At 38.7% G+C, this 116,603-nt stretch overlaps 12 protein-coding genes across 26 annotated transcripts; 3 read left to right on the top strand and 9 right to left on the bottom strand.

The window, feature by feature from the left end:
- Positions 1-4,722: 4,722 nt before the first annotated feature.
- On the bottom strand, positions 4,723-8,847 carry crlf2 (cytokine receptor like factor 2). The gene is made up of 6 exons (XM_058392861.1): positions 8,693-8,847; positions 7,825-7,958; positions 7,460-7,607; positions 7,170-7,275; positions 6,995-7,073; positions 4,723-6,896 (listed from the first exon to the last, which is right to left on the bottom strand). Exons 1-6 carry the CDS (start codon positions 8,772-8,774, stop codon positions 6,624-6,626), a joined length of 822 nt encoding a protein of 273 aa, XP_058248844.1. The 5' UTR covers positions 8,775-8,847; the 3' UTR covers positions 4,723-6,623.
- A 7,606-nt stretch (positions 8,848-16,453) lies between these two features.
- Positions 16,454-25,725, bottom strand: LOC131354861 (ADP/ATP translocase 1). Of its 2 annotated transcripts, XM_058392937.1 has the most exons (9): positions 25,623-25,725; positions 23,895-24,255; positions 23,207-23,378; positions 22,830-23,014; positions 22,557-22,689; positions 22,277-22,417; positions 21,610-21,732; positions 19,935-20,520; positions 18,355-18,471 (listed from the first exon to the last, which is right to left on the bottom strand). In XM_058392937.1, exons 1-8 carry the CDS (start codon positions 25,655-25,657, stop codon positions 20,306-20,308), a joined length of 1,365 nt encoding a protein of 454 aa, XP_058248920.1. In that variant the 5' UTR covers positions 25,658-25,725; the 3' UTR covers positions 18,355-18,471; positions 19,935-20,305. The 2 variants fall into 2 exon arrangements, with proteins under 2 accessions (XP_058248921.1, XP_058248920.1); XM_058392938.1 differs by lacking the exons at positions 19,935-20,520; positions 21,610-21,732; positions 22,277-22,417; ... (3 more) ...; positions 23,895-24,255; positions 25,623-25,725 and adding exons at positions 16,454-17,590; positions 17,740-17,880; positions 19,360-19,921 and having other exon boundaries at positions 17,985-18,471.
- Positions 25,726-25,731: 6 nt separating this feature from the next.
- Positions 25,732-27,616, bottom strand: LOC131354863 (probable bifunctional dTTP/UTP pyrophosphatase/methyltransferase protein). Its single transcript, XM_058392939.1, has 6 exons — positions 27,522-27,616; positions 26,487-26,594; positions 26,281-26,412; positions 26,137-26,184; positions 25,986-26,050; positions 25,732-25,867 (listed from the first exon to the last, which is right to left on the bottom strand). The coding sequence occupies exons 2-6, from the start codon at positions 26,577-26,579 to the stop codon at positions 25,783-25,785; spliced, it is 423 nt and encodes a 140-aa protein (XP_058248922.1). The 5' UTR covers positions 26,580-26,594; positions 27,522-27,616; the 3' UTR covers positions 25,732-25,782.
- Positions 27,617-30,024: 2,408 nt separating this feature from the next.
- Positions 30,025-33,759, bottom strand: p2ry8 (P2Y receptor family member 8). The gene is made up of 2 exons (XM_058391166.1): positions 33,684-33,759; positions 30,025-31,651 (listed from the first exon to the last, which is right to left on the bottom strand). The coding sequence occupies exons 1-2, from the start codon at positions 33,695-33,697 to the stop codon at positions 30,577-30,579; spliced, it is 1,089 nt and encodes a 362-aa protein (XP_058247149.1). The 5' UTR covers positions 33,698-33,759; the 3' UTR covers positions 30,025-30,576.
- A 2,160-nt stretch (positions 33,760-35,919) lies between these two features.
- On the bottom strand, positions 35,920-46,761 carry upf3a (UPF3A regulator of nonsense mediated mRNA decay). Of its 3 annotated transcripts, none has more exons than XM_058393488.1 (12): positions 46,129-46,761; positions 44,041-44,673; positions 42,738-42,844; positions 39,699-39,805; positions 39,397-39,495; positions 39,210-39,320; positions 38,997-39,052; positions 38,731-38,889; positions 38,499-38,632; positions 38,084-38,372; positions 37,513-37,590; positions 35,920-37,088 (listed from the first exon to the last, which is right to left on the bottom strand). In XM_058393488.1, exons 2-12 carry the CDS (start codon positions 44,179-44,181, stop codon positions 36,924-36,926), a joined length of 1,446 nt encoding a protein of 481 aa, XP_058249471.1. In that variant the 5' UTR covers positions 44,182-44,673; positions 46,129-46,761; the 3' UTR covers positions 35,920-36,923. The 3 variants fall into 3 exon arrangements, with proteins under 3 accessions (XP_058249471.1, XP_058249470.1, XP_058249472.1); XM_058393487.1 differs by having other exon boundaries at positions 38,084-38,375; positions 46,129-46,674; XM_058393489.1 differs by lacking the exon at positions 37,513-37,590 and having other exon boundaries at positions 38,084-38,375; positions 46,129-46,667.
- Positions 46,762-46,954: 193 nt separating this feature from the next.
- Positions 46,955-54,035, bottom strand: cdc16 (cell division cycle 16 homolog (S. cerevisiae)). Its single transcript, XM_058393485.1, has 18 exons — positions 53,810-54,035; positions 53,307-53,361; positions 52,910-53,007; positions 52,695-52,733; positions 52,059-52,199; positions 51,477-51,636; positions 51,263-51,357; positions 51,011-51,144; positions 50,329-50,408; positions 50,165-50,214; positions 49,992-50,065; positions 49,441-49,566; positions 49,183-49,335; positions 49,012-49,075; positions 48,629-48,690; positions 47,832-47,967; positions 47,629-47,719; positions 46,955-47,537 (listed from the first exon to the last, which is right to left on the bottom strand). Exons 1-18 carry the CDS (start codon positions 53,855-53,857, stop codon positions 47,308-47,310), a joined length of 1,836 nt encoding a protein of 611 aa, XP_058249468.1. The 5' UTR covers positions 53,858-54,035; the 3' UTR covers positions 46,955-47,307.
- Positions 54,036-56,285: 2,250 nt separating this feature from the next.
- Positions 56,286-60,177, bottom strand: dcun1d2a (DCN1, defective in cullin neddylation 1, domain containing 2a). 2 transcript variants are annotated; one of them, XM_058391088.1, is made up of 7 exons: positions 60,075-60,177; positions 58,924-59,140; positions 58,599-58,767; positions 58,156-58,286; positions 57,975-58,057; positions 57,728-57,824; positions 56,286-57,196 (listed from the first exon to the last, which is right to left on the bottom strand). In XM_058391088.1, the coding sequence occupies exons 1-7, from the start codon at positions 60,114-60,116 to the stop codon at positions 57,117-57,119; spliced, it is 819 nt and encodes a 272-aa protein (XP_058247071.1). In that variant the 5' UTR covers positions 60,117-60,177; the 3' UTR covers positions 56,286-57,116. The 2 variants fall into 2 exon arrangements, with proteins under 2 accessions (XP_058247071.1, XP_058247072.1); XM_058391089.1 differs by lacking the exon at positions 60,075-60,177 and adding an exon at positions 59,924-60,055.
- Positions 60,178-63,146: 2,969 nt separating this feature from the next.
- On the top strand, positions 63,147-75,604 carry tfdp1a (transcription factor Dp-1, a). 6 transcript variants are annotated; one of them, XR_009204811.1, is made up of 15 exons: positions 63,147-63,287; positions 65,402-65,499; positions 65,579-65,645; positions 65,814-65,917; positions 66,375-66,496; positions 66,728-66,893; positions 67,353-67,499; positions 68,679-68,747; positions 68,835-68,986; positions 69,153-69,319; positions 71,183-71,261; positions 71,436-72,446; positions 74,755-74,810; positions 75,213-75,324; positions 75,436-75,604. XR_009204811.1 is itself a non-coding variant. In XM_058393203.1 (12 exons), exons 2-12 carry the CDS (start codon positions 65,488-65,490, stop codon positions 71,572-71,574), a joined length of 1,224 nt encoding a protein of 407 aa, XP_058249186.1. In that variant the 5' UTR covers positions 63,147-63,287; positions 65,402-65,487; the 3' UTR covers positions 71,575-72,596. The 6 variants fall into 6 exon arrangements, 4 of the variants coding, with proteins under 4 accessions (XP_058249186.1, XP_058249188.1, XP_058249187.1 ...); XR_009204812.1 differs by lacking the exon at positions 74,755-74,810 and having other exon boundaries at positions 75,436-75,603; XM_058393203.1 differs by lacking the exons at positions 74,755-74,810; positions 75,213-75,324; positions 75,436-75,604 and having other exon boundaries at positions 71,436-72,596.
- Positions 73,728-76,276, bottom strand: mettl21cb (methyltransferase 21C, AARS1 lysine b). 2 transcript variants are annotated; one of them, XM_058393207.1, is made up of 5 exons: positions 76,092-76,276; positions 75,443-75,863; positions 75,228-75,345; positions 74,762-75,033; positions 73,728-74,550 (listed from the first exon to the last, which is right to left on the bottom strand). In XM_058393207.1, exons 2-5 carry the CDS (start codon positions 75,584-75,586, stop codon positions 74,431-74,433), a joined length of 654 nt encoding a protein of 217 aa, XP_058249190.1. In that variant the 5' UTR covers positions 75,587-75,863; positions 76,092-76,276; the 3' UTR covers positions 73,728-74,430. The 2 variants fall into 2 exon arrangements, with proteins under 2 accessions (XP_058249190.1, XP_058249191.1); XM_058393208.1 differs by lacking the exon at positions 76,092-76,276 and having other exon boundaries at positions 75,443-75,990.
- A 6,661-nt stretch (positions 76,277-82,937) lies between these two features.
- jam2b (junctional adhesion molecule 2b) lies at positions 82,938-87,712 on the top strand. Of its 2 annotated transcripts, XM_058391461.1 has the most exons (10): positions 82,938-83,075; positions 84,685-84,750; positions 84,867-84,977; positions 85,162-85,311; positions 85,719-85,906; positions 86,092-86,200; positions 86,282-86,398; positions 86,516-86,543; positions 86,616-86,646; positions 87,022-87,712. In XM_058391461.1, exons 1-10 carry the CDS (start codon positions 83,033-83,035, stop codon positions 87,058-87,060), a joined length of 882 nt encoding a protein of 293 aa, XP_058247444.1. In that variant the 5' UTR covers positions 82,938-83,032; the 3' UTR covers positions 87,061-87,712. The 2 variants fall into 2 exon arrangements, with proteins under 2 accessions (XP_058247444.1, XP_058247445.1); XM_058391462.1 differs by lacking the exon at positions 84,685-84,750 and having other exon boundaries at positions 82,952-83,075.
- Positions 87,713-88,358: 646 nt separating this feature from the next.
- Positions 88,359-93,387, top strand: gabpa (GA binding protein transcription factor subunit alpha). Of its 3 annotated transcripts, none has more exons than XM_058391459.1 (10): positions 88,359-88,498; positions 89,803-89,901; positions 90,004-90,148; positions 90,237-90,321; positions 90,420-90,647; positions 90,962-91,156; positions 91,315-91,368; positions 91,666-91,794; positions 91,993-92,185; positions 92,659-93,387. In XM_058391459.1, the coding sequence occupies exons 2-10, from the start codon at positions 89,825-89,827 to the stop codon at positions 92,921-92,923; spliced, it is 1,371 nt and encodes a 456-aa protein (XP_058247442.1). In that variant the 5' UTR covers positions 88,359-88,498; positions 89,803-89,824; the 3' UTR covers positions 92,924-93,387. The 3 variants fall into 3 exon arrangements, with proteins under 3 accessions (XP_058247442.1, XP_058247441.1, XP_058247443.1); XM_058391458.1 differs by lacking the exon at positions 88,359-88,498 and adding an exon at positions 88,555-88,751; XM_058391460.1 differs by lacking the exon at positions 88,359-88,498 and adding an exon at positions 88,808-89,642.
- Positions 93,388-93,449: 62 nt separating this feature from the next.
- appb (amyloid beta (A4) precursor protein b) lies at positions 93,450-108,927 on the bottom strand. 2 transcript variants are annotated; one of them, XM_058391456.1, is made up of 17 exons: positions 108,744-108,927; positions 104,066-104,233; positions 103,440-103,569; positions 103,157-103,269; positions 102,301-102,488; positions 101,919-102,169; positions 100,589-100,759; positions 99,510-99,643; positions 99,348-99,422; positions 98,609-98,767; positions 98,368-98,496; positions 98,175-98,274; positions 97,788-97,985; positions 97,063-97,116; positions 95,574-95,665; positions 95,311-95,457; positions 93,450-95,208 (listed from the first exon to the last, which is right to left on the bottom strand). In XM_058391456.1, exons 1-17 carry the CDS (start codon positions 108,801-108,803, stop codon positions 95,107-95,109), a joined length of 2,271 nt encoding a protein of 756 aa, XP_058247439.1. In that variant the 5' UTR covers positions 108,804-108,927; the 3' UTR covers positions 93,450-95,106. The 2 variants fall into 2 exon arrangements, with proteins under 2 accessions (XP_058247439.1, XP_058247440.1); XM_058391457.1 differs by lacking the exon at positions 100,589-100,759 and having other exon boundaries at positions 108,744-108,926.
- Positions 108,928-116,603: the final 7,676 nt, after the last annotated feature.

Raw genomic sequence — 116,603 nt, forward strand, 5'->3', positions numbered from 1 at the left:
AAAGAGCTCACAGCAGGGGGCAATGTGTGCATGTGTGTGTATGTAGTAGGTTTTCACTGTAGTCTCTGGTGATTGACTATTATGTGTATTCTTTAACCCACAGGAATTAATTAGCCCATCCTTTACCCAAACAGAGGTACTTATTGTATGTTTGAGAACCATGCTGAGAGGGACGATTTTAAACCATGCAGAGATTTCCACAAAAAAACATTAGACATCATTCTAACCATGATCTCTTATGCAGCATATTTTACCTTTTATATAATGCCGAATGACTTCTCTGTACAAGGAGAAAAGTCTTCATTGCAGAAGATTGTTCTCATTGTTCTTGTATTATAACAAGGCATTATGTGGCTCAGGAATATAGTATATATTACGTGAAATTATGACCTTAGATTTGTAAGGTGCTTTCTTGGTTAAATTGAGAGATATTGTAATACCAAGGCCATGAAATGTTACTACACTCCTTACAATACAAAAAAATACAATTAGATCCATGGCATACATGTGAATCACTTATTTTCCTCATCCATTTGTTCCCTACTGTGTCATTAAGGAGTGACATGGGCATCTGTGGGTGTGACTCAAGGAAACAGTCAGCCATCCTTTAATCTTGTAAAGCCATGTTTCTTATCTGTACAGAAACGACTTGAGTAAGATGGAGTCATTACCTCCTGCACGTGCTCTATAGCATTCCCCTGGGGAATACCATGTAGCGCTGCGATTCCCCTAAGATCGTCTACAATGCTAGGACATCTCACTTTATAGCGGCTGGTCCAAGTCAGGGTAAAGCAGCTGTCACACAGAATTGCCTGATAATTGCCTTTAATTCAGCTGTTTAGGGAACACCAGGGTCAGAGGTGAGTTGTTTTTTTTCCTGGGAAAAAAACTGGAACATAAAATAGCTGAAACCTTATCATTCCAACTGACAGTGCTAGTTAGAATCTCCCCTGACACCTGTCAGTCTGAAACCTCCATCGTGTCCACCCTGGCCTCATCGTCTCAGCACCCTGCCAGTCCCACCTCCATCGTCCCCATGAAGGAAAGGGAGAAAACTAGCAGGGACGCGTGCTACCAGGAAGAGGAATGCGTTATTACAGTCTGACAGGTGTCTCCATGTAAAGGCAGCACCCCAGCACATGTAACACATCAGCAGACTGAGCCGGCTTCATTGTGATCCAAATTAGAGTGGGACTGTGCGCATCTCACAACGCTACCTCATCAGAATCTTAAGTATTTTTATGCAAACCATGAGCATGTTTGTTGGGGAGCACCGGCAGCGCCTGATGAGCATCTCATTATCTCCACACCAGCCGAACACACTGTGTGGAGCATAATCAAAGCCTGGGGGTACGTATTAATTATCCTTTTGAATAGTGATGAAATTTTAAAAAGATCTCCTTAAGGCTCCCAATCATCAGCAGATGAAACAAAGCTCGGCACAGCTTGTGTGCCAAGGCTCACATGTGTTTTTACATCTGTTCAGGATATTTCAATTTGATGCTCAACAAGCTAAACCTGAGATTAAAGGATCATACGTGTCAGCCGCACAAACATCACTTCCAGAGTGAGCAGGAGTGTTCCAGCACAACCAGGAGAGAGAGAGAGAGAGAGAGGCATCACCCGCCGCAGACAATGGTGCATGTGTGTCTGTCTGTGTATGTGAGTGCATCTTTGGGATGTCTGCAAGTCAGGGCTGATGTGATGCCTCTCACATGTTTGAGATGTCAAGAAAGAAATCTGTCTCAGGATTTGCTCTTTGGAAATATTCATAACCTTATTTTTTTTTTTACTTTTCTCTTTTTTAAAGGTTGCCTTTAATGAACACATTTGAGAAATTGTTTTCAACATTCATAATTAATGGAGTAAAACCTCATGTATGAGCAGGGTTAGTTTGTAAATTTGAATACATAATAAAGTACAAGACTGTGCTGCTACAATAGAGCACAAGGCCATTATATTTTGATATTCATTATGGTCTGATTTCTTTGAATGAACACGCATAAATGCCCTCTCACTAAGCAACGTCCACCGATAAAGCCAGATCAGTTAACACTCTTAGGTTAAAAGGTTCCTCAAGGGTTCTTAGGATACTTGAGTTCTTAACATCCTGAATGAGTTTTGCTAAGAACCCCAACGGTAAATCTGTAAGAGTTTCAGCTATTTATTGTGTGCTTATTGTATCATTGCTGTACTAAGATTGCTTCACTAATAATTCTGTATTTATGACAATGTTATGTTGCTAATATTTATATTAGATATAATCATATAACCTGAAAAATCAGAAAAATAAATATCCTACATGCCGCCTATCCTCCTGTACGAACACAGTGCAGCATGAGTCTGACCTTTGGATATCAGTGGATATAATATCCACCCTCAGCTAGCTCTCCCACTACTGCCCTGCAGCTTCCTCTCCTCCACTGAGAGAGCTGCATCTCATATATGCTAGTGGCAAAAACTAATAATCACTATAACAATCTGACATACACCAATCCTTCTTTTGTTTTCAATGCTCAAGCCAAAGCAGCAATCTCCATGTCTCTAGCTTTAAAACTTTAGACCAGAGGTCATCAAATCCAATCCGGGAGAACCAGAGTCCTGCAAAATGTGACTGCTATAAAACAACAACTAAACCTGATAATTAACTGGAGAGTTAAATCAGGTGCTATCAACTAGGAAAATGTCAAAATCTGCTGCATTCCAGCCAGTCAGGACTGGATTTGATGACCCCTGCTGTAGACACATAAAACTATAGATCAGTGTGCTAGACTGATGATAACGCCTGCAATCCTTTGAAAGTTTTCACTTCATGGAATTTGTCAAACTGGTGTCTGCTTCCATGACCATGAGTAGCAAATATAATTGTGACAGGCCCAACGAGCAGGTGGGGTCACAAGCAATAACGGCAAATGAATACCGGATCAGCCACGGCATAATCAGGCATGAAGCAACTTGAACCCCATACTCCTCAAATAGAGTATTATTCTGCACCGAGAGGTGAGACTATTAACACAGGAGGGGATAAAACTCCAGCTGTCAAGCTCTCACCCTGCCTGCTCTCTTTCTGCCGCTGTACTTTATGTTCACACGTTGCATTTGCAAATGATTCTTCCATTTGTCAAGTTGTTGGCAAACCTGTCACCCTCACCTGGTGAAAAGCAAATAATTTATTTATTTGGCTTCAACACAATTAAAGGCATTACCACCGTGCTTGGCAGTGACACCTTTTTATGCAATCAAGTGCCAAAGTGCGAAGAGTTTAGACATGCCTGCAGGATGGGTGTAAGTTTTCTCTTTTTGGGGCTTAAAAAAATTAAATAGTGGCAGGATGAAGGAAGTTCTTACTGCTGCCTCCTCTGGAGGTGGGAGACAAGAGATGAATATGGAGAAAAATATTTTAATACAACAGCCAGGAATACATTTAGCAAGAAAGCTTTTGAGTGTGAGTGTTTCTCTACAGTGTGCACTGGATGATTTGCAGCAGGGCTTGGCAGTGAGAATGGTAGGAGCTAAGATTCTGGTTTGTAATTTCCCTGTTCAGTGAAGTGACTGTATAAATGTTATATATTCGTCCCAAATAGTGCATTTCAGAAGAAAGATGTTGATAGCAATGCCGCTTTTTATTTAAATAATTGAATAGAAAAGAAGGCCTCTGCAGAGTTTGGATTTATGCAACAATCCTACACCCCCATGTTTTTTTTTTCCAGAGCACTTTCAGACTTACACACCTTCACACCCACACCCAAGAGCAGACTTGATGTCAAACAAGAACGGATTTCCTCATTTCTTTGAACTAAAATGCTGTAAAGGAGTCTATCGTAGGTATAATCTGGTCAGCCTCTAGTGGGCTTGCCAACAGTAGCGTTTGTCATCCACCATTTGCTGCCTGGGGCCTCTGACAGACTCGACCTAGCATATTAAAAAACAAGTTGATGGAACTAAAAACAATGCTGGTGGAAAAGAGATTGTGCTGTTTTACATCTCCTGTAAGTGTCTGCTTCAGGGACAGTTTATCTGCTAGATACAACGGCTCTTTGACATTGTCAACTTCTGTCATGTTGCCGCAGTTAGTCTTCGATCATGGCACAGCTCAAGTCACTGCTCCACCTGCATGTTCTTTAGGCAGCTGGTAAAGAGTGTGAGTCGGCTTGCTCTTTGTGTGGAATGTCTCCGGGCCTTTATGATAATGAATCTTCCCCCCACTAAAACATTACAATAAATAAAACATGCCATTCCAAAGAGTTTGATCTGTTCTGTGTGTGTGTGTGTGTGTGTGTGTGTGTGTGTCTGTGTGTGTGTGTAAAACTGCTGGATTTTGCTCATTTCGTGATACTTTCTCAATCACACACACACACACACAAATGCACAAATACACTAGGGACAGAGATTCTTCCCCATTTCTCAGGCACTAAAATACAATGTGTAATTATAATATTATATATATATATATATATATATTTATATATATATATATATATATATATATATATATATATATATATATATAATATCTAATTGTGTACCTAAAGAAACATGACTTTAAGCCATATTTAATACACTTCATTTAGTAATTAAGAAAAATATTTGCTGATCTCATGCAAAATGCATTGCGTATGAATTTAGGTAAAAAGGAATTTATTCAATACAACAGACGTTAATCAGTTACCTGATGAAAGCTTATATTTCTTCTATATCCTGAATATCAGATCTAGGCCTACATATTTATTTTATCCAGTGTTTGGGTGCTGGAAGAGGCTGAAACATAAAACTGGCAAGACAGACGTAAGAGGCAGACAGCAGTTCTGATTATTCACGGCTATCCTAAATAAGCCTTTTTTCCTCTCGCCCTCATTTGTGCACAGCTGCTTTGTTCACTGCACAATTCCCTAACTGCAAGATAATTTCTTTGTTTTCACAAGAATTTTGTGGTCACAGTTTGCATGCCCCCCTTGGTTAGTGCTCAGGTGCTTACAGTGGAACACTGCACAGCCTCTCCGGCTCAGCTCGGCTCAATCACATCCACCCCGAGGCTGTAGGTTTGTGCATCAAAGAGAGTTTACACCATGGAGCAGTTGGTTCGAAGAAAAAGATGAAACACTGATTTAAAAAAAAAAAAAAAAAAGATTTTTTTCTCTTGAAGCGCTGTAGTTTTGACGAGTTCAAAAGCTCAATTAGAGTTAGTTACAAGTTTGTCAGGATAAACAATATTCAAGCTCTAACAAATATAAGGGAGTATATTATACATTGTGGTTAACACTGTGGTTAAATGAACTAAATTGCAAGATTATGGAGCACATCCTGTATCGAGCACTGTATGGAGATGCACTAAGCACGTGTCGTGTAACCTGCTGCTGTGGAATTCTGCAGTAACAACACCTTTCATGCTACATGATCTGCTGTGGGGTTCTCATAGACCATCTGGATGTTCACTTTTACAAATTTTCACTAAAATGTCTTGCAACAATCTGACATAAAGTATTACAATATGATGTAACATGTGATATAAGGCAGCTATATGATGCCGTTGCTCCGGAACTTGAGCTTTTTGCTCTGTGCAGCTTCAAAAAATGTCTTCTCTTGTGCAGATGTCTTCACAAGGCTGCTCATTGTAGTCAGTAATATGATCCCTTTGGTCCTCGCTCAGCCTGAAAGACCTGACAGTGAAAGTGGTCTCATTTACACCCAGAGTATGTGCTAGCATGAAAATATGGGAAGCTTATCCTTATTGATATGGCCAGATGCAAATTTCATGAAGATCCAGTCATTATGCAATGGAGATTTCTAACAAGCTGTATTAAAAACCATAAACACTGCATAAACAATGATATAATTGTTAATGTTACTTAATCTTAATCTAATAATTATAGATGCAAATAGTGGAAAGCAGTCATTAAAACAGGACGTGCCTGCACTGTGTCTGCTCTGTGTGCATGAAAGAGGAATTTTAAACCGACAACACGTGACGTAAACACTGATCAGTCTGTGAAGACTTAAATACAATCCAGGGTCATTAACTTTATATGTGCCTCTTAATGAGTGTTTGAATATCCTGTCCTGCTTGTGTTTATTTTCCTGCTCTTAACACTTCCTCATCAGTCATGGCAGTAAGGAGCAGACAGAAGAAGCAGATCCTTCCTGCCCTGGCTTTTTGATGCCATCACACTAAAACTACACATCTATTATGCAGGCAGCTACATTAATCTTTTAAATCGGCATTCAAATTAACCTATATCCTCCTTTTAGTGTGAGCTGTGATGATGATGAGTGTGTTCCTCGCTGCCTTTGATACACCTCAACCATCCTCAAAATCGTCAGAATAGTAAGAGTGCCCTCTTTTGTCCAGCTGTAATGTTGCACACACGGTGCAGGAGAACTGGCTTGGGTTTCTGTCAATGCTTACTGGTGAAGAATAAAAAGTGTTTAGACAAAAGAATAGTGTATGACAGCCTGGTAGATGAGTCAAGAAATATGCGGGTTTAAGTAAAAAAGTTTCAGAACATATCTATAAACTATTTAATAGATAGACAAACTCAAGACAATCGCATAATAGAATAGCAGCACACTTGTACATTCTTTCTCTTTCTCTCCCTGAACCACACTTAAATAAGCAAAGTCAATATTTAAATAATGATATAGCCTGGTCTGGTAGCTGGACATTGTGTATCAATGTTGTCCTCGGATGTATCGGAAGAGTAAATGGAATACAAGCTGTCATTAGTTGCAAGGTCAAAGCTATGCTTTCCAGGAAATGTGTGTGTAGGATGAGTGTGAGGGGGTTGTTCATCAAGATCACACTTGATGAGAGTGAGTTCAGTGTTCTCCTCCTCCCTGTCAGAGACCTTTATCTCTGAAACCTTGCAATCTTCACATGTTTGTGTAAAGTTGCTCCACCACTTTCAAGAGAAAGAGAAAAGCAGTTTCAACAATTGTTACGTTACGTTACGCTACTTTATGCTCTTAGCCCAGACTTACTGTGCTTAACTGTCCTTACCTGAATCTGTTCAATGTTTAAAATTCTCTCTTGAGTATGCTTTGGATCTGGAATTATAGGAAGGACAAGTCTTCTTACCCTTTGTGGAGAGAGATTAGCAATGACAAAGCCATGTTCTAATGAGCTACTCTAGGACGTTCTGCATAACTTTTTAGTAAAAGTCAGTAAGACTCACCGATCATGTGTTAGGGCATAGACAAGCATGAAGCCCACCAGTGGCAGTATTGTTATCAATAGATAATCTTTCACAGTAAATGTCAGGGCCTCTGTAATGCAGGGTCCTTGCATAAAATAAAAAGGGGGAGTGTGGATGTAAGGGTGGGGGGTAAATAGGCCAAATCATTGATACAGTACACAATGTAATCTGCTTAACACATCGTATAACATCACTGTATGACAAATTTATTTTAGCCAACACATCCAGAATTAGAAGTCACACCTGCCAAAACATAGAGACATCTTTACCTGTGTCATTCCTCCAGTATTTTATTGGACTCCATTCTCCCCATGGCTTTTGGGTACATTCTAGCCTCATCCTTAGTCTGAAAGCATAATTCTTTTTCATGTCTGGAGCAGGCAGCTCAAAGGAGAGCTCTGAAATGTCAGTATTATTCTGTAAAGAATATGAATAAACACAAACAAATAAGGTGCCTTCAGAATAAACAAAAACAGATAAATCATAAGAATCATATGAAGAAACATAAATCATATTTTTTTAAGATTTGCATTCTTAAATGTTTATATTATTTATATTTATATTTGGTGAACACTTAAAATCGTCATTTTGGTTATACACGACTATATATTTATCCCTTTTTACTGAGATGTACCTTCCAGGAAGTCTCACAGTGGCTCCGGTACTGCACATGGGTCCTGTAGCACCATTTGCTTTTAGTTTTATCTGGTCTCTCCCAGGACAGGTTTATGCTATGTGATGTGTGTTTAATTGTCATATTAAAGATGTCTAATTAGATTTGAAAATCGAAAGAAAGAAAGAAAGAAAGAAAGAAAGAAAGAAAGAAAGAAAGAAAGAAAGAAAGAAAGAAGATTACATTTTACAATTTCACATATTCCATCATATTGTGGTAAATGCCTTTTTCTTCATACACGGGGTAACGAGGTATTGTGGGTGTCACATCACATCGTTGTGACTTTTGATGTGGCTCCTCACTCAGTGTCAGCGGACTTGCCATGACGTACTCACTGCCATGGGTTTTTAGCTAGAATCACTGTGGTAAAATATGCCTTATGGGTATGGCAGCTATGCCAGATCTCATATAAATCTCAGCCTATAGTGCATATAAATCAAATAATTAGTTTGTTTATTCATAAAATCTTAATCACACAGAATGAAATATTACTTCAAAAGTTTTTTACAAAGGTATTTTGAATTTGCTATTAGTATTAGTGTTGTTAATACAACGCCTTCATTTATTAATCATATTATTTTTATTCTTATTCTTTTTTCTTCCAATCATTATTTCTCTATCATAATGATATTTTCTGTCTGAGTAATATTCAACAACAATCACACAAACACATTTTCACATTCCTCATCATCGTCATCCACAAATTTTGGTCATTTTTTAATAGGAGGAAAAAATATATAATAAATTCAAAACTCAAAATAATAATAAAACATGTATATCATATTTTAAAAAATATTTTAAAAAATCAAGCAACCCTAAAGCCACTTACCCACTGAAGCACATTCGACACTGAATTGAGCACAGAGCACAGCAGACAAGACTAGCAGTACACAGCAAGTACAGCGCTTCATCACTGCTTCTCATCAATGGTTGTGCTGACTCTTATGAAGTAAGGAGCGCAGTGAGAATATATAGTCTTTTACCACTTAACCACGCTCACTTCCTCTTACTCACAATCTGCTCTAAGCTCTTCACTGCTACCTATACACAGCTATAGCAAAATCCACCTGCGATAAAGCAGCCTGTACATTTTACATCAGCGTTTCGACAGCGTAATTCCCCTTTTATTGCCTTATATCTGGACTTCTGAGGTTCAAAATTATTTTCTCTGTAGTCACTGTTAAGGATTATTTTAAAAGCATAGTGATCATTTTTTCTAAACCATTAAGTGGTGATTATTGGGCATGTTTTTCCACTGAAATCACAAAAATCATTAAACCAGATCATACAGTATGTAAAGCCTGAAGCTGCCAATGTAAAATGAAAGCAAAGTAGCCGAAAAACAGTATTGTAGATAAAAGGCCATGCCTTGCAGCACTGTGGTTATCACACATATGCAATGGTGAAATAGAGGAATTTCCTAAATCTGCGGAACGTACAGTCTTATATCAAAAATCCCCCGACATTTGCATAACGTGAATGGGGGTATCTGTGGTAATATATCCTCATCTACATAACAGAAAACTGCTGTGTTGGTGTGAGAGGTACATAGTATTCATTGCTAATTCTGTGTACTTAAAAATTCTTTGCTAGTGATTAGTGGACAGGTTAGTGGACAGTCTGTCAGGAGCAGATAGCCAAATGTAACATAACTTAGATATATGGTAGTTTGGGTGCCTACATCACTGACAAATTTTCATACTGTTGCTGACCCACTTAATATAAAAACTAATAAACTCCCAATATGGGCAGAGTTTTTAAAAACAGCCATCATTACTTAGCAGCTTTCATAACTAATCATGCTTACAGTAATGATATTTAATGGATGATAGTTATAAACATGCAACCGAGTGTTTACATGCAAACAGATATGTGAAATTTCTGTGTAATTCAGCAAGTATGGTCCAGAAAGTAGGCAAAGATTTTCAGGCTTGATTAATTGCATGCAGTGCAGATGACGATGTTTGTCTATATTAGCAGCAGCAAGCTTACATTTATACCTGTAATAACTGGGAATTAATTTTTTAATATCCACAAATCTCCATTTCTTAAGGAATTTTATTGCTTCAAGGGTTTATGTAAAAACCTATGCAAGACACTTATTAACTTATTTTTTTTAATTAACTATTAGAAAAAGAACCCGTTCCCCTGAGAATCCTTTAGGAAGGAAACAACGCTTAACTGTTCAACTAATCCTTTAAAAAGAAAAAAACTATGTTTTTTAATGTAGAAGAAAAGTTGCAAAAACTATCAAGATCCCTTTGTAACATTAATATGCAACGGGTCATATGATATAGTCCTCCATGAATGTATAGAACATGAGAAATAAATATTAAGTGTTTTATTTTGTATAATCTTTTGGCACATAATATTCATTTTCTTTCTCACCAGAATAAGCTTCATAAGAGACAGAAATTAGTCAGTTAGCTCGAGTTTAGCTCATTGCTTAATTAAGTGCTAAAATGAAGTGATTATTTGGTAGCTTAAACTTATGTCCTTTTTTGGGGAACTACCTGCTTATTCATTTATTAACTTGACCTTTGCACATTCTATTGCCGATTGCTTATCTTGGTTCATCATTTTTATTTCCAAGAACAACACTATCTCAACAGCATGATCTTTTTTTTTTTTTTTAATTTAAATAACTACACCACAATCTGCTGTCAGAGTTAAATGTTTCAATGGCATTTTCAGGCTCATATCATATAAAAGTCAAAGGTGTTCACCACAAGAGGGTGATGTGGGTGATGTGATCTAAGAAAAACAAACCAAGTTTTTGAGTCTCACATTAGTACTGGAAAAATGTTCTACAGAATACACTAAAAAGCTGAAAAGTGAGATTACTAGCAGAGATATGAAGACTGCAGGTAGTTAATGTAAGTTTTAGATTTGTGTCAGTTGTGTTCTTGTTTCTGCGTGTCATTTCTGATTTCCTTTTTAACATCCAAAAATGATGATAGGGGAAAAAGAGAAACGAATCCTGCCACTTCACTTCGCTTTTCTTTTTTTTTATTCACTGGAAGAAAGCTACCGAGTTTCATTGGAAACACTTTTTTCTTCCCAAAAATAGACAGGCTGATTTTTCTTTAGTGGTGCAGCGTGTCTATGCAATGGTACATCCTGCTAATCGAGCCTCATCAACTACAACTAAGCAGTTCCAGATCTGGAGCTGGAAGCCATTATTGTGCACCTCTCTCCATGTCTTACTGAGAGGTCTGAGGTTTTCAATGACTAAAACTTTCACTAAAAATTTTCACTGATCTTAGTGCAAGCTAGCTCATGGGTTTAAGCGATAGAAACGTTCAGTTCACTCCTACTCTGTTAAACCTGTTTCCTGTGTTGTGTGGTTACACGGCATACACACACACACACACACACACACAGAAATACTCAAGTTATTTTTACTGAGATACTGAGAAATACAGCAGTGTTTTGTGGCTGTATGAATCATTACATCCACATGGAATGAAATGTCTGTGATACCAGATCATGGGGTCATTCACCCAAACAAGCAATAAATTATGTGATTAGAAGGATTTTGGGTTATGAAATATGTCAGCTAATGAATATTGCCAAGATAAATCACCAAAAAATGGTAATATAGCATTTCATTTTAATTTTTCACATTTTAATGCTTTATAATTTCACTAAACGGTACGGTCATGCTACTATGTCATTGTAATATTGCAATAAAACTGTGTAATTACCATTTCCATTTCCAGTGGTTTCACAAATACAATATTTAAGCCTATGTTTTCTTATCTACACTTTAAAAAATAAACATCAGATTGTATGGTTTTATAAAGAATGCTTAACATTCATGGAACCTTCCAAAAGGTTCTTTGTAATGGCAAAAGGTTCTTTAGACAAAAGGCTTTTTTATGGCACTAAGAAAAAGGGATTCTTTTAAGAACAAATTACTGAAAGGTTTTTTAGGGAAGCAAAAAAAATGGTTCTTCTCAGACTTCGTAAGAGTCTTCTATTCTTCCTGGCATCTTTATTTTAAAGGTACAAGAGTTCTCACTTAATATAACTGGAGCTCATATTTGCTTAAATATGTACAAGATAATGTTAGACACATTAAAAATACCAACTTTTTACAATAATACAACAAAAATACAATATCAAGCTTGTGGAGGCATTCTTTTTTTGCATTTATTTTTTTTGTTTCTAGACCACACGGCATCCATCCTTAGAAAAGTTTGAAACCAGGGTGTTTAATTAGATGTATTTCATTGCAAATATAATAACCATTTATTCACTAAGCTTTCATTTTAAAAGAGTCATTTTTAACAGTTTTCTTTATTATGATTACTTTACTTTACTGCTAGTTAAGAGGTCATAGAATTTACATTTACATTTATTCTTGTACATTTATTCATCTTTTAATTGATGTTTTTATTTAATGTGATTAATATTGAGTACTTGATAGTTAACATTTTGGCTCAGGGGTGAAGGTTGGTGGTGCCGAGGTTCAAATTTTCAATCAATAGCCCAGAGTCCTAACTACTAACCCACATCATTACTCAAGCTAATCATTAGTTAATTAAGCTATTGATCTATAATTATGTCTAAAGCAAATCCATTAACAGTGTACTCAGTGACTGATAGTGAAATACTGAATCTATAACTTAAAAGTAAATAAAGCTTAATAAACAGGTTTGTGTCATGAGTCTCAAAGTGACTAATGAATAGTTGACCAAGGTATCAATTATGGATAATCAATGACTTTACAGGCATTATAAATGAATTATATGTCAAGCATTACCACCATCCCGCATTTTTTAAAACTTTCATTTTGTTCAATCAACATGTTATCACCTTAAAATACAGTTTTTCATAGCTGAAATGCCTTGTCCAGTCAGGAAAAGGCAAGACAGAGAGTGAAAAAGAAAGACATGCGCACAGAACCAGGCGAACTCTTTAAGAAATGCTCAATTCCACACCAGCTATGTTATTCGATCCTCCTCTGGGAAGGGGTGTTTGTGTCGAGGAAAGACAAGGCCTGTCAGGACAAAGAGTAAAATTCCAATGATATGTTTAGCGAAAAGGGCGAGTGAAAAGTGAATCAAAGCGTCGCAGGATCAAAGAAACTCTGCCGAAAAGTCAACATGGCTGCCATGGGAGCAGCAGGAGATGCATATCATTTTTTAGTTGTTCTTCAGTGCCTTCTGATGTTGGGCAATTTATTGATATAGTTGGCAGTGAGAGAGAGAGAGAGAGAGAGAGAGAGAGGAAAATCTATGAAATGGGCATGAAAGTGGAGGTAAAGTCCACCATCAGGAGGAGGAGGTCAATGCATTGCATTTGAAGTGAGGAGTTCATTGACATTTCGAGCAATTGCAGCAGTGATATGCAGTGATGGCAGATTGTTAGACTAGGGCTAAAATGAAATATTCAAACTATTAAGACTGAGCAATGCTTTATAGCACAAGGTCTCACTGATAACAACAATCAAATAATGTGGATCTCTGCAACAATGTCTGTCACATTGTCACAATGTCTGTCACATTTATATCTGTGTATTTGATAACAGAAAGTAATTTGATGCGGTATCTAAAAAAATAAAATCTTACAATATATTTTTGGCTTTTTATCATTTTAAAAAGGGAGCGCGTTTGCCCTGCAAGTAAGACTTTTTTATTTGTATAAAAATAACACAAACACAAAAGTGTGATATAATTTAATACATTTTTATTACCTCACAAAAAATGTTTTTTTTTTTATATCAACTATGCATTAATGTGGCTTTACTTCTTAAAGTAAAGCAGATCTCATTAAATGATCAACATACATTATTACTGAAGATGGAACTACTACAGGATTATTTTCCTATATGTAACATGCTCAAGATCAATCTGACAATTAGTGAGAAAGTTTAAATAATATTCTGGCTCTGTGTTATAATGAGAGCAGCGCAAATTTATTTATTTATTTACCAGTTTACAACTGGTTAATCACTCATTTAGGTCACCTTCATAATCTCTCTGCCGTATGTATTTGTGGTCAGAGGCACCAAGTGTGTCAAACTAAACCACACCAGATGCTGTTTCCTCTTTCTGCCATGGAATTTTTGTAAAACAATCTTAATCAAAGATTTTTATCACTTTGGTACATGCAGTGCATGCCTATCTTGCTTCTGCAGTGTTCAAATATATGTGGGAGGTTTGTTTTTCATTCAGTTAAAATGTACATTATGTTCTTCGTTCCGCTTTTAACTGACCAGTTAGGCAAAGAGATAAACAAAAGGAAGAGCAGAACTGACACTGTGACTTTTTTTTTTTTTGCTTGCCTGTTTAGGACTGACTGATAGTTAACTGATAAGAGCTTCACTTCCAAGTAGGCCTGCTTACAGAGAAGCAGTTCAAGAACTGTTAAGATGTTTCCAGATTACTGATACACTGTTCACAATGGTGAGAATAATAATGAAATACAAGCGGAAACATCTCAGAGAATCGTTAACCAGTTATATGAATTGTGCATTTTAATTTTAGATTTTTAAGAGTGGGTTTATGTACACACACACACACACACACACAGACACACATTAAAACTAACACGGTTGGACCCAGTGGACTGAGTTTAAATGAGTTCAAATGTTGATTTAAGGTCAGTTGAAAAAGCATTAGCTATTATCCACTTTGAATGACCAGTGTTTCATATATATATATATAATCATTGTGACAAAGCAATGAAAAAAAAAAAAAGCTTTTAGAACTTAGAAAATTTTAATTTCTCATGTAGATAAGGTTTGTAGTCCCAGCATACTGGAGGACTGAAGGGAGAGGTGACAGTGAACATGATGTACATTGTAGATAACAATGGTTTAGGTTTCACGTTTGTACGCTGAGGATGGGGCGTGAATGTAAACGCTTTATTAAATATTTCTAAATTTCTTTTACTGTACAGTGCTAAAGAAAGCAGAATAAGACTTATTCTGTGCTATAGACCAGTATTTAGTTTAGACTGGCCACAGTTTAAGATGATGTGCGGAAAGTTGGGCATTTTTTAGAATCTATGATTTGAATGAACAGGTGCATGCATGCTTTATGGCATCTCTTCCAGCTCTATAATCTTTTATCTAAATTAAAATGATAGAATGACAAGAATCATTTATGAACAATTGCTGCTTTTGTCACTTGATTGTTAAATACTGAGTTATGAATGAAGAGCAATTGTTTTGCAAAATTCAAACTGAATATCAAGTTATTATTTCTGCAGATAATATCTTTTTTTTTTTTTTTTTTTTTTTTTTTTTTACAATACCCTACTTCTTCCACAGGCAAGGATTAAAATATGTTAGAAAAACTGTAGCTTTCAATTACTTTAGCCATAAATTTACACCAAAAAGTTGACACTCATTGTGCAGATGTTCAGTCAACTACACACCAGAAAGAGTCTGGGTGAATTAAGGTTATTAAAATGTTCAGGACACAGACATGTCTCTGAATAGTGCAGCATCTTGTGAACTTTAATGATATGTTTATTAGTCTGGTTTCTGTACTATGCGGGTTCTTGTTGTGTCAATTTCCTTTTCAACAGTGCCATCATGTGGACATTGCGTGAAACTGCACCAACGAGCCCAGAAACCATTTTATAAACGACTACAGAGTCTAGCATAAATGTAAACAAATTGGTTTAAAACTGTCTTTATATAAATTTAGACTTATATATGAAAGGGGGAAATATATCTGTGATATAATACCCTAACAGTGTGTTGTCACAAGTGGCTGATGCAAAAATGCTTTCTGATGACTGCAGTAAAAAGCAGATAAGGTTACGTCACATATTATCCATATACACAGTTTTCCATACCAGCAACATATGGAAGCAGTTGTAAATTTGCTGCTATCTGAGAACAGTTAATGGTTTTAAACCAGTCATTTTAATATCAAAGCACTTAACACTAGTACTATAATTACTTGCAGGTTGGCAATCCCAGGCCGTTGTTGGAGCTGCGCTGAAGGAAAATGACTTAATATTTATCTGACATGTACAGTATGATGGGAGTCAGACAAGGCAGCTCGCATTACAGAAGATTGCTCAGTTTTGCAGTCATTTCAGTAATTGACACTGGCCTTTGATCTCTACATACGTTGCATGACTTGTGTGGTTTTCATTACACAGACTTGCAAAATCTCTCTGTTGATAAACAATTGGGAGACATTATGGACTGAGTGTGGCCAGCTGTGAGTTCAGACCAGCCTGATTACAGTCTCTTTGAAAAACTTTGGTTCAAGGGGACCATTATGGTTGTGTTTCATTTTATTGGCCAGAGATTCTTATTTAAATTTGTCTATCATGTTGAGGATAGTGGATCAATTTACAGTAACAGGTAAACCAGTATGTTATTTTTATTAATAATACCAACAGAAAAGTTTCCTAATATTCATATATTGATATCACAAGAGTGAAAGTGTAGGAATATTAGGAAAATTAGGAAATAATAAGAATTGGTTGAATAGACATTAATGGTGTGTTTATGGCAGAGTTATCATTAGATTCTTTGTGTTGAAGAATCTAACAATGGCTATGGACACTAATTTAATGTTAAAACACACACACACACATACACACACACACTGAAGCATGTGAGGTATTTAATTTTATTGTGTTTGCAAGCATTTCTGCTGTTTAGTCAAGAATAACATTGTGGACTCTCAGTATTTGATTACAACATTTTACATATGAGGGGCAATGTCTCTTTTCAGTGTGGACACAATGTCCTGTCCTTTTCACATTATGTTCCTGATAATGGGATCTAATTAATCGAGAAGAGTCTGAAATAACTTGACATAATGACAAGAAGATCACCATGAAAATAGGACTTCCCTTATTGCTTGAGAAGGAAAATACTTTTAGCCTTGTTCCACAAAAGTTTACTTGTCATGTCACCTAGGCTCTGAATGTGAAGGTCATTACTTTAGCACTGTGGTAAGAATGTCAGAGCTATTTATCGTGCTGATCTTTCTCCAATTCGCAAAGAGGGCAATTAAACCATCATGTTGAATAAATCTCTGACCCAGCCAAGCGCTAGGCATATACAACTTTGGACAGAAATTCATCGTCTAATTTGAATCTGTTGTATGTGCTACTTTATTTGCTTTTACATTCCTGTTATTAGAGATCTTAAGTAGCAATGTTGCAATTCCTCCTAATATTTCTGTGGAGTAAAGATAAACCATTGTTATATACTAGCCATTACATTAGAGCCTGATCCATTTACAAATACTGTCAAAACTTACTGCATGATCATAGCAGTGACAAGTGTTTATACACAGGAAAATAACATTCCAAACATGACTTTATTAAAGATGTGCAACAAAAATAAATTACTATTTATATCTGTACTATTTAGATTAGAACATACTAATAAAAACTAATTCACATTGTTTAAATAAATGCTACACAGGTTAAATAATATAAAGGATTTATGCTGGCCTTTTACATAGATAACTAGCTACACACTGCAGAGGGAACAATGTTTTGGGAAAGCATGACAAACTTTAGCAATTAGATCTATTATATGACTTTTTAAATTCTTGCTTAAATCTACTTGCTTGGCATGATTAAACGTATTTCTTGAATTCATCATATAGCACAAGCACAAAGGCACCTCCCATGCCTCTAAGAACATTAGACCAAGCTCCTTTGAAGAACGCTTTGCTGCCCTCATCACGTGCAATCTTCCTCCAGCAGTCCAGTGTCCCAGTGTACATAATGTCAGCTGTGAGAACAAAAAAACAAAGACTTGAGCTTATATAAACACTCATATTATAGGGAGCAGTGGAATCACTCAGTGTTTTTAGTTACAGTTTGTGTGTGTGTGTTTGAGTGTGTGTGTGTGTGTGTAAATGATATGTTTAAGAACTGCACCTCCTTTGCGTCCAGACTGCATCATCATGCGGCGCCTCACTGTGTCAAAAGGATAAGAGACCACACCAGCCACTGCTGTGACACTCTGTGCAATCATCCAGCTGACCACGATGTGGGTGTTCTTCGGGTCAGGAAGCATGCCTGTTCGTCACCACACACAAAATCAATACATGAAAATGTAATGTGGCTATTTTAGGCACTGCACACAAAAACCATGTGTCCTACTAATAGTGGAGAGGTTTTACCTTTGGCTGTGTCATAAATACCAAAGTAAGCTGCCCTGTAGATTATGATGCCTTGCACAGACACATTAAAGCCTTGATACAGGCCTCTCAATCCATCAGACTTGAAGATCTTAGTCAGGCAGTCACCCAGGCCATTGAATTCTCTGGAAGAGGAAGCTTTTCCCACATCAGCTGCTAAACGGGTACGAGCAAAGTCGAGGGGATAGACGAAACAAAGAGACGTGGCTCCTGCTGCACCACCAGATGCCAGGTTTCCAGCAAAATAGCGCCAGAACTGAGTGTGCTTGTCAACACCACCCAAGAAGATCTGCTTATACTTGTCCTTAAAGGCAAAGTTGAGGGCTTGAGTGGGGAAGTAACGGATGACATTCGCTAGATTGCCACGCCAGAAGGAGGCAAAGCCTTGCTCTTTGGGAATCCTCACAACACAGTCGATAATTCCTTTGTACTGTTTGTCAGCACTGATTTGCTTGCTGGCATGTTGGACCTGCATTGTAAAATTGGTAAGTCAGCATGTTACGGTTTGGTCTGAACTTTATTATTTATTAATCACATTTTATAACTGCAATAAACTGTATTTTCTTTTGAGACAATGGACCTAATTAGTGTGAAAATGCTGAAACACATATACATTGCAAACAATTTCTGATTGTGAATGAATCATTTATTTAATATGTATTTATTTTACAGTAGTTGCTAAATACACACATCTAACTTATAAAGAAGGCAGAAAGTATCAGGCTTGTAATACACTTCTCTTTTATCCCCTCTGTTTCTTTACACATCATATCTGAGCCGTCACGTGCGTAAAGAGAGGTTTTGAAAGGTCGAATCGGTTCGGAGTTGATTCATTTTGCTCGGTTCGCAGTCACCCTCACAAGCTTAAAGAAACAGGTCGTGTACATCATATGGTCGGCAAATCAGTAAATGATGCAGATGTGCTACCTTTCCGTATCCATGTGTCTTTTACAGTCTAGAATTTAGACTTTTATCTACACAATTAAAGCGCAGGCGTACAGTCTGTGTGTAACACAATACGTATATAAAACATGTCGTGTGTCACTACTATGCGTGTTAAACAGAAATCTGGTCCACTCTAGGCAGATTTCAGCCTAACACGGGTGCCGGGTTCAGATAAATGATACTCAGTATGCATGGATGCTGCAGAGGACTCAATCATGGCCTCCCAAGGATAAAAAAAAAATCACCGGGCTGCAGGAGCTACTCACATGTCTAATTCATGAATTTCTACAGCTACATATAACTGGGATAAAAACAAATTCATAAATAACCGCGAATCCTTAAGTAACAGCATCAGTAAGAGCCGCTCTAGCGTGCCATCTCTATGAGCTGGTGAACAAAATGTTCTTCTCACCTGCAGCAGCAGTTTCACTCTCTCGATTGGAGCAACGGCTGTTTTAGAAATAGCAGCCGCAACTCCGCCCGCAAGAAAGTCTTTTGCAAATGATATCGCGGCGTCAGCCATGGCACTTTATATGAAATTTGTTTAGACGCACTTTCTTAGTAAGCGAACGGATGGAGATGAGTTGCTCAGCCGCAGAGGGCGTTCTGCGCAAACTCCGACATTCCGCGCAGGTGCTGCATGACTTATCGCGAGGAAGCGCGAGATCTGAGATCTTCCCTGCCTTACTTTTTTATTCTGACATATGATCCTCAACCAAATACTTCATTTGCTGTACGAATGCTAATATGGCATTTAGGACACATTTGGAACTGTGCGAATACCCTGCTGAAAAATCTACCCTGGTCTGACCAGCTATCAGCTGGAAACACATTTCATTGCTGATCAAATTAAACAGCTAGTCAGACATTTTCCATAAACTTAAGTCTCATTTCAGCGTGATCGGCTCAACCTGTACACTTTTTAGCTGGTTTTGCTTTGTTTGATTTTCACACAAGCCAATCGCCTCTCACTGGACTCTGCCTGACCCTGCATGTTGAGAACCTGCATGTTGACCACACTGACCCACGGCTTCATTCATTCTGCATGGACTGGAGAAAATACAATGCAACCTGCAAGTCAGTAACACAGTGGTTAGATAGTGACATGGCTCTGCTCAAGCAGCTTCTGTGGACATAAAATCTAGACACTTTTGTACAGTTCACATTGTTTATTAAATGATTGGTTAAAAGCTGAAATACATTGTACTAAATTAATAAGAATTATTTATAGATGTACAGGAGACAACTTGAAACGACAGTTAATATATTCCTGGACAGTTAAAAGTTGCCCTATAGTATAAAAATCCCTAGTGTTTTGAGCATTTAAAGCTTTTCAGGCAAGCAGAGAAACAAACTGGCTAAGCTTGATCATCTTTCACAAAAAGCATGGCGTCAAGTAGATTGTCTGTGTATTGGGTATGTACAGGACTGAACCCATGCTTCCTCATTAGGTTACTATACTCTGTGGTGTTCCTTTGCCTTCCTTCACTCATGCTGAGTGCCTGCAGCAGGGCTCGACTTGGCCTGGTCCTCTCCTCATCCAGTAGAATCTCTGAGAGCAACAAACCACAGCCTGCACCAGAGACACACAAATAATTCTATTTAATAAGCACTACAACTTTGGTGTGCTGCAAAACTCTACTGTCCTTAAGAGGTTATCAGCTATTGTGAATAAAACTAACACAGTTGGACCCAATGGACCGTGTGTAAAGGATTTCAAATGTTGATTTAAGGTCAGTCAGTTTATAAAAAAACATCACTCTTATCCACTTTACATGACTACCGTTTCATATACAATCATTTGGTAAAATATTCATGCTTCTTCAGTTTTTGTACATTTTAGTGTGCTAAAAAGTTATTTTTAAATTGCTTAAGTTTACTTTGTTGCTGTCTATCTACAGACATAAAAAAAAGCTTTTTAGAATTTTTGAACTCTCTCATGTAGGTCTAAGGTCAGTCACGTGCAATGCATTCATCCTTTACTCCATTCCGACCTGTCACCCCATTCCTGCCACTCACAAGCACCTCATAGTGTGATGCTGCCACCAACAGGTTTCACCATAAGAATGGATTTACCAGTTGAAAAGTAGCTGATTTTGTCAGACATAATTTTTGAAGCAACCAAAACAGATAAATTTTTGTCTAACTAGACCTAATTACGCCTTTTGCTTAGGACTGTCCGATCATTCTACCATAAATGCCATATTAATGGAGGATTTTAGAACTGGCTGCCCTTCCTGCAGGTTCTCAAATCTCTGTGGTGGACTGGAGTAGGATCATCTCTTTTTTTTGCCCTGCTGTATCTCTCCACAATCTGATCCTGAAGGTCTACAGAGAGTTCATTGGATATCCTGGTTTGGGTTTTAAATTGAGATGCACCGTATTTGCAAAAGTCCTCAAAACATGGTTTTGCCTTGCTTTGTCATTATGGGTTATTGTGTATAGATTAATAGAAAAAGGTCAATTTAATCCATTTTAATTAAATCGATACACAACAGAATGTGGAAAAATGTGCCTGAATACCTTCCAAATGAACGCTATGTCTATGTATACTAGATAGATACATATAGTATATCGACACAGAGTGCTAATGGTACTTATTACTGTTAATTATACAGCATTTTAGACATAATAGTCAGGTCTGCAGGCAGAACGTTCTTACCTGGCGTGCATGTCTTGGACAATTTACTCAACAGCTCATGTACTTTCTCATCAGACCAATCATGAAGAATTCGTGCGAGGATATATAGGTCTGCTTTGGGTAGGTCATCTTTGAAGAAATCTCCTAATTGCACAAAAAGGTACAATGAAAGTATTTTGATATCAGTAACATATGATTTAAATACTTTAAATAACTTTTGTCATACAGATAAGTGCATAAATTTCCATTAAATATGGTTGTGGATGAAAAGAGAAAATGTATCTCTACTAAACAGTTTAAAAACAAATTTAAAAAATCCATATAATGAAACATTATATTACATTTTATAATAACAAATAAGAAAATAATCTGAAACATAAAGCAAAAATCAAATTCAACAGGCAAGTCAATAATAATAGGCAAAAACTGGCCTAAAGATGAACTAGAGATGTCAGGAAGAATATGGGGAACTATTGCCTAGATGTATAGAGGATGTTTAAGAAACTGGAGGCAGGTATAAATCCAAGGGGTAGAAAACGGTTAGACAATATTTGTATCACATTCATAAAGGGAAATGTATATCTTTTGAAGTAAGTTTTTGATTATTATCTTAAGATAAGACCACATTATTGGGTCATTTCAATGTCTTACTGGTGTAAAATATCTGTAGGCAAATGTTTGCACTGACCTGCAACAAATGACACTCTGCCAGCTTGCTCTATAGGTTGGAAGTGACTTCTCAATTCAATAACTGCTGGCAAGTCAAATACAATTACAGACAGGTCGGGATGGGCTTTGGTGAACTCGTATGCCATGGCACCAGTACAGCCTGTGAAAAGAAAATACAGAAATGCAATGACAACCTGGAAGTCCTAAGTGTTACTTTATTATCTGAATGGCAGGAATGCAACAACACATAATAATTATAACTATATTTCATCTGAAAACTATATATGCAACACAGCTACCTCCAACATCGCAGGCTGTTTTGAAGCGCGATAGATCGAATGCTGTGGCCACATCTCTTCCAGTCACCTTAGCGATGCTGTGCATGGCATTCATAAAGCACATCACCATTTCAGCTTTTTTTAAGTAGACGTCCTTTTGCAAAAAAAAAGAAATACAAAATTTTGTAATTTATTCTAATGTACTGTAATACATACTGTACTCTGATTCTGATGATGATGATTATTATAATTATTATAACACTACACTGTATAATCAACCTCAAAATCCTCTACCTGAAACACGTTTTCAGACTTCTTCCCAAAAGCCTTCTCGTGCTGATTTGTGCCTTCCCTGACAGCGCTCTCTAGGTGGTTGAAGAGCGGCCAGATCATGTCATTGCAGTGCAGGATGTATGCATGCAGAGAAAGGGGGCTGTCTGATACCAGGTACTGTTTGGTCTGCTCCGTGTTCCTATACACTGAGACAGACAATGTACACAATATAAGCAGTACAAACAGCATTGCTGCAACATGAAACAGAGCACCTGTACTTAACTTTACCTGACGATGCTGACCCCAAACCTTCCCCTAACCCTAGCTAGCTTATACACATGCCAGGACCAAATTACTTTAACTTCATAATTAATCTGTTTTTCCTCCCCAAGACTCACCAAGCTTATCTTCACATTTGAGCTTATGTAGTAGTCCTATGGATACAGCAGCATCCAGTAACTTTTCAGTGCCCAGAACTGAGGCCTTGATGCGAATGGCTACTTCATTCAGCGTAAGGCCAGTGTCACTCAGAACGTCAAACACACCCAGCTTGGATGCTGTAAACAAAGTCTGGCAAAGAGCAAATTAAGAATAAGTTGTTTAGCAGAAATAAATCCTGAAAATCCTGAAATTTTAGCGTTTTCTCAGTCACCAGCAGGATTAGATATAAGCATTTGTAAAAGTGTTTGGAAAGTGGGATAATTGGAGCTGAATTTCATTAATTTTTTGTTTTGGTTAATTAATTTAGTTAATTTTTTTTTCCATGTAAAAATTACATTAAATTATACAAATAAATAAAATTCTGTATACATTACAGCATTATAAAGCATCATGTTTTTGATTATTTGCTAAAAAGAAAAAGGAAAATGCTGTTTTTGTACATTCTTTTTATAGGTAAGGCAGTAAAGGGGTAAATTCAGAAAATAAATTGTTTTCTGTTTTTTGATGTGATTAGAATGGATAATATACAGATGAATGAGTCTCTACAGGAACATTGTATCATATTTCAGGCTTGCTGACCTCAAATGTCATTTCATTTATACCTCTGGCCACTCATTTAATAATCACCATCATTATACTGCAAACCTTTGATGCTTTAAATCCATCTAGTAGTTCCACTAAGCTGTGGGGGAAGCCTTCAGTGTTGTTCTCGGTAGCCTCAGGTTCAACAGCATTATGCACTGAGTCAGAGTTAACGAGGATGCTGATGTCCGGTTGTGCTGTTTTTTCAGACAGACAGCTGGCAGAAGTACACGGCCCATCAGACTCTGGTGAGGTCTTGCGCTTTATCTTATAAGCAGGGCTCTCAGGTGAAATGTTGTAAATCTTTCCCAGCTGTTTGCAGAAGTGATTTAGTGGGAAGCCCACTACATTAAGAAAATCTCCTTGCACATATTCCACCAGCATTCCACCCAAAGCCTGGATCCCATAACCACCAGCCTTGTCCCTGTCAAAGATACAGCATAGGAAATGCAGAACTGTTCTTACAAGAGACTAGAAAACACACAGTCTTTACTATTCAACTAGACATATGATTCTAGTTTAGAATAATGTCTTAGCAGCAAAATATGCCAAGTTGGAAAGATAAAAAATAGAGTGGAAATAGTTCATTCCATAAAAGTTAAAAACCTGTCATGGACTCCCTTTAAAGCATGTATCTTGTAACCAAATTATTCTCATAATATATTACACAGTTAGATCTAATTCAAGATGTTTAAGCAAACATACGCAGATGAGCCGTAACAGTACTGACAGGTGAAGTAACACTGATTATCTCATTACAATGACTCTTGTAAGGGGGTAAAATATATTAATCAGTAATTGACCAGTCAGTTCTCAAAGTTGTGTTGAAATCAGAGCAAGTGTAAGGATCTGAGCAACTTTAACACAGGCTAAATTATGATGGTTAGATGACTGGGTCAGAGCTTCTCCAAAATAGCAAGTCTTGCCGTGTGTTCCTGCTATGCAGTGGTTAGTACCTTCCAAAAGTGGTCCAAAGAAGGACAACTGGTGAACCATAGACAAAGTCATGGGCATTCATGGCTCAATTATTTACATGGGGACTGACAGCTAGACTGTCTGGTCTGATCCAACAGAAGAGCTACTGTAGCACAAACTACTGAAAATGTTAATGCTGGCTTAGACAGAAAGGTGTCAGAACACACAGTGCATCACAGCTTGCTGTGTATGAGTCTGCGCACCTGCAGACCAGTCATAATGGCAATGCCACCTCCCGTTCACTTCCAAAAGTGCATATTTTGAGCACACGAGCATCGGAACTGAACCATGGAGCAATGAAGGAAGGTGGCCGGGCTTAGGAATCAATAAACATTGTTGCAGACCAAGAACACCTCTTCATTGCAACAATATTCCCTAATTGCAGTGGCCTCTTTCAGCAGGAAATTGTGCTCTGCCACACAACAAAAAGTGTCCCGATATGGTTTAAGGAAAATGACAGAGTTTAAGGTGTTGACTTGACCTGCAACCTCCCCAGCTCTCAAACAGACAAAGAAGTCCAATCCATGGAGGTCCCTCCTCACAACTACAAGGACCTGCTGCTAATGTCTTGGTGTGAGACACCACAGCACACTTTCAGAGGTCTTCATGCCTCAACAGGTCAGAGCCATTTTGGTGTCACAAGGGGGACCAGAATTATTTATGCAGGTGGTTTTGACATTATGGCTGATAAGTGAAAGTGAGGAACTCTACTAGAGGGCACAGTTTCAAAGTTCATTGTTTAGCCTGTTATTACCAAACTAAATCTTCACTGTATCAATCAGCAGCAAGTATGGCAGCTAAAAAAAATTTACTTACATGGGCTCGCCACTGTTAATGTATTCCCAAAGCATCTCCTCTGACAGATCTGCAAACTTCACCTTTGTCTCTTCATAAAATTCCACCACTTCGTGCTCTGTTTCTCCACCTGAAAAAAATAATCAGCTGACCCCTTGTCAAATACCATCCAGGTAAACATTCAGATTACGCACAGCATACCCTCTCTTTCATGACAGAGGACTATGACCACTCCTGTGTATACACTGTGCTCTTTTCCGCTCAATCTGCAATGCATGTGTGGAATAAAAAGAACAGCGGTTAATAAAGACATACTATAAAACAGACATTACACATGTACAATATATTTTTACATCAAGCTTGATTGTTTTAGGGAAAAAGCACCTAGACAGCATGCAGTAGGCATCTTGCTTATCCACAGGCTTCTCCAGAATTAAACCATCAACCGTCTGGAAATTGAAAAACATAACGTTACAAGGGCATTTATACAAATCATTCATTACATTCTAATTTAAAAGACCACATCCATACTTACCACCACAGTGTCTGCCCCAATCACTATATCTGGTTTTTTAAGGTGTTTCTGTTCCCAGGACATGTGAACACACATACACACACATTAATGCCCAAATAGCTAAAAGCTCTAACCTGAAACAAAAAAACTCATAAAAAGACTCACAAGTGGCATTCTCTGAGCCACTTCCAGGGCCTTTTGCTTTGCCGTTTCCACAGCATATGCATAGGGCGTTTTAAACAAAGTCTTGTCCAAAGTCTCTTTAAACCAAGAGGGCACCACTTCAAACCGCAAACCCTGCACAGAGACAAAATTTATAACTATACTTGATCATTACTCTATTATGCACAGTGGTACTGTTTTAAACTTACTGCGTTGGTCAAAATCTCCTGTCGCCTTGGAGATGCACTGGCCAGAACGACAAGTTTGCCATGCAGCTTGGAGATTACTGGGTGCAGTACCATTTTGTCTTCAGAGATCTAACATGAGAACCAGAACAATCATTGAGAGATCTGAGCATTTTATTACCATACATTTCCTGTCATAGTAACAAAAAAAACTAAAATACTCTGGCTCATAAAGCATAGGTTTACAGATCCAGTCTTCAAAATATACACAGATCAAGGATAACATTATGAGCACTGAGAGGTGAAGTGAATAAGACTGATGATCTCCTCATCATGGCACCTGTTAGTGGGTGGGATATATTAGGCAGCAAGTGAATATTTTGTCCTCAAAGTTGATGTGTTAGAAGCAGGAAAAATGGACAAGTGTAAGGATTTGAGCGAGTTTGACAAGGGCCAGATTGTGATGGCTAGACGAAATTGCAGCTCTTGTGGGGTGTTCCCGGTCTGCAGTGGTCAGTATCTATCAAAAGTCGTCCAAGGCAGGAACAGTGGTGAACCGGCGACAGGGTCATGGGCGGCCAAGGCTCATTGATGCACATGGGGAGTGAAGGCTGGCCACAGATCTAAAATCAGCAATTTTGGAACATCTGGTAGGATATATTTAGCATTTTTATTAGTAATATGTATTTAAAAGTGACTAGAGTACGTGTTTAGAGATTAAGGGTGCAGTTTAAGTGCAGGAGATCATGTTTTTTTCTAACATGCAAGTATCTGCGATCGATGTCCAGGGTCATCTCACTCACTGACCAGGGCTACAGATTGAGAGCAGATCATAGTTTTAATGAACAGAATCCCTTCTGATGTGATCCATCTACACTATAACACTTTTACAGCTGTGTTACATCCGGGTTTCCGAACGCATGCCAATCACTACATGACGACACTACCACACGCAACCTTGTATACCTGGTAGATTTATTAAACCTACAATTGGTTTAAGACTCTCGTGTTCCTCTTTATCAAAAGCAAGAAGCAATCTTTCATAATTTCGTTACTTACCTGCACCACTTTTGTCCCTCACCTTTCTCGCGTCCACCACGAAGTTCTACCGGAATTATGTGGGCGGGGCGTTCTCTACGCATGCGCATTAGAAGTATAGTGCTAATTTTGTGATCCACCACCAGGGGAGACAAAAACCACTGGTTTTAATCAAAAACTCATGGTCGTGATTTTTCCTTCTGTTCTGTACATTTTTGGTGCTTTCTCATCTGCCAAAAACACCAGAACAACTAAGTAACGGCCCTACCCGAGTTAAAGCGGGTGATTTAGGGCAGGGGGAACACAGACATGTGTAGGACAGGGTGAGGGAATACTGAGATCAGGGCTTAAATGAAGTTAATAGATGAGATAAGTTAGCGCCTTAAAACTGCTGTTGTAGTCACAGATGCTGTTGCTGTCATGTTTGCAATGTGATTAAGGGATAAACGTAGACCTTACATTACAAGTTCTAGCAAACGTTAGAGAAACAATATCTGAGCCAATCCTGTACAAATTATACTGAGACATACACTATATTGCCAAAAGTATTTGCTCACCTGCCTTGACTCGCATATGAACTTAAGTGACACCCCATTCCTAATCCATAGGGTTCAATCGGTCCACCCTTTGCAGCTATAACAGCTTAAACTCTTCTGGGAAGGCTGTCCACAAGGTTTAGGAGTGTGTTTATGGGAATTTTTGACCATTCTTTCAGAAGCGCATTTGTGAGGTCACACACTGATGTTGGACGAGAAGGCCTGGCTCTCAATCTCCGCTCTAATTCATCCCAAAGGTGTTCTATCGGGTTGAGGTCAGGACTCATCTTGTGCAGGTCAGGACTGGTCTTGTGCAGGCCAGTCAAGTTCATCCACACCAGACTCTGTCATCCATGTTTTTATGGACCTTGCTTTGTGCACTGGTGCACAGTCATGTTGGAAGAGGAAGGGGCCAGCTCCAAACTGTTCCCACAAAGTTGGGAGCATGGAATTGTCCAAAATGTCTTGGTATGCTGAAGCATTCAGAGTTCCTTTCACTGGAACTAAGGGGCCAAGCCCAGCTCCTGAAAAACAACCCCACACCATAATCCCCCTCCACCAAACTTTACACTTGGCAGAATGCAGTCAGACAAGTACCGTTCTCCTGGCAACCGCCAAAACCAGACTTGAGCGAATACTTTTGGCAATATAGTGTATATTAAAAAACTATTATAATTATAATCTATTACTATTATAATCAGTTTTCATAAGGTTCTCCAAGCTATATAACAAAAGAAAACAACTATAATAATAACTCAGTAATAACAGTGATCCAAGACTGGTGTTAAAAAATTTTCCCATTATGAACGAAGGAATATATATTTGATTAGCTATTGGTTCGTAAAATGTGGGCGGGGTCACAGAGCCTCTGTCCAAACCTTAAATAATTTGGTGGGTGAAAGCAGCTACAGGGGTTATGGCGTGTGAGCGATGTCGTATGTCACGTTTACAGCTGTTTGTTTTTGTTTGTTTGTTTGATTGATTTTACAGCTGTTGAGATTCTTCTGAAAAATAAAATGATGAAAGAAAAAATCTTAATAGGAACATCTGTACACCTGCTCATTTATGCACATTTCTAATCATATGGAAGGAACACAATGCATAAAATCATCAGTTAATGTTCACATCAAACATCAGAATGTAGAAGAAGTGTGATCTCTCGGACTTGTCACAGAGTGTCACCATTGATGTTGGTGCGAGAGAGGCTTGCAACATTGTTTTTTTTTTTCAAAACTACAGAAACTGTTTGGGTGTGTGTGTGCAATTGCCAGATCAGCAGTTTCTAAAAAAAAACTCAACCAGTTTGACATCAACAAACATGCCACAGTTAATGCGCTAATGTGCTAAATTAACCACACTAAACATACACTGAAACAAATGTACCAGCCTAACAGATTCATGGATAGTGGTTTACTCTCTGTCTGCATATGCAAACTGCATGGAAACATGCCACCCAGACAAGCTGTAAACAAAAAATATTCAAATATGATTCACATGATCAATTTCCTGCACCACACACACATACCAGATATCATGCTTCAGTATTAATTCTAGTAACATTGCTGCTTCTGATATGTGCGTGTGTTTTTTTAATATTCAGCATGCAGTTTGTGTGTTCATTTGTATTAATTCCCTGCAGCAAGCCAACTTCAAACTATCAGTGTGAGGTTTTTTCGTTCCTGTATAGGTGTGACCCTACCTTGTGGTTTGCACAGGATGCAATGCACAACACGTGTCCCATTTCCACTGCTAGATCAAGAATTGTGCAACAGACTAGGGTTAGAAAGTGGCAAAATACATCTTAGATATCCGGAACTGATGACTGTGACCATCTGACATTTCTCAACTGAAGGAGAATTACAAACAAAATGCAGCATCCTGAAAGGTTTCCTTGTTTGTATAATGACAGTCAGTGGACTAATCTGGTTAAATGTATAGGCTAGTATGAAACATTATAGGACACAAAATGCTTTGTTTGAATGAGCAACATTTATTCTTATGGCCACAGTTTTCATCACATGGAGTTAAAGAGAAAACCATATGTAATGTTATCCAAAAACACATTTGTTGACATAAAATACTGAGTTTTAAAAGAAAGTGAACTAAAGCAAGTAAACAACTTTAGCTAGAATGCTTTAGTAAGCGCTACAAGGTCAGTAAAAGTGCATGTCAATCAAACTATATCAATGGAATTGTGCAGAAGTACTTAAAATACTTAAAATACTTTCAAATGTATGGACAAAACAGGCAAATAAATGTAATATAGTTAGTTCCATAACAGACTGGCCCCAGAGAACGAGTGAGAAAATATGCATATGCTACAAAACAAGACATAAAACACAATGTTTAAATATTAGCTGTAAAAGCATGGTTAAAAAAATCTGTCAACAATGAGGAAGGATGGATTACTGTACAAATGTGGGATTTCTTTAGAAATATCACGAGTATGCTGGCTTCCTCTTCATATTCTAAGAAAGTGAATACTGAGCAAAAACACACAAAGTTGTATTCAAAACAAAACTATTCATAACATATTCAAACTATAAGTTTGAATTGACCCGACTACGAGAGTTCTCTGTGTGTCTTGCATCTGCTTTCCCAATAGAACCAGTACGAGCTGAATGGAAACTTTCTCTGCGGCATTCACTCATTTCCGTATCCACCATGCTGAGGTTTTGAAGTCTCAACATCTGTCTCATCTTTCGACGGAAATCCTTCGAAGCTAAATAATAGATGAATGGATCCAGGCAGCTGTTTATGCAGCTAAGTGACAGGGACAGTTTGTAGTACATGTAGAGAGATTTGTTATAGTACAGCTTTGTGACTGTGTGGGCTAAGAGTAATATGTTGTTGGGTGCAAAGCAGAAAATAAACACAAACATGACAATAAAAGCCAGGCGCACAGCACGCCCTTTCTGCCTGGTATTGGAATTTTTGACAAGAGCGCATATGATCCTTATGTAACAGTACACAGTTATGATAAACGGACAGAGGAACAGAACAAAAAACATGCCAAACAGGAAGGCTGCCCAGTGTGCAATCGATGGAAGCATGTCCTTCTTTAGAATGTCAAAGCAGGTGGTGATGTTGAGCTCGTGCACGTAGAATGTCAAATCCGTCTTCTCCAGTGGGCTGAGAACAACTAGGACTATGAGCCACATCACGAAGCATGCAATAATTGCATATCTGATCTTCAAATTTAACTGTCTGAAGCGCATTGGCTTCACAATGCCCATGTAGCGTTCAACGCTTATAGCAGTCATTGTCAAAATGGAACAATACATGTTAACAAAGAAGGTGACTGTTAGTATGTTGCACATGCTTGAGCCCAGGGTCCAGTTGTAGCCTTGTAATTGGTACATGATCTGGAAAGGGAGTGCCAAGCCCAGTGCCAGGTCAGTAATGGTGAGATTGATCATGAAGATGATGGAAGGGGTCTTTGGGTAAGTGCGGAACAACAGCAGCCACATGGAAAGGCCATTCCCACAGAGGTTCACCAGGGTCACAAAGACATAGATGACTGAAATAATGTCACTAGTCCATTTGGTTTGAAGTATAATCAGGGTGTTATTGTCTATTCTGCTGTTATTGGCACTCATGTTTGAGGTTTCTGCCCTGCACAGAGAGACAAAAGAGTGATGCGACTTTTCACCTTGTTACAACCAACATGCGAACATCTTATGCATTGTCTCTGAAAATATATATGTTTATGCATGAAAGGCAATGGCAATATATAAGTAACGTAGTTTATCAACTAGCTAAATCAGACCCATCTCATGTCTTCATTATCTTTTATCATTTTAAAAAAATCTGTTTTTTTTTTACAGCTTCCTTGAAGAACAAAGTTCACACATCCAGCAGATGCAGCAAGTAGCAATGCTGAGAAGTATAAATACAGGATGTGCACAAGTGTTGGTTGAATTTCTCACGATATGAGGTTATACGCTTAATCTCACAAAGCAACTGGCTCATGCATTAAGGAAATCTCAGTTATCTTTAAGTTTGATCTGTCGGTCAATATCTGATTACTATAGAACTTCTCTTTTTTTATAGCATGCAGAAATATTTTTGCATATGCTTCTGCACTGATTTTTTTTTTTTTTTTTTTGCACTGATTTTTTTCACAGTATTGTCTGAGGTTTCATATGTGCTGACTGTTATACCACTCATAAACCGTATTACTAGTCTATTTTCTCTAACAACTTGCTGTGTTTTAACATGTAAGAACTATTCAGTGATTTCAAATATTCAATTGACTTGGATGATTTAACTTGTTATCAATACTTCTTTACCTTATGTGAAAGCCATTTATGTTGTCAATTAGCAGGGCATTTAGAACATTTAAATAAACTAGATCTTCTGCGTCCAGCAATGGTTGTCTTTAGGTTGAACTTCACCAGTATATAGCTAAGTCCTTCCTTAAGTCACTTTGGTTTGATGCATAAGTTGTTTTTACTGGGAGATTTTTCCAAACACAGGCAAGAGATACTACGGATTTCTATGGAGGTGTGAGGCTACATACAGAGCATACACTGACAACATACAGTGGGGTCCAAAAGTGTAAGACCACAGTGAAAATCTGGGATGTCTTGAAATAAACTATTTAAATGTGCAACATAGCAATTCAATATTCAAGATGTTTTTAGGCCACTATTTAAATCTAAGCACATTTGTGACACTAAGCATGTTAATTCCTTTTTTATAAAAGGTTAAATTATCCAAGAGTCTCATCCCGTTCACTAGAGCACATGTTCAGATGACACTCTGAGGGATTTGATCATGGATCATAAGGTTTCACACAAACTTTCATAGTCCATGCCAGCTTGATTGCACACTGTCATTAAAGCAAAAAAAAAGGGGAAATAACAAATACTAGTAAAAACCTGAAGATTTCAAAGATTTCTACTTTTCATTTAAGTTATTGTGGATAATATAATTTGTAATTAAAACCTTTGTGTAAAAATGCTAAACAAAAGCATTTTTACTAGTGTTCTGAGATATTTGGACCCCACTGTACATATTTTGTCAGTAAAACTGTCATAAATATATATATATATATATATATATATATATATATATATATATTTTTTGCATGTAGAAAAGTGACATGAATACATGTTCAGTAAGCATGTTTCAAGCTATATTACATACAAGAATACACTTCCTTTATTAAGACACCTGCTAATATGTCCCCTTTTTTGATGTCTAATGTTACCATGATAGTCTTTAGCCTTGCTTTTTGTGTTTACCGTGGTTCTAAGGGAAGACTAAAATGACTTTGTGCTTTCCTTAAAAAGGTAAGGGCGTCAGCATCTCTGAGGTCACATTTCTTTTAAGTATGAAAGGAGAACCGCAAAACAAGAAGCTCGGGCATTACTTTCCACACAGTTTTTATGATTTACAAAGAAAACTAGCATACTCGTTCTCCAGCACAGTTCCCACATCAAATCACACCCCCTTTTGCTAACTGTATTCCTCAGTATAACAAATGATCACAAACAAACAAACAAAACAAAAAAATCAGCATCACACACTTGACCTGCTATCAAATTGTTTACATTTTCTCATTAATCCTTGGGAAATAAAGAGTTAAACTTTGCAAGGTGTCTTCATGTTTGTGGCTGAAAATGGTTTTCAATGCACTTACCCAACTGAGCACATGTAGACTTCCACGTGTGTTACAGACCGTTAGTGTGCTATGTGACTGTTACATTCAGGAAACAACTTGTTCTAAGATCTGGTCTGTTAGCAGACAGGGGAAGTGCGTCAGTTCAGACTTCTCACATTCACAGTACATACAAAAATTTCTGCTTGAAAAGAAAAGTTGAACACTTTACTTGTCCACCATTACAGCACAGCCCAAGCAGTTCATTTTATCTGACGCTGAAACTTTATAATCTGTGCAGCATATGGAGCAGCTTTTATTTTTTATTTAATTTTACTTTTGTGAAATAACTTTGTCTTTTAACATAAAAATTAAACTCACTCTAATTTTTATTGCGGCACTTGACTATCAATTATGATGTTTATCTTAAGAGTCTTTTACAAATGTATAAAAGATGAGTGAGGATGTGGGAAAGGAAGACATGCCACACCAACCATAACACGCATACACTAGATCTTTCACTATCAACAGGTTGCTTTTAGACATATTTGGCACCAAAATAGAAATACTTTTAACTACTTCTGCTGTTAAGAGTTTTATTTCATCTCATTTCATTTCATTGGAGTTTTACTTTGTAAAACTTGTTTTTTTATTGCATGTGTGTCTTATTTGCTAGTATTAGGAAATAAGAATTGCTATTTTATACATGCACAGCAAAGATTAGTGCATATGATGTATCTTGTATTAGTATTAAATCTTCAGTGGTTAATAGGGTTTGTCTCCCTGTGCTCCACACACCATATCATCATTAAACAGAAGCTGACAAAGTGGTTGGATGTCTGTTCTCAATAGGGGAATTTCCTAGAAATCTTTGAAGTCGTGCCAGTTTGTCATGTCGTTATTGTAGCATCAATCTGTCTATTTATCTACTGGATATGTTTGTTAATCCAGCACACACCAGCAGGTTTTGACCATATTCCTGTGTTTCCAGCCTCAGACGTACGTTATAACACGGCCTTGGTTGGAATTGAGCAAGATTGTGGGTCACTCTTGGTTTGTTCATAGTTTATAATGTAGCTGTTACATTGATATATGTTGTACATTCAGAGCTTTTTTCCCCCCTGCAAACATCTTTAACCTTCACAGCAGTCACATCCCAAAATCCTACTCCATCCATATCAGATCCATCCAAGTTGAAAGAGTGCTATGTATCTGTAAGATATATGTAAAAGACCAGACTGGCAGTCAAACCAATACGAGGTAAAATGTAGCATACATAACTGTGAAAGTACCTACTCAAATTTAAACTCAAAATAGTTGATAGTGCTGAAACTCTTGTGGGTAAAGCACTATGTGATAGGTGAACACTGAAGAAAAAAAACACTTCATGGTAAATGAAGAAATATAGTCAGGCTTGGTTGTTCTAAAATGTTCCTCTGTATAGTTTTTATGTGAAGCAGCTCTTTAGAACATATGGAAACCAATGTGTTATTTTGTCAGCCACAAAAAGAACCAGCTCAAATTTCTTTACTTTATAAAAACTGAAATATTTATGTGAAGCAGAAGTGACAGAGGATACTCATTTATGTCTATCATGTGGGTTTATGTAGATTTGTGGATCTGTTTTCCCCCAGGTCATCTATTAAGGCCTATATTGACAGAAATAGCAGCAGTATTGTGGTTCTAAACTAATAGCAATGCTCACATTCAATAAATACATTATCCAGATTTTTTTTTTTTTTTCATTTTATTGTGATCAATTGTGGTGCTGCTGTGTGTTGGATTTAATGTGCTATGGTGTGTGAAGAGGAATTATGCAAAATCTCTTTCCCACACTTGCTGTTACTCTTGTGGGTTTGGATAAACAGTTAACGTTTATCATTCATACAACTGTACTTAAGAATATGCAGTTGGTTCAGAGATGACTCAGGCCTGATGCATGACAGTACCTAGTCGTTGAAAGGAAGTAACATGCAATGCCCCACACTGTTACAAATTCACAATCTACTATTTTTCATGACTGGCTACTTCCTGACCTTAAATAGTTAAATAGAGGTAGCATTATGCTAAGTATAAAATTTAGATCAAAGACAGGAAAAATGTTTTGGTGTTGGGGTGAGCTCTGTATTTCAAAAGCAAAAAACATGACAAATGACAGTTGGTTCATGGTCGAGTATGCTTCTTGAATGTGCATGAAATTTCTCTGTCAGTTCTGATCATTGCTCTGAAATCATTTTTCATGTCATTAGAATATTTTTTTAAACACATAGATACACTGTTCTCTCTACAATTTGAAATTTTATTGTAGACAAACAATATTAATAGATCCACCAAAATGCATTGTAATGTAACTATGCATGTGAAAAGGCCTTGTTTTCTTGGTCTTCTGGATGAGAGCCAAGAAAGGATGTCACAGAAGCATGGAAAACTCAACTGCCATCAATTATACAAAAACATAAAAACCATAATCGATGTTATGATGACATTTTACATAGATTTAAGTCAAATTCAAGTTAGTCATTTTTCCATAGCTTTCGATGAAAGCCAACATGTGTACATTGTGGCTGGCAGGTGAAATGATGCCTACCCAATATAACAAATGTTATGAGCTAGGCTCAATTTAGGAGTACCACAAGAGGACAAAACGCCAGTCAGTTTAATATATAAAAGATCAGGCATAGTTATGTTAGCATCATTATCTAAAATTGAGAGGTACATGCTGAATTATTAAATCGAGTAAGTGCTTTTTACATCCAGGATAAAAGTAGTAATGTGCGTATGCACACACATTGTATCTGTTTCTTTTATGAACCTACTCTGCAATTGCACAACAGTAACATACATTTGATATATTAAAAATATGCATTTCACAACATTTGCTTATGATTTTTACAGTAAAATCTGTACACTATATGTACTACACTATCCATAAACTCTCTCATGTAACAGAATCTATAGGATTCACTACAAAAGGCATAGAAATCTGTCCTCTGTAAATGATGAGGCATTTGATCATTAGAGTGGAGCTTAACAAACAACAGGTGATAAGTGCCTTATGATGTGAAAATGTAGAAAAATGTGAATCCAATGAGGCAGTGTTCTTTGACATGAAACTCAAACATACAGTAGATCAGTACAATCTATTAACATTAAAATAATCTGAGTTTGAACATACATCTGACACAGTGCATGGAAATACAGATGGAGCACTTTGAGAAGAGGTTTATACTCTAGACATGCTACAGCGCCTCTTTCCTTGAGCCGAAGACTGAGTTGCTTCTGTCACTCATCTGCACTCTTCTCAGAGCCTGTTCCTATGGTCAGCTCATAGCAGGGTTCGGTGCTTGGCTCCGGAGAGAGCCGGCTGAAGTCAAAGCCTTTATTCCCAGATCCCATGTGCTTCCGGTTACGGGCTCCTGGCTGATAAAGCTGCATGGCCGGTCGGTCCTGTTCCCGAGACAATATTGAGACACAGAAGACAAGAGCAAGGGACTCACATTTTATTTCTCTGTGACTGCAGTAAACCCTTCATAAAGCCCTAGTTTATAGTATATAAATACTCTCTGGCTCTGATCAGTGTCCTACAAATGTATTTAAACTTTAGAATAGCACACGATATATTTTTTGACAGCAAAAGCTCTATAAAATTCTGAGCTAAATAATTGAGTTGAACCTACAGAGATTAAAAATGGCGTTTTTTGGGCTTGTGCTTGATTCCAAATTGGAATGCCAGTTGTCAAAGACTTTATAACTAACATGTGGCATTTGCTGTCAACAACGAGGCCTAGCATGGTAAGGTGTGGGGCCTCCCAGCGTACATCAGTGTGGTATCCCCTCCCCTTGGGTAGAAAGGCTCAAAAGCTAGCTGTACCTTGGCTGGCAGAGCCCCTCCTATCTGGTCTGGCCCCTCAGACTGGGAGGTCCTTTTCTCCTGATGCACTAATACAGACTGAGAGACATGTTGCCTTCCATCAATCATCAACCCAAAATTGCCAAAAGCTAAATTCATAGCTAACTGCCTTCAACAGCACATCAGCATTCACAACACAAGCCTGAGCTGCAATACAAAGCCCAGGAGGGAGGAGGATTTGTATTGCACTGACATAATGAGACAATGACTGTGATGAGTCTATAGGAAACCTATGCTAGTGGTTGTAACATTGTCTGTACTGTATAGGTGAAGTGTTGGGCAAACAGACTGATGAATATTCTTGGTTTATGAGCACAATACCATGGCATGTGCTTGTGTTGTCCTTAAGAAATGTGATATATATTTAAGTAATGTAAAGTAATGTCCTTAAAGTTTAAACTAATGAAGCTTTTTACATTTTTTGCTAAATGCTGAGTAGCCTAGTCATACATTGTTAGCAATAGAGCCTTTTGTTCGTACTGTGTACATAGACTATGGCTGAGTCACTGATGTTCTGTCAGCTCTTGCTCACCTTATTACGAATACGTTCCTTTCTGCTCCCCATGTCATCCCGGTCCTCCTTGCTTGACTTATCCCCCATCTCAGGGCAGTAGGAGTAGCCATGGTGGTGGCCATCTTTCTTTGCCCTGTCATGACAGTAGCCTTTGCCCCATTTGGTCTCCTCCTTGCGGCGCATGAACTTGTCAAACTCATAGTGATGCCGTTGTCGCTTGCGCTCCTCCTCTCGGCCCCTCTGGTCTTTATCTCTCTGCCGGCGGCCGTGGCCATCCCTCTGCTCCTTATCACTCTCTAGCTGAACTCTACTGTAGAGTAGAAATCCACAAAAGCACATTTTCACTGCTGTTCCTAAAATGGTGTCACTGAAATCTTAAAGGGAATCACATTCACATAGCTATTCAAATATTCAGCATCAAAAATTTCCGCACTTGTCTTTAGGTTCCTTTGCCTTAGCGTGGCCTGCAGATTTCTCCCACTTATTCCTCTCCGTCTCGCCACTGTCTCCTTTGTCTTTCAGTCTCTCTGAATCCACCTCATCATCCCGGTCACATTTCTTCAAAAGCTACAGAAACATCAGGATTATTATTAAAACTACAATTTTCACTCTGCTTTGCTAACAAAATAGCCTTGTTGGCATTATGAAAGAGGAAGTGGTTAGACCTTGATTTTGATATCCTTTTCAGATAGTTTCTTCTGCTTCTCTGCCTCTTTGCGTTTTCTCCTCTCTTCTTCTCGCCGTTTCCTTTTCTCTTCTTCTCTTTGACGTTTTTTCTCCAGTTCTCGACGTCTCCTCTCCTCCCTTTTTTCCTCCCGAATTCTCTGAATTTAAAAAGTACAGCATAAAGCATAAAGAAACAAAAGCATAAAAGTGTCCTTACACAGTAAATGACATTTAAACATTTATTAAATAGTTCCTACAACCCAACCTGCTTCTCCAACTTCTTGTTCTTAATGTATTCCAGAAGTGGTGTTGTTCTTTTAGCTGAAATCAAGTCATATTCAAAAATTCGTCAGAAATCATTTTGCAAGACTGAGAATCTTTCCATTGAATAGTTTCACTAGAAGATGTGCACTGTAGCACACATAAAATGACGACTGTCAGTTTAGTTATGTATGGTGGCAAAAATGTGCATATGTACCTATGAGCTCTCTTGTTTTAGCCTCAATTTCTCCCAGTAAGGTTTCTGGATTGGCCATTGACTTCTCCTCATCACAAGAGTAGTTCTCCAGAAATCGTTTGTATTCTGGATCTAGCAGGAAAAAACAAACCTTCAGATCTCTGCATATGAAATTAAACAAAAAATTATTTTTAACAATCACAAATACCTTCTTCAATGCTTCCTGCTTTGGCATCTTTCTTCTTGAGCTTCTTCTTGGAAACTTTCTGAAAGGGTGCAAATTCTACAATGGCTGGATACTCTTGACCTAAATGAAAGGAAGACAAATACATTATTCATATTATAATTTTAGTCACTGATGTTAAAGTAGGAGTAGGTTGAGAGTTGAAAACAAAATATCAATAAGCTTTCAGTACCGTGCCTTTGAGCAAACCCCATAACATCACTGATGGCCAGTTACTTTGTGTAATAGTGTCTTCTTTTTTACAAAGTATGTAAGTGAAATCTTACCTTTATTATCAATAAAAACATAGCCATCAAAACGATCTCTGAATAGAACAATATCCTCTGGGTTTTTAAAGTTGATGTATGCTCTGGAGAAAAGATGTGGATACAGGCTGCAGAATAAAATCCAAACAGGTTTGTTAAAGATATATTCTAGAATAAATTAGCCAAAATTGTCTATAGTGTGTGTATATATATATATATATATATATATATATATATATATATATATATTTATATATTTATATATTTATAAATATATAAATATATAAATATATATATATATATATATATATATATATATATATATATATATATATATATATACACTGTATATACATCTCTGGAAATAAATAAGAAACCACTGCAAAATAATCAGTTTCTTATGTTTTTTTCTTACAGGTTCATGTATTGGTGAGATGAACAGTTTTGTTTCATTTTTTTGTGAACTGCTGACAATATTTCTCCTAAATTCAAAATATAACTATTGTTATTTAGAGTGTATATTTAAAGGAAATGACAACACATCAAAATAACCCAAGATCATGCAGTATTTGCAGAGCTTTAATAACTCAAATAAAACAAAATGCAAATAATTTGTAAACAAATTGTGTTAATGCTTTGGCTAAATAACATTAAGAAATCAGTATTTGGTGGAATAACCCCGATTTGCATGTGTTTTAGCTCCATGCTCTCCACCAGTCTTTCACATTGCTTTTTGCAAGAAGGAGTGGTATAAAGTTCCCCAAAAGCAAACAGCTCAGCTTTGCTTGATGGTTTGTGACCATCCATCTTCCTCTTGATGACATTCCAGAGGTTTTCAATAGGGTTCAAATCTGGAGATTGGGCAGTGGTCTCTTATTTTTTTCCAGAGCTGTGTATGTATGTATATATATATATACCAGTCAAAGGTTTGGACACACCTTTTAATTCAATGTTTTTTGTTTAGGGATTTATTTTCTACATTCTAGAACAATACTGGAGATTTCAAAACTATGAAATAACACACATGGACTTAAGTAATCCATATGTAATGACAACAAAAAACAGTCAGCTGTTATTTTAAGACACAAAGGTCAAGAATAGTTCTTGCAAGAACAGTATTGTCAAGTGCATTTGCAAAACCCATCAAGCACCATGATGAAACTGGCTCACATGAAGACCATCCCAGTAAAGCAAGACCAAAACTTACCTCTGCTGCAGAGGAGAAGTTCATTTAGAGTGACCAGCCTCAGAAATCACCAATTAACAGCACCTCAGATTAGAGCCGTTATGAAGGCTTTACAGAGCATCAGTAGCAGACATAACTCAATATCAACTGTTTAAAGGACATTATTGTGTATTTCGGCCACCTTCAGCATTGTTTTACAATGTAGAAAGAAATAAACATCAGGAAAGACCATGGAATTAGAAGTTGTGTCCAAACTTTTGACTGGTAGTATATGTAAATATATATATATATATATATATATATATATATATATATATATATATATATATATATATATATATATATATATATATATATATATTAGGGCTGTCAATCAATTAAAATATTTAATCGCGATTAATTGCATGATTGTCATGAGTTAATGTGATAATAATGCATAAACTTCTCCAGCCCTAATATATATATACAGGGGTTGGACAATGAAACTGAAACGCCTGGTTTTAGACCACAATAATTCATTAGTATGGTGTAGGGCATCCTTTTGCGGCCAACAGAGCATCAATTCGTCTTGGAAATGACAGATACAAGTCCTGCACAGTGGTCAGAGGGATTTTGAGCCATTCTTCTTGCAGAATAGTGGCCAGGTCACTACGTGATGCTGGTGGAGGAAAACGTTTCCTGACTCGCTCCTCCAAAACACCCCAAAGTGGCTCAATAATATTTAGATCTGGTGACTGTGCAGGCCATGGGAGATGTTCAACTTCACTTTCATGTTCATCAAACCACTCTGTCACCAGTCTTGCTGTGTGTATTGGTGCATTATCATCCTGATACACGGCACCGCCTTCAGGATACAATGTTTGAACCATTGGGTGCACATGGTCCTCCAGAATGGTTCAGTAGTCCTTGGCAGTGACGCGCCCATCTAGCACAAGTATTGGGCCTAGGGAATGCCATGATATTGCAGCCCAAACCATCACTGATCCACCCCCATGCTTCACTCTGGGCATGCAACAGTCTGGGTGGTACGCTTCTTTGGGGCTTCTCCATACCGTAACTCTCCCGGATGTGGGAAAGACAGTGAAGGTGGACTCATCAGAGAACAATACATGTTTCACATTGTCCACAGCCCAAGATTTTCACTGCTGGCACCATTGAAACTGACGTTTGGCATTGGCACGAGTGACCAAAGGTTTGGCTATAGCAGCCTGGCCATGTACATTGACCCTGTGGAGCTCCCGATGGACAGTTTTGGTGGAAACAGGAGAGTTGAGGTGCACATTTAATTCTGCAGTGAGTTGGGCAGCTGTGGTTTTATGTTTTTTTGGATACAATCCGGGTTAGCACCCGGACATCCCTTTCAGACAGCTTCCTCTTGCGTCCACAGTTACTCCTGTTGGATGTGGTTCGTCCTTCTTGGTGGTATGCTGACATTACCCTGGATACCGTGGCTCTTGATACATCACAAAGACTTGCCAGCGAGACGTGCACCAACAATTTGTCCTCTTTTGAACTCTGATATGTCACCCATAATATTGTGTGCATTGCAATATTTTCAGCAAAATTGTGCTATTACTCTGCTAATTAAACCTTCATACTCTGCTCTTACTGTTGGAATGTGCAATCAATGAAGATTGGCCACCAGGCTGGTCAAATTTAGCCATGAAACCTCCAACACTAAATTGGCCAGTGTTTCAGTTTCATTGTCCAACCTCTGTGTGTATATATGTATATATATATATATATATATATATATATATATATATATATATATATATATATATATATATATATATATATATGTATATATATATATATATATATATATATATATATATATATATATATATATATATATATCAGAATCTAAATACCTTTGATCAGCAGGAAAGAACTCAAAATAGTCATAAGAAGGCAGTGGACTGAGATGCTCCTCAAGCTGGTCTTTTGACAGGCTGGGTGGAAGACGTCGTATCACAACCTAGAAAACAGAGCTGTGTGTCATTCATACAGCAGCGTTCCAAGTATTGTGAAATTATGTATTTCACAATAAAACAATATAAGTATTGTAAAATTATACTGAATATTAACATTTTAGGATGCTCACTCTGTTACGAAAATACCTGCAAATTTATCTAATCAGCCAATCATTTGGCAAAAAAAATCATGTAGATACAGCTTCGGTTAATGTTCACATCAGTCAACTTTGACTTTGATCATAGCTTGGATATTAGTGACAGAAGGACTGGACATCAGTCTCTAGAGTTTAAACAGAATGTTGGAAAAAGGTGTGACAGTTCTGTGGGTGAAGATGACTTGTGGGTAAGTTAGGTCAGAGGAAAATGTCCACATTGTTCCTGGCAGGAAGGATAGAGTAATACTCCGATAATCACTCTATTCAACTATGATGAGCAGAAATGGGCTACAGCAGCAGAAGGAAGACTACATAAGGTCCGCTCTTGCCAGCCAAGAATAAGAATCTGAGGCTATCATGGGTACAGACTCATCCAAACTGTTCAGTTAAAGATTAGGGGGGAAAAAATCACCTGGTCTTTTTCCAGTCTTCCAGTATCCATGGGTTTGGGTCTGTGCCTTAAAATCTTGTTCTGGGCTGACAGAAGTGTTACCTGATCTTATGCTGTTGAAGGTTTGATGTTTTATCCATTTTGAGGTACTTTTTTTTCTCACTGTTGTTATAAAGAATGTTTTTTTTAATTTTATTTTGGTGAGTGTAAGGTTAGGTTTTAGGGTGTACTTGGGCATTTGGTGTTGCACTTGTGTAATAGTTTTGGGTTAAAAGATTGCAAAATATTAAAGGTCACATGTTGATTTGAATCGCACCACATTTCCTTAACCACATATATCTCCCTTGCTGGCATGCGTTTGTTTAAGAACTATTATACATTAGCCTACATGACGCATTTTCATGACCTCCCTGCAGCCAAATCACATAACCTAAATGTTTTTATTTTTCCAAATTTAAACAATGCATAGGATACCAGTTGTTTATTTTGCACTTTTTATTAATTGGATCTTTATGTTAGGTGGTTTGTGTGCTTTGAGGGATCACGGTTCCTGCGGCGCTCCTGGTGCGCTGTCTGTGGTGCTGAATCCTTCATCACGAACCGGACGGCACAGAGTTAACACACGTAACATGAGCGTCGTGTGTTGACCTACCTTGGTGAAGATTTCCTTTTTCTCCTCTTTATGCTTCGAATTGACCGTGGCGCTGTCCTGCTCCCTCTGAGCTTCCCGCAGTTGTATCTCGACGACGCCTCTGTCTCTGCTTCCCGTTGTCGGCTCCTTTTCAGCCCTCATCTCTCCATTTCTCGTCTTCGCTTTCAGAAATCGCAGCCGATCGCGAGAATTCAGTGTCCAAACACCGCGAGAATTGGAGAGTCAAGCTGTGGCGCTATCAAATTTCTCTTTTTGTCGCCTCCTAAATTCAACTTGCTCATTATTCTATAATGAATGCACACGAGAGAGTAATTCCTCAGTAATTACTTTAATGTCCAAATGCAGGGTAAAGTTCAATCCCAAGGTTAAAAACCTGTGATAAACAGCTGAAGTGCTAATAGAGTAGATCAGTGGCTGAAAGCGTCTCCCAGACAACACTACCAAAGTGTCGTTAATTAGGTTTACTAAAGCGCGACGGGTTTTACCGCTTTCCGGCAGCTATTTCACTGCCCTCGGGGTCGCTGGGGTCGCTGGCCCTGGGTGCGAAAGGACTGGCAATACTCATCGTGCTCCACGCGTCCGGGCTCTCAGGCTGCTGATTCGCCAAACGCCCGTAGCAGTCCCGACTGGGCACTGCAATAAACACCATGACTTGTTTAGGGGGAAATGGAGGTTACACACAAACTACACAGAACAGCCTTAAAAAGTACAGTATTAACAACAGGGGAGTTTAATGCAAACATTACATGAACCGAATGAAGAGAACTAAATTTGTTTAACAAGACATTTAGTGTATTGGGTGGTGTTTACAGCTACTTTATTATTAAAAGAAACAAAAATAGTATTATTATTAGTAGTAGTAGTAGTGATAGTAATGGTGGTAGTAATAGAAGAGGTAGTAGTAGCAGTAGTAGTAGAGGTAGTAGTGGTAGTAGAAGTAGTGGTAGCATTAGAAGTAGTAGTAGTAGTGGTAGTAGAAGTAGTGGTAGCATTGGAAGTAGTAGTAGTAGCAGTAGTATTAGTGGTAGTAGAAGTAGTGGTAGCATTAGAAGTAGTAGTAGTAGCAGTAGTAGTAGTGGTAGTAGAAGTAGTGGTAGCATTAGAAGTAGTAGTAGTAGTGGTAGTAGAAGTAGTGGTAGCATTGGAAGTAGTAGTAGTAGCAGTAGTATTAGTGGTAGTAGAAGTAGTGGTAGCATTAGAAGTAGTAGTAGTAGCAGTAGTAGTAGTGGTAGTAGAAGTAGTGGTAGCATTAGAAGTAGTAGTAGTAGCAGTAGTAGTAGTGGTAGTAGAAGTAGTGGTAGCATTAGAAGTAGTAGTAGTAGCAGTAGTAGTAGTGGTAGTAGAAGTAGTGGTAGCATTAGAAGTAGTAGCAGTAGTAGTAGTGGTAATAGAAGTAGTGGTAGCATTAGAAGTAGTAGTAGTAGCAGTAGTAGTAGTGGTAGTAGTAGTAGTGGTAGTAGAAGTAGTGGTAGCATTAGAAGTAGTAGTAGTAGTAGCAGTAGTAGTAGTGGTAGTATTAGTAGTGGCCATCATCGTGTCAGTTAAATAAAGAATGCGTGTGAGTTATATAGGCTAAATATTCATGAATATTCATATTCTGCGTGCTTACTGTTTAAATATATTTATCAGATATACTTTAATTCATTTACCATTCGTGTTATAACTCATTCAGATATCCAACACCTTCAGTTTAGGGCATTTTTAAAACGTTCCAGTCTTTCTGGTGACTTTGCCTTATGTTTTAGATTGGTGTATTTTTGCAAACCAAAAACCGCATTTCATCTCCAGTCTTCTTCTTCTTAGATAAATCGCAAAATAGCTGTACGTTTGTTTGTTTGTTTGTTGTAATTTCCTCACAGAAACGATGTGGGAAAAACAAAATCTTGCGCTCAACATTATCTTGCTGCTTTAATGTGCCATGTAGTTGAAACAGCGCTGGTTAAACCAGAATAAAATAGCAGTGCAGTTCACTGTAAAATGTCAAAAAAGCAGCTGGATAATAATAAACGAGTAACGTTTATGATATTGTAGACAATCTAACACAGAATATCGCCCTGTCAGAAGTAGATAGTGTTTCCTTACTCTTACCGGTAAGGAAAGTTTCCCTGCAGTTTGCCCCGGTGTCCACGCGCAGTCTGGTGGAGGGTCTCTCCGGAGTGGACACGGAGCTTTTGACACTCGGTAAGAACGTGGAGCAGGTGTCCAGATCTCCACACACATGCTCATGAGTATATGTAATGTTGGCTTTAGAAGGCGTGCAGCCCATCTCCGGTACTCCTAAAGGACAACTCTCATCTTCCAGATATCAGGGTTGGGTCTTAGTCTGCTCTAAAACAGCAGCGGTCACTGAGATGAAGAGCTGTGACGTGAGATTTCGGGTGGGAGAGGCTTCGTCTTTAATGAAGGAGTGAGTGGTCGTGGCAAAAAGAGATAACAGAAGTGGGGACGATTTAAAAGAAACTGCAAAAAGAGAGTGGCAGCAGCTAATAGGAACCCTTTGTTTTAGATTATGGTTAATGCTTAGTTTAAGTTAGAAAGATATTTTAAAAATCAAGGCCAAGTGCATATATACCCATATCCATTCAGTATCAGATGCTTTTGCTGAACTAAACTTCAGTAACCACTTAATCCTGATCAGGGCCCCAGTGGATCTTTAGCCTATACTGGTAACACTGTCCACTGGAGAATTCACCCAGGATGGGACAACAGTCCATTGCAGGGCACCATGAGTGTGCAAAAACACACACACACAGACACACACATGCACAAGCAACTGAGTAGACATTCTGACTTCCCAAATGTTTTTGGACATTGGAAGGAAATCCACAGGAACACAGGGAGTTCATGCAAAAACACTGTACACAGGCAGCAACCTGAACTCAGGACCAAACCCAGGACCCTAGAGCTGTGAGGCGGTAACAAATTGCCAGCAGAGAATTCTTTTTTGTCTAACAATCCAATAGTTATGTTATTGGGCTTTAGTACGAGATGATTTTTAATAAAGTATAAGCAAAAAAATACCAATGACAATATCTACAAATAGTGGCACAGGGTTAATTGTAGGAAGTGATCTTTTGTTACACTTTTGAAACCCCTTTGCATTCAGCCCAGCATATTTATTTGTATTAAAAATCCACATGGGTGCAAAATACAAAGTCACCATAGATTTTGTTGGTTCATATGAGGTCTTCCTCAGAGCAGCTCAGTCAATTGCAAATACTTCCTATTCTCTCCAGAACCTATCAACATTTAGGTTCAGCACAGTTATCACATGCTGGTGTCAGACATGGAGGTATCTAGTAAAACGTCACTCTCCCGCAAGTCACATTCTAACAGGAAGCGCTGAAAGGCTTCGGCAGGCGACGTCCCCAGACACAATTCGAAGCTGTCCTCCAGAGGCTGTGCTGGAGTCTCACTCTCTTCGGCTGAAGTGCTGAGTATCTTCTTTAAGGCTGTGGTGCTGGGGATCATCTTTACTTTGTCCTTGATCTCTGTTCCTGTGCCAGAGAAATAGTTAGTTCTGAGCACATTGATACACAATAGAAGCAACAGATTTTGTCTTGTGTAATGAGAAGCATATAGACTTACCTATATATGCATCAGAGTCACCAATATACATTTCAATGCAGTGACCAAGCATTGTAACAGAAAATGTGTCATCCCTTTTCAGACCTAGTGCCTGCAAATAAATAATAATAATAATTGATATATACTTATGCTCAGTGAAAATCTTAAACTTTTTACTTTGTAATAAGAAAATTTGCAACTAAGAGAGCAGCTGAATCACCTACAGTATGAAAATAGTCAATGGCACTTTCAAAGTCCCCCATAAGGCTGTGCACATAGCCGATAGCCGAGTAGGTGGATGCATGTTGGGGCACGAGGACTAGAGCCTGCCGATGGTATTCCAAAGCTTGCTCATATTTCCTGGAAAAACAAATATAATAATCATAACATCATTAACAATAATGAATAATCAATAATGAACATACAGCCTTGATGAATAAGAATACATCACTGTCTATCTAGCTTTTTGCTAAAAGCCCCAGAACACCTCATTCCAAAATAAACACTGGGAGAAAATGTGAAGACCATGGTCTCCAAGTATGAATCACAAGTGAAATGAATCATTCATTGAGCACTGTAAGGACAATATAGACTGTTTATGCAGTACAATACTCTATTTATGCAGAGAGACAGGAGGAGGACTTGAGAAGCACAGAGAATAAACAGCAGAAGAGGGATTCAGTGTGTCCAATGCTTCTGAAAGCTCTTCATTACACACTGGCACTCTGGATAATTTTAGAAGCCTGTCCTTTTCAGGTAATTTCCTAGTTAGAGCATCTCTGTGTGTGGTGCTTAAAGATAATGCAGCCTATTAAGGAGATATTTTGCAAAATAAGAGCAGCACCACTCGAAGGGTTTGTAAACACAGTTGAATTAGCAGTAATGAAGTAATTATGCATTGCTGAGACAATAAGGAGAGAAAAAATCTTCAAGTAGAAATTTTAACTGTTGTTTAGGGGGAATAGAGCCAAAATCTTTTTTTAAAAATACTGTAACCTTGCAGTATTGGCATTTAACTTACTTTAGCTTTCGGCACACATGACCTAGGTTGTTTAACAATGGCTCCCACTTGTCCACGGTGACCTAAAGGAAAAGAGATATAGATTTACTTAGACGCTGTCTAAAATTTACACAATAGCACACTGTTCAGACAAAATAAGAAAAATCAAGATTAAAATAAAGTTGCCACTTTTATCTTAATTAGCTTACAATGAGACAGATTAAAACTGAATAGTTGAGGGCTAGAAGACTTGTTCAAAGGACCTAATAGTTGCAGTTGGTTGGGATTTGAACCTGTAACCTTCTAACAAGCTGCCTTAACCACTGAGCCACTGAGCAACAACTGCCAAAAAAATCATTTCAAGTATCCAGACAAAATTCTCCCAGAATGACTAGGGCAAATACCTCGTTGCCAATAGCCTTTATCTTCTCCAATGCATCTATAAACATCTTCTCTGCTGTCTTCCAGCTGAAACAATACAACTGGTAAGTCAGCAAGATCACAGCCAAGCTCACACAACAGAAATGAACATGCAATTTAATGAATTTAATGTCTCTGTAACAAAACCCACTTACTCTCCATTCTGGAAGGCCACCACAGCCATCTCGTGGATGACGAATGGGTCCTCTGGAGCGATACTCAGAGCCTGGCTAAAAAAGCGCTCTGCTAGCTTTGGGTTATTGGTAAGGCCGTACTCCAGACCGATATACAGCATGGGTAAGTGACACCTTGCAGGGGAACAGTCAATATACACATGACGATTTTGGAATGGTAATTATTCTGTACACTCCAAGAACCTAAAACACATGCCTAGAACTGAAGGGGTTACTTACCCTTTCATTAGCTGGGCGGCTGTGAAGTAAGCTGCCATGGCCTGGTCATGTTCACTTTCCACAGCAAACGAATGACCATATGCTATCCATGCTGGCCCATATGTGCGCTCCAGGGTGGTGGCCTTACTACAACCAAAAAAAAAAAAAAAAGAAGTAGTAATAAATAAATAAATAAATAACAAATGACAGAGAGAGAGAACATGAAAATCTGAAGCATAGTTCAGCTTGTTCAAATTATTCTTACAGATCTTATATTACAGAATTATTCTTGCTTAATATTACAGATTTTCAATATTTAGAATTTAGATAGTTTTTGTAATTAATTTTAATTAATGTTATCACGTAAGCTTAAGAGTGCACACAATTTAATAGTCTCAAAGCCAGTCTTTTTCTTAAACATGCCATATTCTTCATTCAAACACTAGGTTATTGGTGTTAATCAACAAAATAGATCTTGTTATTAATGAACATCCTTAATTTATAGCAAGGGCTCATGAACATGCTAAAGTGACCCCCCCCCCCACCCCAGAGTTCGGCACCCATGGTCTTACCTAAGGTACCGACGTGCGTTTTCATTTCTATGGCCAACCATCAGATAGTAACATCCAACAGAAAACCACGAGACCTAGACAACAATTAGAGTGCAGAAAATAAGGAAATAGAAATAAAAAAATAAAACAGCATCCTGCGTGCATGAATGAGGACATCGAAAGTCAATACTCACTGGGTTATTGGGATATAAATCCACCAGTTTATGAGATAGATAAAATAACTCTGCAGAGATAGAGGGAAATGAAACTTGAGAGATTACTTAGGAACTAGAAATTTAGAAACTAAGCTTTTCACTTTTCATCTAAACAAGTAAAACGATGCAAGTCAAGGCCCTACCGTTTGCTTTGCTCAGCTCCACCAGGGTTCCAATGTGCACCGGTAAACAATTAGCATGAAATGGGTCTTTGACCATTACCCTGACAAAAACATACAACACAGACTCAGTGTAAATTATTTCTTAATTTATTTATTTTTTAATACACCTTAATTTTACAACTGTCTGTGATCATGTGTGGGGTTTTTTATTTACATTCGCTATGCACATGACATGCTATATCAGTAAAACAGATTAGAAATATCTGATCCAGTCTGAAATTCAGTCAGTCTATTCCGTCAATTCAGTCAGGGTTAGGGTTAGGGTTGTGTTGCTGCAACACTAATTTCAGCAGTAATTTGTTTTGGGGAAGTCATTACGCAACATGAGAGTCCAAAATACTGGCAGGTTTTCTGGGTCATAATGTTTATTGGATGCAAAGGGGAAACCCTTGATGTCAGCTTTGTATATGACATCTCCAGAAGCTAACCAGTCATTTCTTAATAGCTTGATTACGTGTGACATTTTTAGACGAGAGATCTGTTGCACAACAGCAATTATTCAGATCAAACAAGTGTCCTTTTATTAAAACCTGGAGTAAAAGAAACTCAAACATAAAATATGATTCATTTGAATAGCAAGAATAATGACATGAAACAATCCTTATAAAAAAAGAACTAACTGCTCATAATAAAGCTTACTTACATAGAAGTGAGGGTGTAGCACATCTTAAAGTCACAGTTGTAATAATGCCTCTCTGCAAGAGAGACGACTACATCCAAGTTGTCCTGAAGACCATTCACTGTGTCGGGTACCACTATTTCACTAGGCTTGTTATACTGTCAGAGTGATGCAGAGAAGTATAGGAATCAGTATTCATGTATAAGAATGTTTTCTATTGAAATTGATTGAATAATATGAAAATAATATCTGTGAGAAAATTAAAAACCTTTTCACCTTTTTTAACTTATTTTCATAAAGAAAGCGTAGCAGCTCCACTTCCTCTTCAGTACATTGTTGGCTAAAAGGAAGAGAATCCAAAAAATCCCTTTCTGCAATGACAGGATAGAAAGCTAAATGATTCACAGCACTGAAATGGAGGAGCGAGATAAAATGTCCAAAGGATTATTAGATGGCAGTCAGCTTGAATAGAAAATGTGATTAGCCTCACCCTCTTGAGCAGTTAGCATGTGATGGGACGTTAAAAGGTCAAAGGCTTCAAAGCAGTAGACGTCCAGTTTCAAGGCCTCTTTGTAGCTGGATGTTGCTAGAGGTCTGTTGTCCATAGCATCATAGATCTTTCCCCGTAGGAGGCAGATAGAACTGCTGATCTGAGGGAGAAAACCACAGGGAGTCAGAACCACTGAAGCTCCTAAGGGCTTCAAATATTAATCATTTTAGCTCCGGTGCTCGTGGTTCCACCATCATGGAGACGGGGTACTGTAAGCAATGAAAACATTATTTCCAAACAGAACTGTATAAGCTGTAAATCGACATTATTTACCATTTACAGAAGCAGTCTCAGATGTCAGTGCTTTGTAACATTTAGTAAGGTTTCTACCACTGGAAAGTATTCAGGGTAGAGGGTTCTTGGTCACATACTGCCTTACTTTTTAGCTTATTAATTTTAATACTTTCTTAAACATAACAGAAAATGGTTCTTTAATAAATAAAAATTGTTTTCCTATAACAACCTCACCTATTGTGTTTTATTTTTAAATAAATAAATCATAAGAGGAGTAAAGCAGCTCACAGATGCTGGTGACATTTCCCATTCTTTGGTGGTTTCTCTGGTGCCACCCTCCTCCTTTAGACCCTTATCCAGTAACTTTTTACTTGCTGGTTCTTCTATGTCCAGTATGTCAAGGGCCTGCTGGTATTCTTTGGCAGCATACTGTAAGGAGAAAAAATAAACAAACACATTACTGAGAACCTAGACACTGTGCAATGTACTGACTCACCATCAGATACTGATACTTGCTTAATCATGCATGTAATATCTCTTGAACTGAAATTGGGCAATGTGTACTCTAAGTGGCCAAAAAGTGTCTTTCCACAAGATGTTGAAGTGTGACTGTGAGAATTTGTGCTCATAAGAGCAGTCGTGAGATCAGACAATGATGTAGAATCTGATTCAGTTCATCCCAAAGGGTGTTAAGTGGGGTTGAGGACAGGATTTAATGGAGCTTGCTCTGTAGACGGGTGAACTGTCATGCTGGAACAGGCTTAGATCTCTTAGTTGTAAAACTACAGCATACCTCTTGTACAAATGTATGCTTCCAACTTTGTAGCATTTGGTAGGCCCACATATTGGTGTGACATTCAGATGTCCACAGATTTTTAGCCATATAAGTGTGTATGTTCAGTCTAAACGTCTCATCATACTCACATGGCACCTTGCAGCAAGATACTGGCAGGCTCCATATAACTACAAAATAAAAACATTAAACAGTCTTTTACAGTATTATACAGACAGCAATAAATGATTAAAGTGTATACCAGCCATAAGCAACATTCCATCAAATAGGCTTAGTCATTTTGATAAATGGATTTAACTAGCTGGTAAAAATGTCAACACCACAAATAACAAGTAACAGCTCTTACCTTGTCAAGTTTTCGAGACCTTAGAGCATGAGAGGCTCTGTGATACTGGGCTGTAAGATAAAGGCACTGTGCTAGCCAGTAAATATCTTGAGGATCCTCTGAAAAGAATAAACACGAAAATGAAGTTAGCATCCTAGAAGTTGAACTAATATGTAGGTTTTATTTGGCTATATGCTAATGGAGTAAAGAGGTTAATGAAGGTTAAGACAATACACTATATTGTCAGGTGTTTTTTAGGGGTTGGGCTTGGCCCCTTAGTTCCAGTGAAAGGAACTCTTAATGCTTCAGAATAACAAGACATTTTGGACAAGCCCAACCCCTGAATTCAATGATTTGGAGGGGTGTCCCAAAACTTTTGGCGATATGGTGTATTACAAAAACACGACAGGACACTCACCATGTGATAAAGACGCTACTTTGTCAGCCCAAAAGAGAGCACTTTGATACTGTTGCTGCAAAATAATGAAGATATTTAAACTTTAATGTACTGTACTTCAGGGTAACTCTGACATCTCTGTAACATCTAAGAGCAGCGAAATCTTAACACATTTATATTAGTTATTATTTTCAACAAGGTTAGGAAACTAAACTGAACGCTTGATGCAGAACGAACTATCGAGCTGCTGAATAAACTCCAGGTGGATTAACGCCTTGTCAATCTAGCTAGCCACATAAATGCTAGCTGGTTTTAGAGATGCGTTTATCTATTCGTAAAATAATCTTGTAATCAACTTAGAGTTTAGATACATTTGTTTGTATGTTGCAATCACTTACAGCATCCTTCTAACATCTGACAACATGTATTAAACGCGCAATCTTCACAACTCAGTCCCAAGCTAGGTAGCTTAGCTGTCTAGCGGCTAAAACAAGACGATATCTGGCCATCTAAGCTTCTTTTACCTGATCGATATAGTGCCGAACACGCTTCCGGAGTCTATCGAGATTCATGGCGATTGTCGGGTTTCTCAAACACAACAGTGTGACATTCTAGTTATTCGCGAATGAAATGTACCACACTGTTAGCAGTTAGCCAAGTTTAGCTGCTCAAATAAAGACTATAAAACCCGCGGTTAGCATAAACGTGGTGTAGCACCGACCAATACCCCCAGAAACATCGACACTTCAGGAAAGATCCTATCTGTAAACATACACTCTGTCAGTACATAACTGTTTCTCAGTTATAAAAATCGTCCCATTATTTTACCAACAAACTTTGATTCGTAAATATTTCGTCAAATGTAACTTTTAGAAAACACAAATCTTCGTATTTTGTGATTTTTTTGTGAAGTATTAAGTAGTGATTAAGAGGATGAGATAAGGACAGACTTCAGGGTTTGGACAGCTGTGTGATAATTCAGTGTACAGTGTTATGCATGTAAAAAAACATATTTATTGAAATGATAGTAAACCTGCTTCAGTGTCCCCAAGTACACTGAGCCAGCAGTTAAAAGTTATAAAGTAAATAAATGGAAATAATGTTGATGTCATTTCACCAAATGATTTTTATACTGTATTTGTAGCTGGAGAGAGGAACCCACACCGGGGTGTTGACATGTTACTGCTACAACTGAATTGGCTCCATCTAGTGGTGAAGTTGTGTTATATGTTTCAGAAATAAATATTATTTTCTATTTTTTAATATATTATTTTTGTTTCAGAGAGAAATATTGTTTTTATAATTATAAATGTACACCGTATAGCCAAATGTATGTGGACACTGTTGCTACAAAGTTTGAAACATACACCATAGTGTCAAAAGTTTTGGGACACCCCTCCAAATTATTGAATTCAGATGTTGTGTTTCAGGGGTTTGGGCTTGGCCCCTTAGTTCCAGTGAAACGAACCTAGGAAATTGGACAATTTCATGCCCCCAACTTTGTGGGAACAGTTTGGGATAACCCCTTCCTGTTCTAACATGACTGTACACCAGGGCACAAAGCAAGGTCCATAAAGACATGGATGAGGGAGTTTGGTGTGGAGGAACTTGACTGGTCTGCACAGAGTCCTGACCTCAACCTGATAGAACATCTTTGGGATGAATTAGAGCAGAGACTGTGAGCCAGGTCTTCTCATCCAACATCAGTGCCTGACCTCACAAATGCGCTTCTAGAGGAATGGTCAAAAAGTCCCATAAAAACACTCCTAATCCTTGTGGAAAGCCTTCCTATAAGAGTTGAAGCTGTTATGGCTGCAAAGGGTGGGCCAACTCCATATTACATTCATGTGCATGTAAAGGCAGACATCCCAGTTTGGCCTGGCTCGCAGTCTCCACTCAAATTCACCTCAAATGTGTTCTATCAGGTTGAGGTCAGGACTCTGTGCAGGCCAGTCAAGTTCCTCCACACCAAACTCCCTCATCCATGTCTTTATGGACCTTGCTTTGTGCACTTCATGTTGGAACAGGAAGGGGTCATCCCCAAACTGTTCCCACAAAGTTGGGAGCATGAAATTGTCCAAAATGTCTTGGTATGCTGAAGCTTTAAGAGTTCCTTTCACTGGAACTAATGGGCCAAGCCCAACCCCTGAATTCAATGATTTGGAGGGGTGTCCCAAAACTTTTGGCAATATAGTGTAACTGTATAAGATGTCTTTCTATGCTGTAGCATTACAGTGTCCCTTCACTGAATCCCACTGAACACCTTTGGGAAAGAACTGGGACTCTGATTGAATGCCAGGCCTCCTCACCCGACATGAGTGCTTGGCCTCACTAATACGCTTGTGGCTGAATGAGAAAATCCACACAGCCATGTTCCAATATCTAGTGGAAAGCCTTCCCAGAAGACTGGAGATAATTATAACTATAAAATTGGACAAGGAGCACATATGGAAGTGATGGTCAGGTGTCCACATACATTTAGTGCATATAATATGACCTTTCTGTCGATATTTCAGCCATCTGCATGTATGGCGAGTATTTCACTCAGCAATGAACACAAGGTCAGTGCTGTGCTGGATCCGGGAACACATGATGCAAGTCAGGGCACCAAGCAAACACATACTCGCACATAATTGTAATTTAGTGTAGCTAATTCACCTTCAACATGTTTCAGAAGGTGGGAGGAAATAGCAGAACACAGACTAAGCCCCAGTGGATATAGAGAACAACCATGAGGAGAAAATCTCCACACATGACAGTAATCCAAGCTCAGGACCCTGGAGCTATAAGGTGGTAACCCTAAAAATCACCTTTAATACTAAGAAACCTGCAAACAGGCCTAGTGTCCACAAGACATTTAAACAAACATATTTAAAAGAGCTCACGCTTATCCTGTTGTTTTCTATTTAAAATGGCACACAAGGCATAAAGTAGGCAGGCGTTCCCTTGTAAACACAGAAAGCACTGTGTGAAGTTCTTACAAGAAATGCAATCCAGATATACATAGAGGCAATAATTTATTTTATAACATAATCCTAGCATCTGGTAAACAAAACTGAGAAACACTGAATGGCATTCTTGTCACAACAGATTCTGCAAGACAGCAGACATTAGTGTAATATGCGGTCGAAAATGAAATCAGATGTGATATGATGCATTGAAGAGTTAATTAGTTCATTTACATAATTTATCCTCCACACATTTATTAATGTTTCTTTTATACTTTATAAAATATTGTTTATTTATAATATTTTTTTCTGTACATACCGCTATAGTATTTTACAACGGCAACAAGTGTGCTGGTGGCATGAGCTGCATGTTGCTCTGTCCAAGGGGCTCTGGTTTTAAAAGTGCATCTGATCTATTCATCTTGTCGAGTCCTGCAGGAGGAGCGCATGCTGAAAAAAGGGGCTCTTGAACCACATTTTGTCTCAGACTCTTCTAGTTTTCTATGATTTGTGTATGTGAATGAGGGAGGTGTGCAAATGTGTAATTGTCTGCAATGAGAATGAGGTACTGGATTTGCAGAGATCCTCCAGAATCCCTCAGGGTCTCTGGACAGGATAGGTTTAGTTTGCCAGCAGCAGCAGCTGACATTTTGCATGTGACAGCTCTAAAAGAAATCTTGAGTATCCCACCTTCACCTGCTTGTTATTTTCTTCTTTGTATTGCTTGAAGGTTTGAGTCCCTTCTACCCCCTTTTCTCTTCATCAAGCCCGTCGATTTCAAGTGTTTCTCCATGTTTTCCTTTTTGTATGTGTTTCATACAAGTAAGCTGAAGTCAGTGAGGCAACAAAGGCCCATGGTGTCAAACTGGCACCATCAACAGATCTATACACTTTTGTGCTTTGATCCAGTCACGATCGGCCGAGCAAATTCCACAAAGTCATCTATTAGGACTGGCCATGCTCCTAAAATAAAGATGTTAGCAAACCATGTGACAAGTTCACAATGTTCAAGATATTACTCATAACTTTCTTAAGATTCATTTCAGTACCTAAGCTAAAAACCACATAGCATATCCGCCATTAGATCTGACCATAGTTACCTTGATTTGGAAAGTTTAATAACTGTCATGTTGTCTAGACTAACTTTTTCTTGCTCAGTGTCTGGGATCTCACATACCCCAATTTAAAAGTGAACTATTTTCCCCTAACATTTTTTTAAAATAAAAAAAGCAGTCATAAAATCCACTGTGGCTAATCACCAATTGATCACTGCACCACATATAGAACTTGATTCATTGGTTTATGTGGTATGAACAAGTATATGAACAACTTACTCTAAAGATAGTTCTTTTCAGAGTACTGCTAAACATAATATGAGAACCTTTGACTCAATATTAATAAATGTCCCTGAGGGTCAAGGTAAATTAATGCTAATTCTGTTTTGGAGCTGGTAAAGGAGGACAGAATTCTCTAAGATTAAACAACCATGCTCACCTTCCTCATCATAATTTGACATGTCATCTGCAATCATGTTGCCAAAATCCAGGAGCAAGTTCCAGGTATCTCTAGGAATAGATCGCTTATGGTGTTCCTGTTTAGAGGGGAAACACTCTGGTTATATCTGCTGCAGATTTCCTCATCAGTGAAACCGCTCACTCTATAGCTTTTTACACAGATGAATTGCTTGAAATATCTGCAAAATTCTACTATATTTGGCACAGTCTATACTCAGAAAACTTACCAATAAAAATTTATTCCAGAGGTCAAGAAACTTGAAACGGCCTGTCAGAACTAAGTTCCAGTATGCGACTGCCATCTCCAAATCTAAAATCCAAAGCAAACAAAAAATAACCTTACTTAGCTTGGTCATACGTATAAATAGCAGTTGCATTCTTTATTCTGTGTCCCATCTCTACCATTACCTAGTCCTTTCTGCCCAGGATTCTTTGCAAAATTAAATGTAAACTGGTAGAAGTCTTTAAACTTTCCACTGTCTTTCAGTTCTTGTTCCAGTCGAGGAAGCAGAGATCGGAGTTTCTCTGGACTGTCACATCTACAGGCAAGAAGAAAGCAGCCACATTTGTCTCAAATCCAACTACAAGCATCTTTAGTAAATCAGAAATATAAATGATTTATATTATTTTTTCACCCCAAAAGAACATCAGAATGCAACAGTGCTATCATTTTTGTGTTTTGACACAGCTCCCAGATGAGTTCACACAAAACATAAATTTCATACATTTACAAACTAGTGTAGGAACTGAATCTGACGGAGTGAATTTACAGTTTAAAGAGATAAAACAACAAGTATGCTGACTACAGTGTTTGTAGGGTCAGAGAACCATTTGATTACATTGAAACACACCCTAGATCAGTCATGCCATCAAGGAACTCCTTTTTGCTGAACTCGCATTGTGTCGCTGCTCTGAACTTCCATGCTACTACCAGAACGCTTATGCTGGCTGGATCCAGGTTAAGGTCATCGCAAAACTGTTGGATTCCATCAATCCCAATCTTATTCTCATCCTGAGGATCTGAGAGAAACAACATCTTACATTTAGGCTTAGATAAACATAGACATGTATTAAGCAACATCATGCACAGCCATTGCCACACAGCAGTCATACTTGGGGGAGGTAAAGGTATAGGCCTCTACTCACATGATATGCAACGAGAACTTGTGTACTTGCCTTTGTATCTGTTGTAGAGCTGCTCCAGCTTCTTTCGGTCTACCGAGGTTTTCATGGATTCCTTAAAGTACAGATCCGGGTTTTGGAAGTAGTTGTCAGTGGCCACCTCGAGCTTCCAGTCATTCTGAGTGAGACAGTAGACAGCTGTCTTCTCCCCTGCTTGTGTGAAGGACATGAACTGTCGTACTTTGTCCTTCTGCGAAGATTTCAGCTTATGCTGAACGGGCACAGAGGAGAAGCTCTCAGTCACACAGGTCGACACACGGAGCAGGACAGTCAACAGTGTGTACAAACACAGACAAGCAAGAAACAAAAATACCCACATTAAGACACTCAGGACAGTCAGGAGACGTAAGAAAGGCACAAACAGACACTAGGTGTTAATAAGGCACAAGGGTGATCATCAAAACACGCAAATTAAAAACAAGACATTAGGCAAGCGTAAACATTTGTTAGTTTCCTATCAGAAGACATACACTGAAGTGTGACAGGCCACTTGCTACAGCAGCATGTGGTGGTAATATGAGCTGACAGACTCCTGCTAAGCCCGGGGCTCCCACCAGCAAAAAAACAAACCCTGCTCTGCAGCCGTATATTAAAGATTATTATATTATATAGATTCAAGTGCAGAACAAGACGGGGACAAAAACGTCAACCCGGTGTTTTACGTGTAGGCATGCATTAGGAAAGTAAAAGAGAGTTGTTATGGTGTGTAAGAGTTAAGGGTGTTATTATTCAGCGCCCTGTTAAAGCTGCTCTGTTTGACGACTGCGGAAACAGCAGCACACATATTCACGGAGTAACGCTCACTTTTCCCCTTCAAAATAACATGCGCAGGTGCGGGCTGCTCGTATGATTGGTTACGGCTACCGAAACCCAACAGCTTGTCTGTTGTCGCTGACCAACCTCTAAAACGAGTGTAGTTAGCTAGTGTACACTACACGCCAAAAAGGGAAAGGTACGCACAGGGCGATAGCGGACTCCAATATCAACAACTGACCTTCCTGCTCAAAACAGATCTGCATTAATTTTTGGAGGAGGCTGACGAAAACTCGTCTGAGTGGCGCTACAACTACACGCCTCGGACACCCTGTGTTTCCGCTCACAGCGGCGGCAAATATGAGCGTTTTTGTCATTTCCAAATCACCTACCATTTTTATCACCCGCTGTTTGACCAAATTGTTAGTCCCCATATACGGCTGCGCGTGAACATCAGGGAGAATGCGCCAGAGGAGCACCGCGCGTGCGCACTGACTCTCCCGCGTGCTGGGAATTGTAGTTTTGTTTTCAACTGAAAATGTCGCACTACTAGATCTAATGCAGTAGCTCGAAAGGGAGGCATTACATCAGTTATGATTAAGTTGGCTATCACAAGGTAGATGAGTAAGTGTCCTAGCTCCCATACATGTGCAAAATGTAAACTGTGTACTTTTATCACGTGCTTCATCCGCGTCTGAATGTATATACACTATATTGCCAAAAGTTTTGGGTCACCCCTCCAAATCACTGAATTCAGGTGTTGTTTCTCAGGGGTTGGGCTTGGCCCCTTTAGTTCCAGTGAAAGGAACTCTTAATGCTTCAGCATACCAAGACATTTTGAACAAGTTCATGCTCCCAACTTTGTGGGAAGAGTTTGGGGATGACCCCTTCCTGTTCCAACATGACTGCACACCAGTTTGGTGTGGAGGAACTTGACTGGCCTGCACAGAGTACTGACCTCAACACATTTGAGATGAATTAGAGCAGAGACTGTGAGCCAGGCCAAAACTGAGACGTCTGCCTTTACATGCACATGAATATAATATGGAGTTGGTTCACCCTTTGCAGCTATAACAGTTTCAACGCTTCTGGGAAGGCTTTCCACAAGGTTTAGGAGTGTGTTAATGGGAATTTTTGACCATTCCTCTATAAGCACATTTGTGAGTTCAGGCACTGATGTAGGACGAGAAGGCCTGGCTCGCAGTCTCTGCTCTAATTCAAGCCCAACCCCTGAAAAACAACGCCTGAATTCAATGATTTGGAGGGGTGTCCCAAAATGTTTGGCAATATAGTGTATGCATATGTCTTAAAATGTTTGTTAGGCTAATAATTGGTGGCTTTGTAGCCAATGACTTCTCTGTTTCTCTGCTGATTTCTCTGTTTATTTCTCTCACCTTATATCCATATCAATTTATTTTGTTAAAAATACCAAAAAGAAATAGTGCATTTATTTGTTTATCTTTGTTATTAATTCAGTATTCATAATGTTAAACTTAGAAATTATTCTGCCACTTTTGAATACCAACATGATGACATACAGTAAACTCCGTAAAAGGTTATACAAGGATATGTGGCTGAGTGATGATTAGCTGAAATTTGTTATCTTTGTTTCACAGACTGTGGGTATCACACTGTATGTAGCAGGACTGTAATGTTATTCCCTTTACACGTGAATTGCACATCACAGTTATTTTTGTAATAAAATATTCTAATATTTGTATATTTTATAATAATTTCTTATATCTAGTATTACATATATATATATGTATATATATATATATATATGTATGTATGTATGTATGTATGTATGTATAAAATACAATTGTCTAATTTTAACATCCCCTGAGTTCCTTTTTGTGTACATATTTCCTGACCTCACCTCGATAGAACACCTTTGGGATGAATTAGAGTGGACACTGCGAGCCCAGCCTTCTCCTGAAGCATCAGTGCCTGACCTCACAAATGTGCTTCTAGAGGAATGGTCAAAAATTTCCATAAACACACTCCTAAACCTTACGGAAACCTTCCCAGAAGAGTTGAAGCTGTTATAGCTGCAAAGGTCGGGTCAACTCCATATTAAATTCATGTGCATGTAAAGGCAGATGTCCCAGTTTTGGCCTGGCTCGCAGTCTCCACTCTAATTCATCCCAAAGGTGTTCTATCAGGTTGAGGTCAGGAGTCTGTCAAGTTCCTCCACACCAAACTCGCTCATCCATGTCTTTATGGACCTTGCTTTGTACACTGTGCAGTCATGTTGGAAACAGGAAGGGAACATCCCCAAACTGTTCCCACAAAAATGGGAGCATGAATTTGTCCAAAATGTCTTGGTATGCTGAAGCATTCCTTTCACTGGAACTAAGCCCAACTCCTGAATCTGTTTTGAGAACACAATGTGAGGGAATGTTAAAATTGGGCAATTAATTTCTAAGCTTGTCACCATGGTGACTACACTTCCAGTCACCGTGTTGTTGTTTACTGTATGTACTGGATGTCTCTTCCACACTGCAGTGTCTATAGCTGTTATAACTGTTGCGTTGTATTTATGATCTTCTATCTTCCTGTTTATTTTTGCACGTTCCATTTAAAGCTGCTTCTGCACATCTCACTTTAATGCTGTTAATAACTGCTAGTATCACATGAGCAGATTGTTGTTATCTCATGTCTAGGTATGTTTACAGATGCCTTTTGTGCGCAGTAGTCTATACAATCTGTATACTGGTCTGCACTATTCTATGTACATGTCCTGTAGTGTATTGTATTGTCTGTGCTGTCTTTTGTCTTGCACTGTTTGCACTAGGATGCACACTATGTACTTTATGTGTTAGGCTAACTTAGCTGCAGCTCTGTCTTGTGTTTTGTAGCTCTGTGTTATGCAGCACCATGGTCTTGGAGAAACGTTGGGTCATTTCACAGTGTGCTGCGTCAGCTATATATGGTTGAAATGACAATAAAAGCTTCTTGAATTTTTCTGTCTGTAATTTTTACTAATTTACACTACATATCTGCTGATTATTTTGTACCTCACTGTTGCCACTTGTCTGGAGTATATGGCATTAAAACCTTGTGGGGAAGGAGATTTCTTTTCACTGTACACTTGCATATGGCAAGATATAGATAATAAAACTCTCTTCTATACGTTTTAATAAAACTTGATTTTTTTTTTTTTAGAAAATCGTGTACATTTTTCATACCCATTTTAACTACGAATGAATGACCTCAGGTTTGAGTTGAGGCAGAATGTTTTTTTTTCTGTTCTTCTTCTTTTAATTAGTTTAACTTTTTAAGACTTTTGCTGTTAGTTTGTTGAATTTGCGGACACCGAAAGCAATGCGGGTGGAGTCTGACACGCTCGTCCAATCAGAGAGCCATACAATCGGAAATGTATGCTATCAACCAATCATATCTCGCGGAAGGCGTGGACTCGGCGGAAACGATTCCGTAGCGTCACACGTGGTGCTGTCCAATCAGCTGTGGTGTGTGGTGGACACCGCCAAGCTCAGTTTTCGCTCGGACCGGAGAGGGAGTAGTTTGTACACCAGTTACGCTTCTGGTTCATTCAGTGCTGCTGGATCCACACTGAGGACAAAGCTTGAATGCAGTCAACTGTAAGCTACTTTACACCGGCTTTAGCTTAGCACAAGTTCATCATGCACGTTCACTTCTGGAACTGAAGCGAGAGCGCGTGCACGTTCGCTTTAGGGCAGAGCGTGTGTTATCGTTCATCAACATTAGCTGGTAAGCTAAGCGGCTAGCTGCATTTGTCAGTTGGGCTAGTTAGCTGTCGTCTGCTTCAGAGAGAAGAAGAAGGATCAGTCGTTTCTGCATCGCCGGCTATCTGTCCTTACTCTCATAAAGATAGTCTACAAGCGAGCCAGGGCGCAGTGCTATACCGCTAATATTCCTATATATATCAAATACCAGTTGCACCAGTGTGTTATGGGATCAGATTTTTTACCAGTTGATAAAAGAGGCTCAGTGTCTTGTAAATGATCTGGCCAGATCTGATGGATGTCCAGCTAAATCCCTCCGTCTTGGCTAATCAACAATAGAGATGTTAATATCCGTGCAGTTTACACTGCCAGCCCTTACATTGTCATATTTTACAGCCGTGTGATTAAACGGATGTCTGACCTGAAAGAGAGATAGATGAGGAGAATCTCAGTGGTTGATCATCAGGCCTGTGACACATGAACAGTCGAGAAATACCAGTTGGCTTAGCATGTAAAAATGGCTGACCTAGCAAAAGCACGGGGCTGAGACATTTTTGGGGGGCTACTCTGCTTTCCTAATACAGCTCTTCCCCGTGAAAATATGACTTGCTGTTTGGTTAAAAAAGAGGCATCGTTGTTCTCGTACACTTTTAGTTTTTCGTCGACCTTCAAACATTTACAGTATTTGTGGCTGCTCAGAGGTAAGTGACGCTCGCTAACAGATAGAGGTTTAAGGCGAGTACAATGCGTTTCTTTAACTTTCAGTACAAATGCAAATAACACTGTGGCTCTAAATGGTGTGTGTGTTTCTCCTCCAGCCATTACTGATGTCTACAAATTAGTGTTGATTGTCGATAAGCAGCTGCTGTCTTGCTGTCTCGTTCGCATCCATTTTGTTGATGCAAGTTAGCTATAGCTGCTGGAGAAATAAAGAGGTCAGAGATAGGAGTGATCTGTTTCATCCGTGTGGGCTGAAAACTTTTGGCCGATCGATTGCTGGAACAATGATTTTAGTCTCGTTGTAAACTTTGATAAGAATAGTAATTGGATTATTGTTTCCTGTTTTGAGAGGGGCTTTAGACCTCCTCTTCCTTTATTCTTAAAGCTAAGCTAGCTAGTGAGCTATGCCAACAAAACCCCAGGACCTAAGAAGGTAGGGTGCTCAAGACAGTGTTCAGGCGTTAAGTTGACTGGAAAGTTTGCCTAGTTCACTTTCTAATGAGCGATCTGTCACCGATCTGTCCGCAGAGCTTTGCTTGGGTCAGTGGGCTTGTGGTTTCGTGCGGATGACCGACAGCGAGCGCGTTTTTGTGTGCATTTAAACTAGGCTTTCGCTGCAAAACAACGTGTTTCCAGAGTAGCTAGCTGGCCGGCTAACTCTGCTAGCATGCTCCACATTGTGCCTCCAGAGTCTGGCCCTGGTTGTTGACGGTTTTTTCCCCTCTAGAGCAGGTTGGATCAAGGATGCATAACAGCGTTATTAGTCCGCATCATTTGCAACTCAGCATTATCTTAACGGACGCTTACAACAAGTAAAAAAGTGTGCCAAAACCTAGGACTACAAGAAGCACTTTATTTGTTTGCAAAACAAATGATCACGAACAAGCAAAAGTTAGTCATATCGATTGGTTTCAATAACTTTTAGCTAAACGTGCACAGGCAGAGAAATGTGAAATCATTCGACTATGCACCATTTTACACAGCACTGGTGCTTGGATTAATCTGTGGAGCAAAAAAACCCGAAAGTCATACATATTGCAGGTCGGATTTTTGCGGATTTGTGATATGAATAGAGCTCAGTCGTGTAGCTGCACAGGTTATTGGCCAAAGTCAGGAAAGCAGACCGCGGCCTACTGTAATGCAGCCCCTTGTTTTAGTGATCAGCTAAAACATGCAAGGCCAAATGAGCTTCATAGTGCGTGCAACTCAACCCAGCCCATGTCATAAACAGTACTAGTCTTTGTTGATTTAGCCAAGTTGTCTTTACTGATGATGTACTTCTGTGGCAGTTTTTTTTTGCAGGCGTACATTTGTGTGAACAATCGCCTCTGCTTCTCTGGTTAGATCCAGCCTTTGCTCCTCTTCCCCAAGGATCATGGCCAAAGATGTGAGTGTTTTAATGTCTGCCTTTTGGCTGCATGTGTAAAACAACAGTGCTTCTCATCAATCTCTTCCTCCCCCAACAGGCTGGTCTGATTGAAGCCAATGGGGAGCTGAAAGTTTTCATTGACCAGAATCTGAGTCCAGGCAAAGGTAAGCGACACAGTAGACACTATTGCTAAGACATGCTTTTTAAAAAAATAGTTGGGTTTATAGTTGTAAATGGTTTGTTTGAGTTGCATTGTTTTCTGGTATTCCTTGCTAGGAAAGGTGGTGAGTATGCATTTTATGCATCTTCTCAATTTGCTTCTTGTTTCTCAGGAGTTTTGTCCTTAGTCACTGTACATCCACAGCCAGTTGCAGTGGGAAAACAACTTTTGCCAAAAACACTGGGCCCTTCAAATGTCAACATTGCTCCCCAGATGGTAAGAAAAGGAAGGAACAATAGTCACATGCAAAAATGCAAAAACCCACATTGCCTATATCTTCGATCCTGCTTCTCAAGGTGGCCCTGGGGCTGTATTATTAATTACAAAGTGATGCACTGGATACTCGTCCTACAAGCTTTTGTTGACACATTATGCAAAATGTTAGATGTGTTAACTGCAGGTTTCATGTTGTTCACCTGCAAGATACTGGGTCAGTTTAGATCATGTACGTTCTGATGCTAAAGCCAAACCCACACCAATGTATTGTTTCAGAGCAGCATCGACCCTGTTACCACTAATCAGTATATGATGGGTATATCCCTGTGCATTTTAGTTCTTCAGTAGCTGTACAGACATCTGATTAACTTTTGTATCATGATGGAATAAGCTGTCTGTTTCTGATACCATCCTTTTGTCAGGCAGCCATTTTGAAATTGCTCTGTATGCTGTCCAGGTCATTGGGACACCTCAGAGGCCGAGTGGGTCCAACGTGCTCCTAATGAACAGTCCTCACACACCCAGCTCTCAGTTCATCACTCAGAGCCAACCTCCCGATGCCTCCCCATGGTCCTCAGGGTGAGTTGGCATCGAAGCTGGGGCTTATTTGCATTTATTCAATTCAAATTTTAAACATGATTGATGGGCTTTCGTTACATTAAGTTCCTTGATTTACTTACGTTATGTAAAGTATGGTTAATTATCACATAAAACAGACTACTGTAATACTAGTGGAAGTAGTACGAGACTGTGTTATTTTAAAGTCATGTGTTAATGAAGTTGCTTGCTGTGTTAATGCTATGTCCACAGGAAAAGAAGTAAGAAGGGGGAAAAGAATGGTAAAGGTTTGAGGCATTTTTCTATGAAGGTGTGTGAGAAGGTACAGAAAAAGGGTGTTACCACATACAATGAAGTAGCAGATGAGCTGGTGGCCGAATTCAGCTCTGGTGACAACCACATCTCCCCAAATGATGCGGTGAGAATTTTAATATGACTTCATGAAGACCAACCTATAATAATTAGTCTGCTATTTTCTCTCACCACGCAAAAACAGACTAGTAAGTGGACTTGCTACTCTGTAATGCTTTTAGGCATGAATAAGTGTGTGAGCATGTGCATGATGCTTTGCATCGCATCCAGGGCCTTTTAGCTTTCGCTTCACTGCCATTTTTCCACACACTTGATGACTGCTAAAAAAAACTGCAGGTTTTCCTGAGCTGAAATGTTTATATTTAGCATGTGTCTCATCCACAAGTTAAATACTAGTGTTTTAAAATCTGCTTCACCCCCAAAAATGTAAAGATCATGTCTGTCTATTTGCAATGTCATGTAATTATCCAACAACTTGATCACACTTAGCTAGCAATAATCATCTCATCTGTCAAAACATAAGGTTTCTATTTTATTTTCAGTCTTCTTTTCTCTTCCTCTCCAGCAAGTGTATGATCAGAAGAATATTCGACGGCGTGTATACGACGCTCTCAATGTGCTGATGGCCATGAACATAATCTCAAAGGAGAAGAAGGAGATCAAGTGGATTGGGCTTCCCACCAACTCAGCCCAGGAATGCCAGAATCTGGAGGTGGGTAATTTTGTTATGTAGGGTGGTGTTACAGCCAAAGACTTGGCCTCAAAACCCATCCAGCATGTTCTACAGACAGCAATCAACCAGTGTTTTAACTCTGGATCGACTGATTAAACTGTTTACTCCACAAGCACGTTCCCCAAGTGTAGCCAGTGGGCAGTGTTACAATTGAATAAATCTTTATCTTTGCCGGTACAAAATACACTGTATGGTCAAAAGTTTGTCTAAACCTGACCACCACACAGCATTTTCTTTTTCCACAACGTTGAAAGCACACAATTATATAGAATGCCTTTGTAGGAAAAGCATTTTCATTTCCCTTCACTGCAACTAAGAGGTGCATACCTGTTCCAGCATGACACTGCCCCTCTGCACAAACACATGGTCCATGAACACATGGTTGGCCAATGTTAGAGTGGAAGAACTTGTATGACCTACACAAAGCCCTCCACTGAACTCCTTTGGGATGAACTTCAGAATGAGCAAAAATCCCAACAGCTGCACTCAAATCTCATGGAAAGCCTTTTCAGAAGAGTGGAAGATTTATTGAAGCAAAGGGTGACTAAATCTGGAATGGGATGGGTGTAATGGCCAGGTGCCCACAAACTTGTGGTCATGTAGTGTATGTAATGGACAATACAGGCAAACCTGGCAAAATAGGACATTAACAATGGCTAATATGTTAACATTCTTAAAGTCTGACGGTATTTAATGTAAGCTGAGGACACAAATTGGGGCACACATGAAACAGACTAATATGTTCTGTATAGCAGGTTACTGAATGGAAACCCTAATCATGAGCAATAGAAAGTCTGAATGCAGTAAGTTAAAACAATACTAGATTTATATTCTTGTTTTACAGCTTTTGAACATAGAAAATCAAGCAGATAAAAGCCTAAAATAAAAATAAAAAAAGTGAATATAAACATAACCTCTTTAATATACAACTAGTTTTTTTTCTTAGGTTTCTATTTTATAATGATCTTTAATATAGGGTGCTACTTGGCAGGTCTAGATATGATAACCAGGACAGGAAAGCATTAAAACAAGTGTTGTACACCAACCAATACACAACATACTGAATACATTTGAGTCAACTTTGCATGAAATGAAAAATGAGCTGTTCATGTGGGTGCTGCACTGCAGTTGACCTCAGTGTTGCTTTTTCTCTTGTAGGTGGAGAGGCAAAGACGTTTAGAGAGAATCAAGCAAAAACAGTCACAACTCCAAGAACTCATTTTACAGGTAACTTGTGTACTCTGAAAGTTGGTCATGTGTGTGAGGATAATTGTTCTTCAAATTAATGCACTTTTCTTTCTAATGTTTATTCAGCAAATTGCGTTTAAGAACCTTGTGCAACGTAACCGTCAAACAGAGCAGCAAACAAACAGACCACCACCAGAAAATTCAGTCATTCACCTGCCCTTTATCATCATAAACACCAGCAAGAAAACTGTCATTGACTGCAGCATCTCCAATGACAAGTAAACACTATCTCCCTGTTTCCACCTCAGTTAAAACTTTGGCTGTATTTATTTATTACTCTACATTTAGTTCCATTAGTGAGACATGTTTAGTGTTGGTTTAAGGGATTCACTGTCTCATCTACTCCAGCATTCTTATATTTCTCTCTCCTGTGCTGCCGTGCAGGTTTGAGTACCTCTTCAACTTTGACAGCACGTTTGAGATCCATGATGACATCGAGGTATTGAAGCGCATGGGCATGGCATGTGGCCTGGAGGTTGGCAAGTGCTCTGCTGAAGACCTCAAAGTCGCCAGGAGCCTGGTGCCTAAAGCACTGGAGCCTTATGTCACCGGTCAGTGACCCATACCATGACATGCAAATGAAATTTGGTTTTGGCATTCATTTGTTTTGTAGTTGTGGATTTATAAAGTCATTTATACTGCTGTTTGTTGCTTGGCACATTTTTGTTTGAAATATTCTACCTGCTTTCGAACAATTGAAACCGTTACACTAGGTAACACATTTACTGGCCACTTTATTAGGATTTAGTACAGATTACATTTTGCTGAATCAAAACAGGCTCTGTTCTTCCTGGCATGGTTTGTAAAAGGTATTGGAAAGACTCTTTTGAGATTCTGGTCCATGCTGGTGTGACTGCATCACATTATTGCTGCACATCCGTGCTGCGAATCTCCATTCTACTATATCCCACATGTGCACTATAATATTCTGGGTTCATGTCTGAGGAGTCAGTAGACTGACTCACTGTCACATTCATGGAACAAGTTTAAGATGACTTGCACTTTATGACCAAGTGCATTATCATGCTGGAAGTAGCCATTATAAGATGAGTAAATTGTGGGCATAAAAGGATGCACATGGCCAGCAGCAATCTTCAGATAGGCTATGACTTTTAACAATGCTCGATTGGTATTAAAGGGGCCAGAGAGTGCCAAGAAGTCTTTCTACACACCACTACACCAGCACCACTGTTTACACAGGGCAGGTTAAGTCCATAGATCGGTACTGTTGACAATTCCAACACAACTAGTACAGCAGGAATCCAGATCCATCAGACAGGCGGCGTATTTACAGTCTTCAGTCAATCAGTTTCACAAAGTCTGAGTCCACTATATTTGCAGATTCATGTTCTAGGGTGAGCGTAGTGGAACTTGATATGGTCGTCTTCTGTTATAGGTCCTCTACCTCACGGTTCAACATGTCAAACATTCTGAGATGGTTTCCTACACACCACAGCTGTAAAGATTGGGTATTTGAGTTGCAGTAGACTTCCTGTCAGCTTTAACTAGCAGTGCCATTGTTCTGCAATCCTTCTGTGTAAACTTTACAGACTGATGTTCCAGGAGTTTCTGAAATACTCCAAGAAGCCTGTCTGGAACCCTGAGCCATGCTATAAACAGAGTCACTGAAATGATGTTCTTACTTATTCTAACATTTGATATTTAAAATTTGTTTTGCAAGATCTGCATATTTTTATGCATTATTTTAGTTTTGTTGTGATGCACTATATAGAGACGCTAAAAAAGTGACACGTCCAACCTGAGAATTTTTACAGTGATGGGGATTTTACGTAAGTGAAGAAAAAAATGGACTGCTGTGTATCAGTGGACTGCAGATGTGAGTTTCTATAGCATTGATTTCAGCAATTAGTGCAGTACAGAAATGGTCATGTACATGTTTTATAGAAGTGTTTTCAGACTCAGTCCTCTGTGGCCAATAGAATATCAATAGGCATGTGTAATAGTTTCTTGGTATTTTTGTGCCCTCAGCAAAACTTTTACCTGTTTTAAAAGGAACAAGAAGCAAGAGCATTAGAGTCATTAAATCATTATAATACTGTTCTGTTTTTGTTTGGGTTTTTTTTTCCTCCCCAAAAGGTGTACACATTTTGGAATGTGTGGAAACCATTTCCATTTGTGGAAACACATTTTCATTTATATAATGTTCATTTTTATTTTGCTATAATTTTATATTTGCTTTTATGCGGAACTTGGCATACCGTTCAGCTGCTGACAGTGCCGTTCAAGTAAAGAGAAATATATAATGAACCAAAATACTTTTACCAAAAAGTATCCATATAGTATACCAAAACCATTTTTTTTAGTAATTTTACCATTTTGCTAAAATATTCAGTATGCAGGCCATGCACTGGGATAGGGTCTCAAATGATTTTTCTTTTCCTTTTGCAATGCAGAAATGGCACAAGGTCCAATCAGTAACGTCTACATGACAGGGACTTCATCTGCCAATGGGGGTCGCTATCATATCAGCAGGTAATCAGATTGTCTGTTTCATGAAAATGGTGATGTATGTTGACAGCAGCCTGGCCTTTCCATAAGATGTTTTTATTCGTGAATTGTCCGACGGTGAAAGACTGATGCTTTAGAACCGTGTAGTATGTGCTTGACGGTTAATGCTTTTATCTGCTGCTCTTCTTCTGTCCTTAGTGAAAGTGGCGCAGATGGAACAATGGCCTCCAGCTCTAATGATTCACACTACAGTGGTTCTCGGGTTGAAACCCCAGTTTCTTACATGGACGACGACGACGATGACGATGACTATGATGAAAATGACGAAGATGACTAACGCTCTCAGGCCACACTTCCTCCAACAGCTATATTCATGGGGTTTATTGTATACAGACAAGCTCCTACTCCCTGTCTGCTACTAGCACACCTTTAATTTTCCCTCTCTCTCTTTTTATCTTGAAGGGCATTGAGAAGCATGGGCTTTAAAGGGGTGTGTTTCATCCAGCCCTTTCTGCTGTATGGCTTAGGCTGTTAAATCACAACATTGTGCTAGTGCAGGTATTTGGTCCTGATAGTTCTGGTTTTCAAAAAAAAAAAAAAAAAAAAATGATGGGACTTTGAAGTTGCAGCACTATGCCATCTAGCATCTGCTGGAATTAGCATGACTTACAAAAGAAACCCCCTATCAGCCAGACACCATCCTGCTGTTGGAGAATGTCTAGTGTGACCTCTGTATAACATAGTTAGGCTATCTGCATTTGAACAATTGTTTTGTTTCATTTTTTTTTTTTTAATGTGCTGGCTTATTCTGAAGATTCAGATGGCTGCCACCTCCTAGACTGTAGGCGCAAAGAATCGGCACAGCCAGCTTACTATTTCGCCCCGTTGGGGCAAGTCTTTGGATGTATGGACACTTTTTGTAAGATTGGAGGAATTAATGCTTTTTTTTGTAGATCTCTTCCCTGTGTGTGTGTGTGTGTGTGTGTGTGTGTGTGTGTGGCTTCCTGTTATTCTGTGGGCAGCTGTTGTAGGGAGCTCTGTTGAACAGCCATTTTTTTTTTCGTTGTTGGAGTTTTAAGAGGTGAACCACTCTGTTGTTCCCTCTTTGTGTTTTACAACTGACAGTCATCAGGAAATCAAAGAAACTTTATCCAGTGAAATTTATAGGAAATCGCACCTCTGAAGATTCGTTTCTCATTTCCTCTCCAGGTCAGTAACACTACGGAGTATGTATGATTATTATCCCAGTATGAGGTATATATATATTTTTTGGACTCCCCTGGAAAATGTAAAAAAAAAAAAGAAAGAAAGAAAAAAAAAAAACTGTTGTACTGACTCCACAAAAATAACTTTTCTGTAATCTAATATAAATTTGGAAATTAAAATATAATGTTTTAAAAACATTGAACTCAATGTGTTTATTGGTGACATTTAATGTAATATTACTAATTACAATAAACCTTTTATATATATTTTTCTATGTGTGTATTGGTCCTGCTAAGTATTCAAGGAGAAATGCTTTTTGAATAATTCCCTAGTCAGGAATGTTTATTTGCCAAACCATGGGTTAATAGATTTTTAAACATTTCCTTTGCATACTGTAGTGTAGCTAGTAGCATAGAAATATGAACTGATTGCATAGCCAGAGGATCTAATAATCAGGAAGGCCTGCCTGTTATCAGTCTTTGTCATGTCTAAGATGCTTTAGAGGCCCACATCCTATCATGCTGTGAACATCCAGCCGCTCCCCCTTGAGGGTTTCATAGTTTGGGTTGTTTGACTGTATATCCCAGGCTTGTGCTACAGTCTTAACTTAGCCCTTCTTTTTTCATGGTCTTGACCCTTGCTGCCTGAAGGTGGCACTATGAGCTTTACAATGACCTCTACACCATGTGTTCACCACGATATAAAATGTGGCTTTGGGTCTCAACACGTTTCCCACTTCACTGTCCAACACCGCAATATTATGTAATCCAAACTGGGTTTATTTATATCTAATGAGGTCCAGGTGGAACAGTGTTCAATATGGTCACCTTTTAAATGCCCTTAAATCAAAGTAATAGTCACTGCAACATCACAAGAATCATGGGAAAGGGAAAATGGCATCGCCAGCTGCTGTGGATAAACTGGGTTTTGGTATACTAACAGTGGAGACCCAAAATTTCTCTCCTGACCTGTAAATGCGAATGGATGAAACCTACATGGTGCAAGGACATGGTCTGACCCTCACAGATGCTTTCACTGAAAGAATGAAAGATGGCAGTTTTGGTGGCTTATTGTCTCAGTTCATCAATAGTGTTCTGCCATTAGAGAAGGGTTCCACTGACCTTTTCATAGGTTTTCTGTTGTACTATTTATTTAATGAATATAATAAAGATTGTATTTACAGCCTAAATGTTTTGGCATCCATGTATATACACACTGGTCAGTTTATTAGGTACACCTACTGTATGTGCACTTTGTTGCTATGCCCAATTTGTCTGAATTGAACATTTAGGAGCTAAACTATATTCATAAAGACAAAGAAACCACAATTCAGTCAAGATCTTCATTATTTTGTCATTAAGTACAAAAGCATGCACAATGTTTATTTGCATGGTAAATCTAAGGGGACTTAAAGGTTGATGGAACCTTGTTTATAGCCTCAAGTTTTCTTCACTAAAAACACCTGGGTTCACCAACCTCTCACCACCTTTTTTTTTTGCAAGCACGTTAGCTTTGTTTGGTAAAATTATAGTATCTTTGGATAATAAGGCAATCATATTATCCAAATCATATCCAACCTTAAAATTTTTGGTGAAATAGCCATGTGTTTATTGATCTAGAATTAATATTTCCTTAACATAGCATGAAGCTTTATCAACGTTGCATAAAAAGAGTGGGGGATTTTTTTCAAACTTTGTTATGCACAGACATATCAGATAAGTGTTCATTCATTATTGATCATTTAAATATACACAAGCTCAAAATTAATCATACAGTACCATGCTTGAGTATTTCCCCCCTGGGGAACTTTAGTAGTAGAATTGAGATGTAGAAGGTTTGTTTCCATGAATTTCTTGCCACAGATTCTTAGTAGAATTAAGTTTGCTGCTTTCACGTTTACACACACACACACTATATAGGCAAGTTTCTTTTTCATCTAGTTTTTGTATTTCATTTGCTGGCTTTTGCTCCTTGTGTTCTCCCATAGTCACTCTTGTGCTGTGGCCTGGTAGATTCGCACCATCTCATCAGGAATCTCCACTAGCAGTGTGGTATTAAAGACCTTCTTGAAACTTTCAATGAAATCCAGATCTGAGGAGAAGCGAATCTGTTCAAAATCAGACAGAAATCTGCTCAGCAAGATGATTTAAATAATACTGTATATAGGCTGGTGGGATGTCACTGATGTACACTACTCAGATGAAGGAACCTCAACTTCCTGCATGTGTAGGTTTTTTTTTTTTTTTTAATTACACAAGCAGGAAGCTGAGGTTTCTTCATTTCTTTGTTTTCTATCATCTTCTCTGTCTAGTACACACCTTGTTGGCCCAGAGCAGTGTTGTTCCATGTTTGCAGAAGTGCTTCATGGTGAGTAGCAGCTTATCCAGACAGTTGTGGTGATAGACAACATCTGCACATAGTATGTAGTCATAGTTATAGATAGAACTGGGAAAATGAAGGTCCAGGTCCTCCCCCCACGTCAGCTGGGCCACCTGAGGTGTGTATCTGCAGCGACCCCGTGTGTTGCGTGAGAGATTAAAGCTCAGGTTTTGCACGATGTCAGGCAGATCTGTGGCTGTCACCCACGCACCTAAAAACAATGCATCTTAGAAAAGCTCTGATGAGAAGTTTGTTCTCTTATGTAAGTAAAAGTAAAAAAAAAAACATTCATGGTATTGCCTTTGTGTCCATTTTATATGATATCTCTTAATCTACACTTTTAATTATGCTTCTAATTCTGCCTAATATATTCTAATATATTTTCTTCAGTGGATCTTCACTCACCCATTAAAGAGGCCACAATGGAAACCAGTCCCGTTCCTGCTCCTAGCTCCAGCACTGCTTTATCTAGCAGACTGATATGCTTATGATTTGCTTCCAGGTATCTGCAGAGAGCCACTGCCTAAATACACATTAGAACCAATTCTGATCACATTAAGATACACCAAACTCTTCTTTCACTCACTTCAGTCCTGTGTTTGTTTTGTGTCAGCTCTCACCCCAGGCCAGATGAGGGCACCATATGAGTCAAACGATTCGTGGATGCTGATCTCATGGCCAACAAAATGAAATCTTTCTATTCCCAGTGAGTGGAGGATGCTCGGCTCCCGGGATTTGCGTCTCTCTAGTATCTCTCCAGCCATCACCTCTGTATCAAAATCCTCTGTGACAAAAGTAGCATATCAACACAAATAAGCATCACACACCTCACAAACCCCTTAAAGCTCTCATTTAATAAAAGAAAATGATTGTAAAGGATTTCCACTTGCTTTCCTGTGTGATGTTTGGCTGAGGTTTGATGTAATCTGGGTGCTTAAAGCTTCTGTTCTTTTGCATGCTTCCACGGGTTTGTCTTCCACCTGTTGCCTTTATAGAGTCCACTTCAGGTATCACCTTTACTCAGGGCCACACTGCAAAAACCTGTTAATAAAGACATTATTCATGTTTATCTTTGAATTGTGCAGCTTAGAATAGATAGCAGTAATGACATGGTAATTTTCAAATATCTGAATTATAGTGAAACTAACATACTCTGTGAAAAAACAGCCTCCATTCTCACTGAATTGCATTACACACATAATCCCTGTCCTCTGTTATGGCACTGTGAAAAATCCATAAAAATCTATTAATTAAATTGTTGCCACTTACTTTTGAGTAGCTTCTGTCAGCTCCCACAGTCTAGTTTAAATGGCTGGTCTTCTTGACTGTTGGCAACATTTGGGCATTGCTGAGTTTATAAAGCTGCATTATCTCTCGTGTTTCACCCATGGAATCACTGAGCTAATTTTATGAGGCTCTACATATTCAAAAGAAAGAAGGGGTAAACAGGGCAGTCCACAGCTACAGCTCCCTGGGGAAAGATCTAACATGGGTTCACTGATCCCTCTTTTTGTAAAAAAACAAAAAAACAAAACCTGTATCTGCTTCTACTTATGTAGTTAATAACAATCATGGATTTACATTTTGCTTAGCTTTTTGTAAGTGTTTTTTTAAAAGGCTTCTGTAATGCATCATATTCCTTCATTTCTATGCACACATACAGACTAATGAAAAGATGTGCTGTTCTCGACCACAACCAAACAACTTTAATTAAAGCTAAAGCTGAAGTTATACTTTACTCTGGTGGTGAGACTGAACTAACACACAGGCTTAAAGACCTGGATGGAGTGAGAGAACGGGATTAACTTGTGTGGCAGGTCAGGGGACTACTTTTGACACCTGAATACTGCAGCTATGTATCTAAATCCATTTCTAATACCTCTTCAAATGGACATGTCAATTCTTGTGCAATATGTTTATAGGTTATGCAAAGTAAATAATTCATATATAAAGAAGAAGAAGAAGCTTTTAGTATCACCACACATCCATTACAGCACAGTGGAATTCTTTTCTTCGCACATCCCAGCTGAGGAGGTTGGGGTCAGAGCACGGGGGCAGCTATGATACAGCGCTCCTGGAGCAGAGAGGGTTAAGGGCATTGCTCAGGGGCCTGACAGTGGCAGCTTGAACCCTGACCTTCTGATCAACAAACCAGAGCTTCAACCTGGCTCCAAGGCTTTATTTGTCACATAAATGGTAAATGGGCTTTATTATGCTTTCGGCATACTTTATATACTGTCTAACCGACTGCCAGGTCAAGTTTACCTCCTAACAGCATCAACCAACAATAAACAAAACTGAGCTGCTGGACAATCATTTGGAAAATGATCAGTCCTGGGTGCTCAACAACTAATCTGAGCTCTGTACAAGGCCAGTATAATGACCCAATATGGATGCAGATGCAGTCAGTTAGGACAGAGCGATGGGCAGCTGTCTGAGCTGCTTTGGTTTGTGTGTTGATCCAGATTAACTCCTCACTCTCCAGCTATAGTTAAGTATAGGTCTTGGTTTGCATATGATGTGTACACACATCACACTGCAAAATGACATCGGAATGTGCAGGAAAAAAATCAGGATACCATGACTGCTAAATGTAGCATTGTTTGCTCATGCTCTGACATTTTATTATTGCCTTTTCTCTTTCAATCTATTTCTAATAATAGTTTATGACTACATGTTGTATCTGAAGTTCTTATCACAAAAGACTGACAGTTATGACAGTTAAATGTGGTATTTGACTGATATCCAGCTGAGTTAACAATCTCCTTTCATAATTCAACATCCAAAAGCATGCTTTATACTAAAGTACAGCTTTGGGTCAGAATTTTTACAACATTTTTTAGCACATGACACTTTAAATGTGACAAAGCATTTACTTCCCTTGGGTCATTTTTATTATTCTTTAAGTCTTATGTTGCAAATAGTATATGGTTATTATAATATATACATATACTCTCTCATAAATGTTAGTATGATGGTTACACAAGAGGTTTCTTAACTCTAACGCTTAATATTAGTTCCTGGTTTATAATGCCAAGAATACTTTTGTCCTTGTTTATTGAGCAATAATCTTTTGGGCTCTAAGGTCAAATAAAGATTTTATGCATTAATGTTTATACAAGTCTGTATTTCTTCATGTGAGTTTTAGAAAAGAAGATATTTTGAATAAACATTTGTATATACAGCATTTGCATCTGTGCCTGAGAAAAAAGACATCAAATCAAAGATGTCATGTATTCATTTCTTTTTAAAATTACAAGATTATCTACATTGCTGTACATGTGAATACCCAGAACTTCAGCTTTTGCAGTAGAATATAAAAACTGACCTAATCACAAGGAACAAAGTATTTCCTTGTTGCTCAATTTATGCCCATGTTTGCATGTAATATTAATTTGACAGCGGGTGGTGATAAGCCTCATGTAATATTTTGATAGGATTGAGGTTACTTAAAAGCCTTGGCTTCAAAGAAGACAAGCTAAATCAACACTTGCAACACACACACACACACACACAAATCAAAGCAACTCCCCACAGCATATTAACTTCATCTGTGATAGTGATAATAGAAAGGGATGTATTTTAGTGAACAGTGATGATCCATGGTCTAATTCATGATAATTAATATAGAAGACTGCTGGTCTCAGAACAAATGCTCTGTTCAGACCAGTTGGCTGTCTAATTATCCTGCAGATGGCAAATAGAAACAGGACTTCTGGACAGGGTGAGGGGATGGAAAATGAAAATCCCAGGTGTTGAATTGTACTGGCATAGAACCCTTGCTGGTTTAAAAGCCTCTTGGATACATTAACCAAAGCTTTGCCATTTACCAGTGTGGGCACAAGAGTTATTTATCTCCTTTCAGCAGGCCTGAAAAGAAGATACAGGGATTTGTGTATTGCCTCATCTTTCCCTGTTGACTTTTATGATTATATAATGTAGAAAGCACCTATACCACATAACTCTCAACCTCTCTGCCTGATTTCATGAATGACCAACAAAACCTTTAGTTAGCATTAAACAACCAATTCTGGTACAGCTCCTGTAGTAGGAAACCGACCACAAAACCCGAGCTGTCGATTTCACTGTCCATCTTTACATTTATCAAAGTGTCATACTTTTATACTTAAACTAATACTGACAAAATGAAGCACAATTGGGAAGAAGAAATGAATTTGGACATTCATACAAAATATGAATACATACAGTATGGTTTTTGTTATCCTTTTTATTTGACGGTATACAGAACATTGCCAGTGGGTCTATTACCCTGCTCTTTTTAGTTATTAATATGAATACATAAATTGATGCAATTGGCACCACTATTGTACATGTATTCTCTAGGAGAGAAAAACTAAAATAAAATGGTTAAAAACAAAGAAAAATATCTACAGTACCTATCAACATAGTGCAGCATAGTGGTGTTAGTTTGAGTTAAAAAAACAACAACTCAGAACCATCCTCATCATCGGTTACAACGAGAAAGCAAATGAGGGACAAGATTATGAATTTCTTGTGAATTATTTCAAAATAGTCAAATGTTGGTGAGAAAATACATATGATTGTACAGCAGTGCACAAAGCAAGGTCCATAAAGACATGAATGAGTGAGTTTGGAGTCCTGACCTCAACCTGATTGAACACATTTGGGATGAATTTGAGCAGAGACTGTGAGCCAGGCCAAAACTGGGTCATCTGCCTTTACATGCACATGAATTTAATATGGAGTTGGCCTGCCCTTTGCAGCTATAACAGCTTCAACTCTTCCTGGAAGGCTTTCCACAAGATTTAGGAGTGTGCTTATGGGAATTTTTGACCATTCCACTAGAAACACATTTGTGAGGTCAGGCACTGATGTTGGACAGGAAGGCCTGGTTCGCAGTCTCCGCTCTAATTCATCCCAAAGGTATATATATATATATATATATATCATTGTCCCTACATCAAATTCAGCATTATCTTGTGATAGATATTACCAAATATAGTAAGTGAATATAAAGCAGATATCTATTTATAAACATGATGTTGCTCTATTAGGCCATTAAACACAGAGTTAGACTGTTAACATTCACTTGAGTAAAATATTCCATAATAAGATTCCATATAGTGTATCATGAACTTTTTATAAAATGAAAATGATGGCAATAACCTCTTATATATACAGATTAAAAGAAATGTAATTTTTATACAAAGTAAATGATAACTGGTTGTGTGAGATTAGGAACACATTATTGCATTTCATCCTTCTGAAGTGTTTCAAGCCTTGCTGCTTATCTATTAAGCTGGATGTTAGATTAATTATGGTGACAGTAAATGTTTTATTCTGCTTGTTGTTTAGGCAATATATTTTAAGATTCAACTCAGTAACACAGTTCTCCACCTCTGCAGTGTTATTAGGCTCCCCAAGGAACCAGTCAGCATACAGGCCATATGAAACATCTAGTCTGAAAAAACATTACACAGAAAGGTATACAATGTGTGTATAAACTGCAACCTTTATTTTACACAAGCATACATTTGGGTATCTTCAATCCATGCATGTGTGCGACCCCCATCACTGTCCATCAGCTACATCATGTGATCACGAGCTAAATGCTAAATGGCCATTAGGGAAGTACATTTATGGCATTTGCATGGAAGTAATCCCGGCAGTAGGACTAATTGAAAACAGAAGCAACATTTTCACATAAATCATATAATTTGGAATATAATAGATATCTATGAGCTAAAATTACAATTCTAAATTTAGTTTTAGATTCATTCAGTGATAGCTCTGCACCGTCATAGGTCCATGTAGAACTTGTAGCATTTGCTATCAATGGTTATTGTAATACAAAGCTGCCTCTCAGTGGACATATGACAACCTGCATTATCAATATGCACTAAATATTCTTACAGCTTAAAAATATTAGGTGCTCTGATTTTGCCACTGTTTTTAAGTCAATTATTCCTTATGTTTTTTTTGTTTGTTGTGTTTTAACAATCACTATAGAAGGTTGGCATACCATACATTGATTTGACGGATTACTCTTTACTAACTTCCTCACCCAAAAGTGACTCCGAAGCTGGTTCTATCTGCATCAAAGCTTTGTTAGCATCTCTTTCTTCTTGCTTTCCAAGAGACTCAAGCTCCATCAGACTGTTTCCTTTAAAGGACCCATCCTCTTGCACTTAAGTTAGATCTTGCTGGTTGCTCTTGCACCACTTGGCCTTGATCAGGTAACAGGTCTCTAACTAGAGAGCTTCTCTCTTTCCTGAGCAATTCCAGGCCCTCTTGAACTGCTATTCAACAACTGCACACACAATAATGATAATAAATATTTTGTTATTTGTACATAAAAAGTACAGTACAATCTTGGCGTGTGTTATGGATTGTATGTCATGACCATAAAATCAATATAAAGGACAACAAAAACAACTGCTGTATTTAAACCATACTGGACCTTACTGCATTATTACCGGACCTACTGTATTTTTTAAATTCTTATGTATGATACTTTTATAGGTTTTATATATAAACCGAGAAAGGTCTGTCTCCATATCTCAATTGTTATTAAAACAGATATTAGAGTAATAGAAAAGAGCATAATTATAATCAACTATGTTATATAACTACCTGTATGGTATATCCAGGTCATTAAATAGGTTTAGTTTGTACCTGCAAGGCATATAGCAAAGATATGTCCTCATGATGTTCATATATATCCTAAAATAAACACACACACATTCACAAAGGCAACATAATATAATTAAATATAATTAAGCTTGTTTTCTGTTTTATTCTTTTAAACACGTTTCATCTGATCTGTAGAATGACAATTCAGTGTAAATGCATATGGAAGGAATGTTAAAGTGCTTACCTGAATCTCTCTAATCTATGTACGTCTTTGTTTTCCTTCTTATCCAAACAACAATTATCCTCATCAAAACAAAGGATCAAAGATTTAAAATTTAACATACACAATTTCTGCATGTTCAGTCAAGAATAGGATTGGTTTCTAGCCAGCTCACTGTTGCTGAAGATTGGTAATGTCTCTGATTTTTCAAATTCAAATTCTAACAAATTTGGCTTGCACTTTTAAAATTGAAGTATTCTTTGTCATCATGACTAAACCCCAATTTGGATTTATTCTGCTAATCACAAACTAGCAAACATATTTACCCAGTATACTGTACTGAATCTGTCACCTTTAAACAGGTTTCTTTGGTATGTGTGTGTGCAGGCGCATACATCCAGGTGAAGGCACTTTCAAAGTGATATTGTGATAAAGGCAGACAATGGACAATGGACTTTTTTCTTAGATGAAAAGCAACCTTTGTAAAATAGAGCTACTTAAATATTGCATGTTTGTTGTTTTTGTTGAATTATTGTACATCTTATGTTTAACTTGCCTTTAAATGGCTTGATTTTACATAAAGCTGTAAGGTTTATTACATTACATATTGGCCTAAACATGGATTTAAACTGATAATAATATTGCTCGTAATAATGTTTCCATAAACAATCAACAGTCATTGTACATGCTTATTGACTATATGTTATTACACTTTATGTTATACACTCTATTGCCAAAGGTTTTAGGACACCCCGCCAAATCATTGAATTCTCCGTTCCAATTTATCCTAAAGGTGTTCTATCGGGTTGAGGTCAGGACTCTGTGCAGGTCAGTCAAGTTCCTCCACACCAAACTCGCGCATCCATGTCTTTATGGACCTTGCTTTGTGCACTGGTGTACAGTCATGCTGGAACAGGAAGGGGTCATCCCCAAACTGTTCCCACAAAGTTGGGAGCATGAAATTGTCCACAATGTCTTGGTATGCTGAAGCATTAAGAGTTCCTTAAAGCATTAAGGGGCCAAGTCCAACCCTGAAAAAATATCACCTGAATTCAATGATTTGGAAGGGTGTCCCAAAACTTTTGGCAATATATTGTATAAGCTGTATATTGACTATTAGTTGCACATAAGGTGTAATTAGACTACAAAAGCCATGAATGTGATGCTAGGATAATTATCGTTGGCTGTTTTAAGCAGCTTTCTTAAACAGGCACAACTGAGAAATTGCTCTGTTCGAGCTGGCAAATAGACTTTCTTAAAGAGTCGTTTGAAATGATTCGGTTCTTTCGCGAATCGCCCATCATTCTTCCGTTCACCATCCAGAAAACGCTGAGCTGTTCACTTCAGATTTTGGGCTGAATCCGATGGTTTAAAGATGACGCGACTGCTTTTATTCTTCTTTCTGGCCTTGATGCTGAGTAAGTATAATGTTAAATCCTTTTGTTTTATTAACGTGTTCACATGTATAGAATTAGAAGTTATTTAAAAGCCAATAGTAGCTGTGAGAAAAGTAGCTGTGGTACCATAACGCGAAATTACACAAGAACCAACAAGAACCGAATCACTAACGAGGTGAGTGTCAGAATCATTCATTTTTTTCCCCCTATTTGAACTAATTTAACTCAGATCATTAGACATTTTTGTAAAATTAATGTAAAATAAACACATAAACCAGTTATTTAGCGTTATTTATTTGCCAGTCATCCCCTGTAAGTTTTGATCAATAATCTGGGACATGACTGTAAACTATGTTACTCAACATAATGGAAATGTTTGAGATTATGGTTTGCATTTTGCTAGAGAGAATTGTGTAAACAGTTTTAGGTTGTAAAAATGTAGTAGAGTAAACATTTTAGGTTGTAAGTTTCACAGGTTTATGCCCTGGACATGTCTTGTTCTCTTGGACATCTCTTTCGACCTTAGTGTCCTTCTGTCTAGTGTTCTTGGGGCCATTAGACTAATTTCTTTTAGGCTTTTTACTGCAGCTTTGAGCAATACTACAGACTCTTCTGTATGAGAGGACTGGAAGGAGATGGAAATTACGCTAGGGTAATCCTCTGAAGCGAAAGTCTGAGGCTGATCAGACTACAGCTCACAGGCCCTACAGATTTTTTTTTTATCACTGTTATGCCAGCCAACTCTTCAGTACTGTTTATGCTCCTGTCTTACTGTATAGATAATGCATCTACAAAAAGATTTTTTTCATGAAGATTTTAAACATGAGATGAGGTTTAGATTTAGATTCAGCTTCATTGTCTTTGAGCAAAATACATGAACAAAGCCAACAAACTGCATTTCTTTGTTGTATGAGACAATGTGTTTGATAACTTTTACAAAGTAAAATTTCAACTCAGGTTTGAGTTACATAATGAATATTTTGTAAAAGAAGGCCTCTTTTACAGCTTCATACATTCAGACCTTTTTTTTTGTTTCAATGGCCTTATTGTTTCACTATTGTTTCTTTCTTTCTCAGTTTACTTTCAGTGTTCACATACTTTGAGATTATAGACAGGGCTATAAACCTGATAAAAAAAAAATGAAAAAGACAGAGGACAGGGGTTATCTAGTTAGGCTTATGCAGTCCTCCTACCACACTGTCCCAAACCATCCATCAGACATACACATTCCAGTGCATCCCTGTTCCTGGCACGGACAGAACAAGCATGGGAAAGTATGTGAAGTTGTATTTTATGTGAGTTGTATGGGAGTAGGCTAATGGCATATATTCATGGATAAAAATAGTACCTTCTCCAATTCTTCATTATTTACATTTACATTTATGGCATTTGAAAGACACCCATTTCCAGAGTGAGGTACAAAAGTGCTTTGAAGTCTCTATCAGTGAATACATCAACAATGGTTCACTAGGTCACAGACTAATGACATCATCTAAAAAAACCTAAAACAAATTTTTAAGTACATAAAACAAACAGGAAAAGGTGCTAGTTTAGAGAGGTATGTCTAATATTTTTCTACAGTGCAAAGAACATATTTATGTAATTATGCATTCCCATTTTCCACACACAGTTCATGGCATAATTTCAGTAATTGTGGTAACCAGCAACCCTAAAGTGGAGGTGTATGAGAATACAAGTAAGTAAGCTTGTTTTGATGAACAGCATTGACTGCAGCATGTACAGTGTTTCAAGCGCATTAGGCCTTGTCTAGTCTAAGCTTTAATGTCACATTATTTCTCCTGATGAAAATAGATGCCGTTCTCTCCTGCAAGTTCCAGACGGAAAAAGAGACCAACCCACGGATAGAATGGAAAAAGAAAGGCCGTGATGTGTCCTATGTTTATTTTGATGGTGAATTTACAGGTATTTTTTTTAACATGTGGTTGTTGTGTTGTCTTTTATCAAAAACTGAATTAAGAATGAGATACGAATAAGTCTAATAAACAGATTATTATTTTTTTCCTGAGTTGTTCCCATCACCTTTTATAACCTCATAAACCCTGGTCTTTTGTTTGAACGGTACTGACTGACTGATCACTTCCATCAGGCTTGTTTAGAGGCAGAGCATCAATCGATGGAGCGACAGTGACCCTGCATGGTGTTAATCAGAAAGACTCTGGGATCTACCACTGTGAAATCACTGCACGCCAAGACCAGATCCGTCTTGGGGAAGTCACAGTTTCCCTCACTGTTCTTGGTGGGCTTATTCTCTCTTTAACTTTATTTTTTTTTTTTTACATTGTAATGAATTATTGCAAACAATGAACAAAACATTTCTTTTTTGATAGTGGTAGTTGCTCAGTCACATGCAGGATAGAGCAAAGGAAATAGAAAGATAACAAAAACATGCTGAGATGGTCCAAAGAAACAGTATAAGTGAGGGAATGGGTCTATGTTCCATACTAATCGATTCATTTTCAGTTCATCAAGACACATATTATCAGGTGTCCACGTTTGTTTAAAAATGTCCAGATTCTCTAGGTTTAAGTATATTAAGTAATGATTTTCTTGATATTGTTGTAATATCTGGTTTAGTTTTCTATGTCTATTCTATTCAGTAATGTCTGTAAAAAGTGACTAACCCTGCGTGTATCCCATGACCAGTTCCTCCCCATGCTCCTTCATGCCACGTGCCTGAGACTGCAGTCAGCGGCTCTGAGGTGGAGCTGCACTGTGAGGACAAGTTGACTGTCCCCCCTGTCACTTACAGCTGGTACAAGGACAACAGGCCCCTGAGCACAGCCCATGTCACAGAAATTAACTACAGTGTAGACAACAAAACAGGCACTCTGGTACTTTCTAAAATAAAACAAGAACTGTTTATTGTTTGAATAATAAAGGTTATGGATGTTAGCCATATATTATTAGTTACATTTAGATAAGTTTAATACACACACATTAGTATTTTTTTTGATGAATTGACTGGTAACTAATATTAGTCTTAATAGCTTCCTTCTCTCCTTATTTGTTTTAACAGAAATTTAAAAGCTTGTCAAAATCTAATGCAGGAAACTACCGCTGTGAGGCCTCTAGCAATATTGGGCCACCAAAGAGCTGCATGGGTCAACATATGAACATTACTGAGTGTAAGTTAGAAAATGATTCATGGAGCTCAGCATGACTGTTCATGCTTTCCAGTACTGCCATATGCTGTGTGTGTGTTTCAGTCGAACTGAATCTGACATTAGTGATAGCAGTTGGAGTGTGTGCTGCTCTCTTACTGCTCTCCTGCTCTCTGGCTGTTTGTCTCTGCTGCCAGCGAGGCTACTGTTGCTGCTACTATAGTGAGTGTTCTGTCAAATTCATAATACTTCATTGAGTTTTTAAAAAATATAATTGCTGTATATCTTTTCTTTCGGATCTGTTTTAATCAGTTTCTGTATTCTGACATTTTTTAACAGAGGAAAGGAAAAGAGGAAAACATAAAAGGTAATACTTTATATAGTAGCAATGATGATGATTATAGTAATAATAACAACAAAAATTTTTATTACTCCTTAGAAACCCTGCAAACTACAGCCCTCCATCGGATGTAAGTATGCAGAATCTGTGGTGTTTACTTATTCAAAACCTGCCATTTTCTAAACCGGCAGAACAAGGTGAAGCATGTTAGCCTCAGTAATTTTAGATCTTTGATTTACAAGAATTATTAATTGGCTTGAAAATCAATGGTTCCATTTCTTGGATTGGATTAAAGGCCAGTAATGTAGTAATGTCAAATTTATTTTTGTTTAAAAAATTGTGTTTCCCTTGATGAAACAATAGGATAAAAATCTAACTGCAATCATAGTAATTATTTGGAAAATGAGGCCTCACAAATATATACTGAACAGAGGTATCCCTGATGTGTGTGTGATTCAGTATAATTTCACTTACATTTCTGATAAAGCTTACTTTCTCTTCTCAGCCTGAACACTACAAGCACACAGAGTCCTTTGTGATTTAAATGGTTTTCCAAGACTTACACAGTGGATGCTGGCATATACTTATAACTGGATTGCCAGTTTACACATCCAGAAACTGATGAACTAGCTCATTGCTGATTCATGGACCTTCAACCTGCTTTACCTCTCCACACACTCTGCTGCTGATATTACAAACTGGAACAGCCTGTGTGCACCAACTATGACCAGGAACCGAGATTTCCCTAATAAAAAATCTTCAGCTTTTGGATATCGTCAATACGTTGAATTTTCCCTGATAAACGGGCACAGACAGCCTGCTAGTGGTCAGATTGTATCACTGCAGGCCAAGCAGGCGCTATTACACATGACCCATTTAAACACTTTTACTGTAAACAAGTCAACGTGGATGTGTGTTAGTCATAAAGTTTATCTCGTCCCCGGTATGCTTAAATCCATGTACAGGAAGTATTTTCATTGTTAGTGGGGTTTTTTTTTTTACAGTCTAAGAAAATGCAGTTGTTTTCTACTACTGCGATACCGTCACTCTCACTCTCTCTCTCTCTCTGTGTGGAAAAGGAAGTGCATGAGCAAGAGTTTCACAACCTTTTGCATGGATGACTTCACTTCAAATAAAATAAGGGGGGGGGACAAAAAAGCACACCAATAGTATATGTTCAACTGATTTTATTCATTAGGCACAATTTCCAGCAGATTATAAAATAAACATGATGATCTCGGATTCTTGTGACGTGATTATACAGATATCTGGATGTAAACAGGATGTTTAAAACAGCATAATTCTAATCCCGTCTATAAAAACTGATGTGTATGAACCAGAAATAAACTTTCCTAATGTTACTGTTATGCAAAAGAGTTTGGAATGATATTCGAGGTAAATGCACAGGCGTGTACTTGATACAAGTACTTAAATAAATCTCTTACAGTATGACAGACGGAATTGTTTAGATTGCTTTGGGGGCGTGTCCTAAATGCTTTATTCATAGATATAAGATCCTAGTGGTTTTAAGGAGGGTGAGAGAAAAGTGGACATCCTTTCCCAAAAATAAAAATAAAAAAAATAGTTTAATGGACAATTCCAAGGCATTAAGCTGCGTCTAATGCTAACGTGCATTTCTTGTAAGAGTGTAAAATAAACCATATTAAAGAAAACAAACTTTCCCGTCGTGAATTCGTGCCGGACATCAAACCGTGTATCTAAAACCCCGTGAATGGTCCAGTAAACTCCAGTTGTTGAGTTTTATGTGAAATAAAGCCGGTTATTAAGCTGAGGGCTCTCTCTCACACACAGGCCTCCTCCACATCCCCGCCCCCAGCGCACTGCTCACCAAAAACTAGCACGAACACTTAGTCAAGTTAGCACACACTAAGCTAGCCGCTTACAACACAAGTCCTGAAAAAAAAAAAACACACAGACACAAAACTCTAAAAGCTACAACACTTACCATTCCCCAAGAAGAGGTAAAGTATACCGCAACTAATGTGTATTTCTTCAGTTTAAACGTGCATTTATGTAGACTGTAATGATGTGAATGTGTACTGTTATGCTGTTCCTTCTGGCCTGAGCCGTGTTTCCCGCTTTTTGTTGAAATTCCACTATAAGCTAACGCCAGTTAGCATCACGAGAGTTTACCATTCATACTAGCTAGCCGCTGTGCTAACACTGGATGTTGACGGCTCCACGTATCTACTCCAGAAGTGATTTTCACGCCAGGTGAAGTAGCTGTGAGACCCACGGCGTTGCTGTAATACCGAGCCGTGCGGCTCAGATGTACCGAAGCGCCGCGGGTGATAAGTTCCGAGCACGGCTGCTCGCTTTACGTTTGTCACACGGCTGGAGAACTAGCTAGCCGAGTTGCCAGGCGTGTCTTGTTTCTCGTTAGCTCGCTGTCCTGATAAACAAAGGCCGGGGGGGTACTTTTTAATCGAGCATTTTAGAACACTGAAATATCGTTACCTGACCTCCAGACTACATTGATTTTCCGTGTAATCGTGATCATTTCGAGCGCGGCGGCGTCCCCGTTACTGCAGCCCGTTTTCGGAAGTCTGACAGCGCCGCGCACTTTTCGCCAGGATTTCCGGCTGCTTTTACATTGCCCTTCTGTTGTTTTGTTTCCGTTTCTTCCATTTCCGTTCTAACTTTCCAGAATCAAAAGTGCGATATGTGGCGATCGGTTAAAAGTTTCAAAAGTTTACAAAAGTCCCCGTTTACATAATTTTAGTGTTATATTTTGAAACTCAAAACGACCCCAATATGGCAACTACGTTTGCATGTACTCGCGTGTCCTCGCGCTTCAAAGCGTCGTTTTCGAGAAGTGCTAAGCTACCGAATAATAACAAGTACAACTGATCAGACTTTTGTGCAGGTTTATTAATGTTTGTTATGGCATGTTGATGTCAGTCAGATGGTAAATAATCGTGATGGGCCTAGTCACTGGCCAGGCCTCGGTTTTGCGTGAGAGTTGGAAGGGGTTTAGAGAGGCGCCTCGGTGGTTCAGCAGTCTCCTCCTCTCCGCTCCCTCCATGGAGTCTCACAATAAACCTCCATGTTTAGAGGAACTTGGAGTGAACACCACTGACACGTCTGTCTACTTACTAAAGCAAGGTCACAAAGCCATTCCTGACATGTATATTATCTAAAAAATAAATAAATAGCCACTTTAAAAATATTCATGCGTTCTAAAAAGTTTATTTTCTTAATTATCATCTTTGACCATTTTCTGATTTAAGATAAAATGACTTAATTCTGCTGGTTTGGTTTGAAGGTGGCTGAATATCACTGGTAGAATGTCAAAAAGTGAGGCTGAGGAGATGATTGAGATTGAAATCGATGGACAAGAAAAACAAGAATGCTTAGAAGAAGGGTGAGTTCGTTGAATTTTTTGTGTCCCCCTCACTCCTGCCTTCACCTGCGAGGATGTGTCCTTGCGTATGCAGAATATTATAACTTATTTTATTTTCTGTAGGATCGAGGAACAGACCATCACAGCAAGTGATCTCATCACTCAGGACATTGACATCAATGAGCCGGTCGGTAACTTGAAGAAGTTGCTGGAGCCCAGACTACAGATTGCTCTGGATGGATATGATATTTGTCTGCAGGACATCCATGTAGGTTTTTTTTATATATTCATTGCATTTATCACTTCATTGTGTGAGAAAGTGTAAGCTGAACTCACCTTTGATTTCTTTCCTGCAGCTGCACCCTGACCACAGCCTTTTTGACCAGGGTGTGAAGACTGATGGCACAGTACAGCTCAGTGTGCAGATCATCACCAAACCTGGTATGTGCACTCACCTGTGTCATACCTGCCCGTGTTCTTATAGATGAAGAGAAGAGGCATATTTGCAAAATCTAATGTTGTGTTCAAATGTCCTGTAGGTGAGGAGAAGTTGAATATACTGGAGATAGTGAAGCCGGTAGAGACAGTGGAGGTGGTGATAGATCCTGATGCAGCCACAGGAGAGGAGGCTCACTTGGTGGAGGATGGTCAGGTGATAGCAGTGGAGCGAGCTGCCATCGCAGATGAGACCTCTGAACAGGTGACACGATGGGCAGCCGCACTCGAGGGCTACCGCAAGGAGCAGGTCCGACTCAGTATTCCTTATGGTGAGTGCTAGGCCCACAAGACCATATTCCACTGCATGATTTTACCATAAAATTAGCTGTAGTTTTTGATTTATAACTCCTTGTTTCTTCACGTGTAAATGGTAAACTGTAATGTGTTAACTAATTGTATTAACTATCTATTGTAAAACGTAATATTTTTAATGTTTTATATTAAAATATATATAATTTAATAATGCTGTTCAGATAACCATAGTTTGTTCTTGTTACATTTTATTACAAATTGCATGATTTTGTTATCTGACATATTGCATCGCAAATAGTGTTATAACAATATTGCTCTGTAATTTCGGCAGACCCTGTACAATGGACGGCAGATCAAGTGATCCACTGGGCAGTATGGGTGATGAAGGAGTTCAACATTGAGGAGATTGAGGTGGGAGGCATCCACATCCCTGGTCGTCAACTGTGTGCCTTCAGCCAAGAGGAGTTTCTTCAGAGAGTGCCCAATGGAGAGATCTTGTGGAGCCATCTGGAGCTCTTGCGCAAATGTGAGTATTTAATGTCTGCGTGTGTGCACATGTGTGTTTTATATAAGTATTGTTGTAAATTGATTATTTTCGTTTTTTTTATTTTGAGTAAACACTTTCTTCTATATAAGAAGTGCATGTGACTAATTCACGTTATGTATTTTTCATACCTGTTGCAGATGTTCTGGCAAGTCAGGAGCAGGGCCAGGAAGCTACTGTCACTATTGATCAGCGTGAGTATCTCCACTGTGACATTTTTACAGTAGATGATCAACTTCAGCTGGGACAATTAGTTTTTTATGCACTATTGACAATATTGGTTGTAAAAATGATTAATGTGGTCAGTTATGCAACCAGTAGTAAGGCAGCAGTATGTTAGATATATACAGTTTGGGTAGATAATATAATAATTTATGTGGTTATAACTTGTGCATGTTTATGTGGTTCATTTATTTTCACACAAGTTGAATGCTTGTTTTCTCCTGACCACTTTCATCTGAATTTCCACTTGTCTTTCACTGGGCCTCCAGCTGTGCAGATCATCCCTGCACCTGTACAACAAGTCACACCCGCAAGCATTAAGGTGCAGAAGCATAACAAAGTTCCCCGAGCTCCACGCATCTCTGGAGAGGAACGCAGTTCCCCTGGCAACCGTACAGGTCACATTCAGTTTTACATGCTGTCTGTTTGCAATTAAAAATATGTGACGTGAACTCTCATGGATTGCTTTTTCTAACAATATAGAGTGGTGGTGATGTTTGTTAGCACAGATCAGATTTGATTTACTGAAAACATTTATTTAAATGTTTTTTCTCCAAAACCTTATGTTTTCCTTCTGTTTATGCCACTCTTCTCAGGTAATAATGGACAGATTCAATTATGGCAGTTCTTGCTGGAGCTGCTGACTGATAAGGATGCCAGGGACTGCATTTCCTGGGTCGGCGAGGAAGGCGAGTTCAAACTCAACCAGCCGGAGCTGGTGGCTCAGAAATGGGGTCAGAGGAAAAACAAACCCACCATGAACTACGAGAAGCTCAGCAGAGCCCTCAGGTTTGTTTAAAACCTTGTTTTTATTATGGAGTAGTGGCAGTGTTTTCTTTCAACATGTTTAAAACAAGTCTAGTCACTCTAGGGTGGTGACAGTACATATGTAACCCATGGGGACATGCAACAGTTGAAAATGATTTAAAGCACACACCTTTGTATAACCTTAGTTAGGGTGTAAGTAACAATTGTTTGTCATGCATTTTATCTGCCTTGCTTGGCATCACTACATTGTTAATTTAATTAAGTGTATGTTGTTTATATAAAATGGGCTGACATCCAGTCAACCAATTTCTCTCTGTACTGATTTAATACTTGCCATAATGCCTGCATTATGAATGATATAGAAATGTGCTTGTTGTTATGCTGCATGAAGATTAAAGGCTGCAGATGTAGTAAGCTCTTCATGGCCATCTGCTTGTCCTTTTCTGATGTGCCCATGTCTCACTACATCCTGACTGAATCTATCTCTCCCACAGATACTACTATGACGGAGACATGATCAGCAAAGTGCAGGGCAAGCGCTTCGTCTACAAATTTGTTTGTGACCTGAGAACTCTGATTGGCTACAGCGCTGCTGAGCTCAACAGCCTGGTGACGGAGTGCGAGCAGAAGAAACTGGCACGGGTACAGCTGCACGGCATCGGGCAACCCGTCAACACGGTCGCCCTGGCAACGGCTGCAGGACAGCCAGTCACCACTGTTACGCTGGCCACTGCCGCCACATTGGATAAGGACAGCTGAGTGGGAGGGGCTATGTGAGATATGATGTGGAGAAGAGAAGGGCAAAGCATGGGCAAAGACTTTGGGCAGGACAAGTGCATTTATGAATGGGTGTATGTGTGTTTTATGAGTGTGTGTGTGTGTGTGTGTATATATATAAATATATAAGAATGAGTGTTAAGGGACAGTATAGCAGGTCTCAGAAGAGAGCATGATTGGAGTTGTGTGTATGAGAGAGATGATGAAATTACTAATGACCATATTTGAGCTTTGAGTTTGTGTATGCTTCTTCTCTGACTGCAGGGTAGCAATGGCTGCATTTCCATTGTGTATATACTCTATGTTTTTGATAGCCACAATGGCAGTGTATTTTGATATTTTCCATTTCTAAAGGATGTTTTTCTTTTTTTATTTTGAGGTCGACTCCCTCAAGGTGAGGTACTTTTAACTGTCCACCAGGGGGAAATAAAGAGATAATTTTTGAATAGCTGAGTCTGCTCAATCAATGGACACACACTACCATCCAAAATCAGACATGACTACAAAGTTCTATGTACATTCAAAACTTTTTATTCATGGGATACAGTGTAGAAAGCATTTTCCCCAGTCTAAGCCAATGATTTTGATAGATACATACAGGGGGAAAAAAAAAGACATGGCAGGAAGGAGAGACTGACAAAGATGGCGTCTTCCCTTTCTTCACTTCCCCTTACTGACCACAGAAGCTCATCTCTGAGTATTCTTGCATAACCAGAACACCTGATTTTAGAGCTATTCTATGGAGGAGGGGAATAAATGTCCATTTGAACCAGTCTGAAATGTAGCTCACAGGATTGAAAGAGATGCCTGTGGAGCAAATGAGAGATTTAAAAGCTAAATCAGATGTTCAGCTATGCTACCTTTCTACTGCCCTCCTTTTAATTTGGATGCTTTCTAATAAAACACATGCCCATTTGGCCCTCTGAGAGATAAAGTGAGTGAATGACAAACAGCAAAGACAAGAAAAGCAGCCAAGATTTTATCCCATTTAGTGTTTGTGAATGTCACAGATAAAAAACAATGCAAATGGGAAATATATGTCTTCCAAAAAGGTGGACAGAAACAATAACTGTTTCTTTCTCTTATTAACTCCTGAGATGGAATGAAAGTAAACAGGGCCAAAGCAAAAGGCCCCATGGGGAAAAAAACAAAACAAAAAATAAGGAATGCATAGGATACCAACAAAACACATGGGCTAGTATTATACTTCATTAACATATTACAGCTTCTCCAGCCCCATGCAGCCGTGTGTGTGCACGTGTGTTATAGAAGAGTTCAAAAGAAAAGCACTGACTTCATTTAAAGCATCTCTCAATCAACAAAGACATTTGGATTTCTTTAAAATTACATGACCACAAGAAAACACTAAAATGTACAATCCTGCTATAATCTCTATGTTGAGAGAGGCTGATACCAGCAAGTGGATCCGAAACCTTCTCTCTGTCATAATTGCCATGCACTAAATAGGTACAGCTATTTTTTGCCTTGTTTCAATACATCACACACAATATAAAACAAACTTTAATATTTATCCTCTTAAGTATTATTTATATATGTATATATATATATATATATATATATTTTTTTTTTTTAAAATCTTGTTTTAAATATTTTTCTGGAAAAAAAAACAGACCTAGGACAAGACCGGTCTGGAAATGGAAAGCTCAAAATGATGAATACATTATTCCTGCTTCTGGCCGTCTTTGCATTCAAAGTCTTTCACACATGAGCCCAGCACAGCTGTTGTCCGAATTTCCGGGAAAGACAGGATGATGGAGGGAAGCCACAAAAAAGCCATAGGGGAAAAGCAGACAGTAAGTGCAGGAAAGTAAGAAGCACAGACAGAGCTAGAGCAGAGAGGACAGATGGATGGAAGGGGAAAAGAGGCTAGATGAAAATGCATAAAGATACTTAGTGCTTGGACTTGAGTGACGGGGCAGGAGTCCGGACAGACAGACATATGGCTTGATGAGGAAAAACGATGCATCGCTTTTCTGTGCAAATAACGTGAGCACTCATGTGTGTGATTGGATGAAATGGTCAGGTGATGAAAGCCACTCTTATCTCCATGAGTTCAGCACTAGAGCAGATGAAAGATCAGCATTTATTTGCTGTCTTGGTGGAGAGAGGTGAGAGGGGACGTGTGGTGGGGAGTGAATGAAGACTTAGTTCTGCATCTGCTCAAAGAACTTGTAGGTGGGGTTCTCATAGCCATTCTGCTGCATCTTAGTGAGGTGGCGTTCCTCTGGAGTCACTGCGGCATCGACCTGAACAAGAAAGCTCAGTTGGAACATGGAGAGCATAGTTCATAGTATTCCATTCTACTCTAGCACTACAATATGTAACAGAAATCATTTGAAAGCACAGACCTCTATGACTCCATGGTGGATGGATGAGTACTGCTTCTTCCTCAGCATTATGAGGGTGATAACGATGATGGTAGCGATGACGACTCCTCCTACCATTAGGCCTATTATGGCTCCCTTATTCGAGCTTACATCGTCTGCAAAGAACACCTGAATGGACAAGAGGCCTGTTAACCATCTACCCCGAGATATAATTTCCACTGAGACTTTTTTTTTGAAAAACTCCTACTAGTCTATGCTAAACTGCATATAATGAATGTTTATACCAATTTCTGGTGATGTACTTCATATCCAGCGCTGCGTCTCTCTTCAGTGTCTATCCGCACCTCTGGCATCTCATCCGGCTTTAGGCCAGACACTACACAAATAGATGAACAGGAACAAACATGGAAATGATCATTGCTAACATATTCACCAAAAAAAGAGTAATTATAAGGAATAAGGCAGTGCCTTTTAACTTTGTCTCTAGCTACTGTATCATAGCATGTGGGATCCTGCACTAAGTAAAAATGTAAAAAAAAAAACCTTTTTACTTAAAACTCAAATACTCACTCACAACAGAAGTCTATTTCTGGGAATTGGGACTGCATGTTCATGAGGAAGAATTTGGGCCTGATAGCACTAAACCAGAACTATGTTTTGTTGCATTAGTCCACTATTAAAAATTTTAGAAACTCTCATATTTTTCTCATCCCAAGATCTTTAGTTGAAGAACAGTTGTAATTTTTTTTATAGACAACTACAATCAGGTTCATAAAAATATTGATGTATTGATGAATATTGATGTAAAAGTTATTGTTATTTTAGCTGTCTACTACAGTATACTGTTGAAATTAAATAAAGAATTTGAGCTGACAGTGCAGATGTTATGGTTTAATTAGAGGGTGAACGATTATAACACTTTCTTTATGTGGCTCACATACCTTCTCCAGAGTCTTCTCTTCCCATCATTCTAGTAAAAGTTTGTCTTTTCTGTTCATAGGATGGTGTTCTAGAACTGTACAGGGGTTTTCCCCTTCTTTTTAAAGATGTTTTTGGCAAACTATATCCTGGTATTCCTGCTTTTGAGGCATACCAGTGGTCTACATCTTGTGGTTATCCCCTTAAATTGACTCTGGTGAAGGAGTCTCCTGATTGTTGATTTTGACACGGATCCTCCTAACACCTGGAGGGTGCTGCTGATCATGCTGTCTGTTATGATAGGTTTTTTTTCTTCACCAGGGAAAGAATGTTCTGTTTAATTGATTTCTACTGTTATTAATTCCTACAACGTTCACGTGATTTGGATGTAAATACTCTCAAATTCTAGCTGAAACTCTGCACATTAAGCTTTGTCAAGGTCCAAATATATATGGACCTGACTCTATTTTAACCATTTTCATGATGTATTCTGCATTTTGTCTTGCCAGTGTAAATATGATCATTAACTATCTGACTATGTATTATGTGTACATAGTGTCAGGGTTTTTATTTTTATATATTGTGGACCACAAAGTTTCCCTAGGAATCAGCAAAGTTAATGAAGGATGTCAATTTGTCAGTCTGTCCTACATCTCTGCTCTTGGACTTTCATTATACGTTTCGGGCCAATGGTTTTTCTTATTTTCCTCAGTACATGGCAACATGCTGAAATCCCTACTGTGGCAATCACTTATGTACTAGAGACTGGCTAGATAGAGAGTAGGTTGATTAATGTTTTACAGCAGTACACCAGCATTTATTTGTAACCATAACAGATTCAAAACAAGCACTCACCGGGTCGTGTGGGAAGTCCTCTATCTGGAGCTGGACGGGCATCTACAGGCTCAACTAAAAACAAGAAACATGTAACAAAGTGATTATTTACTGCAAATCTTCTAGCATTGCTATCAAGTAAATCCTGACAGATAGAGAGAGAAAAATGAAAAATATGTTTTTTATATGTTTGCCAAGCAACAGGAAGCTAAATGTCCAGAAGTTAATAATTAGCAGATTTTTACAGGACAAGATACTAAGCCAAGATACAAGATACTAAGCCACAATATCATGGCTCAGTATTTGCTCACAAGCCTGACACTCATGAATTCACATTGTTAAAAAGTTAAAATCAGAGCATAGTGAGTGCAGCCACTACGAGAAGCAAATGTGTACATTTCACATCCCGCATCATTTCTCCTCGAGGGAACCTGGTCTGAATATTGCTTTGTCTGAAGAAGTTGAGGGTTTTTGGGTGGCTCTCATATAGCTGTAGCAGGAGATCGACAATATTAAATGCTATACCTAACCTTTAAATGTTGGCACCTGTGCAACCACACAATCAATTAGATTCAACTTTAATGACAAGTTTCGGGGATAATGACTTATTAGCACTTCCCCAAACACTGTAATCTGCTTGCTGTCTCTGTGTGTGAGTGTGCTTTTAAGAGCTATATCCTGCTGTGCTAACTTGAGCTTGCTTCTCTGTGGTTGTGATGTGATCCATGTGTGCGGTTTTAATGTACCATGGTTATCAGTGTTGGCTTGGTTAAAGCTCTCGGGGTGGATAAAGCCCAGGTTATCCTGCTCCACGGCCACTGAGTCCACAGAAGGGGTGCTGTCAGGGGGCATCAAAGCGTCATTACCATAACTCACTCTCATATCGGACTGAACAGAGGAGAGCTGCTGACTGGCCTCGGCCTGCACACGCTCCAGCAGCAACGCTACACAGGCATACAGAGACAGAGAGAAATTATGAGATTGTAAGTCTTATGAGTCACTTTCATTTAAAATATATTTGGAAATCTATACATTTGAATGCATTATGTATACATGCATATTTGAAATAGTGACTGTTTTTGAGTCAGAGACAAAATGAGACACGATGTAAACAGTAAACACACAGTACTCACCCACTTGGCCCTGGATTTCACTAGACACCTGTGGGACCTTGTAGAGGTAGGCCACACTTTCATTCAGACGTTCCTCAATGACACGCAAGTGAGCTAGCACCTAGAAGCAGTGGATTTACAGGTCACACTAATACAGTGCTGTTAGCACCCAGAGACCGATCTACTATGTAAATGTAGGCAGTGAAGTGGATACCTGAGGGCGGATCTGAGCCGCTTTCTTGGGGTCCACCATGCGAACATGCTCAAAATGTTTCAGTGTGTGCTGTCTGTCCTTTTGCTCGGCACGCACATACTTTTTAAACAGGCCAAACACCTGACGAGGCTGCAGAACAAAAACAAGATGAAACAAGATGGTTTTACACTGTAGTTCAGTATGTGTAGGAGGTTAGTCTGTGAGTGTGTGTGTGTGTGTGTGTGTGTGTGTGTGTACGTACCCGAGGCTGGTCAGCCTGAAGTGCAGTTAGGAAGCTGTCCAGTGCCATACGGCGGCGGTCGTTAAGCAGAGACTCCACCCGAGCAATGTGAGTCTCTACCAGCTGCTGCCTCTCATTGGCTGCCTCCTGCTCTAATGCCTCAACCTTTTCCTGGAAATGCTGTGTACAAAATACATACATAAGGCCTACCACATTCAGATTAATCTTTTTTTTATTGTTATTAGCACTGTCAACCTGATCCTCTTTTAAAATCAAGAGCTAAAATTTAGAAAACATCTCACATGGCCTCCTTCAATATTAAACACTCCAGTACGGTCTTACTCTATGCTTCTCTGCTCACTACTATCGGATGTTTCTGATTTTACATAGTAATAATAGGCTTGGTCATGGCTAGTATTAATGCTCAAGCAAACAATAAAAAAAATACTGACAAGGGCATTTAAAATGAGCAAGTTTTTACTTAATCATGAAGACTAGCTCTCTCGCTACATAGCTAGCATAAGCCAGTAACCTTTCATATGATTTAAATTAGGTTGTTTTCATCATTATTATCTTTTTTTTTTAAATACTCTTTTGCAGTCAATTATTTCTAGTACCAGTCTGTCCTCGCCATGTGGCAGGTACAAGCAAGATTCATTGCAGGTGGATGTGGTCCAGTACATTAACAACAATCAATGCCTTGCCAAATGAACATACCACTTGAATACACCAATATGGCAAGCAAACTGATTTAGATTACCTGAATGACAGCCTTCTTATCAGCACGGGGAAGGCTCTTCACCTGCCTCTCCGCCTCCTCCCACTCCCTCATCACCTAAAAATGAAAACGCTTCATTATTGTAATAACAGAAACATTATCTCTGATCACAACACTCTCTAAAATGTCTTTTGTGGTGCTCACCTGGGACATCCTCTCCCTGTGTTTGGCCTCTAGACGCTCTTTAGCCTTTTGGAAGTGGGAGTGTTCATTTACATCTCCAGGAGCCTCTAGGTAGCGGCCCACAGCATCAGGGGGGCTTGGAGCCATAGTGGGCACTATGATGGGGAGGGGGGTGGTTTTTATTGGGAGCAAAGCAAAAAAGAAAAAAATGAGATGCAAGAACACTGGATTTTGTTTTGTGAAGTACGCAATCAAGTTTATTATTCAAAACAAAACTCTAAAAGCAAAACAATTGTTAGTCAGTTTTTCAAAATAATCAGTCCTCCTTCAAACTTTGCTCTTGATGAAAAGTCAGTAGTGTTAGTAAAAAAGATGGTGCTATAAACTCAAAGCCTCAAGTTAAGTGGCAGACAGCTGCAGGATGAGCCAGAACAGGAAGCGTTCATTGATGTGTAGAACTGTCTAGAAACACTGAACTCTGTGTGTGTGTGTGTGTGTGTGTGTGTGTGTGTGCGTCTCAGACCCCAGATTTTGGTGAGTCAGCTCCTGTGTGAAGGATGTGTGAGTATATGATATCAGGTTGGTGGTATAAGACAACAAATCTCCCATAGAGCCCAACTATGTGCTTAACTGTGTGGAAAGCAGAGAGATGTGGGTCAAAGCCACAGACTGGTCAGACCAGCCTGACTTGTACTAAAGAGGCCAAGTGTGCAAGAAAAACACAGGTACTGCAACACAGAACACACTTTAGCAGGTTAAGAGAGAAATGCAGGTTGTTAGAACAAGAAAACCTCAACACAAACATTCACAGGGCAGTCATTAGGAGCACACAACACTGGAATGCTTATGAAAGAACATATAACACATAACCACAAATAAAAAAAAGACTCACACTACTCTTTCTACAGAGACATTTAGTAAATATGTAATGAGAAGTTAGTCAGTGCTCCACACAGGTCCTTCATAAGGCCTTGTTGTCCATGCACACTAACGCAACCAGGCACAGTGCAGCCAGAGACGGAGAATATGGAGACACAGTGCTAGTTATCAGAGAGAGTAATTCTCCCTCTTAGACAGGACGGGTGTTCTTGGAGGCTTACACACGCTGCTGCTGCACACAGCCATGCAGTACTCCTCTGATTCAAAGTTATTGCGGTTGCCTCCGCAGCCCCCGAAGGTGAAAGTAGCACAGCGTCCTGTCTCGGCAACAAAGTACCACCGGGACAGCTTGGCACGACACGGACCTTTCCGTGCCGGAGCCCAGCACACGGCTGACGAGGGAGAGATACGTCGCATTATTCACACAAATGCATCTGTGTACACACCAGAGCTGTAATGAAGACCACTTCTCAAAAAAGATGATAGATGATTAAAATTCTCCAATGTTCCAAAGTCTGATTAGTTGTGCATAGTTTTCATATAACAGCACAAGTAGTTCTGGCTGTAACTTAAATTAAAGGGTTTATATTAATACATAAGTTCTAATACATTATTGTTTCTGCTACACAGAGACTAAGACTCATAAAGAATAACTTTAAAAATGTGTTCTTTAAAAGGAAATCTCACACGCATTGATGTGGTAAATTATTTCATAAAGAGACATTTGCTTAATTTTTATAAAGGTAATCTTGGTTGTAAGTTCTCTTCACCTGAGCTACACTTTCTGTTTTCTCGGTAAAACGGCCTGTAACTGCATGATTTTAGGCATTGTGCTGCGACATGATCACACACACACAATCAGACACAGACAGACAATCACAGCCTGTTTTCAAAGAGAGAACCCTCTAGTCAATAATAAACAGAACAAAATCTCCATTTCAAAACAGACTGAATAAAAAATAGTTAAGACCCCACTACTAGTGCTTGGAAACAGTTGCACCACCAGGCACTACTGTGAGGCTGAGGTTTGATCAAGACACCAGCTCTAGCATACACACACACTAACACATCTGAGATGGTATGGAGTCGAGTCAGGCCACTGCACAAACATGGCAGATGCATTACCTCTCCTTTAAAAAGAGGCATTGACTTTGTTAGCTGAGGCCTATCAGATTCTAAAACTGACACATGAGGAGATATATACCACTTCATCACTTTTCACTGATGTTATTTTAGCTGAAGATCACATATGATGTCCACTGTTGACAAAAAAAAGCAGCTAAGTGGACAGGCTTTACTAGAAGGACGTTATACACACATACACACACACACTCATTTTAGCATGCACACAGCGGATTCACTCACATTCATGTAATCTTTACTCAAACACAACAACCAATGCTATATGGATGGAGGTTTGTCCTGTCATGCTTAATTAGGCAAAACCTGAAGAACAACAATGTCTGATTATAATATATAATACCATATATTCTGCTGTCTACATGCATGTACAAACATTTTTGTTAGTATATGAGTGCAAATGCATCTTACCTCGCACAACCTCTTCTATAGACTCAGTGGTTGTAGTAGTGGTGGTGGTCATAGCAACATTTGAAGCTTGCTCACTGGTGTCCCGTTCATTCATAGCCTCCTCGTCCTCATCATCTTCCTCGTCGTCTTCCACACCGTCGCCATCCTCATCATTCTCCCAGGCATCTTCTACATCGTCTCCCATGTCCTCATCTACATCCACGGTGGCAGACTCCAGTTCCTGCTGTTCTGTTGGGACTTGTTTCGGCAGGCTGCGATCAAATAAGGAAACTGTGTGTTCACATATCAGCTAAGGTCTATGGGTTTAAATCTGTTGGCACAATATGTGCGAGTGTTACCAGTGTGTGTTTTATTTGGGTGATGATGCGCTATAAGCATATACCTGTCAGTGTATTCATTCTCAGCGGCTCCCCACCAGACGTCAGAGTTCACTTCCTCTTGCTCTTCAGCCTCAGAGTCTCTCTGTTCCTCCAGTGGGCAGCACACAAACTCCACACCACGGAAACGGTCAATACCGCATGGCAACAGCATCCCGAAGTCATGCAGATTCATTGATCGATCACCACATGACTGCAGGCGTGAAAGGAGCCATGAAAATGAAAGCAGGAAAGGAAAGGCTTGAGAGTTGGTATATAGAAAGTAATTTTTTTGGGCAGATAGCATGCAGCAACATTACAACAGTTCTGTTCAGTCTCAAATGGTATTCTGTTCAGTTTTAAATGTTTCTTATTGTTTTAATGTATTTTAATATTTTTCACTTTCTGTATAAATGCAGGCTGGTTTATTTGAGATTCAGTGCAGACCCTGTATGAATGCAAATTATGTTAAATTCATTTCAACCACAATTAGTCGGTGAACAATTAAAATACAAACCAGATGTCATTCAGCTTGCATATATACTTAACATTAGCTGAACTTGCTAAGCTAAAAACAGCATATAATGGTTGCCAGTATAAAGGTGTCACGTATGGACCTAAGGTAACTAATGTCCCTAAAATGAAGTAGAACTAAGCAATAAAGGCATTATCAATGCTTCACTAACAGCACCTGTGCTTGGCTTAGATATAATATATAAAGCCCAGCTTAGCTAGGCTCAAATGTTAGCTAAATAACATTAGCTTGAATTTAGTAATTAGTTTTGAGTGTACACAATGGCTTTTGTGTACCACACTGCAAGTTCTTTACTGATACTCTGCAGGGTAATGAGAAGATGTGCAGCGTGTGCTGTAGATCCTGACCTCTTTGGCCACAGTGTGCCAGTGCAGGTGACTCTCACACATATCCATCCGCTCCTGGTGAAGGAACTTACACTTGTCAGGAACCAGAAGGGCGTCACTCACAAACTCTCCAACTGACAGACGGAAAAATATAACACCCTGTTATTAACTAAGCACGTGTCTGTTATCACTATAGGAGACAACACTCAACACTCTTCATTCAGAGCACATCAGACAAATGTGCATGTACATGTTATAAAAGACATAAAAAAACAAACACACACACACACACGCACACACTTACCCAGGCAGCGGTAGGGCACTACAATGTGTACGTGGCTTCGGCACTGACGCCTGCCCTTCTTGCACCAGTTCTGGATGCTGACTGGCTGGTTGGCTTCCACTACATTAGTGATCTGCAGGTCGGGATACACCTACAAAACAGCAAGCTATTCAGTACAACTTATTTGGTACAAAGATTGAGGAATATTTTAATAAAAATTATACACAACCATACAATATTAACTAATACAACAGTTTTTAATACAACATTAACACAACGTCTTAGATTCCTCAAACCTGCTACCTACTGCCAAAGGACAGGTCCAATCAAAAGGCTCTCAGTTAAAATATTAAGCAGAAATCAACTGTGCATTTTTTATTTTATTATCTGACTTCTACTGGCTTTACAGATTCAGATTCAAGATTATAAAAAAATCTGCCTGTTAATCTTCTTATGTAATTGCAAAGGATCTTACAGGCTTAGAGAAAATCACAATCACATGATGAGGTATTAGGAAAAAAGTAGCTTTTACTGATCTATATTTAATCTCATGCTGTTGACAGTATTTGTCCTCTCAGGTTATATATGGACTTTGCTCAATGTGTTTTTTTCCTTTCCATTATCACATCCTATCCCACCCCCAGTACCTCCTGGCAGTACTGCAGAATTCCTTCCTTGGTTCTGATGCAGCTCTTGGTTCCAGAAGGATCAGGCTCCCACTTGCCGCTCTGGACATTGATGTGCATGTTGAGTTTTCCACAGTACATGGCCACCTGAGGCTCAGCAAGCAATCCCACCGAGTCGTCTGATGGCACCTGCCACAAAGAGATATGGCACAGGGACATGGATGAATTTTGCACTTGATCAAACTAAGAGAGATTAATTTAAAGAGGATTTCAGAAATGAAAGTAAATTCGGTATAAATACTGACTCTACTTGCAAGTCAAGAAAACGGTCAGAAATTCATAATATAATCATTGTTATGAGAATCATGTCAGGATTGGTTGGGGGGGGGCTGAATATTTGTGCTATTTCTTAGTTGCAGCAACCGATATTTATCGGTCATCCATAAGTTACAGATTTTCACAGATATCTTAGAGACAAGTGGCTTATTTTAATAACATATGATCATGTTTCACGCCAGACCTCAAAGAAACAGGAAAGAGATTTTCACAAATGAACCTTTATGTAACACATGAGGACAGGTAAATAAACCCAAAGCTGTTATTTTCGTTGAAATATCCAATTAAAAAAGGTCACAAATGCACTGATGTGAAATAACCGTTGCTTACTTGCACAGTCAAAATCTGATCTAATTAATTCAGACTGTCTGATGTCGGTCAACAGTAAAAAATTAAAAATTAAGACACAACATGTAACAGAAGATGTATGCTTGTATCTTGTTGCTTCAGCCAAAATATCATCATCGTCATCATTGTCTCCTGATTCCCCATCTGAAGAAATTTCACTGATCCGATACTGTTTGAATTTTCATACCATTTATAAATTCGAAAGAAAAAAATCTAACAGGCCTTATTAAAATCATTTTTGTAACAGAATGTCTTCTATAGGGAACTAGCACAGAAAAAGCTTTATTGAATATCATCTGAAGAATGCAACCTGTAGCCTTGCTGTTGCAGTGTATGCGTCGACATCAATTAAAATAGAAAATTCATGCCAGTTCTAACTGCCACAGTGTTGGACTGAAAATCTCATTGGACTGATGCCTGTTCCTGCCTGCATGAGTGCAAAAACCTCCTGCTCCTAAGACTATTTTCAGTCCCAATGCACACCACTACAGTGCTGCCCTCTGAACATTTTTCCAGACATAGCTTTTTAGGAGAAAGATGAACAGTGCAAGTCTTTCCTTCGCTGAAAGATGCTTGCACACAAAGTGTAAGCAGACTGTAGGGTTAGCAGGCCAGATATGCAATGTATCCTGTAAAAACTTTTTTCCTTTTTCCTTATTAAAAATAAACTTTGAATACAGTAATCAAATGGGACGAAATAGTAGATATATGATTGAAAGCAACAAGATAGGTGTGAATGGGGCATTTTCACACAAATTTGGGTTATTCCATCTAACTGAATAGCAAGCTTTACTTATACAAAGAACAGCAGAGAGAGAGAGAGAGAGAAAGAATTATGTTTGTTCTAATGTGTTTTTTATGACCTGGCTTTGCTGGTGAATGTTACAACACATCCCCCAATAGCTATATGATACACAACGGACATACAAACAGACTACCAGCTCCACTGAGCACAAAAGATAATAGAACTGTAGCATTTATCCACATATTTGTTGTTGCCATTTTGCTTCTGGCCCTCAAAGCCAGACAGAAAGTCAACAAAAATTTGTAAATAATTACCAGTGACCCTCTGGAATTGAGCTCAATTATGAGCTTCCCATGTCCCTAATAAACAAACTGTTGGTAGAGACACAGAAATTTTCTGTGATATGGCTTATGTAAGCAACTCTTACTATGCTAGAGCCAACATCATAACACAGCATGTCCCCAAAATCTCCATACATAAGGGAAATTGATATTTTTTAGCAAAATGTATTTATGTACAAAACATACTCTACATAATTACCATCTCTTTGTATGTAATCAAACACAGAGTCGTCTCTCCCCTCATGATGAACTTGTGCTAACACATCTGGTGTTATGCACATAACTGCATGTCCATCCGAACTTTGGGACAGCTTCCCAATCGAGCCATGTGAATGATTTCAATATGTTCTTTTTTGTCAAAAGCATTCTTAAAGGATAACTGAAAAAAAATATACACCAATCAGCCATAGCAATAAAACCACCTGCCTAATATTATGTTCACAAGAGATCTGAAGGTGTGCCCTTTTTGGCTGTTAGCAGAGATGTTAAATGTTAAATGAGATCCTTAAAATCCTGTAAGTTGTGAGGTGGGGCTATGGATCAGAATTATTTGCCCAGCAGATCACACAGATGCTTGATCTAATTAAAATCTGTGGAATTTGGGAGCCAAGCCAACACCTTGTACTCTTTGCTATGTTCGTCATCAATCCTGAACCATTTCTGCAGTGTGCCAGGGAGCATTATCCTGCTTAAAATAGGCCACTCCCATTAGGGAATACAGTTGCAATGAAGAGGTGTACTTGGTCTGCAACACTGTTCATGTAGGTGGTAGGTGTCAAAGTACCATCCACATGAATGTTGAGGTTTCCCAGCAAAACACTGCTTAGAGCATCACCATGCTTCTGCTGGTTAAAACTTAAAAATACCCCCTCAAACAAGCACTCTGCAGCCTCTAAGCTGAATTTAAATCACAATTAAATAGGTAGTAATAACATTTCAGTTCCCACCTTTCCAACATCATGCCATCTGCTGAGACTCTTAGCACATCCTATAGTACAGTATGGCACATGTACAGTTACAAATCCAAATCAATTACGTACCACCTGGTCAAGCATCTGTGTGTGTGTGTGTGTTTTCCAACACATGGTCAAAGCTTTTAGAGTAGAAGGATTTGTCAGACGGTTGTTAGGCAGTGACATTTCCCACAAGATGCTAGGGAAAGATTGAAACACCACCAACAGCAATAATGGAGGTTTAAAAGCTGACTAAACTTTTAATCAGCCTCCGGTTTAATGAAAACTGGACATTCTGGGGTTTATGCTACGCTCAACAGGGATCTCATTAGATTCTTTTATTTAAGATTTCTCTGCTGTACTGTCCAAAAGAAAAGTGATTTACAAACCTTTTTTTAATATTACACCATTTGACATGTCACAATTCTGTGACAAATGTATATCACCAATCAGTGTTAATTCCTGTCTCCTCCTGTATGTGTTTGGGTACACACTGTACCCTGTCAAGAAAGGTTTCCACATTCAATACAAGGATTTAGAAATAGTACAGGTCACTTACAGGCAATGGAAAACTGATCAAATGTGTTTGATTTACGCTATGAAACTGGACCATCCCAATGAAATACATGTATGTGTCTACACGTATGCATGAGCGAATAGAAAAAAGGGGCAAACCTGATCTGTTTGTTTACAATAGTTTACACATCTGCAGGAGGAAGCTGGATTGGGCTCCACAACACATATCTTAAGTCTACAATTTTCAATTAAAGAACACAGATTAAGGTTTAATTGTTTTAAGTAAAAACACAGAAAAAAAAAGGCTGAATCGTGAAGTGCATTGCTGTAATTAAAGAGAACCAATACCCACAGTAAACACACACACACACAGACAGACAGACAGACAGACAGACAGACAGATGCCACTAACCTCAACACTAGAGCTGAATCATTTGCACTCACTGAGGGCACACACACCAAGCCTCACATTATTTACACAAGTTAGTGCACAGCAACACTACATTTGTGTAATCACATCATATCTTAGCTTGTGCTCAGTTACATAAGGCGTATTTCTGAGGCAATCACTGCAACCCAGCTGCTCTGGGCCTGAGCGATGCTGCCGTGTCGGCTTCATAAAACGCCGCAGTTCTTCGCCGCCATCTTGCTTCTGTCAAGCAGCATCTTTTCCATCCAGAACCGTAATCAGACTGGACACTGCGATCATTTCGACGACACTCAGACACCACTCACTGTCAATACAACACCTCTGCTGAATCTTCGACACGATCTACACATTAATACATTTATTCGTTTAAAGTCATCTAACATCGAGAGGTTTAAGGCCGAACAGTTTCTTGGCTTTTATTCACCAAACCTTGACGTTTTACTGGCGCAACTACAAACCCACCAGTCGTCTGGCTGATTTTCTATTGTTTTGTATGTATCTGATATTTACTTGGGAATTACCAGTTACATTATTGCAAACATACAAATATTCAGCGAATCTCATGCAGTAAACAATGAAAGTCTGCAGATCAGCGTGTAAAATATTCCTACAGGCTCAAATGCTTCTCTCGTCCATATAAAGAGGCAGAAGACAGCTGAAGAACCATAAGACTGATGATCACTGATCACTGATATGATGGGCTTTTCTCTTTAAATACCTGTCACTGACAGCAAGTGTCATCCAGGTACCCTTCACACACTGTAGCAGCTTTGTTAAAAACAGACAAGCCATGAATCTGCGAATCCACCCGAAATGGTGGGGTCAGTCACTGATAGACAGAAATACCCTGGTGCATAACAGAAACCAGGTTGTAAACACAAAGCCAGGCTCGCACCCTGTCGTCAACAGGATTTGCTGTGCCTGCATCCCTCCTACAGGCCTATGGCATTAGCGGGTTTTCTCGTGTCTTTAAGGAAAACGCGAGCAGGGAGAAAAGCCCTCTCCTGTTACACAATCCATGTTTTCTTACCTCGACAGCAAGCGACAGAGTCGCAGCTATCAGCAGCACAAAGGCCGTCCTTTCGCCCATGCTGTAATCCCTACGGCCGCGGCGCAACGCTGTTTGATAGTCGGAATAAATCTACTTTCTCTATTCCTCTGGTGTTGATGCGTTATGAGAATGTGCGAGATGCGCAGCTGCGCTAGCCCCAAGTCACGTGATCCGACGTGGAACCACTGGAATGGGCAAGTGGGCGTGGCGTAAGTGGAGCGGTGGTCAGGTATTAGCTGTCAAACAAACGTCAGTCATCAGGTGTGAAACAACATTCAGGATATTACAATTAAGCCTTTAACGGGAACAGTTATTCCAGAAGAAAAGACTCCAGGACTCTAAAGGAGGAAGGACATGGAAAATATTCCAGAACATTCCTATCAACGGAGTGAATCTTTTAATTCGCCAGCTGTTGGTTCTTCAGTCCAATAACAGTTGATTGAGCAAATGCATCTTTTTTTTCTTTGTTTACTGAATGTTTTTTTTTTAATTTTATTTTATTGCTGATCGTGTAGTTAGTGTGCCAATTAAGTTAGATTAGACGCATTTGTTTTGAATTTCATCAAACCGATTATAAAGTCAAGCTTTATGAGTCATAAATCATTATGAAGCGTGCGTCTGACCCGCTGTTCTATTTTGTAATTACAATACAGCAAAGAAAAAGCCGAAATGAAAGCAGTATTCCGTGTGTCACTGCAAACAAAGAGAGAGAGAGAGAGAGAGAGCACAACATGGCCAGAACTGTGCTTTGATAAGTACTGGAAATCTTGAGAAATCTTGAGTCATCATTTCTAAACTTATTCAGTTATGACCGAAGGCATTTCTAAAGTGTTCACTCATCTGTATTCAGCATCAAGCTCCTGTTTGAAGCACTTAAATATAAATAATGCAATAACACTTTGTGTAAATTGTGCAAAAGCCGCCTACCGCATGACCTCAGGATATCTTACGAAAATGTATTTGTAGATAATAGCGGATATAATGAGCTTGTACCGTTTCAGTGTTTCAAATGTTAATTTTATTAGCTCATACTATTAAGTCATACTTAATCACAGAATGACAGATTGATGATAGTTTATTATTTTTTCTGTTGTTTGCATCACCTACAGGCAAAGCATGATACAATGGTAGGATCTACAGCTACAGCTGGTACAAAGCCTGCCACTTTATATTCACACATGTCACAATATCATGTTTTATCTTGATTTTTGGGTACGAGGACCTTGGATTCTTACCCACCATGCAGCTCTTCCCACCACCCAGCCCTTATCACATAACACCTAGAAGCTTCAAGACACACGAAGCCAGCAGCCCATATCTTTTCAAGCTGCTGATCTTGCAGTGTCACAGGGCAGCATAATGCACTCAGAGGAAAGCTCTCTTCTGTACATGATCTCACAGATGCCCACAATTAACTGGTGTCATTGTGACTGACAGGAGAAACAGAATTTGCCAAAGAGCATGGACATTTTTGCTCTCTTGGTTCCCAGACAGTGGTGGCTGGGGGTGAGGATTTGAACTCAGGATGATAGGGCAAATCCAAACCCTTGTGCTGCTATTTTAAAGCTGTCACATGCAAGAATGTTATCACAGAAGGGAAAGTGTTTTAAAGACACTCACCTACAAAACTAACAGCCTGAATAGGCTTAAACTAGATTTTTAGTAAAACATTTTTTTTTCACTAGTTTCTGTTGCAAGCTGTTCTGCAAGATATGTAATGGACTACACTTTCAAGAAGCAGTTTTTGAGCACAAGCATGTCTCTGGTGTATTGTTTCATTTTATTGTTTCAGATTTAATTGTGTACCCTTGAGATGTTTTTGGAACAATATTACACTAAAACAGTTGACAAAACCCAGCAAAGAAATATCACAAAGTTTTATAACAATGTTTCTGGGTATGCAACTGAACACACAATAGCTGGTCAGCATCCACCAATGCTTGTCCTTAGCACTGCAGATATGCACGACATGTAAGCAGCTCACAGGAAGGTTGCATGAAAGACAGCAAAAGTATGTCTGCATGCCATGAATACCCTTAAACCTCTTATTTGAATCATGATGCTCTTCCTTTTTGCATAATTTACTAATTTGTAGATTTAATTAAAAATTAAATGTACTTTAACCTACAAACAATAACCTATAATGACAAAATGAAAACATTTATACATGTTAGCAAATTAAATTAAATCAAAACTGAAATCTTTGACATTTCTACAGTCTTTGCATGGATACATGGATTTGGGCAGTTTCTCCCATTTTCCTTGCAGATCATTTCAAGCTAAACCAGAGTGGATTTGGAGTGTCAGTTCAAGCCTGTGGTTTGAGCCTGTGAAGGTGCTGTTATGGCTGTTATGGGGCAGTGGGGGGTCAAGTGGTTAATGCTCTGGGTTGTTGATCAGAAGGTTGGGATTTAAGTCCCAGCACCAACAAGCTGCCACTGTTGGACCCTTAAGAAAGGCCCTTAACTCTCTCTGCTCTAGAGGTGGTGCATCTTAGCTGCCTTGGTGCTCTGACCCCTTCTTTCTAAGCTGAGATATGCAAAGACAAGAATTCCACTGTATTGTAATGTATGTGTGGCAATAATAAAGGCTTCTTCTTATGCAAGATTCTGATTAAAGCCCAGGAGCTAAATTCTGTATTCCTGGACTAGACTTTGTATATATTTGCAGACATTTACACCACCCATTTATCCTTTTAATATAGCAATATTTATAAATATTTATAATTTAGTATTTAACTGTAACTATTTCAGCCCAATGTTGCACAGCATGCATTTGTTTATGCAAATTATTCCTCACAAACAGTCCATACTTTTTCTTCCATCTCCTATTTATCTTTCTATGTCGAACTACCATTTTCAGGTCTTTCCACAGATGTACTATAGGGTTCAACTCTGGGCTTTGGCTAGGTGACTTAAGAACATTCAAAGACTTGTCCTGAAAGCCACTGCAGCATTGTCTTGGTTGTAGTGCACTGGGTTACTGTCTTGCTCAAAGGTGAACCTTCACCCCAGTTTGAATACCTGTTTTGTTTGTTTGTCCAGCCATAGCACTTGGACCCAGAAACATCCTTCCATTTTTGCCTAATTAGCCAAGAGAATCTTCTTCCTTTTGCTCTCAGAATCCTAGATGTGCCTGCCATAGGCCTTTCACCGTAAAGGCATAGCCATTCTACCATAAAGCACTTATTGATGGAAGTATTTCTGAGATGATTGGAATTTTGGTGGGTTTGTCCATTGTTTGAAGAGGACTTCTAAAGCTCTGTTAGAATGGCCATTTGTTTCTTGATAAGTCCCTCATCAAAACCCTTATCGCTTGTTTACTGAGTTTGGCTAGACAGCCAGCTTTAGAAAGAGTCCTGGTGGATCCAAACTCCTTCCACAACACTTAAAGCTTTAGACATGGTTTTATACCCATGCACAGACCTCTGTCTTAAAAAAGTTTGCTCTGTCTTGCACTTCTTGGCTTGTTTTGTGGTCTGACATGCATGGAAATAGTTGTACTTCGTACATACAGCAGTGTGTCATTTACTTGAATTTGTTATAGGTGGACTCCAGTGTAGAGACTTCCTCAAGATAATCAAAGCAAAACAGGATGCACATGAGCTCAATGTAGAATGCCTTATCCAAGGGTTTGAGTAACGAAATCAGATATCTCCGTTTTTGACTTTTAGAGTTATTGGTCATTGTATATTGATTAATGGCAACTAAAGTAAATGTAATCCATTTTAAAGTATATTTAAAATACACTTAAGTGTACAGAAAGTGAAAGGGACTGAATACATTGTGAACTGTACACAAATACACATTAACAAACCAGGTCTTCCATGAAAAATATGGTTATACCAATATCTGGTTTATACCAGATATATAAGTCAGGATGATGTGTATAGATGCTTGCATAGTAATTATTGCATAATTGTCTTGTCAGATCTTAACTGGGTAGTTTTGTGTTTGCCAAACCAGAATTTAAAAAGCATGGATATCAAATAACAACAAAGGAGAGTTGTTATCTGTAGGAATCATAAAAATAAAGCAACATGGGCTCTACTTTGATTTGTAAAGTGTTTTTTTTATTTAAATAAAGCTAATTTGGATGATTAATTATAAACAAAGTCAATGCGTATCAAATTTCTAAAGCTTGTTTACTTGTCTGTATTCAGTAGTATCAAGTGGCTCATGTAGTGAAGTTAAATACCAAATTAAAATACCACTGTTTACACTACATTAGTTTCTAAGGATGTGCAGAAGCTGCACTCCAGCGGTCTGTAGGATGTGTGACAGCCATCTAGCATACATACATATGCATAGATAAAATCTTGGCTTATGACATAATTACAGAGCAAACAAATGTCATGTGGAGGCTTTGCTTGCTGAGTTGTGCACATGGTATCTGGACAAAGCATATGAGTATTTAAACCCAATGGCAAATAGGGAATCAGTATTTATGAGCTTGTAAGCTTGTGAAAGTGGTTTTCATTTTCTTGCAACCCTTTCTGAATACTAGTATGTTGTTATGTAAATATGCATAATAAATATGTATAATACAAATGGTCAAAAATTTGGAGACACCTGACCATCACATCCATATGTGGATCTTTCAAGTGTTGCCACATTTTAATGTGGCATTAAAATTTCCCTGGACTCAAACCCAAAAAAATTACATTGCTCTTGTGCACAGAGTGAGGTCCATGAAGATATGGCTTACCAAGGGTGGAATGGAAGAACTTGAGTGGCCTGCACAAAATCCTAACCTCAGTCCCACTTTTAGGATAAATTGAAGTCTGATGCACAGACTTCAGGCTGCTTTGCTCGACATCAGTGCCTGACTTCACTAATGTTCTTATGGCTGAAATCTGAGGCTATATTAGATTAGGGGAAAAATCATCATCTTTTTCCAACCTGACTAGTTAGGGTGAGTTACTATAGATTTCCTGTCAACTTAGACCAGTCTGGTCATTCTCCTGCGATCTCTCTAATTATGTTACAGCCTGAAGTCCCTCCACAAACTCTAAAATTCCCAGAAGATCAGCAGTTACCCAAAATACCTGAACCAGCGCATCTGACACCAACAGCTAAGCCAAATGACTGACTGATTAGATTACTGCATAAATAAACAGATAATGAAAACTTAACTGGGCTCATTGTGTAAAGAGCAACTTGCCAAAAGAATAACATGTTCACTGCTATCAAATTACCTTAATTCCTAGGACTTAGAAAGTGTGCACATCACTATCAGAAGTAGAGTGGAACAAACACATTCCTCTGCTTAGGCTGGCAAGTTTTTACATGCTATTTTTATACACAAGCAATAATTTATGTGGTGCTGTTTGGAGTATTTATATTCCTACATGCAAATAAGATAATTATTAATCAGACAATTATTCATTGAAACGGACAGCTCGAAATAATCTGTTTTATCAGAACTGGAACATTCCATTACTAGTACCATGCACACTGTTGCTGCTCTTGCCCTATAGATGTCACTGGTGTATCCTGAAAACACAAGAGTGCAGTTCCCTTTTAAGCAAAATGCCTCATTCATCCCCATTTCATATGAAGAAGTAATGTTAAGTTGCTGTGTTTCATGCTACCGTAAGCAGCCATATAACCATACATCCTGTTGTTGTTCAGAACAGTCAAGCGAAGCCCTTGAGAGAGTTAGTAACAAAACTGTAAACCCCCTAGGGAACCCCATCATAACAAACCTTTGCTTCATTCAGTCATCTCAGCCATAATGAGCAGAAACACGCACCCTAAAACAGTATTAAGATGACACCTTACAGTGACTACCAATTCCATTTTGTATGTAGAAATGTCCTTTGGGAAGACACACTACTCACTAACTAATGGCAAATCTGAGTGCTGAGTACTGCATCCCCATCCTATTCCCCTGCCTAGTTCACTATGCTACTACCTACGGCATACCCTGAAGAAATACAACCAGACTTCATTCTGCCAAGAGACAATTATTAAGTGAAATTGAAGAACTGCTGATTTATCACATAGGCAAGAACATGATTTCAGTATCTCACACTTGGTCTTGAATAGCGAATTGTAACAGTAACCAGTCCTGTCAACAACCAAAGTTTGATAATCATTAACATCAGTTCTCTTAGCTAACTGTTATACAGTATGTTCCAGTTAAGACATAATCCTCTAATAACTTCATATATTATACGTTTGATGTGCCATATTAATTGAGCCTTTTTGTAAAATAATGAATGAACCAAACGTTAATTGAGCCTTTTTGTAAAATAAAAATGATCTGAATAGTCCTCTTGGCTATAATGAGAAAACCTCTGTGCTAATGACTTCTCTCAAAATTAATTTGAGTGAGGTGAGTTAAAGCAGCCTGTCCTTTAAAAATGTACTTACTGAAGCTGGGATTCTCAAGAAAGATCAATTTTGAAAAAATAAAAAAATACAATAAATATATATATATATATATATATATATATATATATATATATAAATAAATAAATAAATAAAAATCAGTTGTTCTGAAGTTAGTCTGTAACACTAAACAGGTGACAAAGAACCCAAGATAATAAAAAAAAAAATCAAGAAATCAAGAATCAAGAATATGCAAAAAATCAAGAATGGCTAAAACTCTTCTATATGTATGAACTATAAACAAACAGATAAACACAGAGCAAGAGTAGTATCAGTGCAAGAACATCATAGAAATGACTTCCATGGCCACAGGTGTATAAAATCAAGCACCTAGGCATGCAGACTGTTTTTACAAACATTTGTGAAAGAATGGGTCGCTCTCAGGAGCTCAGTGAATTCCAGCGTGGAACTGTGATAGGATGCCACCTGTGCAACAAATCCAGTCGTGAAATTTCCTCGCTCCTAAATATTCCACAGTCAACTGTCAGCTGTATTATAAGAATGTGGAAGTGTTTGGGACGACAGCAACTCAGCCACGAAGTGGTAGGCCACGTAAACTGACGGAGCGGGGTCAGTGGATGCTGAGGCGCATAGTGTGAAGAGGTCGCCAAGTTTCTGCAGAGTCAATCGCTACAGACCTCCAAACTTCATGTGGCCTTCAGATTAGCTCAAGAACAGTGTGCAGAGAGCTTCATGGAATGGGTTTCCATGGCCGAGCAGCTGCATCCAAGCCATACATCACCAAGTGCAATGCAAAGCGTCAGATGCAGTGGTGTAAAGCACGCCGCCACTGGACTCTAGAGCAGTGGAGACGCGTTCTCTGGAGTGACGAATCGCGCTTCTCCATCTGGCAATCTGATGGACAAGCCTGGGTTTGGCGGTTGCCAGGAGAACGGTACTTGTCTGACTGCATTGTGCCAAGTGTAAAGTTTGGTGGAGGGGGATTATGGTGTGGGGTTGTTTTTCAGGAGCTGGGCTTGGCCCCTTAGTTCCAGTGAAAGGAACTCTGAATGCTTCAGCATACCAAGACATTTTGGACAATTCCATGCTCCCAACTTTGCCCCTTTTGCCCCTTCCTCTTCCAACATGACTGTGCACCAGTGCACAAAGCAAGGTCCATAAAGACATGGATGACAGAGTCTGGTGTGGATGAACTTGACTGGCCTGCACAGAGTCCTGACCTCAACCCGATAGAACACCTTTGGGATGAATTAGAGCAGAGACTGAGAGACAGGCCTTCTCGTCCAACATCAGTGTGTGACCTCACAAATGCGCTTCTGGAAGAATGGTCAAAAATTCCCATAAACACACTCCTAAACCTTGTGGACAGCCTTCCCAGAAGAGTTGAAGCTGTTATAGCTGCAAAGGGTGGACTGACGTCATATTGAACACTATGGATTAGGAATGGGATGTCACTTAAGTTCATATGTGAGTCAAGGCAGGT

The sequence above is a fragment of the Hemibagrus wyckioides genome, linkage group LG06, assembly GCF_019097595.1.
Source record: "Hemibagrus wyckioides isolate EC202008001 linkage group LG06, SWU_Hwy_1.0, whole genome shotgun sequence".
Taxonomy (NCBI): Eukaryota; Metazoa; Chordata; class Actinopteri; order Siluriformes; family Bagridae; genus Hemibagrus; species Hemibagrus wyckioides.

Coding starts and splice junctions, on each gene's coding strand:
- crlf2 (XM_058392861.1), bottom strand. CDS start 8,774: ATGAAGCGCTGTACTTGCTGTGTACTGCTAGTCTTGTCTGCTGTGCTC. Junction 7,959..8,692: donor TGTCGAATGTGCTTCAGTGG/GTAAGTGGCTTT, acceptor AAATCTAATTAG/ACATCTTTAATATGACAATT. Junction 6,897..6,994: donor TAAACATTGAACAGATTCAG/GTAAGGACAGTT, acceptor TTCTCTTGAAAG/TGGTGGAGCAACTTTACACA.
- upf3a (XM_058393487.1), bottom strand. CDS start 44,181: ATGAGGGCTGAAAAGGAGCCGACAACGGGAAGCAGAGACAGAGGCGTC. Junction 39,321..39,396: donor AGCAGGAAGCATTGAAGAAG/GTATTTGTGATT, acceptor TTTTCCTGCTAG/ATCCAGAATACAAACGATTT. Junction 37,089..37,512: donor GAGGGGCTCTGCCAGCCAAG/GTACAGCTAGCT, acceptor TCTCGGGAACAG/GACCGACCGGCCATGCAGCT.
- tfdp1a (XM_058393203.1), top strand. Junction 68,987..69,152: donor TGCAGCATCTCCAATGACAA/GTAAACACTATC, acceptor GCTGCCGTGCAG/GTTTGAGTACCTCTTCAACT. Junction 71,262..71,435: donor GGTCGCTATCATATCAGCAG/GTAATCAGATTG, acceptor TTCTGTCCTTAG/TGAAAGTGGCGCAGATGGAA.
- gabpa (XM_058391458.1), top strand. CDS start 88,705: ATGTTGACGGCTCCACGTATCTACTCCAGAAGTGATTTTCACGCCAG. Junction 90,149..90,236: donor TTTGTCTGCAGGACATCCAT/GTAGGTTTTTTT, acceptor TCTTTCCTGCAG/CTGCACCCTGACCACAGCCT. Junction 91,795..91,992: donor TTCCCCTGGCAACCGTACAG/GTCACATTCAGT, acceptor CACTCTTCTCAG/GTAATAATGGACAGATTCAA.
- mettl21cb (XM_058393207.1), bottom strand. CDS start 75,586: ATGGCTGGAGAGATACTAGAGAGACGCAAATCCCGGGAGCCGAGCATC. Junction 75,346..75,442: donor GTGCCCTCATCTGGCCTGGG/GTGAGAGCTGAC, acceptor ATGTGTATTTAG/GCAGTGGCTCTCTGCAGATA. Junction 74,551..74,761: donor CACTGCTCTGGGCCAACAAG/GTGTGTACTAGA, acceptor GATTTTGAACAG/ATTCGCTTCTCCTCAGATCT.
- LOC131354861 (XM_058392937.1), bottom strand. CDS start 25,657: ATGCTTTGGGAATACATTAACAGTGGCGAGCCCAT. Junction 24,256..25,622: donor ATTAACAGTGGCGAGCCCAT/GTAAGTAAATTT, acceptor TATCTTTGACAG/GGACAAGGCTGGTGGTTATG. Junction 20,521..21,609: donor GTCCAAGACATGCACGCCAG/GTAAGAACGTTC, acceptor TCTCTGGTGCAG/GCTGTGGTTTGTTGCTCTCA.
- LOC131354863 (XM_058392939.1), bottom strand. CDS start 26,579: ATGGTACTGCACCCAGTAATCTCCAAGCTGCATGGCAAACTTGTCGTT. Junction 26,413..26,486: donor AGGAGATTTTGACCAACGCA/GTAAGTTTAAAA, acceptor GTCTCTGTGCAG/GGTTTGCGGTTTGAAGTGGT. Junction 26,051..26,136: donor TTGGGGCAGACACTGTGGTG/GTAAGTATGGAT, acceptor TTCAATTTCCAG/ACGGTTGATGGTTTAATTCT.
- dcun1d2a (XM_058391088.1), bottom strand. CDS start 60,116: ATGGGGACTAACAATTTGGTCAAACAGCGGGTGATAAAAATG. Junction 58,768..58,923: donor GCTCTACAACAGATACAAAG/GCAAGTACACAA, acceptor TGTTTCTCTCAG/ATCCTCAGGATGAGAATAAG. Junction 57,825..57,974: donor TCTGGAATAAATTTTTATTG/GTAAGTTTTCTG, acceptor CCCTCTAAACAG/GAACACCATAAGCGATCTAT.
- jam2b (XM_058391461.1), top strand. CDS start 83,033: ATGACGCGACTGCTTTTATTCTTCTTTCTGGCCTTGATGCTGA. Junction 85,907..86,091: donor ACAACAAAACAGGCACTCTG/GTACTTTCTAAA, acceptor TTGTTTTAACAG/AAATTTAAAAGCTTGTCAAA. Junction 86,399..86,515: donor CTACTGTTGCTGCTACTATA/GTGAGTGTTCTG, acceptor ATTTTTTAACAG/AGGAAAGGAAAAGAGGAAAA.
- cdc16 (XM_058393485.1), bottom strand. CDS start 53,857: ATGAATCTCGATAGACTCCGGAAGCGTGTTCGGCACTATATCGATCAG. Junction 50,409..51,010: donor TGCTACACCCTCACTTCTAT/GTAAGTAAGCTT, acceptor TGTTTTTGTCAG/GGTAATGGTCAAAGACCCAT. Junction 47,538..47,628: donor TGACTCTGATGCATATATAG/GTAAGTCTATAT, acceptor TCTCTGGCACAG/GAACAGAGATCAAGGACAAA.
- appb (XM_058391456.1), bottom strand. CDS start 108,803: ATGGGCGAAAGGACGGCCTTTGTGCTGCTGATAGCTGCGACTCTGTCG. Junction 102,489..103,156: donor GGCACACTGTGGCCAAAGAG/GTCAGGATCTAC, acceptor TCACGCCTGCAG/TCATGTGGTGATCGATCAAT. Junction 97,117..97,787: donor AGCCAACACTGATAACCATG/GTACATTAAAAC, acceptor TCTTGTTTTTAG/TTGAGCCTGTAGATGCCCGT.